The sequence below is a fragment of the Eucalyptus grandis genome, chromosome 7 (genome assembly GCF_016545825.1).
Source record: "Eucalyptus grandis isolate ANBG69807.140 chromosome 7, ASM1654582v1, whole genome shotgun sequence".
Classification (NCBI taxonomy): domain Eukaryota; kingdom Viridiplantae; phylum Streptophyta; class Magnoliopsida; order Myrtales; family Myrtaceae; genus Eucalyptus; species Eucalyptus grandis.
The window spans coordinates 9,896,595-10,021,276 of record NC_052618.1 but is presented as its reverse complement, the minus strand read 5'-3'; the positions used below and the strand labels follow the sequence as shown (position 1 = coordinate 10,021,276).

At 38.2% G+C, this 124,682-nt stretch overlaps 8 protein-coding genes and 1 long non-coding RNA gene across 15 annotated transcripts; 4 read left to right on the top strand and 5 right to left on the bottom strand.

The window, feature by feature from the left end:
* Positions 1-5,837: 5,837 nt before the first annotated feature.
* LOC104452689 (potassium channel AKT2/3) lies at positions 5,838-12,013 on the bottom strand. The gene is made up of 11 exons (XM_010067155.3): positions 11,468-12,013; positions 11,101-11,319; positions 9,348-9,506; positions 9,202-9,259; positions 8,611-8,928; positions 8,203-8,442; positions 7,665-7,982; positions 7,407-7,583; positions 7,067-7,142; positions 6,417-6,986; positions 5,838-6,272 (listed from the first exon to the last, which is right to left on the bottom strand). Exons 1-11 carry the CDS (start codon positions 11,704-11,706, stop codon positions 6,148-6,150), a joined length of 2,499 nt encoding a protein of 832 aa, XP_010065457.2. The 5' UTR covers positions 11,707-12,013; the 3' UTR covers positions 5,838-6,147.
* Positions 12,014-17,974: 5,961 nt separating this feature from the next.
* LOC104452688 (thiamine biosynthetic bifunctional enzyme TH1, chloroplastic) lies at positions 17,975-25,211 on the top strand. Its single transcript, XM_010067154.3, has 10 exons — positions 17,975-18,035; positions 18,111-18,440; positions 18,545-18,619; positions 19,950-20,025; positions 20,119-20,194; positions 20,859-20,993; positions 21,679-21,743; positions 21,843-21,970; positions 23,164-23,420; positions 24,466-25,211. Exons 1-10 carry the CDS (start codon positions 17,985-17,987, stop codon positions 24,995-24,997), a joined length of 1,725 nt encoding a protein of 574 aa, XP_010065456.2. The 5' UTR covers positions 17,975-17,984; the 3' UTR covers positions 24,998-25,211.
* Positions 25,212-27,468: 2,257 nt separating this feature from the next.
* On the bottom strand, positions 27,469-31,874 carry LOC104452685 (serine/threonine-protein kinase SAPK7). The gene is made up of 9 exons (XM_039317162.1): positions 31,489-31,874; positions 31,248-31,322; positions 30,998-31,099; positions 30,671-30,724; positions 30,496-30,588; positions 30,311-30,403; positions 28,871-28,975; positions 28,681-28,779; positions 27,469-28,330 (listed from the first exon to the last, which is right to left on the bottom strand). Exons 1-9 carry the CDS (start codon positions 31,606-31,608, stop codon positions 27,986-27,988), a joined length of 1,086 nt encoding a protein of 361 aa, XP_039173096.1. The 5' UTR covers positions 31,609-31,874; the 3' UTR covers positions 27,469-27,985.
* Positions 31,875-33,776: 1,902 nt separating this feature from the next.
* Positions 33,777-55,982, bottom strand: LOC104452684 (CHD3-type chromatin-remodeling factor PICKLE). Its single transcript, XM_010067150.3, has 31 exons — positions 55,788-55,982; positions 53,081-53,227; positions 52,490-52,627; positions 52,244-52,398; positions 51,914-52,075; positions 51,320-51,567; positions 51,125-51,220; positions 50,906-51,042; positions 50,616-50,825; positions 50,434-50,541; positions 49,401-49,451; positions 49,198-49,297; positions 48,522-48,664; positions 48,337-48,440; positions 47,989-48,127; positions 47,694-47,863; positions 45,307-45,373; positions 45,088-45,210; positions 44,720-44,829; positions 44,560-44,641; positions 42,775-42,972; positions 42,381-42,531; positions 42,174-42,279; positions 41,829-41,903; positions 40,789-40,850; positions 40,600-40,676; positions 38,249-38,379; positions 36,598-36,973; positions 35,889-36,021; positions 34,907-34,980; positions 33,777-34,757 (listed from the first exon to the last, which is right to left on the bottom strand). The coding sequence occupies exons 2-31, from the start codon at positions 53,222-53,224 to the stop codon at positions 34,215-34,217; spliced, it is 4,413 nt and encodes a 1,470-aa protein (XP_010065452.2). The 5' UTR covers positions 53,225-53,227; positions 55,788-55,982; the 3' UTR covers positions 33,777-34,214.
* Positions 55,983-70,051: 14,069 nt separating this feature from the next.
* LOC108960782 lies at positions 70,052-73,179 on the top strand. 6 transcript variants are annotated; one of them, XR_005553345.1, is made up of 9 exons: positions 70,052-70,477; positions 70,594-70,646; positions 71,209-71,292; positions 71,424-71,611; positions 71,685-71,810; positions 72,184-72,281; positions 72,399-72,601; positions 72,686-72,799; positions 72,950-73,179. It is a non-coding gene; the product is annotated as an uncharacterized LOC108960782 (long non-coding RNA). The 6 variants fall into 6 exon arrangements; XR_005553342.1 differs by having other exon boundaries at positions 70,594-71,292; XR_005553344.1 differs by having other exon boundaries at positions 70,052-70,646.
* A 6,071-nt stretch (positions 73,180-79,250) lies between these two features.
* Positions 79,251-83,674, top strand: LOC104452683 (multiple organellar RNA editing factor 1, mitochondrial; the record flags this gene model as incomplete). The annotated part of the gene is given in 6 exon segments (XM_010067149.3): positions 79,251-79,690; positions 81,310-81,356; positions 81,359-81,406; positions 81,495-81,560; positions 81,723-82,414; positions 83,314-83,674. Coding segments are annotated over 6 exon segments (1,305 nt in total), but the record flags the coding sequence as incomplete, so codon positions are not given.
* A 137-nt stretch (positions 83,675-83,811) lies between these two features.
* On the top strand, positions 83,812-89,776 carry LOC104454921 (phospholipase D delta). Its single transcript, XM_010069793.3, has 11 exons — positions 83,812-84,273; positions 84,535-85,736; positions 86,337-86,453; positions 86,762-86,956; positions 87,058-87,330; positions 87,435-87,503; positions 87,688-87,835; positions 88,132-88,280; positions 88,556-88,735; positions 88,883-89,080; positions 89,202-89,776. The coding sequence occupies exons 2-11, from the start codon at positions 84,726-84,728 to the stop codon at positions 89,502-89,504; spliced, it is 2,643 nt and encodes an 880-aa protein (XP_010068095.3). The 5' UTR covers positions 83,812-84,273; positions 84,535-84,725; the 3' UTR covers positions 89,505-89,776.
* Positions 88,682-96,834, bottom strand: LOC104452624. 2 transcript variants are annotated; one of them, XM_039317296.1, is made up of 5 exons: positions 94,793-96,834; positions 93,390-94,055; positions 92,094-92,885; positions 91,526-91,891; positions 88,682-88,778 (listed from the first exon to the last, which is right to left on the bottom strand). In XM_039317296.1, exons 1-3 carry the CDS (start codon positions 95,072-95,074, stop codon positions 92,259-92,261), a joined length of 1,575 nt encoding a protein of 524 aa, XP_039173230.1. In that variant the 5' UTR covers positions 95,075-96,834; the 3' UTR covers positions 88,682-88,778; positions 91,526-91,891; positions 92,094-92,258. The 2 variants fall into 2 exon arrangements, with proteins under 2 accessions (XP_039173230.1, XP_039173229.1); XM_039317295.1 differs by lacking the exon at positions 88,682-88,778 and having other exon boundaries at positions 91,275-91,891.
* Positions 95,669-98,686, bottom strand: LOC104455002 (disease resistance protein SUMM2). The gene is made up of 4 exons (XM_039317416.1): positions 98,082-98,686; positions 96,855-97,648; positions 96,550-96,661; positions 95,669-96,503 (listed from the first exon to the last, which is right to left on the bottom strand). The coding sequence occupies exons 2-4, from the start codon at positions 97,606-97,608 to the stop codon at positions 95,669-95,671; spliced, it is 1,701 nt and encodes a 566-aa protein (XP_039173350.1). The 5' UTR covers positions 97,609-97,648; positions 98,082-98,686.
* Between the last annotated feature and the right edge of the window lie 25,996 nt (positions 98,687-124,682).

Below are 124,682 nucleotides of genomic sequence, written 5' to 3'. Positions count from 1 at the left end.
ACAAAAATTAAGCAAAATGATTACATTGAAATTTTGCATAAAAGTTAAGGATTGAATTAGTAAAATTGAAAAGTTTATAACTGAATTGATATTTACGCAATAAAATTAGTATTTATCGGTTCAATTTTTCATTAAAAAATATGTCGTGTGTGCCAACAACCTAGTAACTAGTGAAGGGCATATGCTTAGAAGTTGGAGAAAGGCAAAATGAACACTCTAGCATCCTTTCATGATGAGAAAGAGAGAGAGATCATCAAATTCCTATTGTACGAATGATTGGACTCCGTGCATCCAAGATTGATTGATTTCTACAATGTGGAATCGTCTTCTTTTCGTACCCAACATTTCATTCGAGGCATTTCTTTAATTAGTTAAAGTTAAACTGGAAAAAGAAAAAAAAGAAAAAAAACATACGTGTGCTTCCCGGACGATTACACGTATCTAGACATTGGATACGTCTAGCACACAAAAGTAAAATATTGAGCCCACCATCCGAAAACTGGAATCAGTACTATCGATTATCTTGATTAATTATGTGATTAGGAAAAAGGGCATTTGACTCCATGATGATCAAGCCTTAAAGAAGTTCAAAGAGAGATCTTGGATTCGATTCGTATCTCTTCTTTCTCGTACTCAGCCAAAACAAAAAAAAGTTTTGAAATATTTATAACGAAAGAAAATTAATGGGCAATGATTTTTTTATAAAACGTCATAGAAGAAGTATGTTATTCATTAGGTGCCTTTTATTCATTCAGAATAATTACCAAACAAATTCTAAATCTATTATATTTATATCAATTTAATATTAATTTTTTTGATCTAGTCATTTCAGTCTTAAATATTTTGTTGATTTACCAATATAATTTACCCGATCAATTTTGGTTAAAAATGGCCATATGTTATTTTGTGTAGCATAATCGATTGGTGAATGTTGATATTAACAATTTTTGAAATTTTTAATAATTTTTCTGAACCTTTTCTTTTTCTTTCCCTTTTTCTTTTTGCTAGTGGTTGGTAGTGTTGCCACAAATAATGGGTGGTGAGGGTTGGTCTCGTATGAGCAAGGACAAGGGTGAGCACTAGTGAGGTCCACCCTCAGGTAGCTGAAGCCCGATGAGGCTACCTTGGCTTGGGTGATGGTCAGCTTGTTAGATCTAGCACTGAGGGGCCTTTGCTAGTGGTCACCTTAGCCTAGGTGAGGATTGATGAGGTTGCTCGCTACCATAGCTCACTTGGTGATCGGCTATTGGCAAAAAGAAATGGGAAAAACAAAGAAAGGAAAAGGACAAATACCGTGAAAAACCATGAAAAACCTCAAACTTGTATATTTATGATAAATTTATCATAAACTAATTTTTGAATACCAAAAACCCAAATAGTGTATTAGTGATAAATTTATCTCAAATTAATTTTTTTATCACAACAAACTTTAAACTGATATATTTGTAACAAATTTACTTTCCATTAATTTTGTTAAGTTGGACCAATCACATTTACACCTTCGTGTTATTCAACTTAGCGGTTTGATGGTAAAATTTAACAAAAATTGATAAAAGGTAAATTTGTCAAAGGTCTATCGGTTTAGGGTTTTTGATGGTAAAAAATTAATTTATGGTAGATTTATCACATGTATACTAGTTGGATTTTTCAAAAAAAAATTCAAAAATTCAAAAAAATTATTTAAAATTTGTCTACATTAACGTTGATCATGTCATGTAGAACCGTTAGCATCCACATTAACAATTTTTGTCCAAATTTGGCCAAATGGACTATATTGGCAAAACGGAAAAAGGTTTATGATAGAATTGGTACAAATACAATATGTTTAAGACTTTCTTGATAATTTGCTTTTTGTTATTCTTAAGACTAAGATTCAAATGCAATGTAAGAGATTACTAGTTCATCTAGGTTGTGTATCCAAATCAGCCATTATTTGGTTAATGTCTGTTTATTAACATGTATCTACACGGCCAACAAAAGAGAAACTAACTTTGTATTTTGGTTTGTACTATAAATAGTAGGGTTGTTCATGGTTCAGTTTGGGTCGGTCTAAGATAAAAAAATCTCGAGTCAAATCCAAACAAAACCAACGAAATTACAACTAAAACTAGTCTAGTAACTTAGGTTCGGTTTCAAACCGTTACCATGAAACTGAATATACCAATAATAAGTTTAATACGTACTTAAACTACCCAACTTCAACGATGAGCGGAATTTAACATAAAAAGTACCAGTGAACGAAAGGAATATTTCACGCTAATACTAAACTAAATGTAAGAACAATAGCAATCATAGCCAGCTCTTGGTCAAATTAAGGATAACGTAGTTGGTTAAATTAAGCTGCAAATTTCATAAGTTAAAAGGTAAGTAAATTTATTTACTTAGCTTATCAGTATGATTCGACTTTATCGATTTTCAAAGTTATAAACCATCACCAAATCATTAAGACAATTACAAAAATATCCCAAACCAAGACCAGATCAATAAACAGACAAACCGAATTTGATCTGTCTGGCTCAGCTGAGTTCAATTGTTTTTCGAATTTTTATGAACACATTAGTCATTACCTCTAAATAAATCTCTAGACCAAAACGAAATTTAGAAATGAGGATGGACGGCGTAGGAAATCTTCAAACTCTCCAACAGGGGGTGGTCATCTCATCCTTCCGGGGTTCATATTATTTGTTCCATCGAAACGAAATATGCTATGAATGCACATCAAAAGTCCGGCCCTCATTGGACCGTCCATATCTAAAATCATTAGGATCCCGATTCACGAATAGAAACACTCGGTCGGGATACGAATCCATAGACATCGATGGCTATGGCAAAACCTGTCCCCGATGGAGCCAGTGACGGGAGGATATCAAGGGTTTCGATGGCTGAAAAGTTGAGTTGTTGAAATGTAGTCCCTAGGAGGACAACTTTTCCAAAAAGGCCGAGAAAAGAGGTTGGCTATGAAGGGACCCATTCCATTGTTCATGAAGCAAAGGGAGACTTTGTTGGGAAACAACATAATTACAGCCTAGAGATTTTCCGATGGAAATTGCTTGCGTCACAGGCAAGTCAATTGAATCCACAAAAAAAGAAGAGAAGGAAAACCTCATGGCAGATATGAACCGTACCCCCAAAGATATCCCACTTCGTCCGTCCACCTTTCTTTTTATTATTTTACAAGTGATATGCTGTCGGAAGCTGAAGTTCGATGCTGTCATCGAGAGAGACCATGATGAGAGAGACCATATTCAAGCAACGTTCTCTAAAAACTTAAATTAATGAATTATGAGCCCACTGAAATATACTTTCCTCGATGTGGGTCTTCTTTCCCTTAACATCCTACATGTATACTAACAAATTTCTCCCTCAAACGTGAACTTTCTATGTTATACCCGCCTTCATTTTATCTAGGCTTACTTCTATGCCAACATTATCTTAAATTGAATCTTCACCATGGCTTAGCCATGTTTGGCATGAAAACGGCATCTAATTAACTTTTTTTAATCGCTGGCCTGGTAAGCTTAGCAGGAGCACACTATCTACAGCCTCAATCAGGACTCACATTCAATCTCCATTTCCTTGGGGATGTCGATCCACACATATTGCACCTAGCTCATCCAAAACCACTAGCCTTGATAGCAATTGTTGGGAGCCGCCATAACCCACCTTGGAGATCGCCTTTAAGACAATCCAAACTCAAGCTCATCAATACGTTCGGTTAGACTCATCTTCTTTTAAATGCTTAAATTAATGGCTTATGAATTAATTATGATATAATAATTCATTCATATTACACCATAGCTTTAATGCAAACCTTTCTTACTTAACGACCTCACATGTGTATCTCGATAAAAATAATTAAATCAACCTAAATGATGGACAGAGGGTAACAAAAGCTTATAGAAGGAAATACCAATCAAGAAAGGAGTTGCCAAATTGAAAAATAGAGGCCCAAGGCACGCTGATTTCAAAAGGTATCAGACCTATTAGACCGCAAAATCAGGCTTATATTTGATCTAACCATCTCACTTTTCCGCGTCCATCCGGCCTCAATTCCTAGGAAAAGATTGGAAAGTATGCACCTTTTCAGGAAGCTTGAAGTGGGCTTGTTTGGGAGCAACATAAAGCATGCCCACCATAGGAAGTAAATTTTATTATTTTTAAATAGTTAATCTAAATCTTGTGGAACATGCATCTCGAATCTTTTTAATTCGAAATAACCAAAATTTTTGCGACGCATATAAAAATTTATTTTTATTTTTTATTTTTCTCTTTTTCAACAGAATCTATTTTGATGGCATAAGAAGAAAAAAGTGTGCCAACCGTGGGAGAACCCCACTGAGTCACGCTCAATCAGATCAAAGCTGTCCAAGTGCTTTTGAGTGTGAAATTTGAGCGGAGCGAATAGGGCGAAATTCCTTTTTGCATATTCTGGTTCGTGAGGCAATAGGCATGGTGCAATCATTTCATAGTATCCAATCCCGGGGGCTATTCATTCCCCTTGGTGAATCCCTACAAAGGAAATGGGCTAGTAGTGCCTCTTGTCCTTTGGCACCATCAATCAACTCATTCACATGTCCCTGCTTTCCAACACATGATGCAACATACGATGTTGACTTTAACATAAGAAAAAAAAAAAACATATAAAAGATACCTTGAACCTCTCACATTAATATTAATTTAACCTTAAACTTTTTCATTAGATATTTTTATTTTAAATATTTTTACATTATTATCAATTGACTAATCCAGTCAAATTTAAATCGGAAATTACCAAAGTTGACATTTTATTTATTTTTTCTTATTTTCTTTTCTTTCCTTTTTTTTCTTTTTTCCTTATTTTTATTTAGCCTCCGTGAGGTTGTTAACTATTACATAGGACAACCGATCTTTATGTTAGTAATTTCTAATTAAAATTGATCGCATGAACTCGATTGACAAAACTTGAAAATGTTAAAAATTAATTGATAAAATTAAAAAGTCTATGACTTAATTGGTAAAAGTAAATATTTACATAAATTTTTGGATAAATTTCTTGAGAAAAAGTTATATCACTCAAGTGAATAACATTCGAAAGTTTTGATATTTAAGTAAGTATTGTACAAAAGTTATGTCACTTATAGTGTCCTCATCATAAATTGGATGATTTATGTTAACAAATAGTTTAGAGGAACTATAGGATGTGCGACAGATTCAATATACTTGATTTTCTAATGAAACTTTACTAAGAAAGGAATTTTCACCGGCAATTGGGAGAGCCATCTCCATTGAGAAGTGTCAATCACCTTGGGTATTTATAGAAGAGGTGGGTTTTTAAGATTTATGACTTCCATTGATCTTTTTCTTCTTGCGCTTTTACTACGAAGAAATATCATAATTGCATATATGTGTGCGATTTTAAGTTTCTCTTATTATAAATAAGTGGGAAGACCGGTTTCCCTATTTATGTTATTAGAATGTTCATATGAATATAGCTATTTTTCAGAGTTAGTTTGTTTGATAAGACTAATTCTAGAAAATTATTTTTGGACTTTCCTGTGTTTGGGTGGAGGAAACTAGTGGAGTAAACATTTTTGATGAACCAATTACAATAAGTTTTGATTAAGGAAAGTAACTTTCTATTACGATAGGAAGGAAATTATTCCCCCTCATTTCTTAGTGCCCCTCCAATTGAGAAGACTTGGCCATTCTACATCTATTTCATATCTTTCATCATTTTTTTTCTTCTTCTCCAGATGAGTCTCAATTATTCTTTACAATAATCTTTTCTACCATTTCTTGAATATACTTTATTAACGTTCATGTTCTCTTACATTCCTGAAAACCACCATCATCTATAATATTTTACAACTGTAACTTTATAATTTCTTTCTTCATTTCTTTATAGTTCTTGTCATTTCCCGTGCTGTTATAGGGGGGAGAGAGAGATGTTTTCTCTGGCTAATGTGTGAGATTCAGTATACATTTTCCCCAGCATCTCCCTCTTTGAATTAATACATAACATTATTGGCAAGTTCAAGAATCAGATCCCTCACCACAACATGATGAAGCAGAAGAGAAAACTCTTCCGGGAAGAGGATTGATGGGAATTACTTGATGATACTTGAACGTCCTAATAAAGCGAAGAGCAGACCGAAGCATGGAATGAGACTAATAATTCGAATTTTCGACCATGAAAAGCTTGTCGTTGTCTCGAATCACTTCGATGCAGTCGATCTCTGCACCTTCTTCATCCACTATAATGGTGTTTGTTGCATCAAAATCGAACTTCTTACCTGCGAAAACAAAAGAGTTCTTGATGATACTCCTAGCAGACTAATGGAGACTCAAGACTTTTGGACATTTTGGACATTTTCTTGAACAAACCGAGTAGATGATCCGTACTCAGAGGGGAGTGGAAGGAAAGAACGAATATGCACCTGCAATGCTCTTGAGATCCTCAATGGAAGCCGGCAATCGGATGAGCCTCCCCGCCTCGGTGCAACGGTTCTCTCTTCTTGCCACTGGATGGCCTCTGTAAATGCTCACCCTCGCACAAATCGCCATGTCCGATTTCTCCTGAGTCAGTTCTCGCTCAACTTCGTGCATTCTCATTGGCATATCCTGCAATGTGGTACCGTCGGGCACCGCAATACGGTGCCCCGTCTCTCTCCTGCTCAGCATTTCGTTCAATGCTTCTGGAGGAAAATCAGGCAAGTTTGAATCGGCAACATTCGCGCCGTTCATCACGAGTAGATTCACTATGTCTTCATGGTTCTCAGCCATGGCGATCTGGAGAGCTGTGAAGCCTTGGTGATTCATGGAGTCGATGTTCAATCCGTGGTTCAAGAGCTCCTTCATCACCTCGAGATCATTCCTTTTTGCTGCAGTGCATAGGAGGTCGCCGGCTGTGCAAGGGTCAGAAGAAGCGGCACAGCTGTACAGGACTCGGAAGATTGAGTGCTGCTTCGACGATATCGCGTGCCACAGCGCATTGTTGCCGTTCCGGTCTGTCATGCAGGACATTAAGGATATAAAGAGCACATATATCTATGATAGTCAGCGAGGTTGTGAGGCGATAACGCGTTACCTCGTAAATGCATGTTGCATCCATTTTTTAGCAGTAGCCAGACACAGTCTTCATGGCCCAGTGATGCTGCAATGTGCTGATGCAAAGTCATAAGAGCAACAAACAACTTTCAGTACATTCACATTTCTAAAGAATCAAATGAGCAGTGAACTTGTAAATTGACACGTTTGAACATTCCAAGTTTACTTCCATTTACAGACAAACCGTAACAGATAATGTCTATGCTGAAGCGGCATTCCAGTTCGGGAATCAACCGTGACGCAATCATTATTCAATCCAAACCGGAGCATATGTTGTACAAATGAAAACAAGAATCGGTCGGAGATTAAGGAAGACGTACCAGCGAGGTCTTCCCTTCTAAATTCCCGACGTCGGGGTCCAACTTCGCCTTGAGAAGCTTCTCGAGGATAGCAGCATTACCGGTACTCGCCACGGTCAACAAGTGGAGGTCGTCATGCTCGTGTCCTGCGTCCGTGAAGAAGTCTTCTATGCATAGATCCTTAAGCTCCTTGTGATGCTGCGTCGCATAGTGTTAAAACATAAGCCTCGGATGATTTAACAGATGAAACGTGAACCGGGTCTTATGCTAGCGGCGAACCTGTAGAAAGTTCTTGATCACGGTTATGTTGTCGTTGTGCTGGCTGTGCATAGCTTCTATGAGATCATTCCTTTTCAGCCTCAGCAGTTGGGAGAGGGACTTGGTCCGGTAAGTATAGTCCTGAGGCCGGCGACAGAGCGCGCCGACTTCTCCAAATATGTCCCCAGACTGCAAAGCCCCGGCAACCTGCTCTCTCTCCGTTTCACAGTTGAATATTTCGACCTCGCCGGATACGATGATATAGACATCATCAGGCGCTTCGTTCTGCATAATGACGTCCTCTCTTGGCGGCAGATATTCGGCCTTCATCTTGGCCACCTACCCCGATGACATTAGATTTTCAGGGCAATTGGCATGCAGCAAAAGAACAGAAAAATTTCACTGATTTCGCGTCCTGAGTAACTGAAGTTCATGGATGGCTAGGACTAAATTTCTGCGTGTCTAGTAACTCGATTTTTACATCGACCATAGACTTCACATGCCTTACGAGATTATATTTTGTGATTTTTGACTCTCATGTAAATGTGAAGCGACGTACCAGGAGCAGGAGGGTTTCGTGAGAAACGCCCTTGAACAGATAGACCGTCTTCACGGTCGGCAAGAACAGATGCTGGCAAATGCTCTTGCAGATCGATTTTGGCAACTGCTCTATCAATTGATGCTGGTTTAAGCTCTCCGCCTTGAACCTCAAGCACATGTAAGCCAAAATCTGCTCCTTCAGCCTTGGCGGCAACTGATTTCGGCACACGAAATTGTTTGCTGCCTCGATGCTGTTTCGCTGCATCGCATACCAAAACCAAATCACGCAAACATCAATCTCCTCGACACCCCAAAATGGATCCTTTAACTTGCTTAAATCTGCAATCATTTTAATCAAACAGGACTAATGTAGACAACTATATAAACATGGTGTCATGCATATACTGATCAATGTGGTTGTGCTTACAAATTCCATGGTGCGACGGGTTCCTTCGACGACAAGGTTGGTCATGTTGCCAATCAAATAAGCGGTCAGGCCGAGGTTGAAGAGCATGTAGAAGATGATGAAGATCATCTCGACAGTGTTGACAGCGTGGAGGTCGCCGTAGCCAACGGTGGTCATGGTGGTGACGGACCAGTAGAGGGCCGAGATGTAACGGATCCAGAGGCTGGTCTCCCGGAAGTTCGGATTCACGGCCCCGAGCCATGTCTTGCCTTGGTGCGGGTATCTATCAGCCAGCAAGTAGCAAAGGCAGCTGGCGCAGTGCGCCAGAAACAGCGTCACCTAAGACCGCACACGCGCATGGCAAAAGTTTAGTATCAATCCGACTCATGCGACTAGATCAAACCAATCCTCTTCAGATATCTAAACTGTGGATCCCATTCGAGGCAAATGAAAGCTACTAACCCGAAAATCGATCAAACATGAAGAATTCTTTCAAATAACATGGAATTTGCCGAACTTTAGGGACCACGGATGACGTTTTACCAGAACATGACTCTCACGCCACATCGCCTATAAATGAGTTCATGGCAGCCTTATTATACATCGACGTACCAAAAGAAGCCGAGTGCAACGGACCCAGAGATAGTTGAACCTGATGTCCTTCTCCAGCCTGCAGAAAACACATGACAGCAACAGAAGTTACAGTGAATTCCTTGAAGAGAGCTTTCTGTGGTGAACGAGGTTGGATGAGCAAGAACCTGGTGAAGAGCTGCTTGACACGGCGGAGACGCCAGAACCGGAGGATGCCGAGAAGGGAGCAAGAGAGGACCACCTTGGGCTTGCCGGAGAACAAGTAGCCCAACGCCTCAAACGGCAACGTCGAGGCCACGTCCATCAAGAACCACGTTGACAGATACCTGTGACACAAGCCATACCTCACCCAGAATCAGAATCATCACCACACCATATCTTCTGTTGATTCGAGCAAATTCCGGGTCGATATTCATTCATCGAACTTCATTTTCTGGTGAGATTTTTTTTCTTGTCACTGGAATATTTAGCTCAATGATTACATTATCCTGAGGAACAATGAGATCAATACTATCTTAATTTCTTGCACTATCATTATTGTTGTTGTCTATTCAATAGGTGGTAATATCATGTTGATAATTTGACGTCTAAAATCAAGTTTTGGATCAAAGATCAATTCCCAGTCCAGTCCAATCCCGTCTAGGAATCAAGAATTGGATCGGGAGGTCCAGTTCTCAGATTTTGGGACTAGGGATCAAGTCAGACAATTCTAGAACTAGGAATCGAACCGGACTGACCAATCTAGTTTGGTCTAATGGAACCAATCACTTGGCAAAAAAAATTAATTTAATTTTTTTTAAAATACAAGAGTTGTTACTATTTTACGGTTTATTGGTATTAAAAAAAGAGTTGGCCTGGTTCAGTACGATCCTTTCTAGAATCGGGAATCAAATTAGAAATCACCAATCCCATTTTTATGGAACCGGAATCAGATCAATGCTCTTGGGAGCCAAATCAAATCAACCGGTCCGATTTGGTTTAAGCGATTCCCGATTAAGTTGGTCTAATATACTCACCCACTTTTTAGGGATGTCGTGGTGGAGTGGAAGATCCCACAATGAAGCGGGCCCGACCATTTCCGTCCGTACACCTGTTGGGTTGGCCATTTAGTCCAAAGATCATCAAAATCTCATTAGGCTTTATTCTATCCTAAAGTTAAAACCGACATTTAAAGTTGCTTTACGTGAGATTAGACATTTCATAAGAACGACCCGAGAAAAAGTAATTTCATATTGATCAAACCGCATAAATTTCCACGCTATGGATTGTGCATGCGACACGTCCTGTGCATGTTGCTTTTGTAGCGTAATCAGAGGATTTGAATTATGAAGTTCAATTATTTGATGAAAGGTGCGGCCGGGGGTAGGACCAACTAGGGTTATCTGGGAACTTTAAATCCTTGACCATATATGTATTTCTTTGTATAGACCAATGCCGAACTTTGGTACTGGAACTTATATCAATCATTGGAGTTCCTAAATTCGTCCATGTGTCCAACATGCTTACAGTATCTAAGGGCGACAGGAAAATCATTTCAAACCACCTGATCTTGCCCCTTAGAGCAAGTGCCATGAACAATTTAATAATGCAACAATGAGAATCAAATATATGTAATTTTTAATTATGAAATAGCCCACCTAAATAGGTCACCTCGCTGATTATCAAGTATTTCAAATGGGATGATTAAATGAGCATAACTCCTAGGCTAGTTTCTAGTTATTCTGAAACCGGTTAGCAGATCGATTTCTTGGAGATAGATCGGTTTGGAACTGAACCGATCAGGTCGATTTCCGAGTTGAACCCACCCGATTGCAGTCGTGTGGAGAATCAAATGCGTGTCACGATTTGATTCTCAGCTACTAAGCTAATGATAATTCAACTTGATGTACAGATGAAAATCTCTACGGTACGGTACGGTACCTGGTGGCGATCCTTCTGGAGTCGCGGACGAGGAGCTGAGTCCGCGGGTCGATGTAGGCGACGAAGAAGGTCAGGATGATGTCGACCGCGAAGAAGGCGTCCACCACGTTGTCCGCGATGTACAGCCCTCTGTTCGGCGACGAGTCGAGGAATGCGACCTCGAACGGAAACACCCACGCTGAGTAGAAAACCAGCACGACCATGAACGTCTCCCAGCACCTGCACAGTTCAAGAACTACACAAATCTGATCGAGATGTACGTTTCTCAATGGACCTCATGGCCGGTCTTGGAAATGCATATGTGCATGTATGCGACTGCAGGTTTTGCTTTTCCAATGATTGAAGAGATTCTGATGATCTGGAGTACCTGTATCTTGAGTCCATGGGAGAGGCGACCCATCCTCGGGACTCGATCTGGTTCTGGTTATCAGTCGAAGCGCCGAGCGGCGGGAGGATGAGCTTGGAGAGGTTCTTCAAGCTGAGGGAGTTGCTTGAACTTGAGTCCTCCCCATCTTCATGGTGCTCATGTCTGCTCCAGTGATGTTTCTTGCTCTGGTGGGAATCCTCCTCCGTCTGAACATTGCCTGAAGAAAACTTCAGCTCCATTTACAAGTGTTCAAGAGGAAGAACAGGAAAGAGGAGGAGGAGGAGGAGATTGTTTGGGTTAATGTTTTGATTGTGGGAAGAAGAGGGAAGGTGGGTGTGGCTTTGCAATAATGTTTAATGTGGTGGAGGAGCATGAAGAATGAAAGAGGAGCAAGATTTTGCAAATGTGATTCATGATTCTGTTGTGTGTGTGTGTGGAAGAGAGAGGAGGTGGTGGTGGTCCTCTGTTCCAAACTTTTGTTGTGGCCCTGCCAAAAGAAAAGGGGGGAGTTGCAGGAAGGTGCATGCAATATGGAAGCACCCGCAAGCCTGAATGACTTGATGTGCTTTGTGGATAAGATTTGCAATTAGAATTTGGCCTGCAATCAGCAATGTTTTGGCCTTGTGTGCAACTAGGACCATGATCTCTCTCTCTCTCTCTCTCTCTCTCTCTCTCTATGAGGGACGCATGAAGGAATCCTACACAACATTACAACAATGTTACATCAAAGTGTCACCACGTTTGTACAGCTCTTTTGTCTGGAGGAGAAAGAACATTAGTCAAAATGGAATTTTAGTACCACAGTTTTGCCCAAGTTGCTGGCAGATAGTGCTAGCAAGAATATAAGGGATTATCCAGAATGGGATTTGAGTATAATAAAAAATTTGAGCTCAATCGCCGAATTACTGGAGACTTCCAAAAAAGATGGGCTTTGTTGTTCATATGAAAGCGACTTTAACGAAATGCATATATTAGAAGAAATAAATTTCTTGAGAACAAGTGTTAGAATCATATTTATATGTTCACATATTCTTTATTTTGTCACATATCTGGCATGGGATAATTGCAGGTTAAATCAAAACTTTCAATACAATTTTAATCTTAAAATTTGAGTCTTTTGGTCAATGAAAAGAATGGTTCAAAGTGCATCAAAATTTCAATTTTACAACTTAAATAAAAAAATAAAATATTTGGACTAGACTGCAAGGAGCTAACAAGTTTTAGGGCTTATCTTGACACTATCCCTATCTTGCATTCATGGTGTCTGTTGAGTTACTAATGTTAGAAAGAGATGGTGTCAATAAAAATTGAGACCGAAAGTTAAACAGGAAGTAAGTCAAGATAAGAAAATAAAATATAATGAATCTAAAAACTATATAGAATTTGCAAATTCTAAAGTAAACCATCTGACAAAAATGATTCAAAGGAGTTCTTTGCCTTAGAGCCCAACCAAGCACCTTTTTTTTTAGTACTTTGCTTTTGAGCAAATTTATCTTGATGGTCTTGTTCCAACCAGACATATCCTATCCTTTAAGGACAGATCCAGCGGGTCAGGAGGACCACCCCTAAACTTTTAGGGAATTATATTTATGCCCCATGATTTCTCATTAGTTACTTTTTGCATCTTCGACACATATATAATCTGGTCGAACTTGTAATTCGAAATAAAATCGGATGCTTCACAGGAACATTTGAGCAATAGGTTGTTATTACATGTGTTCTTGTACTCTTGCCCCCCAAAAAAAAAAAAAAAAAAAAAGGAAAAAAAAAAAGAAGCTAATTGTCGAAGAATAAGTTGATACGCTAAATTTACTTAAAGACGCAAAATAAGTTCTCATTTCTCAACATGTGGATGCTCCTAAGAAGATAGTTTTCATTGAAACCCCGGCTTGGTGTGGTTAATTGGGGTATTGGAGAATACCATATTACAAAGTGCGCCCAAACCGTTTTGGGGTCAGGATCAAATGTTTGGACTTAACCGGTCCATGGATGTTAGGGTATTTAAATATTGAATCATGCTTTTATCTAGAGACAAAACCTTTTAAGATAGTTAATAACGGTCCTATAAATTTTTTTATGGTAAGATATGAAAGAGGTTTGAATTTGATGGGTCTCCAAGTGAAGTCTCTATGTTCATACCCATGAGAAGGCATCTTTCCTCAAATAACATTTGAAAGTCATTAACATTTATTGGCATTTGAGGCCGAACAAGTGTGATAAAGGATCAATCGACCATCGATGTCCTATAGTGACCAAAGTAGCTAGGGGCGTGTTTGGTAACGTTTTTGTTTAAAAATTGGTCCAGAGGAACAAAAATAGAAAAAAACTATTTTTGTTCCATGGAACAATTTTTGAACAGAAGAACGCGTTTGGTAATCACACAAAATTTCTATTATTGAAATGAAAAAATAACAAAAACATTTTGGTAAACTTGTATAATTTTTAAATATTTTTTTTTCCTTTTTTTCTTCCTTCCTTTTGGTCGGTGGCCTCGCCCAACCACCGGCGAGGCTTGGCCTCGTCGATGGTCGGGTGAGCTTGGCCTTCACTAGGGGCGACAACGCTCCGGCAAGGTCACCAGACTAAAGAAAAAAAAGAATAAGAAAAATGAGAAAAAAAAAGAAGAAGAAGTGTTTCTCGGAATTGTTCCTAAGAATAAGAAATAAGTTTTTCTACTTCTACTTGTTTTCGTTTCGTTCAAATCTGTTTTTGTGAACAAAAAAATAGAATTTTTGTTTCTAAAATAAAAGTATAAATAAACGCATTTTTTTTTTTTTTTTCCTAGAACAAAAGAACAAAAATTTGTGTTCCAGGGAACATAAACAAATTTAAACAAACAGTCCCTAACTAGTTTTGGTGACCAGCAATGGTGGAATTCTAACGGTCGACAAAGTTGCAAAGATGACAGGTGATGGTGGTGATAGTCGACGTTGACGATGATAATTGGTCGTATGCTACATGATCAATCGACAATGTTGAGAATAAAGATAGGCAAATCAGATTAAATAGTCGGACCTTTCGACTGAAGCTTCCATATGCATCTTAATAAATGCAAGGTGGACTTTCTGAACTTTGAGAAGAAAGGCCAACGTACAAGATGTCTCTTTCCCATGTGAGCATCATGAAGTGCAATAATGATTATTCAATGGTCATGGCCATTGAATGATGAAGACTCTCTTCTGCATTATAAAAGAGAGAGAGGTCCAACATCAAGGAATGCGCCAAGTTCCCTTGGTGGCCAAGAGGGGCTAAGTTCCATTCGATGGCCGGAGTTCTTCTCGTGAGAGATTTTCTCATTGTATTTACACTCGAGTAATTTAGCCAATTAAATTATTATGACTAGCATTTGTGTAATTCTTCAAATGAGGTATCCTTAGGGATAGAATATTGTATGAGTTTTTGAGTATAATTGGGGGTTTAGCAAAAATTGAGAGAGTCTATGAGTATAAGAGTGATTGTAATTTTTGTTGTATCGCTTGTTTCCATAGTGAATTCCATGTTGTTTTTCCCGTGGACGTAAGTTTCGATACTCGAATGAATTATGTAAATCCGGTGATCGATCCTTTCCTTCCTTCTAACTATTTTATCCAATTCGTTTGTCTATATTCACAAGAGACAGCAAGGGAGGGAGAGGCGAAACAACCATCCCGTTACGAGATTCTGAATTACCAGATGTTTCTCTTTCCTAAACTAAATGTCACTGAAGAATGAAGAAAGGGTCAAGCTCCAACGGAGTTTCTTACTAATGGAGCCTACCTTGTCCATGTCGAATGGACCAATGGATTCTAGTTTCGGACAAAGCTTCTCTAGATAGCTGTTCTTTCGGCCTGGCGTGGACCTGATTTCAGGAAGACGTCGTTGTGTTCGAAACCGATTCCTATTCGTTTTGGGGCCTTTTCGAGCACGTTTTAACGCCAGATTTCTTGTTTTGAGCCACTATCACGCCAGATTCGTCCCGGTGGATTCTTCCTGCCAATGTATTGACGCTAGAAAACCGTTTCTCAAATTCCTTTTGGTTTCCTAGAAAATGATCTCTCGAAAAATACTTTGATTTGTTTTCCTAATTCGCGGAAATTTATATTTAAATTCAGCTTTTACGAAGTGGGTATCCCTTTTTTGGGATTTGACTCGACTTCGACCGCCGATGTCGACCGTGTGTATACTTGAAGGTAGATTTTGGTGGCCAAGGACTCGGATGCATTTTGAAAACCATCGACTTTGGGAATTCGGATGTAGACTAAGCACGTTCATTCAAAGTTTCTTCAAATTCTCGTTGTGGGAAAACTTTTAGATGATTGATACACGATAGAATTGCAATTCAAATCTTTCGATTGATTAACTTGTTGATTTAGGTAAAGGACAAAAACTTGATTTATACATTTCCATATCGGAATGATTTGATGTAATTGACCATGATAGCATAGTGAATGGTTTCCCAATTTACGTTGTAGTATAGAAGTGAATTCCTGTTGTAATCTTGCAATGTATAGGCAATGACGAAATTTTTAGAGATTACAAGACAACTGATCTCTAAACTTTTGTAAAATATACAATGTTGTCTTAGAGATTTTAATTTGTTTAATGTGATCCATGAACTTTTGGCACGTCTTTAACTTAGTTGTTAAATTATATGACAAAGTTCAATGTTATCCTTTTATTAATTTAGGTTTGGAGACAATATTGAAAATTACTTCAACATATACCAAAAGTTTAGGCACCCCATCAAGTAAGTTAAAAATTTGGGATCACATTATAAATTGAGCTATAGGTTAGACTACATTAAACAAATTATAAATTCAAAGACCACATTATATATTATATCAAAGTTCATGAATCATTTATATCGATTTTCTTAAGTTTTATAAGGGGATCGAAACAAGCCCTTATAAGTAATATATCTAGAAAGGCCCCCTTATTCCTTGAAAAACGATAGACTAGTCCTCCTGAACTTGCCAAACAAGAGACAGTAAGAGAACTAGGAAAACACAAGGCCGAAAGTACAAAACAGAAGCAACAGGGTCAAGCTCGAGAAGGCTCAAAAGGGCAAGAAAGCGGCCGGAGGCGATGGGGGATGTCATGGCCTTATGACCTCTCTAAGGGCACTGCATGGCAACATGACTCCAATATCACTTGAGTCCATGCAAGACAGATACCTACCTTGCTTGGAATGTCTTACATCAGCAATCGGGTCGCCCAAGGTCACTTGACCACGGCATCGTCTCGTCAAGATCACATGACCCTAGGTGACGCTTGCAGGCTAGTGCTTGATGATGGCAACAACCATTGCCACACCAATCTCTCTCTATCTCAATCGCAACATGTCTAATATGTCTAATCATGGGCATTCGATGGCCGATCACCAACTAAAATGGCCACTTAGGCAGTGACAGGACGTCGCGGATGAGACCTGAGGCCATGATCTGAAATAGTGCATAGCTGACTTGAGTTTGCAATGCCCAAGGGGCATTTGGAGGGTTAAAGCAGGAACTTTATAGTAAGTTTCAGTTCAAATGGCAAGAAAGGGAATTGAAAAAGTTCATTAGTACTTGGAAAGAGCCTTTGAAATATGCTCCAAAGCCTAAGCAAAGAGTGCCGGCCTTGGGCTTTGGACTTTGTCGATATAAAGTGGTCCAATAATCTTTTACCAAACACTGCATCCCACCTTCAGGCCCGATACAAGTTCTCCCATTAATAAAAACACGAGTTTTCTGCAAACAAATACAAAGAAATCAATTTTAGCTCGAATTTGAAAGTCCATTCCAGAAAAGAAACAAGTCAATTCATTTTCCTTAAAGGGAATTACATTTTTTTTTTTTCAGAAACTCAAAAGGAAACAAATCTTCGAATTGGCTAGCAAAGAAGTAAGCACGTAAAATGGTTTTGATTGTTCTTTTTTGAGTAACTTTGATTTTTCAATATTGGGATCTTAGGTTCGGGCGCGGAGGACAACGCAAGGGAGAATCCTGTGGGCCCAAGTCTTGTTACCAAGGACTCAAGTCCATCCATCGAGTCTTGGCTTCTAGGATTGGGACTCGAGTTTAGCCTAAGTGATTGAGAAGATCGAATAGAAATTAGAAAATGACTCATGCTTAAAACAAGGCTTGTAGATTTATTGGACTCTTTAATTCCTTGATAAGCTGATTGCGGGAATTAAAATTTCAATAAATGTCAATAGCAACTTTTTAGCTCTTTCTTTTTAGCGGATCTATCAATGTCCACATTGATGGAGGTGAATGTAAATGTCAATACCGAGTTTTCAATGTCTCCAATTTGCTAAATGGGTGATTCTGGACCAGCTTTTGAAAAAAGTTTTTTCTCAAATTATATAAGCCATGGATGGACTGACCTAATTTTTCCCTTATTCTTTTATCTTAAATTATTTGTGCTTTTTGTGTGGCACGTTGACTCCACTTTAATAAAGCGTTGACCAATGAGGCGCGCCGTTCACGGGCCTCCGGTGACCGCCCGTCACAAAATATATCGCTTATCCCTCCCCATCGTTCTCTCTCTCTCTTACATGGCTTTCTCTGCAACTCTCTCCGGCACCGTCTTCTTCAACCTCCACAAGGTGATTCTCTCTCTCTCTCTCTAGATTCTTCGTCTGCGATTCTGCAATGCCGACGCTCGATGCTTTGCTTCTCAGAACCGCTTGCGCTCGAGTCCTCCTCCTCCTCATCCGTCGCCGATCTCGCCGGAGAAGCTCCGGCGGCCGCGCGGCGGTTCGGCTTCGTCGCGCCCGAGGAGCGGCCGGATTCGGAGCCTCGGGGCAATGGAGGCGGCGACCGCGGAGGTGGCGGCAAGCGGGCGAAAGCGGCGCCGGATGGCGAAGGTGCCTCACGTCCTGACGGTGGCCGGCTCCGATTCCGGGGCTGGCGCGGGGATCCAGGCCGATCTCAAGGCCTGCGCGGCGCGCGGGGTGTATTGCTCCACCGTGATCACTGCGGTCACCGCGCAGAATACCGTCGGAGTTCAGGTTTGTGGTTTCGATGGTTAATTTGCTGAGGTCGGTGGTGGTGTTTTTTTTTTTGGTGTTCTCCGGTGGATGTTTGGGTTGAATGATGAAGATCGAAATTGCAGGGCGTCGACAATGTGCGGGAAGAATTCGTGGCGGAGCAGCTGGAGTCCGTGCTTTCCGACATGCAAGTTGACGTGGTAAGTAGAAAGTGAATTGCTGCAAAATATCGACACTTTTGCTAAAACCTCGTGCTCATCTGCATAATGGGACAGAGGAACAGATACTCGATGAATGGGACAATTGGACAGAAACATTAATCTCCTCTGGCGATGAGGCTCTGGAGAATTTAGGTCTTGCGTGTTGCAGGCATAGGAGGAGAAACAAAGCGGCTAGGGAGCTGGCTAGTTGACGAGTGGATGAGTTTATTATCCTGTAAAGCTGACAATTTTCTAGTTTCTAGGTCTAGTGAAAGATGTCTGGGTCCAGGGCAGATAAACTTAACTGTTTTCTTCAGATATTATCAACTAGAGTAAGGGCAAGTGATGGTGCTATTGCTTATGGGACAAAGATAATCACCTGTGGCTTTAGGGGGTGCAAGAGTTATCCTTGAGGTGGTCTCATGTTTGCTTTGGCTAGGATGAGAAGCCTTTGTAGGCTGGTAATTTTTTGAAGTTCCTTTACCGTGATAAGTGTTTTGTAACTTTATTGTTATGACATAGGGACTTGACTATTCTGGGCCTTTGTGTGGAGTGTCAATTTAGAATCCAAGTTTTTCTTGACTGTGGTAGGGGGATGTTTGGTTGAAATAATGACCTAAGGATTAAATGTAGGTTGGTCAATTTTACTTGCTTCTGCTGCTTGATAAATTTTCAAGCTTACTGGGATCGTATGCCCTGCTCTTCCTATGGCATCTGTTTATTTTCTGTTAAAAGCTTGGAGGAGGAAGCTTTTCACTTTCACTTTCAGTTGGAATTGAAGAGAAAAGACAGTTGCTATATTTTGTGTGTATATATTAAAGTATCAGTATAAAATTGTTATCCTGACATATTTCCACTTCTTATATGTTTTCATAATTCCTAATCCTAGAAGCTTGAATCTCTTTTAATGCACTTGTACAAAAGAAAAAAGTGAAAAGCCACTGGAGAAAAGGCCAAAGATAATAAGAGAAGATAAAGCTACCTTAGAGAGAATCTCGAGTTATCAGTGGGGAAGATGATAAATTATCAAATTCCAAGTTGGTTTTCGAAATCTAATGTTGGACTTAGACTCAATATTTGGATTGACTGAATGCACAAGGTAATTTTTTTAGTAATTGGTTGCATCTTTACTTACATCTGCAATTGAAAAGTACTTTTAACTATCTATCAAATAATGGTCCGTGTCACTTTCATTATGGATTCTAGAATGCCAATATTGATCATGATGCATGTTACTGTGAAAGAATTTTTTTGTTTATATCGTATTATCGTAAAAGTGAGACTACTGTTCAATGAGGATATTAACGCCAGTTTTAACTTATGTTCATAGGTCAAAACTGGAATGCTTCCTTCACCAGGCATAGTTAGGATCCTTAGAAACAGTCTCAACAAGTTTCCAGTTAAAGGTATGAATCTGTTATAAAAATTGCTTAATCATATATATGCAATCACTGGTTTATTGGCATTGTAGCTGACTGAATTTGTGTGATTGAAGGCAGCTTTAGTAGTTGATCCCGTAATGGTGTCCACCAGTGGAGATGTTCTTGCCGGTCCTTCTGTTCTTGCCGTGTTTCGGTATGTTCAATACCAAACGTTGCATGAGTACTATATAACACATAATTAAGAAGAGTCAGGCCCTGTCCGTTCATGAAAGAGATTGGGATGATCTCGGGGTTGTATGGAAGAGAGATGATTGACATCATGTCTTTCGTAATTCATCTATTTTCCATTCTGTCCAAGTGGCAGGAATCTTCACTATGCTTAACATTTTTGCAACCAGAATGAGCTTCAAAGATTGAGAATTGTGAACAGTCATCATTTCATGGTCGTGGAAGAAGAGAGAAGGTCGCTGAAGGAAATAGATTGAAGACATGAATGTGATTTATGGATGATAGACTGTGATACTGGATATGAGCAAGATGAGGGAGGTAGTCAAGGTGGAGATTGAGGAGGAGTCTTAATATGCAGAGATTATGGAAGGAGAGAAGATCATTAGTTTTTTGACTGAATGAGAGAAAAATGAATTGACAGAAAGGCAAAAGATAATAATTTCATGAACAAGACGTAATCTATATAGTAAGAGTTTGGTTCTTGTGCAAAAGTAAGGGTAGCTGCTTTAGGCAGGGGTTCTTTCTTTTCACTGTCATAGCTAGCCAGAAGAATGCAATAAATAGAATACAAAGCTACTAGTTTTGCTGGTAGGAAACTTGGCTAGTCACTAATTTTGGTTCTGACACAGAGAAGAGCTTCTTCCTATTGCCGATATAGTTACCCCAAATTTGAAGGAGGCATCTGCTTTACTTGGGGGTAGGCAACTGGAGACAATTGCTGACATGCATTCTGCTGTGAAGTTATTGCATCAAATGGGGCCAAGGTTAGTTTCTTCATGATATATTTGATATTTTGAAATGTCTGTGTTTAGTTTCCAATTTCTGTTATAATTTCTAGAAGAACAACTAAAATTGAGGTGAACTGAAAGGGTTTGGCAAAACAATTAGCTGCTTTGCTGAGGATAATATGTCCATACGCATATTCTTTAGACTCATTGTCGACTGAGGATAAATTGCACTAATAACTTTCGAATATTATTTGTTGTATCTCATACATACTAGATAAACACTTACTGCTCCCAAATATTAATCCTGAGGAAACTCCTGAGTAATGCTATATCATCAGAATTTGGTTATGACTATTTGCTGTGCTTGCAAGTAGGATGATATGCCTCTTACGGTTGGAACTTCCAGATATTGCCTGACTAACTGTTAGAGTTTTGGCCTTTTAGGTGCAACTTTAGCAACTTTGCCTAAGCAAGTTGGTGGTGTTTATGTATGAAAAAAGGATGCTCCTGCAATCACTATAGAATTGATCTTTTTCTTTTTAATTGGCTGTGCGCAAGTTCAGTATTTCAATATGTTGGACTTCTTTAAAGTGAAACGCTTGTTCACTGCAACCACTGTGCAGTGATTGCCAGGATACAGAAAAGGCAATTCAGATTGAATACTCCCTAAGCTGGAAGAGAACTTTTTTCTGCTTTAACTATTTACCTACATCCTTTACAGACACGTGCTTGTCAAAGGTGGCGACCTTCCTGGATCTTCTGATGCTGTTGATGTTTTCTTTGATGGTCTGATTCTAGAATCTTTTGCGTTGGTATTCTCTATACTTTCAAGCGTGTGATTCCTTTACATTGTGAACCAATACTTTGCTCTTGTATGTCTTGTAGGTGAAAGAATACATGAGCTGCGTGCACCCCGTGTTAAAACTCGTAATACTCATGGTACAGGATGTACTTTGGCATCATGCATAGCAGCTGAGCTGGCAAAAGGTTCTTCTATGCTTCCTGCTGTTCAGGTATTGCATATGCTTGAGAAATGCTTACTGAATCTCCGACTTTGCTTCCATTTCGTTACAAACTCATGGACGGAATGCCACTTCTTAGGAAACCAGTATTTCTAGGAGACCACTGTTCGTACTTGCATGTTTTTTTGGTCAAATAATTTTGACTGATTTATATCACTGGGGTGCTGGAAGCCTCATCAACTAGTAGAAGGCTACAAGCCCATTAACATTTATAGAGGGCAGCAGCAGCACAGCTTTTTCCTTTGCTCTATCATTACTAGGTTTAATAGCTAACATCATAAAATTGTTTATGAAACAGTCAACTTGAAAATGTAAATTACAAGATAACCTAGAGTAGTAGATTTGAGCAGCTTTAGCTTATGTTATGAGATTTTTGCTGAGTCATTCTGTCAATGTTGCGACCTCTTTTTCGAAGCAGAAAAGAATGCCTTAGAAGTGCTGCTGAATGGGCTTTTGTGTGCTAAAGTCGACAAATGGGAGTTGGGTACATTGGTCAAGGCTTGCTACTATAGCATATAGGGCACTGTGATTTATGATTATACTTGTAATGTATCAAGCAGAAGAATATTGTAGTAGTGTATTCTGCATGTGCAAAAGAAGATATTATACATCCGTTCTTTTTGTGCATATGTGATGTATGTCAACAAATTGTACTATATTGGTGATAGGCATAAATGTGAACTTGTGAAAGGAGAAAGTGAAGCTTGCTTTCACAGGGTTAGGAGTGCATCAAATGATGTAAGAATAAATATAGGCCCAGGGAGATGGATCAATATCTAGTTGTTTTCTATCTTGGTAGGTAGTTGGTAATGAGAGGAGCGGAAAGGAATGTTTAGGGATATCAATAAGTTATGATAATTGAATACATGAAAATCCATAAGAATGGGTTCCAAGGGAAAAATGTACTCATAAATCAGACGACCTATGTAATAGTATAAATTATCATTCCTTTTGGGAATGATGTAGAGGAATATGAAAACTCAGTTGGGGACTGATGACCCATTAATGGGAGACGATGGGGTTGGATGATTGTGAGGGAAATGTGATGCGGGGCTTAATTTGCTTGAGCGTTAGAATTTAAGATTGAAACTTCGAAGAGTAAATCTGAGGGGACCATTTGTGGAGATTAAATGCAAGAATTTGGCATCAATTTATGAGCTTTCGTTTCTTAAAAAATTTGGCAGGTTGCCAAACGCTTTGTTGAGAACTCCTTGGACTACAGCAAAGAAATAAGCATTGGAAAAGGACCTCAAGGGCCTTTCGATCATTTTCTGATGTTGAACCGAAAGGTTCATAATTTCAGGAAGAAGATGGTCCTAGATCCAAGTGATCTGTTCTTATATGCTGTTACAGATTCGGGGATGAATAGAAAGTGGGGCAGGTCTATTGAAGATGCTGTCAAAGCTGCAATTGAGGGAGGTGCAACCATTATTCAGCTGAGGTTTGTGCATTTACACTTCATGCCTCATTGCCTTGCGTGATTTATAGCATTTCTTTCATTGTCTAGTTTAAACAACGACTGCCAAGGTCCAAGAAGCATGCAAGTCTGCCGCCCAATCCAGACTTTGGAATTTTGTGTGTTTCTTTTGTACTGTGTGTGCACCGTGATGAGAAACTAGCCAGTCCTATGTACAGGTTGGAGATGTGAATAGGCATCGTTCATCATCCGGATATGAGTCGTTTGTCTACGTTTATTGAAGAGAATAAATTATTTACAGTACTTATTTCAACATTTCTAGTGAAGAGATATTGGTTCTGACCAAAGGACAACAAACTTCAGTGGTATCATTGCTAAGCACATAATAATAAAGCTTCAAAAGTGATACCTCTTATGAGAACAGTTTGCAACTAAAGGCATAAATTTCTGTAAATATTTAGTGGTTTCCAAGGTTTCCTTTCCATCTAAATTTGCTATTTAGCATTTACGTTAAGCATTTTGTTCTGACTCAGGGGTGGCAAATCACATATTTTGCCTTTATCTTCAAATCTTAATGAAAAGGTTACGATATAAGAAGCTCTGATGTTCTGAAAAGATCAAATTTTTTTTTTACTTCTCAGTGATCAATACTGAGCTTGTTTGGCACTTAAGAGTATGCTTAACTGAGGCTGAGGTGGTCAGAGAGAACAATGGCATTTTGGAAATGTGATATCAAAATCATCTGTGTATAAGTCTCAGAAGGAGAAAAGGTAGACCACTAACGATGGCTCTCCAGGATACTAAATATGGGCTCAAAAGTGGGCAGTAGAGAAGAAATGACTATTGAGGGAATGTTCCATTGTCCTTACACCTTCTAAATATCCAGTCAAAATATAGTGAGTTGTTGATCTTCTACGGGTGTTTGGTTAAGTGGTTCAAGCTAGTTCATTCTCATTTAAGGAATATCGTATGCTTCGGGCAGTCATCTTCCCATATTGATTAGATTGGCCATAAAGCGCTTCAGATGGGACTGCTTATGATAAGCATGATTTTTTGTACCTTTTTCCAGGGAAAAGGATGCGGAAACGAGGAACTTTCTTGAAGCAGCTAAATCCTGCATGGAAGTATGCCGTTCCAGGGGCGTTCCTCTACTAATAAATGATCGCACCGACATTGCTCTGGCTTGTGATGCTGATGGGGTCCATGTCGGTCAATCCGATATGCCTGTTCGCACCGCACGCACCCTTCTTGGCCCAGAGAAGATCATTGGGGTATCATGCAAGACACCGGAGCAAGCCCAACAAGCGTATATGGATGGTGCCAATTATATCGGTTCTGGAGGCGTATATCCGACGAACACAAAGGATAACAATCTCACTATTGGCTTGGAGGGGTTGAAAGCTGTTTGTTTGTCTTCTAAGCTGCCAGTCGTTGCAATCGGGGGAATCGGCATATCGAATGCACATGCCGTGATGGAACTTGGGCTGCCAAATCTAAAGGGAGTAGCGGTCGTGGCGGCCCTGTTTGACCGGGAATGCATCTCCACTGAGGCTAGAAAGCTTCACGAGGTGCTCTCAAGGGCAGCACCAGAGGTGAAATAAAGATGCAGGTGCAGTATATATCCCCTGATAATGAAAGTTTTTCTCTATTAAATTGACTAGGGCTTTTGCCTTGATACATATTCAAAGAATTGTTGCGGATTAGGCCTTGCTGTCCTTGTAAGAGGATGAAATGAGAATGATAATGGTTTTGTGTATCTACATGCATGAATCGGTCGGTCATTCTGGACGCAATCTTAGTGCTATTGTTGATAAAGAGCATTGTTTGCGACCCAATCTATGAGTGAACATCTCTTGATGGGTAGAGAGAGAGAGAGAGAGAGAGAGAGAGAGAGACCGTTTTCTTATAGCCTAGTCTATATCCACAAGTGACGCAACTTCCTACCTCTTTCAAATATGAACGTACATGAGCAGACGGCTGAGTGACTTTTAGTTCACAGGCCTTCATCGGGCTTTCGTTCGTCCCTCCGACCTGGGCGAAGTCTTGGGCTTCAATATTTTACCAGAAAGGCTAATTATATATAGGAGTCGGCCTTTCGAATGTCTCCTTCCTAACTCATTGTGCTGTTCACCTTCTGAAACTAGCTACTCAAGCACGGCTCAAGACCGAAAAAGGGGGAGAGAGATCCTTTTTATAGGTCACATATACCCTTTGAAAGCCGCCTCTCTGGGTACGTACTTCTAACCATTTTTATCGGTGCTCATCGGAAAACCTTCATCGCAGTTTAAAAGAAGGCTCATTCCTTCTGTCTCTTCACTAAGAAATCGAACGTGATATGGTTCATCCAAAAAGAGCAACGACATCAAGTGCCCGCAAAATTTCAAGAAAGACATTGTAAATTATCGCTGCATTCAAAACACGAACGTGCAACCACGTTTTCGGCTTAGAAAGAGTCGACTAAACCTACTAAATCCATCGCTAACCCCTGTTTACTACTCCTGCCGCCTCTTTTGGGTATAAATAGATGCAAGAGTCACGGTCCATGATTCTTTTGTACTTACATACCCTTGTGAATGGGAACATGGGTGTGAAGAGTGAGTGTTGTGGAGGGGATGAATGCAACTGATCCGTAGGATATTAGGAGTTTTAAGATAAAATGATTATATCTCTATGGAGCTTTGAAGATGGGATTGGCATTTTGTACACAAACTGATCGGGAGATGATGCAACTTTCTTTGTGTGGTCATGATAAAGCCAAAATCAGTTGTTAAGTCTAATGTAATTTGTTATCTCACATGATAAACTAGACGTTTGAGCTAAACTAGACGTGATACAATCCGATACAAGAAAGTTATTCCTCGTATTATTCTCTAAAACAACTATAGAAGAAAGGTTGGTCTAGTATTATCTGCTCACTAGGCACTACATGGGACTATTGACTCATGACAAATGGTATCAAAGTAGGACCCCTTTAGTGAGTGAGTTTGAGTCGAAGAAAACCTATGGTCTACCCGATCCTACGAGAGTTGAGAGTAAATCATCGAGAAAAAATATGTTCAAAGAAAGTATGGCTCCCAACTAGTTTCTAAGATGACACTTGAGACATAAGAAAGAACTGATTCCTCACCAAATAAGGAAAACGTTCTTGGATTAATTGGCAAAAACATCTTCATTAGTCCACTAAGATAAAAAAGGAAAAGCTTAGTAAATAAAATAGGGTACACTAAAATAGGGTGCTACCAAAAGGTGTAGTTGCCTAGAAATGTCAGTTTTCCCTGTGACTGAAGGGGCCCAAATAGATGCAGGAGGGGGAAAAAGCTATCAATGGAGTGGCATATTTTGTTGGGCAAGTGTTGTCATTTGATGTATGGTCCAAAGTGGTGCATCAATGATTAGGAAACAGAGGGAAGCAATGCAATGAGTGTGTTGTGGAATTAAACCCTTATAAGTAGAGCTTGAGGTTATTGAACAAAGAATAGTGATAAATACAACTAGTCCATCGAAGTGGGTCAAGATGGTTGGTATTAAAAGTTTTAGAATAAAATAATTATATCTCTATGAAGGTCAAGATGGTTAGTATTAAAAGTTTTAGAATAAAACAATTATATCTCTATGAAGCTCTTAAAGCAAGGTTAGCATTTTATACACAAATTGATCGAGAGTAGATATCGCTCTCCTAATGATGCTATTGCAAGCTATAACCACTTGTTGAGTCTAAAGTCATATATTGTCTTACTCGATGGGCTAGATAGCTGAAATAAGCTGCGACGATCCAACACAAGAAAGCTATTCGCATTATTATTCTATGAAATAATTATTAAAAAAAAAAAAGCTGGCCCTCGTTATTGTTCTCTGAAATAATCATTGAAAAAAAAAAAGCTGTCCCGATATTATCATCTCATCAAGCGCTGCACAGGCTATTCTACGGCCAAGAAATTACCAACCCATGATACAAGCTTATTGTGAATTAACACATGGATCAAAATGCATCTATTGGTGACCAAGCAAAACTCACCCTACCTTTGGACATTATCTAATCTAAACACTCCCCGGCATATTTAACTCGATGGAGGCAATTTGGACACTCATCCATTAAAAGGAAACGAAATATCACAGAAGTTTTACAAGTTCAATTGAAGTAGGACAGAACCCCAGTAAAGAATGTCTGATCATACATGTCACTGCGCTAAAAACCAACAGACGGTACAGAAACATGGTTAAGCTGACTCTCATAACATCTGGTATCGCTCCTGTGACAATGGTCGATGACGGTACACAGGCTAGGATATGTATCCATGCAAGGACTGCATATTCTTATACCTATACCTTCACATTGTACTATTTTAGACTCGAACATCCGAGACAAAAAATAAAATAAAATGAAAGTGACTGTCAAATCTATGCTTTGTGCCTACATCTCCAAACTCAAGACAATCTATAAACCCTATGTAGTCGTGCCAAGACCATAAACAAGCCTGAAAACCTACAGACACTTCTGACACCCAAATTTACAGAGTAAACTTATTGGAGCCAACAGGCAACAAAGATCGGATTAACAGAAAACAATGAGGCCCCGACAAGGAATAGATCTAGGTAACCTGAAATTCTCCACTTGCTTGTGCCTCCTTCACTCTCTTCTCATACTCGTCTTCGTCATCTTCCTCCACGTCTTCTTCTTTCAAGTCTCCTTCCTTCAACTCTCCATCGTCGTCATCGTCGTCGTCTTCTCCTGCCCAACCAAAGCCTGAAACTGTTCTGGAAGCAGGAGGGGGAACTCTAGCCTCTTCCACAATTTTCATGATTTCTTCATCACTTTGAAGGCAGACACCCGGGTTTCCTTTTCTGTATTCTATGGCTTGAGCTGCTTCTGTTAATTCCCTTGGTAAATTCTTGAGGAACCATGGGTGACTCTTGATTTCTTTGATGGTGGTTCTCTGGAAAGAATATCACAGTAACAGTTACTAGAGTGGATGCAAGGACTGTTAATACAATTCTTATTTTCACAGAAAAGTAATGACCCAATCGCTTCTCCCACCACCAAGCTTGGGTTTTCTGTTCTTTATTTTTTTGTTATAGACTAATCCCAGCCTCACTAGTCAAACGATGAAGCAAAACACCTTGTGGCCAAAATAGAAGAATATGACAGTCGAAATAGCAGGAAGAACGTATGCATGGCCTGGCGCATGGTTCAAAAGGAAAGGGAGATGTTACAAACAATCATTGACATTCAACAGTTCACTTGATTGCATCCTCAGATAAAAGCACATCTCCTTAATCTACATACCCTGGATGGACTTGCGACAAAAATGCGAGAAAGGAGGTGTTTACAGTCTTGAGATATATGAACATAGTCGGGGATATTATACTGTACAGCCATTATACGCTGCAAAAAGAAAACATGTGTGTCAGTTTAAGTGGCGTGAGAAAGGGAAATGGATTACATCAATTATCTGCCTAAAAGAAAGTACACTCACATTCATAGTTTTCCTAAAATTCTTTGGGTCTTGAGGGTCTTCGAATGGATACGCTCCAACCAACATCACATAAAGAGTTACTCCACAAGACCACACATCTGCCATCTGTATATTCAAGGAACCAATAAGACTCAAGAGGACACACTTCTTAACTTTTGCCTCATTGCAGAAAAATTATCACACAACTGGAAAACGTGGACTCAAAAATTTACTTTCCAAAGCACGAGTTCTCATCGCTCTATCTTGGAGCAGTAAATGGACAGAATTCGCTATTTTTAATTTATAAGAATATGGACAGAATTTTTGTGTAAGAGTTCCCATTTGATCACCAAATTGACTCAAACGTATTTGTCTTTAATAGGACATCTTGGAGGACACAAAGGTTAATTCAAGATATCAGAATTCTACATTTTACACGATTCAAAACAGTTTAAGTTACTCCAAACAGCTGAGGAACTTCCTCTTCCTCCAATTTCCAGTCCCTCAGTTCATTCTCTTTCTACTCTTAATTTCGGTTCAGATGCAGTTTTTATACCAAAAAATACGAGACATCAAATCCTAATCCTAACCTTAAAATGGATTGCAACTGGGGGCAAAGCTAAGAGTGCTTATGATGAAATCAAATCCAATGATTGTGAGGAGAAAAAAGGAGAGCAAAAGAAATGCTTAAAAGTAGACTGGTTCTCATCTCTGGCAAGCAGATCTCTCATCAAGTGAGCCATAGACAGTACCTTTGGCATATTATGTATTCAGGAGCAATAGTTGATGCAAAATAAAGTAGGTCCTTGATAAACAGTAAATTTGGCATATGGTGGATTCAGAGGCAATTGTAGACACAAGATGTAAGGTCATCTGTATTGCTATAGGCAGGACACATCAACCTACTTAATGTTCAATGTGCAGATCTATTGAAGAGATTTAATGAAGACAAGATCGAAAAATTTTAGCCCCACAGAAGAGTTCAAAGATATCATAGCCAGGTACTCACACGTTGGCAAGAATTAGCATTCCAGTAAATCATATACAAAAGGAGACTGCAAAAGGTCATATGAAACCGAAAATTATGTGATGGATTACCTTGATCCATAACAGTCCTGGTTGTATGCCAATATAAGTTAATAGCAAGAAGCATGAGGTGAAACAATCTAGAAAAGATTGCTTGCCCATCCAAAACATGACCCGAAAAAAAAAAAAAAAAAAAAAAAAAAAGGACTGTAGAGAAGATTGCTTGCTCATCCAAAACATGAAAGGATTGCAGAACTCTTGAAGCTGCAGTGTAATCTTGTAATTCACTATAAACTATAACACGACTGGCAATTGAAAAGAGCCACACATCCATACACACCTTCAGCACAAGACAAAATGAAATCTTGCATCGAAGATTGGAGCTGTAAATCACTGTGGAACTACTTCCTATCTAAAAGCATCAAATTGGCATACCTTGCCATCATATTCCCTTCTAGAGAGAACCTCTGGTGCAATGTATGCTGGAGTTCCAACTGTCGATTTGGGTCTTGAATGCAGAATGGATGACTAGAGATGCATGGACAAAGAAGAGGAAAAGTTACCGATAGGATTAGAATAAGCACATGGACACTTTTCATCCAACTTCATCTACAGGTTACCTTTGAATAACCAAAATCACATATCTTCAGACGAGGTGCAGGGCTACCATCCAGTAGAGTATTTTCCAGCTTCAAATCTCTATGACATATTTGCTGTAATAGATATACAGGATTAAAAATTAGTCCAAAGCTACAGCAGAAAGACAGAACGATGGCAACTCGACATTATGCTCACCATGGCATGGCAATAGCTGACTCCTGAGATGAGTTGCTGGAAGAAATACCTAGCCTGCGTGAATTACGCAAAGCAAATCTTGAGCTCAAAATCAAACATACCGAGCTCAGTGTAATCTCCAAACAGAAGGACAAACCGGACAGATTTTTTTTTTTTGTTTGGCCTTACCTGAAATGGAAAGTTTTCCCCTTTTGTTTAATCTTTCAGTAACTAAAGCAATTAGCAACATAAAGTCTATGTTTCAAGGTGATTTCGTTTGGCCCCGCAACCCAATTTCGCATCACAGTCATCGATAAAACACTCAAATCAGGAAAATACTTAGCAGACCTCATCCTCACTAAATCTCCCAGCATTGCAGATCCTCTCAAACAACTCCCCACCAGCTGCATATTCCATCACGATGGCGAGATGAGTAGGAGTCAGAACAACCTGCATCGTATCAATCATCGCTTCAAGCTCACGCATTCAAGTCGTCCACTAAACATTCACAAGAAATCGCTCCACAGAATGCCCACGAAATAAGCCCAGGAAAAAAAAAAAAACAGGCGTCGCAAGAGCATCAAATCACAAAACTTGCCTCCTTGAAGCGGATGATGTTCGGGTGGATAAGCGACTTGTGATTCATAATCTCTCTAGCCACATTCTCATCAATCTACAACCCAAAACCAAGAAGACCAATCAACCAAAATCCCATCAGCAAGCTCCAACAACACCCAAGATTCGATCTTTCCCAACTGGGTACCAAAGAAAACCCCAAAGCTGAAAAATTTACAACAGAGAACCCCAACAAACAGACACCCACACACCCACGCACCCACCTTGTGACCACGCTCGATGTACTTCATGGCGACGAGCTCCTTCGTCTCCTTGTTCCTCATGAGCCTGGCCACCCCGAAGTTGCCAGATCCTATGTCCTTCACCAGCTCGTACTTCTCCATGCTTTCACCCCCCGCCACCACCGCCGCCGCCGCCGCCGCGCCTTCCTACCTTATCCGCCGATCAAGAAACAGGGGAGCTCGCTTCAAGCACGCGGTCCAAGGACCCAGATCTCAGGAGAGACTCCAGCGACCCGAAGAAGCTCGGAGAGGGGCGGATCGAAGGGGGACGAAGATGGGCGTTCGGATCTTTCAGCTTGGACTCGAAGGAAGACTAAGAGAAGGAAAAGGAGGAAGAAGAAGAGATAGGGGAAGTGGCAGACTGTTCGGACAAAGTGAAGATTTTTGAAGGTCAAGAAAGTGTGCGAAAATCTCGGCGGGTCGAAACGGCGGCGTTTCGCACAGAGAGAGAGAGAGAGAGAGAGAGAGAAGTATTCTACGCGCCGTGGACGGTGGGAAGAGGGCGCGTGCGCGCGTGAGGTGTGGAGAGGAGGGCCTTAATGGATGGGGTTCACTTTAATAATGGTTTTAAACTGGAAATGCATTGAATTTGGATCTTCCTTGCATTCAAATATACTCTTCTAGTATCTTCCCCCAATTGATGACGTGTTCACTGTGAGAAAGGGATAAGCCATTGCTGACAAACAGTCATATTCGAGAATTTATGTTGATTTGATCTAGTTTTCAGAAATATCATTCTAGTTCTTGATTCTTAAAAGTTAAATTGGTGTCAAATAGTTCAATTTCCAGTTATATAGAGTAACTGGACCTAATGCATTTATTTCTTTAAAAAAATTAGTGATTATTGTTTATTGTTTTCAAGGAAATAAAAATCTTGAAAGCACAAAATTCATCTTGAGTTCTAACTTTGTTTTTGGTCATGCTTTGAACGATAAGATGTTATTCTAAATGAAATATGAACAAAAAATAGTGAAAGTTTTATTAGATTGGACTAGAAACCGATCATCCCATAAATCACGTAAAAGAACAAGTGGAGCTAACGTGGCGACGATCGAGGGTCATTTTTCTTACCTCCTCTCATCCTACAATTGACAAATATTTCCAAATGAGTTTAACACGATACTCAATCACATTTTATGAAAATAAGAACCCCAAATCATACCTATCTCACTTACCTCCACCGGCTTAAATTAGATGTCGTCCTAGGTCTCCAACTTGCAATTTTTAATTGGCCGTTGAATATTAGTGGGTTGTTATAAGATTATATCACGAGATTCATAGTACTTACTTAGCTCTATCAAATCGAAGAAGATATAGGAAGCCCAACAATCATGCTTAAATCTGAAGTTTGTGCACGTTCAGAAGTCGCAATCTTCATGATTACGCGCCCCCCCTTTTTCCATCCCCTTCGTCTCGATCTCTTTTCTAAGATGATTGACAAGAGCGTGCACTGCAAACCGAGAGGAGGCGCGTGAGCAACTGGGGATCTCTTTTTCCTTCTTCCTTTTTTTTTTTAACATTCGGATGAGGTTCGACTCATGATTACGAGGAGACCGTAAAGCGAGGGGAGTCGTACCGCAGGTGGCGGTTTGAACGCGTGTTGAACATGCATATGTGCTTTTCTTCTTTTGGCCTTTTCTGTGGAAAATCCACAAGGAAGAAAACGCCCCTTTGAAATTTTCATCCAAATACAAAATTATATAATTTTGCTTTTAAAAAAATAAAAAAATTAACGGTAGACATGACCTTAAACCATTTCCTCCCGACATCTTTCGGATATTAAACACACAGGATATTTTCTCCTCTTGGAGTAGATAAAAATACAAGGACAACTGTGATTGAATGAAACGGTACGAAATCATATAATTTTTTTTTTATAAAAAAAAATTAATTCTAACGTTATTATAACGTTTCCCTCTTGCCTGAGGAAAGAAAAGGCTGATGATTTCACTGTGCCCACGTTTTTTTCTTTATCATGGCAGATTGAATAATATGAACATACTAAATTATTGTCCGATCCGCAAATAAAAAAAGATTCACTCCTCAACTCCCGCACCACATGCAATTATTTCGTAAATTAGAAAAAGAACATTTATTTTATTTTATTTTCGTAAGTAATATGCAGATTTTGAATTTAGAAAGCGGCGCGATGATTTTCTATCTTTCGACCGCTTTACAAATCCTAGCCTTTGAAAAAACTCATCTTGCGGGGGAAAAAGAAGAAGATAAAAACCGAAATGGATAAATCCAAGGAGGCATTTCCTTCGACATATAGCAAATATTGCAGAAGGTAAATTTGAAAAGTAAATTTGAAAAGCTGCTATGAAAATATGTACATGGAGTGCCCCTCCATACGCCCTGCCGGTCAAACATTGGCACAAGCCATTATTCTGTTCAAAGTCTCAAACTGCAGCAAAGATCAAGTCTCTCGGCAATTAAACTGCACCATACCAGTCTTAAACAATTAACTGTAAACCGACTCCAAATGATTAGGAGATGCCGAGACAGCAGAGAAACAAACGACCTCGAAAATCCAAATGAGACGGGCGCATCGTTTCCGTCGGGACCTCCCGAGCAAAGAGTCTAGCAATAAAAGTCTCATGCATCAATAATGTAAGATTCAGATGGTTCGGAATGATAGTCTGTAAGAACTTTATTCTTAAAGAGGTGACCCTGCTGCTGGGTCAGCAATGTCGCCGCTGTATCTTTTAGTCGTCCGATACGATCACAGGCTCAGAAGTACCACCATCTCCATTGGGTTCGGGGTTTTCTGCCTCGTCAGGGACATTCTGCTCTTTCATTTCCACATCGTCGTCCTTAGTGACAGCCGAGCTTGAAGGTTCAATCCCAGGTAAGTTAGCATCTTCACCAGCGGCAGCATCATCTGGAGGCACATACTCTTCCCGCGTGCAATTCTCACGGGCTAAGGCTAACCTGCTTTCTGTCGTCGACGTATCTTCATTTAACTCCTGCATTTCAGTGTCTGCCATGGCAGCACTCGCGCTGCCATTTTCTTGAGTGAAGGATGCAGAAGTGGTTTTGGACGATTCAGCCTTTGATTGTTGACCTGGACCAACCACTGGATCTTCTGACTTAGGAGGGTCACCTGACTCAGGTGTTAGGATTCGAGTTATGCTTTCAAAGGCGTTTTCAAGCGGAATAAGGTTCTTCCGCAACTTATGACTGGCCGGGCTGTCAGAATAGAACGTCTGCACTGATTCATGAACATTATCCTCAACAACCTTGCACATCTGCAATCAAGATGGAAAAATTAAAGATCAACCGTGGAGCTCCTCAGAAGAAAAAAAAGTTTCATGGACAGAATTCATCTTCACAGCACCAAAGCCAATGTGCTAACGTTTCGAAATAAAGTTATCATAGACAAATGTGATAGAGGCACCTTGTTATACACCCGCGCAAGCTCCATTCGGTCTGAATCATCATCACAAGCAACAGTGGAGATTTCCTCTGCAGCTGTTGACAAACATACAATGAACCACGGGGAAAGAGTTGACACAAAAGAGTCATCCAATCAATGTACTTCTTTGTGGACATAAATAGATAGTTCTAAGTTCTAAATGCAAATATGTCCTGCATCTATTGCCCAAAATGCAGCATTCCTCTCTGTTGTATAATCCCTATCGTGTGCACATCAAGTGAAAAAATGAAGAATGGTCGTATACTTTCTACCCTTGATCTCTACTTATCAGCATAAGTCCAGTTTGCTTAGAATATTTCAACCCCCATAATCTATAATTATTATGAGTTTTTCTTGACCAACATACTATATTAAGAGCTGAAGTTAGTGTTCAAGCTCAGATTCTTCTTCAAACGCTTAATTGTCCTTGATCACATAATATATCATAATATGCCTAACTATGTTAGGCAAGGTTCTTTTAATTCAATATATACCATTTTACAAAAAATTTAAGGACTTGCATATCCGAACTATAAATCAGGTTGCAGTAGAGGGAAAAATATTTGAAAAAAATGGTCGCACACGAAATCAGCGACCGCCGTTTGGAATAATCCTGCGTTCTCCTACTCAAAATGGTCACATAATTAACTTGTGAGAAAAATTTATATGTAAAGGATTTAAAGATGCGAACTGATTTCCTCCCACCCATACACTAAATGCCATTAGAATGGAATACACACCCCCTTGGTTCCCTTTCATATACTTATAAAAGATAATATTCATCAAAGAAGTGTGCATGTAATAAAGAAATAAATGCATCAGCACATATAAGCAAAAAAAGAAAAAATAAGAAAAGAAGAATTTCTTTCTATAAAAAAATAATGAAAGATGTCATTATGAGGTCCACATCATTAATAAGCTTGAAACAATCACCCAAAATTGAAGACTAGGGAAGGTTCCTTACCAATGACTTTAATCTGAGGCAGCTGCTCAATTATCTTCATATCAACATTATCAGAGCTTGGAGGGGGTGCCTCTGGTGCTCGAGGTTCAGATTCAGGCGCCTCAGAAGCATTCCCATTTGCTCCTAACTCTCCCTGAAATCAATTAATCAGTGGAAAAAAGTATCAGCCAGGCATGAATCAACCAAAACCTCAATGTGATATGATGGAGTAACATAAAATGCTCAACGTTAATAACAAAGTTTTGCCCCGTTCAGATCAATGAATCATTTATTTTAGCCTGATGAGAAACCAGATGGATTAAATGAGTGTTTGCAATATCAAAAGTTTACCCAATACCCTGAAAAACTTGTAGTGGAAATCCCAAGGGACCACACCCTACTCTGTATACTACGGGTAGAATAGAAAAAAAGGGGGTAAACACCATTTAAATTAGTATTGGCATCTACGAGCTAATAATTTACTCCTCATTTCTAATTTAATCCAGTTATTCCAGAACTGGTCTACCACATTTGATTTCCCTATTATGTTCATTCTGAACCCAATCATACCCCGAATCTTCAAAATTTGATGCAGTCTCCATTATGCAGACAGTGAAGCCCAACACAGTAAACTATAAAGCCACATTCCTTGAAATTACTTCAAGCAGAACTTTCAGTAAAATAATTTCTTCATGGTAAGTGTTCAGAAACTGGAGAGATTTAAACTCACAAAGTAATCTTGCTGATACTCTGCATTAAGTCCTTTTTCCAAAAGAAGCACCCTTTTCTTGATAAACTCAACTTGTCTTCTCTGCATATCTCTATAATGATATAGAAGATTAGAATCTTGATACACCTGTCCCTGGGTGGCAGTTTCAGTCACTCTCTGTGATACATTAACGGCTGGATCATTTCCATTGCCATTTCCCTGGGGCTGGTTGTTGCTTGCAGTTGCATCAGTACTATTAGTAACATTTTGAGGTTGAACAGGAACCTGTCCTGGGATAGGTACATTTATAAAGGGGAGATTTAATTCCTGACAGATGACCTCTTGAACCCTCAAGTCCTTGTCATCCACAATAGCTTGCCATCGTCCATATCCATGCCTTCAAATTCAAGGACAGAAATGATACAACGAGAATCAAATTAATACAAACAGGAAGGTTTACTTCTCATTCATCAGGTACACATGATACCCTAGACCAGCAATCTAGTATGACATCCCTACTAATAGAAGAAATTAAATGGAATGACACTTTTCAAAAGAAGCCAGCCTAAGCAGATCTGAAAAAGGCACTTTTCTTGGTACAAAGCGATATATTGCTCCTACATGATAAACCAAAAAGGAGTAAATGAGAAGCTTGAACTCTGGTGGAAAAGTTTGGAGTCTACCGGTTTTCATGTAAGGAGTAGCATAAAATCAGTAAGAGTAGGGGTTCGCTACTTGAATCCATTTTGCAAGAGGATGGAAATTGACAAATACCTTACTAGTAGAGCAAAAGAAAGATGGATTACATCAAGATGTACATGTGGTGTTTTGGCTATTGCCAAATGCCACTAAAGCAGAAGGGAAACCTATAGGGTGACAATATGACCAGCAGTGCTTTATGGCACCATAATGCTGGGCGGTCAAACACCACCAAGTACACAAATTGAGTGTAGTGGAGATGAAAATGATTCATGGATGTGCTGACACTCTAGGAAAGATACACAATGAATGAAATTATTTGGAGCAAACGTGGGTGAAGGGCCTATTGAAGATAAGATAGCAGATACTCTTTCAAAGTGTTTTGCCATGTGAGACAAAGGCCTCTGGATGCTCCAATGATGAGCTGCTGAAATGAAGAGTCAGGCTATATAGGGCATAGAAAACCAATTTTGAAGAAGAAGATTTAAAAAGATATGGACTTTTTATTTTTTTCAGAAGACTTGACAGAGAACCGACCGCAATAAAATAGAACACTTTCATATAGTCCACAACTACCTAACAAGATAAGAATTGGTTTGTTGATTGTGGTGATGTTGTTGAAAAAAAAGTGCTATTTAAGTTCACCTAGCTTCTGGCAACTGGAATCATTTTCTATCATGCAGACTGGTCCGATGAGTGCCATTGGAATCTCAGTCACATCAGCATGGAAAAAAATCAGAAAAAGGATTAGTAAATTATTGAGTCGCTAATCTTATAAGGATTCATTCATTACTAAAAGTAGTATGAAGTCTCCTGGGGAAATGCTGGAGGCAATGATGGGACATACACTGAAGTGAAATCTGGAAAATTCGCTCTTAAAAACATAGTAATTTGGAGCACTTGTTAGATACTAACCATATGAAACCAGATGTCAGAGCACCAATTTAGTAAATAAACAGGTTAGAAGGCATACTTGAGCACAGCTCGCAGTAACAATAAATCATGTTCCTCGTTCCAAAATTTTCCAGGCTTCAATCCAGAATAGCGCAATAATATTTCCTCTGGAAAAAGTGGTGCCCCAACATTTTCTGATGCTGACAGCACCTACATTTTCAGAAAATGCTATCGCCATTACTCATGGCTGAACTGATACTATTCAGCTTGCACATAACCAAAAGTCAAAGGCCAAGAAATGCACAAGAGAGACAAAACAAATAAGATGGCCAATTCATGTAATAACAATATATTATGAAATATACCCTACCCACCCTACATAAAATGATCCAATCATAAAGCTACATCAAGTTTGTATCCCCAACTGATTGAGTCAGAACATTATGTAGGGCACAGGGAAGCAGGCTGTAATTCCATATACTTCTTGATTACGTAAGCCCCAGCTCTAGCAGACAAGCAATTCTTTTTTTTTTCTTCTTTTTAGCCATAGATCTCTTATTGCAAAATGACCAGGAAGGTGCCAAACCATGTGACGGATCTTTAGTGAACAGCACACATGCAACTTAAATTCCAAATTTATCTAACCTCCACAAGTTTGTTTAGCAGACAGGCATGTTTAGCAGACAGGCATCTTCATCTTCTGAAGTCAACAATAACATAAATCTCCTTGAATTCTGTTGAAAGGTAACTTACATTATTTTAAAAATTAAAATCCCCTGTAGTTACATGTTATCATTTTTGATAAGTAGGCAAACATCCTACAATAAAACAATTTTATTTTCTAAATCTTCATATGCCGAACTGAATTTATGAGTGTGTAGAGCATTGTTCGGTACAGATTCTTAGAGACTGTATGTGGACACCACCACCTACAACTTCTTCAAGTTATGATTAAAGACACGTACATCATATGACCAAACTCTTCAAGATCAGGCCAAAGAAAGCAAGTGATCCTTCAATATGAACTATCACAATCAAAATAGTTTACTTTGAGTTTTAAACTGCAAGCACCATTAATAAGTGCAAAAGTTAATTCAGGGACTGAAAGTGAAATCGTGCACCATTGGAAGGAAGAAAGCTATCAAGGCAGAATCAGTAACACATAAAACGACCGACAGGCCAAATCTTTCCATGTGAACATTAGGAAAAAAAACAACCTACATATGAAATGAATATGAAAATTTACAAAATGATAAGCTTAAGCTATAGAATATACATAAATCCTGATCATGGGTACTTTTTATCCCTGATAAGGACCAGACCAGAGAAATTCCTTTGATAGATAGGCTAACAAAATACGTCTTTGGTGCAATCAAATGCCTGCAGTGATTCCCACCCAGTAGCTGTCATAAAGTACCACAGTATACAGCCAGTATCATAAGCCATTGACCTCCAAAATACCTTTTTACAAATAATCATTTAATGGAGAGATTATCTGATGACTATTAAATAGCTATCATGGGATCTTCCCTGGCAAATGAGCCTACAGGAGCTATTACTCGTACACAGCAGAAGCTGGCAACCTTTTCCTTGCAAGATTTGTTTGAAAACTAAATAACCTACAGATTTTTTTTTTAATGGGAGTGCTGGGGGTTGAAATTTAACCATACAAAATTTGGAGAGAAACGCTTGGCTGCTAGCCAGCAGGTGCTCTATTGGTAAGCATTATACATATTTTTTTCTCCTATGCTCCATTGCCTTAAGATTCAGAGACTTTGAAATGCGTCTCTATCATTCTTGCACATTAGTTTGCCCACAGGCAGAGTCTGTTAGCCGGTAACTCTTAGGTTGGTCAAGGTTGAACTGTTGTAACAATATGGAAAGTCTTGTCTGTAATCCCTGCTTCCATTTTTTTGACTATTTGGAGGAGAAAGATAGGCAGTCCTTCAAAATGAGGGATGTTGCATTATTTAGATCTTTTTCAAATACTAGGTTGCAAATAGGAGGAACCACATTGGTGCAGTTTAATATCATACACTTGTCAAAGGTCAACTTGATGTCTGTCAAAATCGTAAGAATTGCTCCAGATCAGCTTATCTTTTCACTCAGATAATCAGTGCACTATGATATCATACGCTTATCAAAGATCAACTTGATGTCTGTCAAAATCGTGAGAATTGATCCAGATCAGCTAATTTTTTCACTTAGATAATCGCATTGATCATAGCCCAAGCATCAAGCAAATTGCCTCAGACCTAATGGACGCCAAATGGCCCATCTCTGCATATGCTATAATTGATTCCAGTGTTACTAAACAAGACAAATGCAAAAGACAAGCACAAAAACCCAGCCCACCTGTCAACGAATGACTTCAATATATGTTTGTCTGATACACTGACAGAAAGATTAAAGCACTACTGACAAAATTACCTTTTCCTTTACCAGCATCAATTGAGCAATTCGGACAAGGACATCTTGTATTCTAAGTCCTTCCTTTGGTACACCATCTGTAAAAAACCATCATGAGAAACAAGGCACAAGAAGCAGCAAGATAATTAACAAAATGTGACATACAAAATCCCTAGATTTAAGTAAACAGAGGACACAAGCACTAATTACCTGCAAAGGTTGGCAAATCTGTAATTTCTTCAGCGATGTGACTCAAGAATAGTCTTCCGTATCTGTAAGAACAGATCCACTCCTTAGCAACACCAATTATAACTAGAACAAGTACAGCTTTAGGAGGAATACAATTATGGCTTGATGCTACTCAAACGTGCATGGCATACACATTTATCATGCCAAATATCAATCCAAAATCCAAAAGTGATGACTTCAGCCAATTATATACCAAAAACTAATATCTTGCTGCAATGGATATTTTACCAATGTGTAGTATGATCGACAGCTGTACAATCATACACAGCACACTATGCATATAGTAAGCTGAACTAAATTGACAAAATAACTGGAATACTACAAGTGCAACCATGCGACAATCTACACTCAATGAAGTAGATATAAACATGCACCATATAAGGACAAAGCAGTGATATGAGCTGAACGGCTGAACTTGCAACATTGCTCCAGTTTCAGTGATTGCAATGTATTCGGAACTTCCTTTTACAGAGAACCTCAGCATATTCCATTGAACCTGAACCCCCCTTCTCTTCTCTCTCTCCTCCTCCTCTCCCCCTTTCTCTAAAAAAAGGGGGGAAGGCCCAAACTAAACATCAAATTGCAATATCCCACCATAAGCGTACCAAGTACTCCCAGTAGTCTTATATATAAACCTGGAATAAGCTTCAATAAGTCAATCCTCCAATCTGTCTTAATTGACAGTATTAAGATGCCTAAAGCATACTATATGAGAAGAAAGAAAGATCATAATCGCCTATTTAGACCTGTGCTATCTAGTGATCCTGAGAAAAAGGGAATTGATAAAACCAAAACTCATTCTTGAGGAAAATTGAAAAATGTAACTCAAACATTTCTGTTCAAGTGTATGAGTTGCCTAAGTAACACATAACAGCACCTGCAAAAGTTCATCCAACAGAATATATCTTATACAGAAAATATCAAACAAAAGAGCAAAATATTAGAATCATGTTCCAATCCCTAGTTTCCCAAAACTATAAAGTAAGATGGTAACACATTACTCTTTAATTTCCTCATAAGTCTTCTGCTTTAAACGGGGAGTAAATTCCTTCCAGTCAAAGTCACCAACTCCAAATCTGCATCAGAGCTCCAAGTAAGTCTCATTATAAAAGTTTATTCTTAACTCATAATAATACATTTTCAATAATAAGCTTCACTTTCTAAAATGCAGAATCCACGATAACCTATGAAAAAAAAAATGCGAAGTAGAAGAAGAAGAAGAAGAAGAAGAAGAAGAAGAGAGAGAGAGAAAAGAAAGAAATTGTCTGTTCATCACTGCACAAGCTTGCAGGATTTAATCTGAACCCAATAAATGGATACTGAATTTTGCATATACAGAAGTAAACCTCATCAAAATCTGCACAAAGGCTGCCCGCTGATTTTGATTGAATCCCAGTACCCTAAATGATCGTCCTTCACCTTCCATAAGAGGAAGTGGCTCCGTACTGTCAACTGCAGAAACATGATCAAAGATGAGCACTTCAGTGAAAAAGCACAATATGGTAATCAAGCACAAATTGCACCGGCTAAAATGGAAAAAGAAATTGACATACCCCTAGATCTCTTTCTATAAGGCCTTCTTCCAGTTTGAATTCCAGGAAGAGCAGCTTCACCATCAGTGGATTCAGCTTCATAGTTATCATCCTCATCTTCGGAACTCACATCTTCCAGTCCGGCAAGATCGTCATCCTCAACAGATACCATCTATAAAATTCACAATAACCCAATTTGAATAGAACAAAGTTTGAATGTTCAGATTGATTGTGTGTTAATGATCGCTCTAGACCTCCAAACATATAACAGGAAATAAGGTAATTCTATAAAAATGAGAAATTCTTTGACAGCCTAACAGAAAAAGTTCCCTAGAGCTTGATTCATTCAATAATCATCATCAACAGCACACCCGAGCCACTTTCTTATAGCATGGCAAAAACATGCAGTACAAACCTGTTTTCGACTTCTCTTCCCCTTCCCCAAGGCATTAAACTCCTCGACTTTGTGCACTTCATATCTATCTCTTAACAGCTCTTCCCAGAAATTTGTTCTTTCTGAATTGCTCATGTTAGATTTACTCTCTTCAGCAGCCTTCTGCGCTTCTTCTTCAGCTACAGCCTCTACTTCATCAATATATTCGAAATTCGCCACCTAGAAAAAAGGCATTTATAGTGATTCATAGCATGATGCCCTAAAAATGAAGAACCGACACTTGGACTCTACTCCATGGAGTGCTCAGCAGTAAGTCAAATTGTTTAGATCATAGATATCACCAATAAGTATATAGAGGCTCAAGCAATGGAAGAAGGTCACATAAATTTTATGAATTCAAATGGAGAAACTAAAGTTCTAATAGCATACATCTGAATAAAGTGTTGGCAGTCTGATCATTTCTAGAATAAGCCAACTCAAGACATGCAGGGACTCCCATTTGTGTAATCTTTGTCTCCTTGTGAAGTTTAGTTTCATTCCCAGAGTATCAGCTTAGCTGCTCAACCCAGCCTTCATTGCCAGGTCACAAAAAATGACACAGTGTGGAACTAAGCCCATAAAGCTCGCAATTTCTTTACAGTTATTAGAAAACCTTCCACATCTAAGTGGATCTCACAAAAAAGATTTACCCCACCAGAGAACACAGAAGCCAAATCGCCAGTGACTATGATAATAAAAAGAAAAAGGAAGGCCTGTGGTGATATGGAATACAGAAGGAACATCCTAGAAGGACTTTGATCCAGGTCACATCCCAGCCAGTGTCTCGCTTTCTTGATTAAAAGACGTGCAACAAGGCCAAATGCAATGATTTAGAATTGAGAAAGTGTGAAATTAAAACGTGAACAGGTTATACAGTTCCTCGTGGGGAAAAATGTACAGTGAAAGGTCAAATAACTGTCAGATAGCAGTATGTCAGACCATAGCCCTAAACCTCATGCCTATCGAAAGATTAGTCCTAGCAAGGAAATGTGCGATTCAGCAGCCCCAACGAAGTAAAACAACAACCACAACCCCTAGCCTCCTCTTCCCCCCTTGAAAAGGAAAAGAATATCAAATCGAAAGAAATTATCGATCTCCTCTGGTTGTGATTCGCTACCTCTTTGCCTCAAAACATTGCACCGTGAAGCAGGATGGATTTTCTTGATGAAGGATGTGAACAAAAGGTGCCTGCTTGGCTGTCATATACTAAAGCCCTACCAGGTACAGAGCTGATGGAATGGGAATAGGGAGAGGTGGTAATGAATCAAAGTCAACAAATATTGTAACTTCATAAATGGACCAATAGCTAAGGCTTTTACTTGGCATCTTTTTGTGGAAGAAAACTTAATGTGGTAAGTACATCTTAGAAATCCATGTATTATTTAGTATCATAGTAATTCACACCTACAAAATTTAAACCATACATTCATTTCTAAAGCGTCATCAAACAAGGTAACTCAGCGAGTGATTATTATTCTCGTTCTCAATTTTTTTCCACCAATTCCTTTTATTTTATTCCCACTTTCTCAGTCCTGTTAACCAGACAGACTGTCAGTTATCCTGCCTACCAATGATCCCTCATCCAGGAGTAAAGAACTGCCATTTGGAGAGTCTCATAACTCCTAAGCCACTTCTTTCTTGGAGATTAGAAATCTAAAACTAAATGCACTGTGTAGTTTAAGCTCACTAGACAAAGACAAATCTCCCATCACATCACACAAAAGACAAAAGTTCTATAATTTTCAAGGTTGACGCTAAGTTAAAAACCTTGAAGGCCTTCAGAAATCCATCATCTTCATCATCTTCCACTGTCGTCTCTTCAACTCCAACTTGTTCTCTATCAAGTAGTCTGTTATAAAGCATGACAATCTCATGTTGATTATTTATAATTTTTTAAGTAATGGAGATAACAAAGATGGAAGCTCACCTATCTATGGCAGCATCGTCATAGTGAATTTGGCGGGACTTTCCAGCTTCATCATTTTCATCAGCAAATAGCTCCTTTGAGCCATATCTTATTATGTCATCTAACTCTTCCTGTGACCAGACAATAACAGATCAGAACTCTCACCACTAGGAGGGAGGGGGGCTGTACTGAGGTGTGGCGATGGGGGTTAGAAGTAGGTGTAAAACTGGAGTTCTTTCATGATGAGCAGAGATATAGTCTATGTATTACACAAAAGAAATTCCGCAAACACATTTAAGTGTTTAAACAGGTCTAAACTGCTCAAAGGAAGTTATCTATATTTTCACTTCTGAGAGAGGGAGTTATCTGTGAGGATGGGTGCTGTCCACCTGGTTAATGTTTTGAGCCTTTAGCCTTCCAACCACCAGATGCTCCAAAACCATCTTTTTCTTAGTCATTTGCATCATCCTTTCTTCAATGGTACCTCGGGTAATCAATCTGTATATCATTACCTGAGCACAGGAAAGGAACCTCTTTCGTCAAGACAAAAAAAAAAAAAAAAAATACAAAAAAACGTCCTGCAGTATATCTAAATAACAACACTAAACTGTGTTGGTTTGTCCAAGTCGATGAGCCCTGGCCATTGCTTGTAGATCAGCATGTGGATTCCAATCACTGCAAAAAAAAAAAAAAAAAAAAAAAGTGGACGAAATTTCCATTAGAAAGAGAAAAATAAATGCAGGCCACATAAGGAAAGCTACCCATCATTAGCAATATCTAAAATGTTGACATAAACTAGACTAACTAGAATGCCTTAATCACGTCATAAAGGAATACTTATATAAACACTGTCAACTAACTCCAGAACCAAAGAAAGAATAAAAAAATTGAGGCAATCCCCCACTCTAAAGAGAAATACATTCCATAAAGTCTCCAACAAAATGGCTGGAATAGACAAGCTGAAAAACGCCTTATTCGCGTCTTTTCTAGCTTTTTATTATCCCATTCGGACATTAAAAACAAATAATAGGAGAAGTAATGATTTCTGCTTTCGAAAGATCCTTCAACTCCTACTCATGAGATATATCCTCAGTATCTGTTCAAAACTAAGAGATACTCCGCCCATAAAATTTCTAGCAATTAGCTTTCAACAGATCTAATGTTCTTGTACCTGAATATAAATTGACCTAGAGAGAGAGAGAGAGAGAGAGAGAGAGAGAGAGAGAGAGAGAGAGGGAGGGAGGGAGGGAGGGAGGGAGGGAGGGAGGGTGGGTGGGTGGGTGGGTGGGTGAGGCCCAAGCAGGAAGAGAGACCTTAGGGAGAGAGAAGTCAAGTGTGAGACATAGGGGGAGGGAGGAGAAAGAAAAACTAAAAGAACTTCACCACAATAACGTGTAGGTGACCAATAATTATATAAAAACTGAACATAGATACTAATCATATTTCCTACTGTTAAAAATGGGCAAAGATAGGAAAGATGTATAAATAAAAGTGCACTAGACGAACACCAATATATAACACGTCATGCATTAAATGATATGACAGTTTTTAAAGAAACTTTGCACAATTTACATTTTGCATAAATCATTCAAGACAAATTTCTCAATTTTATTAAAGAAAACACATACTGATTAAAATCAAGGAATCCTTGATCAATCAAGTGTTTGTTACAAAGTTTAAAGGAACTAATTGCTTAAATAGAAGTTCCCCAAAAAAACACGCTCAAATACAAGTAATGTCTGCAGAAGGATCCACAACAGATTAATTTGGTATCTCTCATTATTTGATATAATTAGAGATACATAGTATTAGATATACGTTTATGGAAAATGATAATTATCATTTACAAATTATATCTTTAACCATCCACAAGTTGTTTCCAAATACGAAACAAGCCCTTACTCTTACAAACAAAAATATCTAATTGCAATATGATGGGAGATGTCATGACCCAATTAAACTAATTGGGTGTCCAATAAAACCAGACATCCAACGTCATAAAAATAAACACCTACATTGTTCTTCTTCATTTATGGAAAATACACTTTATGTTTGCCCAAAGAACAGGTTCCAGATCTAGTGATAACCAACATTAATAACAAAAAGAAAAAATAGATTCCAGAATTGAATGAGAAACTGTTGTACTGAGAGAGTAACAACACAACATCTCTGATCCACAAAAAAGTATCTAATTGCAATATGATGGGAGATGTCATGACCCAATTAAACTAATTGGGTGTCCAATAAAACCAGACATCCAATGTCATAAAAATAAACACCTACATTGTTCTTATTCATTTATGGAAAATACTCTTTATGTTTGCCCAAAGAACGGGTTCCAGATCTAATGATAATCAAAATTAATAACAATCAGAAAAAATAGATTTCAGAATTGAATGAGAAATTGTTGTACTGAGAGAGTAACAACAAACAGGATCTCTGATCCATAAAAATTTTGGTTGAAAGGGGGAAAAGGAGTACTGCTTAAAGAAGGAGATAAAGAAACTTTACCTTTCCAGGCTCCAATTCACTATGGAGTATCAAATACTCCATAGTCCTCCAAAACACACCACGTAAACAAGATTATCCCCATAACATGCTTACACAAACAACACACTACATGTCCTCAAACCCTCCCTATTGGATTCCTTGTTCTCACAAGCGACATCCTCCAAAGTTAGCCCCAGGTATAAGTTTTCTTGCCAAATAAAATAGATTCTCATTTCCTCCTATTTCACATTAATTACCGTGGGAGAGGAAAGGCACCTCCCAAGGAAGATAACTATGTCAACACCATTATCCATCTAACATAGATATGACAATAAAGCAAATCCTCTTTTAAAAGTTTTTAGTTCAACAAATCACAGATTGCCACATACATAACCAATGTACCATCTCTCAGCTTACTAATTTAGGTGCCAAACCACTTAATAATATTTATTCAGGGCAAACTCTGAGATACTATTAGAAATTAGGATAAAATCAACCGTATTACCTGTCGTATATAATTACGGTGTCTGCAGTAGCAAGGTTTATTCCCAAGCCTCCAGCTCTTGTAGAGAGAAGGAAACAAAATCTGGTGGAGGATTTCTGATTAAAGCGATCAATACGTACTTGTCTGTCTGCTCCACCTACCTTGCCATCTATCCTTTCATATTGCCATTTCTGCATGGGAATATATGATGTGAACGCACCCATTGTATAGGCCAATAATGACATTAGAACACTAAATACCACAAATTACATGCCAAAAAGAATAAACATTCAAAGTATTGACATCAGATGCATACCTTGTAAGTGCAGTAATCTTCAAGTAAGTCTAACAAATGCTGGAATTGTGAATAAATAAGCACTCTATGTCCTTGCTCTTTAAGCTTCACCATCATTTTGTCCAACAGCTGCAATTTTCCACAAGATTCCAGGAGTTGTCTGTCGAAAGATAAGTAGAAGAAGAAAAAAGGGGACTCATTAATTTGAACATCGAACTAGCAGACCATCACAACATCGGATCAAATACATGGCTGCTCTCATAACCATGTCAAGTGTTCTAGGCAGCAAATCACATAAAATTCTGTGAAATGCAAACATTAAAGCCATCTTCAGTAACACGATACAAAATCAAAGAGATCATGATATACTTGTAGGCTTCGCCACTATCTTCTATGTCCGGTTCAACTCCCTCTAGCATGTAAGGATGGCAACACAGTTTCCGCAGTTCCATAATCACATTATTCAAAGATATCTGCCACTCAGAACAAAATTTAATTAGAATGGTGTTGTCAAATATAAAATATAGCTCCTTCCAGTAAATCTCTCATTCTACCTGGGGACCACCTCGCCGTGTTAGTATCTGATAATTACGGGTTAGAATGGCCTTGTAGTATTCTTTCTGTTTTGCACTCAACTCAACACGTAAAATAAGTTCCTTCTTTGGGGGCAGCTCCTTCATGACATCTTTCTTTACTCCTGCAGTATCACACAAATTTGATTCACATCCAATAAGAAGACTAAACCTATTGAAAATGAAACTCCCATTACATATGGTAACCATACGTCTACTATACCATGCATCTACAACCATACAAATATTCTACTCGCGAGCTATTGTCTCCAATCAGTATAAATCCTATCCAGGACGTCACTGGAATTTAACTTCACTGAGAGAAAACATTTGATTCTCTAATTTAATTGCATCTTAGGGATAATTATTGTCACTTACAGTGAAGAAAAATTGACAAGGGATACAAAAGGCCAAGAAGATGAAATAACTCTTTCAGCCAAAAGTGTTGACAAAAAGTCGTTTCTTCTCCTTTGTAAAATGTGAAGCATTTGCATCACTAGTTAGTCATGCTTCAAAAAAGGTGTGGAGCCAGCATTTTATGAAGTCTACAAAAGGCCAAGAATATTTATATCTCTTTCAGCCAAAAGTGTCAACAAAAAATTGTCTGTTCTCCTTCGTAAATCGTGAAATGTTTGAATCACTAGTTTAAGAGTCATACTTCGGAGAAGGTGTGGAGCCAGCATTTTATGCAGCCTTATAATCTGCTCCTCCTGATTGATGTCCTTAAATTCTTCCTGGAATTCTTCCAAGCTTCCAAACTGCAGGCACCAAAATCGATCGGGGAGGTATCAGCCAGATTCAAATCCATCATAGATCTAGAAACAGTACTCTGATATATTCTAAATGTCCATGTAGACAAACCTTCCCAGCATCAAGAAAATGCATAAGCATAAAAAGCTCATCCAGATTATTCTGAAAATGTACCAAACAAGCAGTTGTGAGTAATTGTTGCCAATAACTTAAGTAAAACAATGGTAATACAAAACACAGACATGAATAGAAGAAAAGCTGGAAAATGGAAAAATTCCATACACAAGACATCTAATCCTTAGTTCTGTTACCGCAACTAAGACACTGGTGCTTGGCTTAACTATTCCATGCTTTAACCAACATCCAAAGTTTACTCGCTGTGAACCACCCACCCAAGGTAATTCTTCTAAATTAATTACACACAAAATTAACACTAGTCTTGACTCCACCAGGAAAAAGTAAAGGAACTCAGACTTGTATCAACAAAAATGCTCCACTGACATTCTCTGAATGAAAAGATACTATAAGGTTGATACTAACTAATGACAGAACCAATAAACAGACCGTGTGGTTCAGTGTTCAGAAGGAAAGATTGACAATTTAACCAAGAAATTCAGTCAGCATTCCAAACTCAGTCGCTCAAACCCCAGCCCCAACTAAGTTAGTAAACACCGTCCTCAAATTGTTCTCAGCACACGCCACAAGAGGATGGAAACAAGATTATACGCAGAATTTAAAAAAAGCTAAATCTAGCTGCAAATGTAATTGGGTTTGCTTATCCCATCAGTCTGTACGGCAATAACGGTTTTTCTTTCCACATCAAGTCAAGAAATTAAGTAGGCCATAAGCTGTAAAGATATGGGCAATGAACTCATGACATTTTGGCTTGCACCTCAAGAAAACTACACCCTCCATCATCTTTAAAAAAATAATGGACACGTGATTTTCTCTATCAAAGGCTTCAATGGTCTGTGAATCAAACATAAGCTAAGCATTCAAGTAGGAAGTTGTTATAATAAAAAACACTACAAGATTTGAGTGAATGCAGATCTAGCTATAAGTCGAAAGTTGTTCAAGTGAATCCTAATACTTGGCAGTACTGTCATTTCACACTTAGGACAGGATAATATTATAAACAACTCACCTGAAGTGGGGTTCCAGTCAATAGGACTCGATGTCTGCTTGAATACTGCTTCAATGAGTGGAACAATTTAGAATCCTTATTTTTCAAACGATGACCTTCATCAACAATCTGAGGGAAAACATAGGGTCAAGCCTTCATCATGTTGGGTAATCTTTATGAGTTCAATTACCAACAGATCTTACCATGCATTCCCACTGAATCGGCTTCAATGATGCTGTGTCCAGATTAATCATCTCATACGATGTTAAGAGGACATCAAATTTTATCCTATCTTGCTTGGTCTCACTAACAAGCTGGCCAGATTTTTTTTTCTTGAGCTTCTTGCTCTTAGGAAAGTAAAATTCGTAGTCCCGTATAATGGCACGAGCTTGGGAAGAGCCAACATACATGACCTATGAAAGTACAACCTCACATCAATTGGTCACAGATACTGCTGATTAAATATGATGCAATAAGAGTTTAATATACATACGACATTCAATTGAGGTGCCCATGTAGCAAATTCCCGTTCCCAATTCCGCAAAGTAGAAAGTGGAGCTACAACTAAGAATGGATATAAATTTTCTACAAACAGAGATGCTAAAAAAGCAATACTCTGTATAGTTTTGCCTGCAAAAAACAAAGAATAGCTTAACACAGAAAACACAAAAGCAAATTCAGTGCATAAATTTTCCTCGTGACAAAGACTTACCGAGACCCATCTCATCAGCAAGAATCACATGTGTCTGTTTAGACCAAGAGAAGCGTAGAAAATTAAGACCTTCAAGCTGATATGGATGCAGTGAACCTTCATTATCACAAGCAACAGATGTACAAAGATAAGGAAAAAGACAGAAGATAAATCGAAGCAGCAATATGCAACACCAACAAACAATGAGAATTATACCGCCTGTAAGAAATTCTGGACTCTGTTCATACTGATGAAACTCCTTCTGCTTCTTCCTCAGATCGGAAGAGTCTCGAAGGCTACTCTTTTGTTTAGTATAAGATGATCTGCGAGACCTGGTCTGTATTTGATTAAATTTTTCAATTTCCGGCTGGAACGCAGATATATCCGTCTCGAATTCCCAGTAACATTCATCATAGGAAAGCTCTTTCCACTTCACTAGATATTCCTTTCCATCATCATTTCCCCTACAGCATTCAGTACACAACACCACGCTTAATAATAAAAATAAAAAATCCAAATACCAATAAATCGCCAGATGAGAACGTAGAAAAGATCAACATAGCATGGAAACTGAGGAATAAATAAAACCAGATCAAAAATTAAATATTTTCTTGACTTCCAAACCAAGTATAAAGAAGCCAATTCTTCTTTATGACAGTCTAAGTTGGAAAAATTGAAAAGTACTAGCAGCACAACGGATGTACAACATTATACCTAGGAGCACTAGTACTCAAAACCCCACCTCAAGAGTAGATTAGATAACAAAAATAAATTGATCTCCCAAAGAACTAGAGGTCAAGATAATCAAACCTGCATGCAATAATCCGATCAACTGTAGTCCATTCTGGTCTTATGGCAACAAATTCATCGTCGGCATTATTGTTTGATGCCATTTGCTTGTGGAAGTTGTTCACCTTTGTCTTTAACCGTGGAGTTGACTTGAAAGCTTTAAAAAACTCCTTCTCAGGGATCCTGAGCAGAATATACGATGGAAGTTGCATAACAAGCAAAGCTGAACACCCAACGAAAAGTTGGATTTCCCCAGCAATAGCGAAAGAGACACAAAAAGTAAAATCATAGAAGTAATCAATCTCATATGGCAATTCTCATTACTGAGAAAATGATGCAGCCTAAAATTACCAGGTGCAATGCAGAAAGGACAATCCCTTCCACTTCACAAGATATTGTTTCACAAAAATTTGCTTTGTACCCAGTGTAGAAGCATCACTATCGTCAGCTGCAGTGGGGCGCATTTCACAGTCTAAAATCTTCTCAATATCATTTAAGGGGCTAACCTGAAATCACAAAATACCAGTTCTCACATAAGCCGAACAATTGAAAAGTTGCCAAAAGAATGAAAAGAGAATACATATAATGGAGCCATACACATTCAGGACATTTCCAATTGCTGGGATAAGGAGCTTTGAGTGGCGGAATCAAACACTTGGCATGGTAAGAATAATTACACGTCTCACAGCACAAAAGATTTTCACTTTCACCACAGGCTTGACATGAATCTTCCTTCTGTTAATCAAAGAAAGCAGATAACCGGTTCAGAAATGAAAACTGCATCATTAAGGAAGCAACTGTGATCTAACTTTCATTTAGAAAACTAAACTAGATAACTAGGTTAACATAGTAGTATTATTATAATAACAATAAAAATGGCAAAACCAAGAATACGTGTTTCGAATCACAGTACTAAAAGATATAAGAAAAAGAAAATAAAACAAATCTCAAGCACTGCACAAAAGTACAGTGAACACCCAAATCCAAATTAGGGCACAATTGGAAGCCACTTTCCGTCACAAAGCTGATTAAATGATAGTATGCAGTCCTTACTGTCCATCTTTTCCAGCCCACTCCTCTGTTTCCATCTTAAATGCATACTCTCAAGTGTAAAGGAGAAGCATCGATTTAAACATGCTACACTCATGGAAAAAAGGAAAAATGGAAAAAAAGGATGCTAATACAGACCGCGTCATCCCTGACTATCTTTTCTAGCTTGTCCTGAGTCACCCCAGGTTTTCGGAGAACAAAATCATCGTCATCCGATTCATCTATACTGTAAATTGGCCTTCGTTCTGATCTAGTACGTAGCCGTTCGACCAAGCTGCTCATATTCTGCAAGGCGAAGATAATTGCTCGTTTAATGAACTCATCACATAAAGTAAAACAAAAAAGCAAATCAAGAAGCAATACGTAAAACTTAAACTTGATGTCTGCACTACTGCAGAATAAAATCGTAGTAGCATTTAAGAGGCAACAAAAATAAACGATGATCCACCACTCTATAAACTTTGGCACATAAAAAGAAAAGATACAAGAAATCATACCCACACATATTGCTATCATATTAAATGAAACGAGATTTCTTGCATAGACTAGTCACAAAAAAGGTTATCATATCCACTAAACCAAACCAATTACTATTATAGATCTTAATGGAACTTTTAAAACCTTTACATAAAAGATCAAGAGGGATACCAAAGGATCCTGAAGATCAATCTTTGTGACGTATAAAGTAAAAGTTGGAAAATCTCCTTCTCTGTCAACATGGATGTATGCAAACATAAGCATAAAATCTATTGCTAAAACCACAAAGATATGAACAAATCCACAGGATCAAGGACTCAAGTAGTTTGGGATGCTCCTTCTTATCAACATTATCACATCCACGAAGTTACTAATGTTCGCGATTGCCATTGGCAAGGATGCTTGTAAGAAAGAATCGTTAAAAATTCACGACAATTATCTTCCTGAAAATTATCTAATTACAAGCCACAAGTCTTATGCCATTACTCCTAGAAGACCTGGACTTTCGAAATTTTTTGAACCTCCCAATTGATAATACGCCACCTTAAAAACACAACTTTAACCACCTAAATTAACAAAGGAATGTTCACCAGTGCAAGAAACTAATTTTTTTTTTCCCTTGTTCAGACTTGGCCATTATTCAAAACCTGGTTATTACAGTTCTTGGATCTACAATATAGTATGTAAACTTTTAACTTCATCTGACATCTAACCAAAATAAAATCAACAGCCACAAAAATTTTCTGAAACACCTAGAAGCTGATGTTAGCAGAAAAACTTAGGGAATAATTTCAAGAAAGAAAAGAGAACCAGAGTTGAGACAGAGAAAGAGACATAGAAGTAGAAGAAGAAGTAGAAGAAGAACTGATTGCATCTAAATAACTATTTAAAAGCCAACTAGAAAAGGTGACAGCTAGAACATTTCTCTAGCGCAAATTGCACCAGCTGCAGTAACTAAGATTGATAAGCCTGATTATTTGTCATTCACGAACTTCTTTCCCCTTCAAGAATCCTTGTTCCCAAGGACAATGTTGTATTTGAAACTTCATCATTGCATTAAGCTGCCACTTCTTCTTGTTCTAATTCTGCCTTTACACATTCCATCAGTTCCCGTTCTCTTTGTTTCCTCATATAACAGAGTTATATACAAGACAAAAGGATTGAAAAGATGACAACCAAACATGAATGCAAGAAATTTAATGCTTGTGAAAATATAACCAAAAACTTCCATGGGGTACATGATACTACAACCCAATGCAGCCATTAGCTCTTCAGCCAATAGATGGGGAAAGAATTTGAACTCTTTACTTCCACTTAGGTACCTCTTTAATTAACCATTAGCATCAAACCTCCCATGCTGACATTACACGTTCCATAACTACTTTTCTGTATCACTTTTCCATAACGAAGCTCCACCTCATCTTCTACTATGCCTTTGCCTTTAATATTCTCAAGCTTTTGCCAAAATATTTCCTTATCTTCGCCAAAAACAAAGTCAACCAAGAACTTTGCCTCCATCTAATTCTTCAATTTATTATTATTTTATATATATATATTTATTTTATTATTATTTTATATATATATATTTTGCAACTGTGGACTGGAGTCCATGATGAATTTTGTAAATTCAATCGGTTCAATTTCAAAGCATGTGACTGGTGTATTGCTGCTTGTATTTGGCCAAGAATAAAAGGAAGCATTGTTGTTTGCGGATCCTTTCGTCCACTAAACTCTCAGTCATCTTAATTCCAAACACTTCACTCAACTGAGGAATGTACAAAAGAATCAAATTAAGGCTATCGGATTCGGATTCTCTTCCTTCGCGAATCCACATCTACAAATAGTTCTTCAAATACCTCAAATCTAAAGGAGTCCCTCGAGAGGCAGGGTCCTTTGAATTGCACATTTCAAACTCATTGAACCTGCAGCAGACGTCCATGAGAAAGTATGACACATCTCAGCAAACCTAAAAGGGTGCCCCGCGTAACCTTCGGGCAAGATCCCTAACCAAACCTTTGAATTACTTATTTCCTAAGAAAAGAACGGCGAACCCGGAGTATGAAATGAGAGAAAACGGGACAGCTATCGACGAAATGAAGAACGCGGGAAGACGAATTCCGAACTCCTGCCGACCTCAACGAATCAAACACATCGAACACCAGTGACAAAAACCAATCGCCACTGAGTAACGGTCGAAAAATCCGACCAAACCGACTGAAGACGACCGGAATCAAACAGCCTGTCGCTCAGAACTACACGCGATTCCGCGACCGAGATCGATAGCCCCGATCATTTCCACACGCGCAGGCACCGAAGTAAATCGCAGGCAGGGGCTTTTGCCCGGGAAAAATGAAGCGGAGGAACGAACCTCGGGCCAGGGATCCGCCGCCCGAAGAGAGGATCGAGCTGGTGGACGCTGCCGTCCAGGAGCCGCCGCCGCTCCTCAGAGGTCGTGGCTCCGCTCCGCCGCCGCCGCCACCCGCCGCCGGAGATGCCGTGCACTGTAGCAGAGCCGCTGGCCGGTAGAGAGAGAGAATTTTAGGGTTGAAAAGTTGAAAGATGAAGAAATGGAGGGGCCGCTGCAGAAGATTATAAATCAGTCGCGCAAAAGGAAAAAGGCGCAGGATTTTTACCTTTTTTGTTCAATTTCGTCCTCGTCCTCCAAGAGGTTCTTCCAATCTAGTCACTTTCTTGCTTGGGAGAAGTGAGTTACCTTGCTTTACCTGTTAAAATTGTTGGAAAATTGGGGAAAAGTAAATTATTTTGCGGATTAAAAGGAATAAAAAATGTGGGAGAGGGGAAATGACATAATTTTGCTAGGATTCATACAGATAAAAGGGTGGATTTATGGATTATGAAGCTAGAAAATAATGTGATGAGCAGAAGAAAATTTATTGAATCAATGGTGGAAAAATATCGACCCTACTTCTATCTTTTGGATATTACTATTGTGAGTTCTGTAACATCCCGCCCGCCAATCATTTAAAATATTGTTAGGATGATATTTGGCTGGTTTGGTTTTGTTTTCTGTGGCCGAGAGTGGTGTTCGGACCGCTTTCGCACATCTCGGTCCACTTTCCGGGATAATCTTAAAGGCGTGCTTCCCCTAGATTAATTCAATTTTACTTTCGTAATGCTCCAAAAAGAATTACCCCAAGACCACAAGAAGAGAAACAAATTCCATTACCATTAAGCCAATATCTTATTGGTTGGATGACATCTAGCATGTACTTTGAAACCTTTTTGGGCTCCATATGCAGCCGAGTGACCCATTAATGCCTATTGTGGAAGGTAAATCCACCCATTGAATTTGAGTAAATAACGCAAGATTTCGCATTCAATAGAGGTGACTAAATTACAAACTGAAGATAGTAAGTGAGTCGAGTTGATGATATCTAGCATTTAAAATATTACCAAGACTTCGTTTGTTTAGAAAAAAAAAATGACTTGAAAAATATTTTCCTCAAAATTTTTGTATTTGTCATCTAAAATAATTAATTAGTGAAAAATATTTCATTATCAACAATAATTTATGTCTAAATATTTTGTGAATGGTGAAATTCTTTTCCATTTGTTCATTTTTATAAGCAATATAAGCAATTATTTTTAGAAAAATATTTTCCGAATCATTCATTTTTGCTATAACAAATTCACCATTATTACATTGTTGTTACAATATTTTTGTGATTTCTTGAATGTTCTTTTCAATTGGTTGTCATTGTATTCTTTGCGCCAACAACTAGAGCCTTTGAACTTTACTAATACAAGCCAATTCTCTTCGAGAGAGCCAAATGCTTAAGTTAATTAAGTTTGATAAAGATTTTCTTTTCACAATATGAAAAATTAATGCAAATATCGGTCCTTTATACTCTGATTGTTACACAGATTTTACTATATAAATTAGTTGGCCTTTGTATTTTAGAAACACTCACTTTAAATATCGATTCAACTCCAACTTTTTAACAATCACTATTTTAAAAGCACGGACAATTTTGCTTTATCTTTACATTTTTTGTTTTCTAGATGCATGGTTTCCCTTGTGACCATCCAACAAACACTATTTTCAAATGAAAATAGTTTTGTCAAATAATTTACTGTAAAGATTCTCTAAAATTGAATTATTAAAGTGATGGGTAACACCGAGTTTCTTGATGACAATTAACATGTGAGTAGGGGTAATCGGTTATAGGATGGATGGTTTCCAACTTGCAACCAAAAACTGTCCATTAATAATCTTTTCAAAAAATTAGAACCAAGAACCATTGTTCCTAGGTGGGCCATGAACCAGCTGAAATGTCCCTCATAAATTCATTCCAAGGTATTTTGAACAATTGATAGTTGTAGCTTCCTGATGATCCATTAAACCAATCAAAATGTCTCAAACAAATTCATTCTTGGGTAATTTAAATAGTTGACAAGCGTAGCTCCAACCCAAAGTGTCATTAGCTTTCGAAAGCCACTGTCATTCACCTCATTGCAATTGCTTCAGAAGACAAATCAATTCTCTTCAACACCTATGGAGAATAATCCCTTGGCCTATCATCTCCTTTCAGGTTAAAAAATGTTGAACCAAAAACACCTCTAGCATTCAAGTTATTTATCAGTCATGGAAAACACCCATAAGAGGTTTCTTGTTTTTCATTTGGCCCATAGAATTGAACTCGCTAAGAAAGTCCCCCACTAATCGAAGAAAAGAAAAGAAGAAGAATAAGAAGAAGAAGAGCCCCCAAAGCTAGAATTGAACTCACTTTGGTCATCTCTTGGCTCAAATACATCAAACTCAAGAGAACATAAAAGCTCTACATAATATATATACATGTATATACATACATGTGTGTGTACTAGTTTGATCTAGATGGGCAAGTCCATACCTAGAATTAGTAATCAAATGGAACTATCCAATTCAGTTTCAAGCAGTTTCGATTCTTTTGCACACTCTGACTTGTAAGCCCCCCTTAAACCTCCTCAATCAATTAAATCCATTTGATATTTGTGCAAACAAACGGATTTTTGGGCCAAAACATGATTTAATGGGACCAATGAGGAGAAGGGGTCCAAGATAGAGTTTATGAGAGCTGAATGTTTTCGAATTCTATGTTTTAAGATTTTTATGTCTTATCCTCTTTGTAAATAGGAGGTGCATTCTCAACTGCAAGAGTCCAAATTCTAGTCAATAATAAGGGTACTAGTTCAACATAAGGAATTGCAAATCGTCCATTTATAACCAATTACAAATTTTTTAAATCGGAAATCACCTAGACCTAATTGATGCTCCCCATGATCAAAAGTACACTACGATTTCAACCCATGGTTGTTTTTTTCCCAAATGTAATGAATATTTATATTATGTTTATTTTTCCAAGAACTAAAACTCTTACCCTTTATCCCACTTATATGTTCAGTTGGTTGCTTTTTGTCGGACTATTTTAAAATGAAGTTACTAATGGAATATTATTATTTGCCCTCCAAATCGTGACAGTTGTCGCAACTTGCCTCATAACATCTCAACTTTGGCATCAATCATTGTTGTTTTCAAATTGATTTCAATGTCTTCAGCATTGACTCTAATGACATTCTCACTTAAAAGTCGATCGTGGGATGTCACATGACCCATCTTCAAGAGAACTTGAGGGCAACATCGTCTTTTTAACACAAGAATTTCATTTTGCCTTGAATTTTGCTATATATTTACAAATCACGTTTTAATGTATCAAAATTTTGCAATATGCCTCATGATCTTTTAAAATTATTTACAGTCTTCTCCTCGTACTAATGGTAAATTACAATTTTAATTAGTATTTAAAAATTCAAACAAAACTAAAAAGAAATCCCGGGGGGGGTGGAAGGTCCTCGATCCCTTGCTTAGTTCTCAAATCAATTTCCACCTAAGATTGACTTGAGCATTTTAATTAGAGTAAATATCCCTTTGAAAATGATTTCTATAATCTCTCATCCCTAGAACTATTTATTGATTTCACTCCCTATCATTTTTCCTTAGTTAAAATTAATTCTCTCATTTTCCACAATTATTTTCAGGGAATGATTGCAACTAATTCAAAAGATGGGGAGCACAGTGCAGAAAGATTTGAAACACCAGGAGGCAATTTACAACTACGCAACAAATCTATGGGCGAAAATATAACCCTCGCCGCAAAAAACGATATTGCCCTTGAATACCTCACGCCCATGGTCACGTGATGTCACGTGATCGACCTTAAGGTGTACTTGTGGTTGGAGTCGTTGCTGGGGACATTGAAAATCAATTTTAAAAATATCGAGGGATTTATGCTAACATCAAGATACTGGATTTTTTTTTTTTTGGGGGGATCAATAACCATCTTGCCAATTGTAATTTTCCAAGTCAAAAATTTAAAAAATAAATAAATTTCACTCATTTGAGGCGTAACGCATCCTACAATCGAAACCCACATTTAAGATTTTACCTTCAAAATGCTCTCAAAGAAAATTAAACCGAGACCACATTGGTTGGATGACATCTAGCATGTACTTTGAATCCTGTTTGGACTTCATATGCAATCTGAGTGACTCATGAATGCCTATTGTAGAAAGTAAATTTGGCCACTGAATTTGGGTAAATAACACTAGATTTCACATTAAATGGGGCGATTAATTAACAAACTGAAGATAGTAAGTTAGTCAAGTTGATGATATCTAGCATTTATAACATTACCGAGACTACCTTTGTTTAGAAAAAAATAAATGATTTAGAAAATATTTCCCTAAAAGATAATCGCATGTATCATTTGAAATAATTTATCAATAAAAAAATTTGTTATTATCAACAGCAATTTATGTGTAAACAATTTCATGAACGGTGAATTTTTTCTATTCATTTTTTTGTAAGTGATACAAATAATTATTTTAAAAAAAAAAATTTCTGAATAATTCATTTTTGTCAAAACAAATGCACCATTATTACTTTTGTTGCTGTTGTAATATTTTTATGATTTCTTGAATGTTCTTTTCAATTGGTTGGCATTGCATTTTGGCGCCCACCGTTAGAGCCTTTGAACTTTACTAATACAAGACTTTAACAGGGATGTTGTACTCAAATGATATTTAGAGCCATCCAGTTTTCTCTAAGAGAGTCAAATGCTTAAGTTACTTAAGCTTGATAATTTTTTTTTTTCATAATATGAAAAAGTAATGCAAGTGCTGGTCCTATATACTTTGATTGTTACATAGATTTTACAATATAAATTATTGGCCTTCGTAATTTAGAAACACTCAATTTAAATATCGATTCAACTCCAATTTTATGATAGTCAATATTTTGAAAACGATAATATTTTGCTTTATCATTACATTTCCCCACGTGACCATCCTACAAACACAATTTTCAAATGAAAATAATCTACATAAAAGATTCTGTAAAATTGAATTATTAAAGTGATGCGGAAGCATCAAGTTTCTCGATGACACTTAACTCGTAAGTATGGATGATTGGTTCCAAGGTGGACTTTCCAGCTGGAATTGAAAATCGCTCACTAAAGACTAATTTTGAAAAATTGAAACTGAGAACCATAGTTTCCAAGTGGGTCCATGGAATTAGTCGAAATGTCCTAAACAAATTCATTTTGGAGTGTTCTAAACAATTGACAGGTATAATGGTCTATGGGACCAGTTGAATGTCCCCAACAAATTCGATCCTAGGTAATCTGAATAGTTGACAAGTGTAGCTCCAACCCAAACTGGCATCATTAGCTTTAGAAAGCCATCATCACTCACCTCACCACAATTGCTTTGGACCACAAATAAATCCTCCTTAGTACCTATGGTGAATAATCCCTTGCCGCATTGTCTCCTTTTAGGTTTGAGGAATGTTGGACCAAAGATGCCTCTAGCACTCAAGTTATTTGCCCACTTATGGAAAACACCCACTAGAGGTTCCTCCATTTTCCATCTAGCCCATAGAATTGAACTCACTAAAAGAGCCCCCAAAGCTAGATGCTTTGCATATAAAAATTGAACTCATTTCGGTCATCTTCGAGCCCAAATACATCAAACTCAAGAGCATATAGATGCTTTGCATATAAATATTTTTAAAAAAATCATATATATGTATGTATCAATCCGTCGTGTCGACACTCCGACAGTTCGGGTGAAAAGTAGTTCAACACAACTAGAATAGGGAATGGTCAATTTTAAAAATTTCCAATACTTGATGGGTTAAAATATAAAATACACAAAAAGTAATAAAATTGCTATAAATACACACGCATGGGGTCAATTTTTTTTTTTCCAGTTTTGTTTTTTTTAGAATTTTTTTATTTTTTTAAAAATCTTTTACTATGAAATAAGTAATAAAAAATGCTATATATGATAAATAAATAAATTTAAAAATATCATTTCAGCATTTTCTTTAAACAATGTTTTTTTTTCCTCTAAATTTTGTGTATTATTGTAACAAATTAAAATAATGAATGATATTATTTAATATTTTCCGTGTAAATTAATTCTAGGCTACAACCGAAATTTCTATTTTTACAACAATCTGATCCAATTTCAAGTGGTTTCAATTCTTTTGCGCACTCCTACTCACAAGCCCACCTCCAACCTCCACAATCAAGTAGGTCCATTTGATATTTGCACAGACAAACGGAAATTTGGACCACAACATGATTTGATGGGACCAATGAGGAGAAGGTATAAGATAGAGTTTCTAAAAGTTGAATGTTTCCTAATTCAATGTTTTTAAATTCTTATGTCTTAGCCTGTTCGTAAATAAGAGGTGCATTCTTAATTGTAAAAGTTCAAAATTTAGTTGATAATATATGAGAATTCTTCTCAAGCGAGAAATTCATTTTATTCTAGTTCTTTGGTGTTGAACGTCAAAATTAATTATCTTTGATTGGCGGAGCATTCTTTCATGTCCTGATGGTGAAGTCTTCAATTTTTCCCTAGCAAAATCCAAGCTCTTTCATTTGTCCCATCAAACAGGTCTAGCAAATTTTCATAAACTCGCCACACATCTTAAGAAACATATGAATTATTAGCTAATGCAAAATATTTGTTGATAAAGTAAAAATAAATGTCACACATATTTAGAATTAATTTTAAAAAATGTGCACACGGGTTGTGTGTATGCGAAAAGTTGATACTTTAAAGATCAATCAGAATTATTTCATTGATAAATATTTGAAGTATTAAATTATGGAAAGGAAATACTGATAAATACATAAAATTTACAAAGGAAATGTTTAACAATATGTAAAAGATTTGTAGAATTCTAATATTAAGACACATGACAGATTATATTTATTAACTTCCGTTTTTTTCACTGGATTTAATATTTGTAAAAAATAGTTATTGATAACAGATGATAGATTAAATTTGTAAATGGTTTTCTTTACTTATTTTTCAAAGGTAAATCATCTCTTTGATGAAAATATTAGTCAAAACTGAAAAGTTTCTCTCTCGTCCATTTATTTAGCTTATATTTAATTAATTTGAAAGACTGCTTATTTTATTGTATTGTTAGATTTCGTAGGCTAAAGAGAAAAAGAGGAATTTGCCCAATAGAATATTAAACTGTGAAGACATTATTTTTTAAGTAAGTCATATCAAAAGTATGGGTGAGCACTTTCAGGATCGGTCGATTCTCACTCTAGAGGTGGAATTTACCCAATTAGAATCAGTTCAAAATTTATGGAATTGGATAGCAATCCTATCGCCCCGAAATGGATTGGGGCCAATTCGGGAATAAGCTAAGTGTTTTTAATTATTATTATTTAAATTTTAGTGAAGTTTAATTCCTATTCCACACCTTCATTATTGCCCTTTTTCAGGTTGGGGAGTTTTAAGAAGGAAGAGAAACATAAACCAAGATATATGAAATCAATTAACTTTTCTTCATTTTTCTTTGTGCAAATATGCTAAAAATTATTTTCTTCTGGTCTCAAAAAAGTAAAATTCAGAAGATGGGTCCTTCACAATCCTTCACCATCTGCAGCACAAGATTTCTCCAATACAAACAAATACAAGAAAGGCTAAAAAAAAAAAAATCCAAAAAGATGGCCAAAATAAGAGCAAAAGAGGAATTAGGGTCATTGCTGGTTCTACCGATTCAGCACAAGGAATTCGAAACCGACCGGTTTCCAATTTTTTTGAATCAAAAACTTGAAGGCAAATCGTCTTTTTAAGGCAATAAATTCATTTTGCCTTCAAAATTTGTCAAGTAATTACAAACGACCTTTTGATGTATGAAAGTTTTGCAATATGCCTCTTGATTTTTTAAAATTCTTGACAGTCTTCTCCTTATAATGACGGTAAATTACAAGATTTTAATTAGAACTAAAATATGAAAGAAGGTCAATTGCCTCTTTGTGAAATTTTAGATGGAAAAAAATTGTTATTCTCATTTATATCTTTACAATGTTGTATTTATAGGCTAATACACAGATAAATCATAGCAAACAAAAATAAAGGAAAGAAAGCCTAAAAAAAGGAGAAAAGCTAAAATCCCACTATTTGTGGGTTTACAACTATAATCCCATGATTTGTGGGATTTAATCAAAATCAAATTAGAATAAGAAACCTCATAAAAAAATTCTATGTATTTACAGCCATATAATCTATCTATTTACAACTCAACACTCCCCCTCAAGCTTGGTGAATAGATATCTTCAATTCCCAGCTTGGAAATTAGCTCATGAAAACTTCCACCATTAAGCCCTTTGTCAAGACATTCGCCATTTGCTATCCTGAAGAAACATAAGACAAACAAATCAATTCTTCTTCAAGTTTCTCCTTGATGAAGTGCCTATCAATCTTAATATGTTTCGTCTTGTCGTGCTGCACAGGATTATGAGCAATATTAATTGCGGACTTATTGTTAAAAAATAGCTTCATGGGACTCTACCACTCAACCTTCAAGTCATCAAGAATGAGCTTGATCCATACATTATTTTTTCAATTTTAAACAAATAAAAATTAAAAAAATTCAACGAAGGATTTGGTCTTTTTAAAAAAAAATTATATATATATATATATGTATTTGATTTTTTTAGCATTATTGTCAAAATTTGTATTTAAAAAGTTACATACATTATTTTTTTTTTTTTTTCAATTTTAAGAAAATAAAATTTAAAAAATTCCAATGGAGGGTTTGATCTTTTAAAAAAAAAATTATATATGCATTTGATTTTTTTAGTATTATTGTCAAAATTTATATTTAAAAAGTTGCATACATTATTTTTTTCAATTTTAAACAAATGAAACTAAAAAAAATAATATTAATCACCCAAAGGGCTTTTCAAATGAGTTTTCAACCAAACAACATTTCTCTTAAAGTTACTTCTCAAAGTATAGTTTACCAAACGGCCTTTATATTTACCTAAAGTCTTTTAGGCTAAATTATTTTGAATTTTTCAATGGGCTTTCAAAATGCTGAACCAAACGCACTTTTTAGAGTAACACAATAAACATATAGAGCATTATACGGAGAACTAAGATACCTAAAACAAAATGTCCTTTTTTCCACTAGAAATGAGAACGTAAATTACCAAGAGGTAGTTAAATGCCTTACCCTAGCTTCCATGACACGAAGAGTTGATCCTCAATAGTCTAGTAAAGATAACTGGGCCTTAAGGAAGCAATATACACAGGACACTCAGCGGAGGTGCTTGCCGACATGTCGGGAGTTCTGTCTTCAAAGAAAAGAGCAGCCTACGACAGAGCGATGGTTCTCTGCATGAGTGCACATGTAGTTCAACGTAATACTACGTTGTCACCACATCCTCATACAATCCTGTTAAATGTCTTCTTTGTCAATATGCCAGTAGAGCTTTTCTTGCATGGCAATAGCAATTGAAGCTTCACGAGGTTTGGAATTTAAAATCATGCAAAAATGTACAACTGTTACATTCTTTTAAGATATTGATTTATGAACAGACAGGACATCTTCTTCTGATCACGTGAGCATCTTCTTTAGCATTTTTTTGTCCTGAACACTCTCATGGAGAAGTTCATAAACATAACAAGTTATACCACTTCTTTTCAACAAGTCTTCCTGAACAATCTTAGGTGCCGTTACTCCATTTTTGTCAGCCAGAAAACAGTCTTCACTACCTTTGGAACAATACCTTGTGTCCCATAAGGTGAATGACCACAAAGCCTCATGAACCCTATGTTTCGCACAAAGGCAATTTCTTACTCGTCCAAATGAAGCAAACGTTGGAAGAAACCGTTCTCTATTTTTCCAAGTAGCAGGTCACATCCAAAGTCAACATCCCCTGCTTTAGAGAATCCATCAATCATCACGCAGAACGTGTGACTGTTGGTGACCTTTGACACTCATTTAAAAAGAGATGCTGCCAGATTAATATATAGTTTTCCCAGAAAGGTATTGTATGTTGCTTTCGGATGAGAAACCTTACTGCAGCTCCCCATGATCACAAAGCCCATTAACCAGTGTGACAACTCATAATATCTGGTGTAATTCCCCTTTACTTCCATCTTATCAAGCAAATTCAAAGCTTCCTTTACTTTGCGAGCCTTGCATAAGCTCTCAATGGGTATGTAGTGAGTAATGATAGGGATGCACTGTTTCCTAACCATTGAGTTGTGATGGCAAGGTTAGAAATGTGTCTTCAGTCCAAATTTGCTGTTCTTACGGAGAGCAAACCCAATGGTCGCTCCTTCGCAATCAAAGGGAAAGCTTCCTACATGTTCTTTTAACAGCTAACAGTATTATTCTAATTCGTAATTTCAGTTCGTTTCTGATAAGCTAGCATGATGTGGAACAGTGCAGGTCCTCTTCGATGAAGATGGAGTTTCAGAAATGGAATCCCACCGGACAAAAGGGATGTGACCCGGATAAAACGAACCCAACCCTTAGAACTCGACCAATTTTTATAGATCCAAGCCCGATGAAGAAGCCGGGCAAGTAAAGTGCCGTACAAGAGTCTCGAGTGCAGATTATACTTTGAAACAGCCAGGAGGGTGCAGAATCAGAGTGGAAACACTCGATGGTTGATGAACATGTAAAAACGACCTCAAATGGAAATCTTGGAAACACTTTATTACTATTCGAGGGCATAGACCCGTACGGCAGTTCGTTCGCCAGCTTTTTCTCATCGTATTTCTTTTTATAGGACTGCAACAGCGGGGATATTCTCTTGGCCGCATTTTCAGGAGGTGATAGTCTCGGTGCAAGAATACGAACAAGAAAAAGCCGAGAGGCAGATTCTGTGTCGTTAGATGAAGACACGAATGAAGACATCTTCTGCCCTCGGAATTGACAACTAGCGAAGCAAACGGTGCATGCCCGAGAACGCCTCCCTGCCGAAGGAATATGTAAGCAAACAGAAAGAAGAACAGGAAAACAGCGAAGATAAAGAAGCTTTACCAAAAGAAATGGCGACAGGCTCGCTCTTCCGGCGTGAATAGTGCTCGGTGGTTTTGAGATGGAGCGGCGGTCGAGATTCTGGCCTGTTTTACTGTATTGCTTTGGTAACATAATGATGTTAATACTACAAAAATAGATGACGTTCCGTCTTAGGGGGATAGCGATGGAAGCATTAGGCTGCTAACTAAAAGATTACGGCAATGGCGATTGTTTTCTTTTTCTTTCGTTTCGACTTTTGTTTCTAGCTGCTCTGGCGTCTATTTAAACCATTCTCAGAAACCAGGCTCAGTGACCGCGCATTCCCACTGAAAAGCACGCTTTATCGCCCACCAACCCACGCACGACCAAGAACCACGTGCTCTCTCTTTATCATCTCTCTCCCCAGGTTTGAATCTGAAAAGGAAAACAGAAAGCTCTCTCTCCTCCCCCCCCCAACGGGTAGCGAGAATGAAACCGTTCAAGTCGTCATTCTGTAGTTTCTTGATATTCTAGTGCGAAAAGCTTGAACCAAGTTTCCTTTTTTACTTTCTTTTCTCATTTGGGTTGCAGGTTCTTGTAGTTACAGAGTTCTTCCAGGGTCCATGGCCATTTCAATGGAAAGCATCTCGCCCGGAGTTTTGGGAGCTGTCAACTTGTATATAGCACTTGAGCTAGTGAATGTAGTGTTTGGGTTCGTTTTGGTGACGTGGGTTCTGATTAACATTCGGAAACAGAGAAGGTATGGTGGTGGTGGTGGTGGCGGTGGTGGTGATGCAGAGATAATCCACAGGGACAGAGTAATGAGCAAACTGTCTCTTCAATGGCGATTCTGCTTTGCAGTGTCATAATCTCCATGGTATACGTTATCTTTTGTTTTTATTATTATTGGGTTCACAGAATTGTGGATGGAGACACCTTTATTTGGGCCGTCACTTGGATCCTCGCGTCTTTCATTTCATCTTACGCTAGGAACACAATTGTCGAAGGAGGCAGAAGCAACTGGCCTCTTGTGCTAATTCTTTGGTGGGTCTATTTCACTGTTTTCTGTTCACCTTCTGTCTCTTCTTACTCGGTGATCCAACTGAGAAAATCCAAGGAGCTGCCGCCTCTTCCCCTGCAAGCCAATACTGTTGAGTTCGTGTCCCTCCCTTTTTCATTAATGATTTGGTTAGGCATAGACCCGTACAGCAGTTCGTTCGCCATCGAGTTCGTATTTCTTTTGTGACAGTCGCCAAGCAGGAATTGCAAAATGAGTGTTTTCTGTTTTAAGTAGGACTGGTGTGGTTAGGAATGCATATAATAATACATCGTCAGCAAAACGCTTGGAGAATTTGAGAAAGATATCTTGTTGGAAATAACAGTAGACGAACACCAGCAGCACATGACTATGAACCTTTAAGCAATTAAGGAACTAAACGATGAGGAAGAAAGCAGACAAAACCAAGATCTGAAACTCCTGTAAACTTAGAAATGGTAATAGGCTAATCTGTCGAGGCGTGGAAAGTGCAGAGAACAAGAAGAAAGTCAGACGAAATGTAAAAGGAGCTGATCGATCTAACGAGCAAGGAGCGGGCACTAGCAATAACGATGCGGAAGAATCAGATCTGAGAGATTTACAGACGGAAGCTTGGAGAAGTGATTGAGAGGCTGGGAGAGGAAGTCAGACCTCACTTTCGCGCTCTCTCTCGCCGCGCGGTGGTCGGAAAGAAGACCGAGGAAAGCAGGAAATGGAGGCGAAAGCAATGACAAATTGTCATCAAATGAAGTCAACTCTCATTGTACGAGCTTTGAGATTGTATGCCGATGCATGATCCGAAATTTTATGTTAAAAGTACAGACTCCATTTGAGACCAGGAGAAATACACATTGTCGAAAGAAGTACAGCATATAAACCAGTAACAGCATTTGAATGACAACTCCAACCGATGCCCAACCGATGCCCAAATTTGGAGAAGCCACCAGAGTCTCTAGAATCTGAAAAAACCAAAAAAAAAGATCAGAACAGAATCAAACCTTGTTCATAAGATATATTTTCTTCGTACTGGAAAGTCCATATCGAAAAAAAAGAAAAACGATGTCCTTTTCTGAAAAATGGAAATCAACACCGATAGAGCTCTTGACCTGAAGGTGGACAGAGCCAAACGACACGTTGCTGTTGAACGAGTCAATGTTTCTGGTTTGTTTTTTATGTGTTAATAGTCTATTAAGCACTTCTATAATGTGGATTGGTTGCTGTACGAGTGAAGTTAGTGGGCTGTGGTGGTTATTTGTTTTTGTAAAGCCTATATAAAGGCTATGGTGTCAGTTTTTTTTTTTTTGTGTGTGTGGATTTGCAGACAGTTTCTCTGCTTTTGTGTATATCAGTATCTCCTCTGTTCTCCTCTGTTTTTAGCGTTGCTATTGTGCATATCTGCATATCTGCATATCTGCATCTCCTCTGTTTTTTTAACAGTTGCCGCTGCTGAAGCTCAGCCTTCTCGACAGAGCTCATTTCCGATGGCAGCGCTTCACGTATCGTAGAGCTGAGCCTATGCCTCAGGCGTGGGCGTCGCCGTTGGCTACGCTGCCTATGTTTTTTTGTGCAACGAGAACAGGAACTTATACTTACCAGTATATAGAGAGGTTGAGTTAATAGTCATAGCAATGCAGGGTGCCTCCGAGGCTCATCCAATCTCTGCTGTCCTCGCCGTCTGTTGGAGCGGTGAAGGTAACGTATGGGCACCAGACGCTCAGGTCGAACACAGACACAGAGAACAGACCCCAGTGCAGCCTCCGCTTGGCTTCCACGAACACTTGGATCTTCATCTCCTTCCCCTTCAACCCACGCACCAGGCCCCTCACGTACAAGTCGTTGAATATGGGGATCTTCGACCGCGACTCGGCGTGGACAATGGTGACATTGTCAGGATCCTGAATGAACGCAGGAACGAGCATGGGGCTTGAGAGGGGGAGCCGATGATCGAATTTCAACAGGACCGTCATTTTAGAGTATTCGACCGCGATGCTCTTACTCGGATTCTTCATAAAAAGAGACAGGTTCCACTGACCGGTAATAGAGGAGCCGGATACGTCGACGGAGGAGAGAGAGGAGGCGGGAGTTAGTTCTATATCCGGAAGGATGGAAAAGGTATTATAAAAAAATCAGAACGGCGGAACCAAATGTTGCAGAAAGGGCAAGAAATACACAGAACTCGACGCGGTCTGCCATTTTGAGCAGATATCTGTGGGTGAATTCAGCGAGGGGAACGCAGAATTTATGAGGCTTACATTAAGTTACGTAAGACTGTTTTCAGTTCAACAACTGTTTGTTACCTAAACTATTTAGGAAAAAAATTGTTCAAAACAGTTTACGTAACAAAAAAAATCCAAAAAGTCGGGAGAATTCTACGTAACTTTTAATGTTTAGAAGAAGAATTCGCAACGTCGGGAGGCAGTTTCCAACCATGCAACAAATCCGAGGGCGAAAATATAATTCTCGCCACGAAAAGATGATTTCGCCCTCGAAGTCCTCAACGCCCTCTGTATTTCTGATTCTCTCTCTGTTTTTGTGTTCATAGCAGCTCTGATGATCTTTCATTCCAGCGTCATCGTCTCTGACAACTTCTCCCTCTGATTTGAACAAAACATTATAGTTCAAGAAATTTTATTTGTCACTTGAGTCCTACATTCTGAAAGAAAATCCCATTTGTTCATCTGAACCGCTTGGCAATGTACATTTTGCATCTTCATTCTGTCACGTGATTTTTTTTCGATCTTTGTGTACCATAAGGAATTCCGAAAGTGATTAATCCCTTCATTATTCTCTGCTGTGTTGAATTTCTTCCAGAGATTCAGAAAGGAGGACATTTGACTGTCGGGATCGGATGCATTTATGCGGAGGTCAAATTCTTTACATATCTGGTCTTTGAACTAGCCAAAGCATCTGCATTTTATAAACTACCTATGATGATTTCCTGCTGATTATAGTGGCTGATATTCTTTATGAAATTCAGGTGAGAAGAGTCGATCACAGGAATGTGATTGATTGTACAGTGTGCTACTATGAAGTAAATGGCTGTTATTTCCTTTTCTTCTATTGCTAGACTAGTATGTCTGCATTATGCAATAATCTTTGGCTCAAAACAATCCCCATACTAGTTTGGATATAAAATAAAGAACATGATTGCTGGTGTTTCTTTGGTGAAAGTGCTTTATCATGCTGGCTATGCTCTTGACCTGGATCATAATAGCCTTAAGAGGTGCTTTTTGCTACTGTAAGTTGTCCATATTTTAGACATCTGAGCAGATGATGCCTCCTCTGTATGGAACATTGCAGTGCCAATCTAACACAAAACTACAGAATTTGCTTGATTCATCTTTTGTGACTTATCAGAGAACCAACTTGGTGCAAGGAAGTTGGCTATTTCTCATCATCTAGTCCTAAACGTCACATTTCTTGTAGGCTGAGCAAAGAGCGCGTGAAGAAAGTGAAAAGCAGAGCTGGCTAGAGTGTGGGCAAATTGCGGAAAAAGAGAAGCAAGATTTGGTTTGTCTTTTCTTCCAGTTATAATTATATCCATTCAGAAAGAACGAGAATCAAAGTAATTGGTTCTTGTCTTATTAGTTAATGAAGCAGTTGACATTTACTCTTTTATTTACAACCGCAATTTGCACCAGACTCTTAGGGCACGAATTGCTGCCAAGGCATAAGAAAAGAAGTTGGAGTTGCTGTTTTTGCACTGGACTGAGCACCCCAGAAACCTTAGCAATTCTATAAGTTTGGTTTCTCACCTTCCTGGAATACCATAGGTCCATAGTTATGTTCCTTTATACGAGTGATTTGGTCTAAGTCATCTTGTTTGCAGGTACTTCAATCATCCTTCCCTACCTCTTACTAAGTGCAGTATTCATGGTTTCTAATTATTTCCCCTGCTGCAGGTTATTTTTCCTTTTGGTCCAAAAGGGTCGCTATTGACAATTTTATTGAGCTGAAGATAAGTTTCTGTTCACATGATGGCCGTGACAAAGAAACTAGATGCTGAATTTCTGCTTTCGTTGCCATAGGTAGAATAACTCTTATTTGCTTATTTTCTTTGATGCACTTGTAAATGAAGGTGTGGCTATTATTCTAAGCTAATATTATCATCTGGATAGAATGTAAGTGCGTCTCCTTAGCCGACTCTTTTGTGGACTGTAGCTGGGTTGACTAGTGTCAAAACTGTTGATGCGATGCGAGTAGAAGGTGGGTGATTAAATGCATGTTTCATTCTTAATTGGAGAGATGTTCTCTGTAGCTCGTGTCCTTTGAAAGGCATCTGCCTGATTTAAGAAACATCGGGTGCACCTATTGCCATGTCAAGATTTGCACCCGACTTTGTTCTTATAGCAATTATTATTCTTGTTTGTTCAGACGTAATTCTTTGAAGCCTGTATGCAGAGCTGTAGAAAATTGTTGGAGCTGATGGTTCTGGATGAACACCTCAATGTCGGGAAAATGAATCAAACTCTGGGCTCCAAGCCTCCTCGAGTTATGAGGTCTCTTCTTGGTAGCCATTTCAGAAAGTCGAAGTTCATCTGCCGTGAGCATTTCTTTGCTAATCCGATGAGCGCATCACTATTATAATGATGTTGTACTCTGTTGTATCCATGTAGCTGCCTCCGCTAAAGAGAATAGGAGCAAGATTCATCGGTGGAAAGACAGATATCCATGATGCTGCTTGCCATGTTATTGCAAGACTTAAAAAAGGAAAGGGATGAAGCCCGGTCATTACTTGCACGGGTTGAAAGACAGAAATCCATGACAGTATCTTCTGATATTGCAGTGAATGCTCCTGCCTTGAGCAATGGGAGAAAAGGTTCTTCCTTTTTATGTCTTGCGTAGCTTTTTGGCATTTGATCAGTGATCAAGTAGTTACTTCAGCTTTCTTTGTATGTCATAGCTTCTCTAGATGAAGAGTCAGGCTATGCTGGGAAGAAATTGCGATTCTGCAAGCATCATTGCTGTGATAATAGATTGTAACTTAGCACTTTCTCAACAGCATAAAAAGTGACAGGTACATTAGGATCAGTTTTTAGGCCTTCTGGTTTTACTTTTTATGCCATAATTTTTCCCTTGTCCTTTTGGCAGCGGCTTTTTATTTTCATTTTCGCTTCTCATTCATGGTTATATGTTCTAATCTATAACTGACCTTAAGTGTTGTCAGATTCCCTCTACACTGGCACCTGTTGAGGATGTGGAGAGGTACAGCCAACTTTCTAGTTATCCGCTGCACGAAACTGGCAAACCGGGCATCACAACTCTTGACATTTGTCATTCCAAGGTGGGATTCTAAATATTCCTCTTTCATCCAGAATTTGTTATATGTAGCTGATGTTTTGGCTGAAAATGCTTCCATTGTTTGTGTGCTTCATGTGCTGATAATTTACCGCATGGTCGTCAAACATATATTAGGATTTTGACCTTTCATCTGTCTTCTTGTAGAACCAAAATTAGGCTAGTCATGTTGAGCATGTTATGACCGGAAGGACTGGTGAATAATGCTTGATCTGGGTTAGTTCGGGAATTTGCATTGACAAAATAAACGAAGACATGCTTGAGTCTAAGGGCGTGCAATGATCTGCACACTATGCGGGTGTGGCAAGGTTCTGAACATGGGAGCTTTAACTGTCGGGATACATTGAAAGATCATACTGCTGAGGCACTCTTAGTGCCCTTTTTTTCTTAATTAAATTCCTTCGTTTCAACTATGAAAAGGAAAAGCAGATTCCATGTCACGTCTGTCTTGGTCGTAGTCACAAACATACCTTCTCAACAGCTTATGTTGTATTCGTAGCTGAAACATGCTTCCTTGGTGTAAACTTTATGTCTCTTGCTTGTATGAAATCCTTTTGCCTGTTTTCTTGCTTCATTGGTTTAGTCAACTATCTCAATGATTTGATTTTTCCTGTCATCTAAAGCATGGATGTCATTCTCCTATTAGTATTGTTCATTTATGTACCGAGTCAAAATAGATTTAAATACAGTCACGAGGCTTAAAAATACAGGCAATCTAGAGAAGAAATAGAATCTAGTCATGTGCAGTTGCACTGTGAAGCTTATTGTCGGCCAGCTTGCATAAGAACATGATGATTTATCATGTGCATCATCTGATTTAGTGTTTTGATGTAAGTGGATATCTTTTGGGAATATTTGTCAGGTTGATCAAGAATACTGCCATATTAATTGTTCGTGCCTCCACATTTTTCTGTCTCTATTACTAGGATGATGGCGTGAACATTGTTGAACTGTACCGTAGCCTTGGCTTAGACTCTTTGCTGCAGTCATCTGTAGATTGGAGGTTCAACTGAATTGCTTGCCATGCCTCATAGATTTGATTTTAAACTGTGTTATTTAAGGTTTGTCATTTCCATTGAGAATTCAAGTTTTCTGGTTGGGTATTTTCGATATGTGGCGTTTTAATGCCATGGTAAACTTGGGAGATAATGAAGGATTACCTTAGAAAGCTTCAGTTTTGCACTTTACATTATAGTGCTATAGAGATGGAGGTATCTGGTAAAACTTAATCTAGGGTGATGGCTTAATGGGACTGGGGCAATCTTATTCTTCTACTTTTTTTGGTGATGAAGCTGCTGACACATCTTTTTAAATTATTCTTCTCAGATGGGTTTGTCTTTTTTTTCCCCAGAAAATAGATCATTAAAATAAAGTGCAGACTATGAATATCTTGATCTTGGAAGTGAATTTTAGTACTTTGTGGATGTGCTGCTAGCTCTGGAGTTCTGGAGGGAATAAAATGCAAATAACCCATTTTCAAAGGCCTACGTTGACCTATTTGCTGGTTTACTGAGTAGAACCAGCTTAACCTGGTCGAACCAGGTCAACTCCGGTTCTTGACCTAGACATTTTACATAATAAGACTGAACTGGACCAGCTTCCCGTATCTAGTTGAACCATCCAGTTCAGTTAGGTGCTCAAAACACCATCGCCAGATACATATTAGCCAAAATCACATGAATTCAGGAATAGTACGTTACCCAATTTCTTTAAGCAGATGTATAACCAACGCATTGTAACTCTACTGGAAACACTTAGTACATATGTGACAAATTTACCCCAAACTATTTTTTTCTTTTTGATTTGAAGGATGGGCGGGGGAGGAGCAAAATAGTAAGCAAATAGAAGACCACTTGGATCTTGGTCAACTAGGTCAAAGAGCTGTACGGTTGCATTCTTAAATACAAATTAGGGCAAATGAAAAGGACCATTTTTTAGTGGAGGCATGCGAAGATGAAAGAAGAACGAGGCAGGCAAGTCGTGAGTCTTTTTTCAACGTTTCAAGTTACAAATATTACTCAGAATGAAAGAATACATGCACAGACTAAGATGACGACCTTTTTCTGGTGCTAGGTCCACCGAACTAGGACATTTTCCAATGGCCCTTACATTCAGTTTTTATTCTTTTGCTTATTGATGATGGATCAATAAAAGGAAAAATAAGAAGGTTTGCTCAAAATTTTCGACATCAGGAAAAGGCTAAGGAAATGGTTCCTACAGAAGTTTTCGGGGGTTTCTAGAGGGAAAGAGTTTTTCTTTTTTTTTTCCCTTCCATACGAGCAATGAAGGGTAGCAATGGCAGAAGGGTGGTGAGTTCAATTAGAACACTGAGAGGAACAAAGGATTTCCCGATAGCAATAGCCTTCAATCAGTGTTTAGTTTCAAGTCCTCGCATCTTGTGACAATTTAGGGCATAAGAAGTTCAATTTAAATAGAAATAGATTTTTTTTTTTTAACTAGGGACTCGTAGGCTCTTCTTTTTCCTTTGCTTGGAGGTAAATTAAGTTCTTGAAGAGACTTTTTTGGCATTGCCCACAACATTTACATCTTTTCTTGCTCAACCTAGAAGGGAGGAACATGACAGCTTATCCTTAACTTACACTGCTCATGAAGCAGCTTGTCAAGGACCAGTTATTTCTTGTTGTTATAGGCAATTCTGAATTGTGTTGTAGCCATAACGATTATTATGCCATAACTAGTAGTAGCCACCATTTTTTTTTGCCACTTCAATTGGTACTCATTTTTTTCATGAAAAAGCAACCCCATCCCCCATGAAGGTGGGGATTTAACCTCTCCCTTCCTAGCATCACAGGTGGTTTATGGCCACTTGAATTGGTATTTTTTCATGAAAAGTGAACATGGAGTAATCTAGCATCACTATAGTGTGCAAGAGTTGAGACCTCATTAATTGTGAAGTTTAATTCTATCTCATACTTGTGTGTGCTACACAACTATGACCCGTATCGCCACAACGATGATGACCACTATTGTTGATCCTCTATATCATGCATTTGCTGAGGAATGTTGAGTATGACCTGATGATTAGAAAAGCATGAAGGCAAATGCTATAGTACAATGATGTGTGAAATAAGTTATCAGAATTTAAGGTTGAACCTTTAATTTTATTTATTTATATCGTAGGTACACAATGGCTTCATCGTAGAGTTGAAATCAATGGATACGAAGAGTATAAGAGAAGTTATTTGTCGTGCCCTACAATTACACTTTACTTTATATAGCAATCATAATTAACAATGTTCAACATAATTGACAAGTTATCTATGAAGTTTACCCATCTTAATTTGGACTCAAAAAATTATTGAGTATTCCATGAACATTGAACTCCCCATTATTTCCCTTATAGGTATGTTTAAAAAGCAGATTGAAAAAAAAAAAAAAAAGATGTATATATGATTATCGATTGAACTTTCATTTCCCTTGTATTTGTTGAACTTCCAAAAAAATACATGTATAAAGCACATATTATAATACATTCAAATAAAGAGAATTCAACTTTTAACTAATTTCTGATTTTAACGGTTAACTATAATGATGTGACCTGTCAATTATCATTTATATTGGTTATATGATAACATACCACACGGGATTTATGATATTTGGAAATACTAAAAAAATAATTTTAGACTAGATATTTTTTAACAAAATCTTGTATCATGAACGAATATGTAAGTTTTCTCATCCATAGTTCAGTCTAGACTCATGGTATCATCATTTTATATTATATCATACTAATTACGAAATTTCTTACATGCTATTTTTAAAAAAATGATGATAAATACATATTCATATTCCGAATAGTATAATCTCCACTTCATATAAACATTACCACCGGAGGAACGTGGTATGATGACTTTACACCTTAGATTGAAGCCCACAACATGTACTGTAACTAGAAGCAAGTGAACCACATATAACTATAGATCGGATAACTTATATCTTATTTGATGTTTAGGTTAACAAAGTGGAGAGGAGGGGAAAGAGTATCAAATTGATTTTTTTTTTTTTGTCCGAGAATATTTGATCTTTCTTGAGTTGTGGAAGATTTCTCTAACGAAGAGGGGAGATGGCTTTCGGACATAATAGAGTAAGCATCCTTTCGAAAATGATTTCTATAATCTCTCCTCACTAGAAATATCCATTTTACTTTCCATCAATTTTCCTTAATTAAAATTAGTTCTCTCATTTTCCACAATTATTTCGAGGGAAATATCGCAACTAATCTCAAAAGGTATTGGGTGGGGGGCACGTTGCCAAAGAATTCGAAACGTCCGGAGGCAATTTCCAACCATGCAACAAATCCAAGGGCGAAAATATAATTCTCGCATCGAAAAGACTATTTCGCCCTCGAAGTCCTCACCGCCCTCAGTCACATGGATCGGTCACGTGATGTCACGTGACCGACCTTAAGGCGAACTCGCAGTCGAAGGCGGTGCGGGCGTACATTGAAAACCAATTCGGAAAAAAATATCGAGGGTTTTATGCCAAAATCTAGAGATACAGGGGGGGGCGAAATCAATAACCACCCTAAAATCCGGGGCCAAATCGTAATTTCTTCAGTCAGAAATCACGAAAAATCAAATTCCGCTCATTTGAGGCGTAATATGCTCTTGCAAATTGAAAGACCGCTTATTTTATTGTATTGTTAGATTCCGTAGGCTAAGAAGCAAAAGGAGGAATCTGCTCAATAAAATGTTAAACTGTGAAGACATTATTTTTTAAGTAAGTCATATCAAAAGTATGGGTGATTAGTTTCAAGATTGGTCGATGGAATTTATCAAGTCGAATCGGTTGAAAATTCATGGAATTGGATAGCAATCCTATCGGCCCTGAAATGGCTTGGGGCCAATTCAAGGAATAAGCTAGGTGTTTTTAATTATTATTATTTAAATTTCAGTGAAGTTTAATTCCTTTGCCACTCCTTCATTTTTGCCCTTTTTCAGGATGGGGAGTTTTAACTTTTAAGAAGGAAGAGAAACATAAACCAAGATATATGAAGTCAATTAACTTTTCTTCATTTTTCTTTGTGCAAATATGCTAAAATTTATTTTCTTTTGGTCTCAAATAAGTAAAATTCAGAGGATGGGTCCCTCACAATCCTTCACCATCTGCAGCACAAGATTTCTCCAATACAAACAAATACACGAAAGGCTATAAAAAAAAATCCAGAAAAATGACCAAAATAAGAGCAAAAGAGGAAGTAGGGTCATTGCTGGTTCTACCGATTCAGCACGAGGAATTCGAGACCGACCGGTTTCCAAATTTTTGGAATCAAAAACTTGAAGACAAATCATCTAATAAATTAATTTTGCCTCGAAATTTGTCAAGTATAAATGACCTTTTGATGTATCAAAGTTTCGCAATATGCCTCTTGATTTTTCAAAAAATCAAGACAGTCTTCTCCTTACAATGACGGTAAATTACAAGATTTTTAATTAGAATTAAATAATAAAAGAAGACTAAAAAAGAAATGAAGAGAAAGAGGTTGGGGATGGGGGGAGGAGGGGCAGGCCCTTGATCCCTTGTTTAGGTCTCGAATCGATTTTCAACTAATATTGGCTCGTGCCTTTTAATTAGAATTTAAAAATGAAAGGAATTAGAAAAAAGAAATGAACAAACGAGCGGGGAGGAGGGGAAAAGAGTATCCAATTGTTTTTCTTTTTATCCAAGAATATTTGCTCTTTCTTCGGTTATGGAACATTTCTTTTACGAAGAGGCGAGATGGGTTTCGGACATAATAGAGTAAACATCTTTTACGAAGAGGCACGTTGCAAAAGAATTCGAAACGTCGGGGGCAATTTCCAACCACGCAACAAATCCAAGGGCTCTGTTAAAAAAAACAAATCCAAGGGCGAAAATATAATTCTGGCCACGAAAAGACGATTTCGCCCTCGAAGTCCTCCACCGCCCTCGGTCACGTGACCGACATTTGAGGCGAACTTGCGGGTCGGAGTTGGGGCGAGCGTACATTGAAAAACCAATTCGGAAAAAAATCGAGGGATTTACTGGGTGGGGCGAAATCAATAACCACCCTAAAAATCTGGGGCCGAATTGTAATTTTTCCCGGTCGAAAATTACAAAAAAATCAAATTTCGCTCCTGCAAATCGGAAGTCGCACTCGCCAGAGAGAAGCTCCTCCCAAAAACCCCTAAAACCCTCTCTCTCTTTCTCTCTATCTTCAACAGCAGCCATGGCGATGCGCTTGGTCCGCTTCCGGCGAGCCCTCGCCGCGCCGCCGGCGCCGGCCCTCCGCCGCCCCCTCGCCGCGCTCCCCAGCCCCCGCCGCCCCCGCGCCGGCGCCGTCCCCGTCGCGGCATGCGACGCCGCCTCCCGCGGCAAACGCGCTGCGGCCTCGCTCCTCGTCGGCGGCGGCGGCAGCGGCGGCGGCGTCGCTGCTGTTCTCGCGGTCGCTGGCCTACAACGCCGGCGGCTACAACGACGGCGACAAGATCGATCCGGACACGGTGCTCTTCGAGGGGTGCGACTTCAACCACTGGCTCATCACCGTGGACTTCCCCAAGGACCCCAAGCCCACGCCCGAGGAGATGGTTCGCACCTACGAGGAGACTTGCGCCAGAGGGCTCAACATCAGGTTTTGAACCCGAGAGAAAGACATCTCCCTTAGAATGATTAGTTGATATGTTTGTCTAATTGTTTCTGTGGCCAGACTATAAAGTATATAGTGCTAGATCTAGTCCAAAGTGTTTAGGTTAGTGCCTTATCAATTTTGTGACAAAGACTCCATTATATTGTTGCCCATTAGTGGTAGCTTGTGCATTCCCAATTGAAGACAGAGGTGGAGTGGGTCATCAAGAGGCTTTGGAGCCTCATGTTTAATTTATAAGATGTAAAATTTGAAAATGAGTGTTGCTTGGAGATTTATGGGTGTCTCAGTACTGGCAATGCTTAGGGATAAGTCAGGTGTTGCCGAAAAGCATTGCCAATACAGGTTGGAAGTCTAATGAACTCTAATTTATGGGAGGGATTGAAGCCCTCCTCAACAGTAAAAGAAAAAAAAAAGGGATTTCTGGGAAATTGGGATGCTCTTCCGATGCAGGGAAGAGGTGATATGGTAGTTAAGGCAGAATGTCAGTGGTGTAAGGTGACATATCTTTTAGAATTGGCTAGTGATTTTGGAAGAGGCTGAAGTTTCTCTCTTTCCTAACTGGTTGCAACTTGGGGAGGTCAGCCCCTGGGCTAAAGGTTTGACTTGTTCTCATAACTCATTGAAGCTACTCAAGTGTCTGCGCCTTTCCACCCAATAGGGGCTGTGCAGATGAACCAAATTGGAATGAACAAATTAATCAGACTGGAAATTGGCACCGGGATGAGCCAAAAAATGTTCAGGGTCTGAATTGAGTATTTCTTATGGGGGTAAATGATACTAATAGCCCCTAAAATTTGGTCTAATGTGCATTTTCATTCTTGAATTTTAATTCATTCTGTGTCTCCTCTGAACTTTCTGCTACAATGTAGTCTTTTTGTTTCATTGAATGAGGGAGAAAGAAAACACATGTCCCTTAACTATCGCATTATGTGCAATCTAGTCCCTAAACTTTCAATTTGTCAAACTAGTCGCTCACCTTTCCACAACAAAATCAGATTGGTCATGTGGTATCATTCTCAAGTTTTCATAATTGTAGTATTGTCTAAATTGAAGATTATCTTTTCATTTCAATTTATTTTCTAAATCAATTTTTTTTTTTTTTTATAGTCAATGATCCTTGTGAATTGTACAAAAGACTTCTTTGAATTTGTAAGGAAAATTTGAGGAATTAGATTGAATGAATTGTAATTTGAGGGACTCGGTTGCACATTACCCAATAATTTGGGACTTGTGGTGATATTTTCCCATGGGTGATCAAACAAATGGACCACATTATACATTCACAAGTAAATCAAGAACCACATTGAATGAATTAAAAGTAAGTATGGCATTGTACATTGGGCTGAAGTTTAGGGACAATGACACTATTGTCCCTTTTTATCCTTCTGACAGCATTTCTTCTCGCTGTACTTAGGAATGTCATGGTAAGGCTTTTTCTTATCTTTAATTTTCTTAAGTAAATGTCAAGTGAATGATTCTCATAGTTGAAAGCTAGGTAATTTAATTTGTTCTCTGCATTTACACTAGATATGCCAGTTTCTGTTGAATCATTGCTGATATTTCTTAGTTGCGTGTTGAATGAGATGACATTTTTTGTGTTTCAGTTTGGAAGAAGCAAAAAAGAGAATTTATGCCTGTAGCACCACCACTTATCAGGGTTTCAGGCCGTGATGACTGAAGCAGAGTCAGAGCAATTTAGAGGCAAGTGTCTTTAATCAGTTTCTCATTGGAATCAATGAATGATAGTATCTCATCATCGATCTGCACTGACTTATTGAGCTATAAACAGATCTACCTGGAGTTGTCTTTATATTACCTGATTCCTACATTGATCCCCAAAACAAGGAGTATGGAGGTATGATTTGACTACACAGGGAATTTAATCTACTAGACATCTCTGCCCCAACTTTTGCATTCAATTAATCCCTTCAGCCTCTAATTCCTTAATCCCAACTCTGTGACATGTTTATGGTAACCCTGGAACGCTTGTTATTTTGTCGAACTTTCTAATTATTAGGTGACAAATATGAAAATGGAGTAATCACGCATAGGCCACCACCAGTTCAGTATGGGAGGCCGGGAGGTAGAGGGCGTGAGCGCAATAGAAATTATGAGCAACCTAGATATGACCAGCAAGGAGGTCAAATGCCAAACAGACAAGGGAGCCCCCAATATGGTTATCAAGGACCTATGCATCGGGATGCTCCACAAAATCATCCTCCTCAGCAAAGTTATGGTCCCCCGGGGCAAGGTGAAAGAAGAAATCCCATGCCAATGGGCAATATGAATTATGCCCCTGGTGGAAGGGATCCGTATCAAGGGCAGAGGAGGGATCCAGTACCTTCATACCAGGGAAACTATAATCAACAGGGTCATAACAACAGTTACAATCAGCAGCAGAGAGACCTGCCACAAGGAGATAGATGGAGCTCTGCACCTCCAGTGCAGAATGATTATAGGAGCGACAATCGGAACTATGGACCTGCTCCTGGTGGAACATATGGGCAGGGTTCTGATGGATTTCAAGGGCAGGGTACTGGTAGTGCACAAGGCCAAGGAATGAATCCCAGTTATGGACAGAATTATATGGGATATGGCGAAGGTCAAAGGTTCACACCACCAGGGCAAAAGAATGTGCAGGAAGACCAGTGCAGCACGCAGCAAGACCAGAGGAGCTACAGACCAGAAGGACAAGGGGGAATTGAGCAAGTAAGTTTTTATAGTCTATTGAAATAGATCCTTGAGTGGAGTAATAAATAAAGAGTATGGTAGTCATTACTTGTTAGCCATGTGTAAAATGATTATCATTGTATGAGATTTCAACTATGCCAAGTTTGGGTGATGCGTTGAGGCAAATGAGTACTTTGCTGTGCTTCTGCCATAAGATTATGAAGAATTGGTTTTGATTGTTGCTATTTTACTCTTAAGAGAGGTGTTAAGTGGGATGCTTAGCGAGATTTCTTCACTGAACTTGGATAAGGGGCGGTTGATCTATGTCGTGTGTAAACTTAAGTAGTTTACAGTGGGCGGTTGCTTTTGTGAACAAGGGCCGCGAAGTTAGTCTTGCTGCTCTTCCAAAGTAATGCACATTTTCTTGTTTTAAGATGGAGATACATGCTTGCACTGCATCTGTCATGACATTGGCTTTAATGTTGGTTGCGGGCTGGACCTTGAAATTAGCCATTTTTTCTGTGATTAAAATACAGATGAACATGTCCTGTCGCATGATTTTTTGTGCATACTCATCCAAATCTCATTATATTTGTGTATTTTCTTTTCCTCTTGGGCAGAAGCATACTTCTGCATTGCAGTCTTTAACATGAGAATTTTGCTATCTGATGTGTTATTTTGTTTTCTATGGGGTTAGCTTTTCCAAGTTTATGGGCAAGGTAGGCTCACAGGCATTCTTTACCTCTTGCTCTGCCCCGGAAATATGATAGAAAAGAGAGAAATTATTTTAGTGTTGTCCAGTATTGCATTTGCTTTTCTTCTCATCAATTCATTGCTTCATTTGGGGATATCTTAACTTGTTACATTGTAGCTGTTAAAGTGTGAGCTTTTCTTGTCTTGCTGCCTCTGACATACCTCAACACCGCTGTCTTCTGCAGAGGAGATATTAGAGAGCTCAAATGGGGTCCTTGGGATGGCAAGCCTTGCAAAGATGGTGATTTACATGACTTCTCTCGAGAGGATTTGATGTGGTTCCTGCAGGAGTCACGATATTACACATGGTCAGGATAGTAGGTTGAGAACTAAGTCCTCTTTTTAGATCATGTCATTTTTCATATACGCTGGCGGTTCTCTCTATAAATAGTTGTGAGGTATGAGATGGATTCCCTGTGTGTGGGTATTTGTGCATGCATGCAAGTCCAAGTTCAGCAAACATGCATGGAAACAATAATAATCACTACAAAATGGATATCCCATCTCCCTCACCAAAATTAATGCGATTGTGAGCTGGATTATGCATTTGTTTTCTTCCAGAAAATTTGGATTTCTTGCGTCAGATTTAACTTTCGTCGCCAAGTCTGTGTACTTATTCAAAATATACCTCGTTGGATCGTCACTCTCTTGCACCGCTGGTGAATAAGCTGCTTTACTAAATGCCTGGATATGGTTCAACGAAACTTGTTGCCTTTTTCCTCTAGATCTCACACATACATGTGTGATTTTTTTTCTTTTTCAGTGGACTATGGCAAAGTCAATTAATTAAGTTTTGCTAATGACTAGAGAGGATGAATCGAATGACATTCGATCGACCCCCTAATTCCCCGCAATTACTTTCCCATCAACCATCTAAAATTGAAAGGTGTACCTCATCGGGTCACATGAGAAAGGGAGTCAACAAGACGAGTCCTCGAGATAAAGATGGTTTACACATCATCATCTGAGGCTTCCCACCATCTTCGCTTTCGATTTTTCCTGTATTTCTCTCTGTGGTGTTGTCTTTTGACCATTTCCCTCTGTTTTTCTCTCCAACGAGCGAAAACCTTGCAAAGCTCTTTTTCCATTGTCTGGTGTCTTTTCGTCTCCCCAATTCTGGGTCCTCCTTGCTTTTCCAACACCAGGTAACTCTCCTTTTCACTCTTTTTCCTTCTCCTCAAGCTATTTCCCCAAGGCTTCAGATTTCCGGGCATACTGTTTTTACCTATCGATCAATTGTGATTTGAGGATTGTCATTTCCTTGAATTACAAGATCTGTTAATCTTTGTTCTTTTTAGAAAAGTTATTAAAGATTTTCTTGTACCTCTTTTAATGAACTTACGAATGGGATCATTTTCTCTCATGCGCAAGAAAAATAATGTACCCTAATTCCGTGTGATTTTCAGCAAGGAGCACCTGCGGATCCTAATTCTGCAGAGACCGAATTCGTTGAGGGTTTCAGAAATTAAGCGAACAAATCGGTACATTCCTTTAGAGCAACTGAGTTTCAATTTAGCAGACCGCATCAGCTTTTATTAGGTGCGAAAGTCTGCCCAAATTTGGGTTAAATTGAGGTGATCAAGAAGTGCTTGAGAAGATGGAAGATTCGCACCCGGCGCAAAGAAGCGTGGGCAACGAGGATGAAATCCCAGGGAACGCAGACACTGAACCGGGAAAACTCAATGGGCTTAACGTCACAACAGGGCCAATCTTCTTGCACGGCGAATTGGACATGTACATAGTGGAGGCCAAATCCCTCCCAAACATGGACCTGGCCTCGGAGAGAATAAGGCAGTGCTGCTCCATGATCGGGCCACCCTGCGTGCCTGCGTTACACGGGCAGCGGCCCGTCCCTGCCCGCTCCTCAGGGAAGAACTCAATGATCACGAGTGACCCCTACGTATCCGTCTGCCTGGCGGGAGCCACGGTTGCCCAGACCCGGGTGATCCAGAACTGCGAGAACCCCCTGTGGGACGAGCGGTTTTGCGTTCCCGTGGCGCATCCGGTTGTGAAAGTGGAGTTTCATGTGAAGGACAATGATGTGTTTGGGGCTGAGCTCATCGGGGTCGTGGAGATACCAGTGGCCAAGATCGTATCCAGCGACATGATTAATGACTGGTTCCCGATAATCAGCAACTTCGGGAGCCCTCTCAAGCCCTACCCGGAACTTCACATCTCAATCCAATTCAGGCCAGTCAGTGACAATCCCTTATACAAAGATGGTATTGGGGTTGGGCCAAACTATGTTGGTGTCCCAAACACATATTTTCCACTTAGGAAAGGTGGGGATGTGACACTGTACCAAGATGCTCATGTCCCAATGGGCAAGCTGCCTCAGATTTTGCTTGATGATGGGAAGATTTATGAGCAAGGCAGGTGCTGGGAGGACATATGCCATGCCATTTTGGAGGCCCACCACTTGATCTACATCATTGGTTGGTCCATTTATCATCCTGTGAGGCTTGTGAGAGAGCCCACAAGGGAATTGCCGAATGGAGGAGAGCTCTCTTTAGGGGAGCTCCTAAAGTACAAGTCCGAGGAAGGTGTCCGAGTGGTCGTGCTTGTTTGGGACGACAAGACTTCACACGACAAGTTCCTCTTGAAGACGGTAATACTAAACCATGCTTACATGTAATACATTGCTGAAACATGGAAATGTCTTTATGGTTTGCGAAATGATCGGAATACTGCTGGGTCAAGAAAAATTTGTCCGCCCACGGCTTCCAACCCTATTGATTTGTTGGGCCGGTGCAGTAGAGTGGTTCAAGTTATGACTAATGCATCAATGGTGATGAGAGCCGTATGCGAACACATTTTTTATTCTACCAGCATCGCATTTAAGGATCACCCTTTTATCAATGGTGCATAGTTAGTAAAGGATTTTCTTACTTTTAGTGTTGGCTTAATGAATATTTACAGATAAGAAGTTTTCTGTTTTTTAACACAAAGGCTGGAATAATCAAAATCTTGACCTTTAATAGTTCTTTCTTTCGGTTAGCCTTTACAAAATGCAAATGGAGAATATGTTATATCATGGCTCTTTCTTGGATAAGTATCCTTATTTATGGTGCAACCCACCATTTGGCCAAATTTCAAATCCATGCTCTTTGTGACAGAAAATCTGTACGTTTATCAACTTAGGAAAAGATAGTTCTTTATTGAGATCTCTCATCATTGAGACTCGGCATGTGCCATGTTGTTAGTGCAGGATGGCGTGATGCAAACTCATGATGAAGAGACGAAGAAGTTTTTCCGACACTCTGGCGTCCGCTGTGTGCTTGCTCCTCGTTATGCAAGCACCAAACTCAGCATTTTCAAGCAACAGGTATGTATCCTTAGATGTTTAGGTCGATCCTTAATCAAAATCTCATTGTATATTACCAGATTATTCCATTCGGGTATAATTTCATAGGAAAGGTTTTCTTTTCATTAGACAATCCACGGAAGTTATTGATCTATCTCATGCTGTCCTAGATCATATCATGTGTTCTCTAACCTAATGACATGCATTTAGGATAGTTCTAATAGGGAATTTTACAGTGTTGCAGAGGCTGCCCATTCGATTGAAATCCAGCATAAATCTACGAAAATGTTTGGTTTAATTTGTTGGTGTATGGATCTTTTGTAGTCCAGGTGGTGGGGACCTTGTACACGCACCACCAAAAGTGTGTGGTTCTCGACACTCAAGCCTCGGGAAACAACCGCAAAATAACAGCTTTCATTGGTGGGTTGGACCTATGTGATGGCCGATACGACACTCCCGAGCATAGACTCTATAGCGATCTTGACACTGTCTTTAAGAATGACATTCACAACCCAACATTCATGGTAATTAAGCTAATGTTTATCTTCAGCACTGTAAAGACATGTAAATGTTATTTTCCGATCATTTGATCATTGCTTTTTTTTTTTTTATGTGACAACTGTAGTCCACTGTCAATGTCCCAAGGGAACCGTGGCATGATCTACATTGCAAAGTTGAGGGACAAGCTGCGTATGACATATTGAAGAATTTCGAACAGAGATGGAAAAAGGTGGCGAAGTGGCGCGAGTTCAAGCTGAAAAACGTCAGGCATTGGCATGAGAATGCTCTCTTAAGGCTTGACAGGATTTCATGGATACTTTGTCCCTCGACAAGTCCCGATGGTGACAAAAAAGTACAAGTTAGGGACGAAGATGACCCGGAAAATTGGCACGTGCAGGTTGGGAAACTTTATGTAAAATTAATGACCATTTTTGAGGACTTCATTCGTAAACAAAACAAAGTGTAATGATCGTCTTTCATTTCTATTTTACGTTGGTATAGATCTTCAGATCGATTGATTCGGGATCTGTAAAGGGATTCCCAAAGAGCGTTGAAGAGGCTGCAAAGCAAGTAAGTTTTAGCTGCTAATACCATGCTAGTAGATTGGCAAGTGGCCGTTATATACGTAACTAGAAAAGTTTTCCTCACATTAGAAAGTCACTTTTCTTTCTTATGCACAATCCTTAGTGTTTTTGAATATAGATTGAAGTCCACAATGATAATGTTGCTTCTTTCAATCTCTTCATGGTTGCAGAATCTTATATGCGGAAAGAACTTGAAAGTTGACAAGAGCATTCACACGGCTTACGTGAAAGCGATTAGATCGGCGCAACACTTCATCTACATTGAAAACCAGTATTTTCTTGGCTCTTCCTACCATTGGCCATCATACAAAAATGCAGGTATAAGTTTCACATTTCTATTCATTCTGACTGACTTGAGTTTAGTGAGCAATAGCACCTCTAGTAAAGAGTATTCAGACTTTGCTTCCTCTGGGGATTGTGTATCAGCTCATAATAGCTAGAACTCACTGTGTAAGGCATTAAAATTGACTTCTGTTTCAATATGTTATATTTCTGAGATCAAAACTTTTTAAATTTAGATTTTTTCCCCCATTTCTAGTTTTGTTTCGGTCTTTCTAATTTCTTGAGTTCAAGTTTTGATGGCAACCAACGCTTGATTTGGTTTTGACAAGCAGGTGCAAACAATCTAGTGCCGATGGAGCTGGCATTGAAGATCGCAAGTAAGATAAGTGAAAACGAGCGCTTCTGTGTGTATATAGTGATACCGATGTGGCCGGAGGGTGTCCCTACTAGTGCTGCAGTGCAGGAAATTCTCTTCTGGCAGGTCAGATCAAGGATAAACTCTTTCATCTTGCAAAGAAATAGCGATGACACATGCCTTTCGATAGCGGTATATCAATAAATATAATGTCCTAGCAAATTGAAACTAAATGACACAATGAACAGGGTTAAGTAGAAAAGGAAGTGATCCAAGCAGAACAAACCTAGCTACTTAAAGGGGAAAATTTGAGACCCGACCTTGTTTAGGTCATCTTAGTATTTTTCTCCAAGAGATAAACATTCACTACTCTCATATTTGTGTATTGATAATGTGGACAGGGACAAACCATGATGATGATGTACAAAATTATAGCCCAGGCTCTTGAAAAAGCCGGGTTGTCACACAAGTACCATCCGTCAGATTACTTGAACTTCTATTGCCTTGGCAAGCGGGAGCCCTTGTCCTCTACACAGTCTTCATCCCAAGCAATGAATCAACAATCCGAAAATAATGCCTTGGTATATGTCTATACTCTTTTCATGGATTCTTCCTTTGACTTATCTGTTAAAAAAGCAAAACAAAAATAGTCATTAAGAGCTATGGTTTTTGAATGAGTGGTAGAAAGACTTCTGCTTTGAAACATGTTGTCGTTTTTATCCATGCAGGCTTCGGTTCAAAAGTTTCGCAGGTTCATGATATATGTGCATGCCAAAGGGATGATAGTAGATGATGAGTATGTGATCATGGGATCGGCAAATATCAACCAAAGATCTCTAGATGGCTCAAGAGACACCGAAATCGCTATGGGGGCCTATCAGCCGCATCACACTTGGGCTTGGAAAAAGAGGCATCCGCATGGCCAGGTTAGTAAATCGGATTAGCCTCTTATCTAAATGGAGGTACTAGCTAGACACCCTTGCGAGGGTAGCAACATATATCAAAACCTTAAGCTTGTGACTAATAATGTTAACTTATGCTGCGCAGGTTTATGGTTATAGGATGTCGCTTTGGGCGGAGCACTTGGGAGATTTAGAGGACAGCTTTAGGGAACCTCAAAGCACTGAATGCGTGAAGAGGGTGAACAAAATAGCCGAACGGAATTGGAAAGCTTATGTGGATGAGGACCAACATAATCCCAAGGAAATGAGAGGCCACCTGATGCAGTATCCCATCCTTGTGAGCAGAGACGGTAAAGTTGGTCCTTTGGCCGATTTTGAAACGTTTCCCGATGTGGGTGGCAAAATCCTTGGATCACCCACCACTCTTCCCGATGCTCTCACGACATGATTGACTATGTAAAATTAGTGGCATTCGATTATGAGAGTGTGCAAATGCAATGATATATAACTAAATTTTCAAGTGATTTTGGGTTAAATCACAGTGTTTTAAGCAGCTGAAATTGAGAAATATGAGTAGAATGAGCATTCATGAGCAGGACAAAGTTGTGATTCAGATGGATACTCTACTAATTAAAGCAACTTGTGGAAAGGACACACGATGCCATTGTTGTATAAAATGCTTTGAATGAGTTGATGTTATCGTATGGACATTAAGATAAATGCATATGTTTCGTCAAGTTCTTCTTGGCTAAGTGTTTTCCATTCAAGATTTATAGGATAAACTTCTTAGAGGGAAAAGATTCAACTTTTTCAGGGGACCTCCAATCAGCTGGGTCATAAAAAATAATTACTATCATCAACAGAGAGACCTGCTGCAAGGAGATAGATGGAACTCTGCACCTCCATTGCAGAATAGTTTATAGGAGAGATGATCGGAACTAGGGACCTAATCCTGGTGGAACATATGGGCAGGGTCTTGATGGATTTCAAGGGCAGATTACTGGCAGCGCTGCTGACATGCTTTTGCGAATTCTATGGGGGAGGGAGGAAAACAAAAATCGTATATTTGAAACATCATTATAAACAGTAGTGACCAGTGAACACTCTGAGAAAAAGGACATCATGAATGAGTAGGTTGCAATTGGTGTTGTGCACGGTATGTTGGCACAAACACACACACTTGAATGATCAATTAGATTTAAGCAATAGCTCTTGTGAATAAGCCTTGAATGGTGAGCGTCGAAGGAGAGGAAGAGAATACATGTACTTTGCTGGCAAGTGTCATACATGTGATATTTCGAGGGGCCTCATTGATGAGCTTTGTTGAGAGATTTCCTCAAATCTAGCTAGTCTACCATATCACCTTCAAAATATGTGTACTAGTAGAGGGTTTGCTTTGGAATTGCAAGAATTATGAAATTAAACTTCAATTAACATCAGAGTCCTCTAAATTATTTATCAGGCCAAGACTCTCATGGAAATATCAAGCACACATCTCATCAATTTAATCATGCACATGCATATCACTTATCCACGGGCAATAAAGAAGGCAACCAAACTAAGACAAAAATTCTGTGGAAAAAACCTAAGACAAAAATTCCAGCACATGTTCGAAATTGTAACAGAGCATAAAGACCACAAATTGTGATCTTTTGATGACTAATTGACATGAATAGACATGAATAGAAGCCATATCTTCCTATAAGTGCATATGAGTCTACTTGATCAAAATGACATCAATCAAAGACCAAATTAGTGCCAAATTTAAACAAAACAATCATGGTCAGCATGCAATACTTCATTCTAGCATATTCAAGTTCAGAGATGAACCCAATTCTTGCTAAATGGTATGAGATTCATTTTATTACGTTCCTAGCATGAACATATATGATCCCATAACCAAACTAGCCTCAAGCTGGAATCAAAAGCACACCCAATCAGGGATATCAAGACAGGGCCAGCATACATGGATCAATTTCCAGTAGAATTTCATTCATTCATGACATAATTTCTTTTCCAAACAAACATGAAATTCACCATAAGACAACCTTATATCACTGCACATGCTCACTTGAGTGGAATAGCATAAAATCAAGGACCAATCGACATCAGCTCAGGGCCAACAAACAATCAGCGTATCGACAAAATCAATGGCAAGTATCGACAAGGTTCCAGCAGATTCCAAACAAGTTTGAAATTGAACACCTATGGTTTTTGTATGAAGAAACAGAACTCAAATATGCTTAAATGACCAGTATAGATCAACAATCTAGTAATCAAGGGAATTCTCGGTCAAGAACTGAATAAAAAATACACACCGACTTAATTCAGGAATTTCATCAAACAGGTTGCATACATTAATTTCGGCCGAGGAGCACTGCTTCAAATCATAAATACAACCCTTCAATCACAATCGATTTGCACACAGACACGGAGCATATATGGTTTAGTTGAATAGAGAACGATTACCTATAGCGATTGACATCAGACAGGAGTAAGGAGATAACAGAAGCAACATCAAGGGATGGAATCGTCGAAGTAGGCAGTCGTGACCGAAGTTCGAGCACTCCGGCATTACAGAACTTCTTCGCAGCAGTGGAACATGTGGTGATCGGGAAGCGGTGACGACAAGCAGCGAAGTGAGAGGAAAGGATTCAATCGAAATCACCGAGAGCCTTCGATCAATGCTCTCTGTTCTTTCTCCCTTCTCAGCGTGCCATGTCGTGTGGTGGCCAGCAATGGACTCTCGGCGGCGGCTGTTGGTGGATGGAGGGGCGACGGAGAGGGAGAATGAACAAGGAACGAAGATCAAGGGAACTCCAGAAGGCACGGTTCCTGAGCATAAAAGGGAATCGATAGATCGTTAGTTGAAGAGAGTAAAGAAAGAGAGCTAGAGAGAGAGAAAGGAACAGAGAGGCCCACGTGATGTAGAGTGCGTGTGGCTCCTACTGAGAATTGTGTCTTAGCTAATACAAATTGATTTTCGATTCAAAGGAACAGAGAGCCAAACCAAAGCAATGAAATATTGAAGGAATACCTCACGTCCTATAAAATAGCATGCCACGTTCTCGTTCTATACTGTCGGCATCCCATGGACCAATGACTTGGTCCGACTTTGAATATATGTCCCCGCTTCGAATTAATTGGTGGACTCCCAAGTGACCGAGGAATTGGTCCGGCTCTGCTCCACAGCTTTTTACACTCAAGTTTTGCAAGGACGGGAAGTCCTCGGAGCACGGAATTTCAGAGAGTATTTCTCAGGTAAGAAGGAGCTCCTGAATTTCGGCAACTTGACAAGCATTAGAACAGTTAATTTGGAGAAGGTGATTGTCGTGTGGGTCGCTTCTTCCCCTTTTTCATGGCCAGCAATTAGTTCCATATCTTCACATGAATCCACTATCAGCTGTTCGATTTGCCCGAGAAATTTCGTAGTGAAGGTAGGGAAAAGCATTTCCAAACGGGGGCATCTCACGGCCTCTACGACTCTCAAATTTGGGAATGGGACGTTTGGGAACTTGTCGGACTGCCAAATGCACCTCAAGTTTTCAAGATCACACAAAACTAGGCTCCTCAATTTACCACTCTCTATATCCGTCCCATCACCTTCATATATGATCTTGATCGAACGACATGAAATCACTTTTAGGATCTCAAGATGGCGCTGCGACCTCTTCCACATATAAGAAGTAGCAATACTTTGGAGATTGTCACACTTCGTCAATACAAGAGATTCCAACTTCTGAAATGAATCGGTGGGAATTTGATTGTTCCATATCTCTTGGCACAAAAGGCCACCAATTTGTAGTTTTGTTATGTTAGGAAATGTAACCTGCATGAGGATAATGTGAGAAAGGAGGAAAAATAGGATAAATTTATTACATTGTTCGTTCTAATACATGATAATGCGAAAGGACCTACAGTCAAACAACGATTTGAAACTCTGACTTCTTCTAGATTGTGCAATCTCCCTATGATTGTCAAGGGAAGACATTTGAGTAGCTCAGAGCTATTTTCAAGGATGAGGGTATCCTTTTGAAGGATCCTACTGAATGAAGCCATAAAAATTCCAAGCTTGACATACTAACCTACTCATTATACATTAGATCATAGCTATGAAACATCTAGCAATTTGGCCTAATCCTAGCAATATATTTGATATGATGGAAGAATGATTTTCACTAATGGCCTTATTATGACAAATGTAATTATAAATAATGAACACATTCTAACTAATAAAACCAAATAAAATTCTTCAAAGAGATTTTATTACACCCCCCACAAAGCGTGTGCCTATGGCTATTATGGGTAAAATCTCGATAGAAGGGATTTGTACCTTTCGATCAAAGAAGGAATTGAAGTAAGCATCTTGCAAATTTGAAGTAGTGGTTACTGGCTCTTTCTTTCCATGAGGATATAGGAAGAATTTCTCCATTGGACATTGCCGTATAGATAGATGCTCCAGTAGTGGGAACTCTATAATATCATATGTCCCTTCGTTTCTTCCTTCTTCATCCACAATCACTGCCTTCATATTTTGACAGTCCCACACTCTAATGACTCTAATTTCTCTAAAACATTTAGCCACAGACACCGAAAAGAGAAATGACAGCCCCGTTTTATAGACAAAGAGGTCCCTCAGGTTTCGAAATATCGATATTCCTTGTAATTTTACATCATGTTTCCACATGCACTGCAGGTTTGGTAATTCCTCTAATGTCAATTTCGTTAGCCGAGAGCAAATCTCGACATCTTCGATGACTTTTAGCTCCTCCAGGTCAAAAACTACTTCTGCTGATGGAGAGCTCCCAAGTGACATTGATTCCAAATTCGACAACTTCAAAATCCAATCTAATTTCAGAATACTCTTCCTTGCGGATTTAGATGCTCTTATCATTAGCGATCTTAGATTGCTGTATTTTAATGAAGGTTCACTGTAGAGTATCTTTTCTGGGTCAAGGAATCCAACCATTATGAGGGATTCCAAGTGAGGCAATGAAACCTGATGTGGCACCACAATGAAGCTCATTAAAGGTAAGTCTGTTACAAGTAAAGCTATTTTCACAAGAAAATAAGTGGAACTCTAGGGCTAAAATACAAAAAAAAAAAAAAAAAAAAGGAAATAATTTCTCTTCCGTGAAAAGTGAAATCATTCTCATGAGGAAATCCTCACTGCTATCATGCCATTAATGCAGCTCAAATTAATAGTGATGTTGATCCGGTGATGTTGGCAACTTGGAATGACATGTTGGAATCAGTTGCAAATTGCATGTTAGGTGGGACTTGAATTATGGGGACTTTCTTTGTTACGTGGCTCCATCCATTTATTGAATCTCTGGACGGCGCTTTCTTCATTTTGAAATTACTGAATTTTATTTATTCATTCTCCCTTTCATTCGTTCAGTACATTATTTTTTCGTCTCATTAAGAATGTTAAATAAGTAATAAATTAGTCATAGAAGAAACCCAAGTTAGCAATGCAATTATCTAATGTTGACATTTTTTTTTGAAAAATAAAAAAATCAGTCATGGAAAGAGACTTCCCTTTAACTATAATATGGTCTGTGTTCTATTTGAGAGGATTTTTTTATTTGTAAATCAAAACCTAAATCAAATTGTACAAATAGTCAAAGTTAAATGCAATATGTACCAACGTTGAGTGAAAACCAATATCATCTCATCCTAATAGAACAGATTGACGGGGGAAAAATGAAAAAAAAAAAAAAAAAAAAAGGTTACCTGAATTGAAGTATCACAAAAGCTTGTCATATTTGGTAACTCATGCAATCGCAGACGACGTACGTTAGGCAACTCAACTCTGTTATTGGTAGAAACTATATCTTCTCCTGCATCATGTGTGACAATGGATTGCATTGAGCTGCACTCAGACATGTTAATCTCTTCCAATCGTACAAGTTTTGCACATCTGAAAGACGCCACAAGTATTTCAATTGGTTGCATTGTACGACCCTCACATCTTTCAATTTGTTGAAGCACTCTAGCACTATGGGGCCGTGGCATATCTTCTCCAAATTAATAAGATTATCAAGGGAAAAAGACTCTAACTTCCCAAAAGCAGTGAGAGGGAGGTCATTGGATGAATTGACAATGTACTTGATTGAGGGGCTGTCTCCAATGTGGAGACGCTTCACTTCTTGGAATTCTTGGGTGCACAATTCGCGAGGGCTCTCTTTGAACTCACTACACCCGGTTAAATATAAGTATTGAGTCTTTTGCAGATTTTTCTTAACCCATTTTCTCAAAAGAATACTATCGCACCCTTTCAAATTGAGCCCCATGGTTGGCAAACCTCCATATTTCCACCCCCAGCATTTCCTATTTTGATCCGAAATTTGTCCAAGTTCTCAAATGGTAGGTCACCATCCTCCAAGAGTATGATGGGATTAGAAATCGATATTTCCAGAGATGCTAGCTTTGTCAAGCTCTTCAACTCGGCAAGCCTAGCATTACATGATCCTAACGGTATTTGATCATTACCCATCCATTGAGAAAAGTGGTAAATATGTAACTCTTCCAAGTTGGTTAAGCGATTTAGGACACCTGGCGCAATTGTTTCAAGGTAGTAGCATTTGCTTAGATTCAACGATCTTAGATTTATGAGTTCCCGATTTCTTTAGGCAACTGAGAAATGGTGGACTGTGCGAAGCTGAGAATCTGCAATGCTTTGAGCTTGCCAAGAATTGCCACATCCTTCACATCGCAACAGTCTAAGTATAAAGAGTGGAGGTTCCCGAGGATTCCAATCGAGGGAGGTAAACTGGTGATATGCATGGAATGAAAATATAGGACACGGAGCTCCTTCATGTATGTGAAATCTAGTAGTCTCGAGCAATCTCCCACTTCATGTTCGTGTTCTCCCATCCAACGCCAGCCTTTTGGTTGAGACAACATCAGTATCTTCAAGTCAGGAAACTGACACATCATTAGTTCATCAAATCTCTTTTTGTCAACATCAGCTAGGCATATAGCCCAACATTTCTCAAGCTTTTCCTTTGACCACGAGCCATAATTGCTGTTCATCATCAAAGAATTCTGATCCCAAAATGAAGTTGAGACAACCACCTCGCTGTAAAAATCATGTATGGTCACATTGTTCTTGTAGTCATCATCATCCAGCAGCTCATGTATGGTCACATTGTTCTTGTCATTACCATCATCCAGCAACAAACAAGCGGAACGGAGTTCATCGAGTATAGTATTCAATCTATCCCTCGAAGCTTGCATCGTCCTTCTGAATTCCTCAAACAAGCCCAAACCCATGCCTAGAACCAGCAGAGTTTCGACTTGAATGGTCCCGCCAATAAGACCACAGAGCAAGAATAAAGTCTTGGCATCCTTGCTCTTCAAATGGTCGTAACTCAACTTCACTATGGTTTCCACATTCGGCTCCTCTATTTTTATCAACATGGTTCTCCATGTATGCACGTTGCTATGTTTCAAAGTGCTTGCAACAGAGATAATCGAAAGAGGCAAACCTGCGAGCTTGTTGACGACTTGATGCGCTATTACTTTCAAATTCCTCGTCGTCTTTGAGCTTGTCGCCAACTGTCTTTTCAAATAGCTCAAAAGCTTCATCATCCTTTAAACCTGTAAGAGGAAATATGGGAGTGTCACACTTCATTTGCTCCAGAACATCTTTAAATCTCGATGTTAGCAGCAACTTGCATCCTCTGCTTTCATCTCCCGAGGGAATTCCAACCTCCTTCAGATCAAATTCTTTCCATAGATCGTCCAATATTATGAGAACCTTCTCATTCGGATCCTTTGCAATCTCTGAAACAAAAGATCTCTTCTTCCCCGACTTGGCTTTGCTTGTCCTTCAGATTCAGATTCAAGTCGTCAGCGATTTGGTATTGGATATCATTCAAGTCCGGAGTCTGCGACACTTTCGATTTGACGATCATGTCGAATGGTCTCCCCTCTTTCCTGAGTTTCTTCTCAACTTCCTCCAACAGTGTCGTCTTCCCCACGCCGCCAGGCCCGTAGACCCCAACCACCTTGTGCTTCTCGTGATCCAGAGCATTCCTTATGTCCTCTAAGATGGAAGCTCGAGAATCGAAGATAGTGTCACCTTGATCACCAGCCGAGGAAATCACGTCAGAAGTGCCATCAACGAGCCCTGGAGGAGGATCGTCGTAGACCTCCCCAAATGGTTTCCGATCAATGAGTCCCTGGATGTCTTCGGCTTTCCTCCTCGCCTCCCTGCCGAGACGATATCGCACCTTGGGAAGCCACCTGTAGAAGCAAGTTTTCTTAGCTCTTTCGTCGTCATCCAGAACACGGTGCGCCTCCCCGGTGTCCTTCTCTACATCTTCCATCCATTTATTGACATGGGCTTTGATAGGCTTCACGTTGTTTTGAGCATCCTTGATGGAATCCTGCACGTTTTGCCTCGCGTTGCCCAACTCCGCAATTTTGGCCTTAAGTTCGCGAACGTGGCTGTCGTAGGATATCACATAGCCGCAAAGGCGATTGACCGGAGCCACCAGGCACCCTGCCACTGTGGAAGCCGCACACAGAACGACTTCCGCCATTTTCCCCCTTTTTGAATTCTTTCTGGTTTTCTTCCCTTCTCTGTGGAGAAACGAGAGTTAAGAATGTATATATGCCGAGGGAGGCGGAACAATATCCGCCATTTTCCCCAATCGAATTACTTCCACCGAAATACTTGAAGACAAAAGCCAGCAACAGAAAAATCAGACAAGTGCCGACTATTCGTTTCAACGAAATACTTCCACATCATCTCCAATATTACTAAGCATTCGTTTTCTGCTAATCTCCCCGGTTTCGCGGAAACTTCCAACCATTCGTTTCGCCTCAGACTGAAACTCAGTGCTAGCCTAGACAAACCAACCTCCCAAATATCACAACACCGGACACTCACCCACCAACAAAAGAAACTAAAATTTAAAATAAAAAAAATTAAAAAAATAAAAAGAGAGGCAAAAACAGCAGAGAAAAAGAAAAGAAAAGAAGAGTACAAAAATCAGGGAAAGAATCAACTCACTGGTATGAGCCGCGAACGTAGCAGAACCGAAGCCGAATCGGAGAGAGCTGGAACTTCTTGTCGCTTGGAGTTTGCGACTTACAGCAAGAACATTTCTCGCCGTCTTGCGCAGGGAAACCACACGGGAGCAGAGGGCGGAGAAGGAACACAACGACGCAGGCCGAAGAAGCAACGAGCTCTGGGGCAGAGAGCGAAGATGACCCGGCGCCGGAGCAAGGCGGAGGAGCAACGTGCTTTGGGCCAGAGAGCGAATTCTCACCCAAAATTTTGAAGTGAGAAGGAAAGAAAGGACGAGAGGCAAAGCTCCTTTAATGCATGCAGGCCTACTCCATTAGAGAGGAGAGAGAAAAAAGCGGCAGCAGATTTATTAATGACTGTAAATTTTTAAGCAGAAAAGGGAAAATAATTTATTTTGTGCAGAAAAACCAGTGGAACCACCAGCGCATCGTGGAGCCACGCGTCACTTCCTCATTGGTAGGCGTACACGCTGGCTTGGCAGTCGGGACCCCCAAATATTTTCTCCCATTTGATTAATGCTTAATCGTTTAACGCATCTGACCTCAGCTCCAGAAATCAGCAGCACTGCAGCAGCGATGCACCGACCTCCACTTTCCAGACTCCGATTCAGATGATGCACCTCAATATCAGTAACTTCACTTCACGAGCTCTTTTTAGGTATCAGCTGTAATGAAGTTGCACAAATAATAGAGTCCCACTAAGTGCAATAATATTTTCTCCTGTTGTGCTATGTGGCGACCGCCAGTTTTGGACAATATGCTTTTTCCGTCCTTTCCTCCACCGTAAAAGTTTGTCATTTTCATGCAAAAACGTCTTGCAGTGCTTGCGTAAATGCATTGCTAACCTTAAAAAAAAGTCATCGTAATTTTCGTACCACATTTATTTAAATATCATAATTTTTTCAGTCACTTAACTTCTATAATTTTTTATTATTTAAAATATCATGACTTCTAAAAACTTTCCATGTCATAATATTTTTGAAAATGTTCACTACAAATGCCAAGACTTCAATGTATCATGGCACTTGTGAGGACATAGGTGTAGGAAAGTGTTTTGAGTCCTCATACACCCTTCAATGGCCAACCCCGCTCTTCAAGTTGTAGTAGAGTTGAAGCTAGCCTATAACTGGCTTAAGATAACATCGGCAAGAGTCACATTACCACTGCCACCGATCAAATGTCTCATATCAAGACGTACTCCTTCAGATTCGGCATCTAATGGTTTCATTATGCCTTCTTGATCATTCAATACGCCACATGCTCGGTAATAAAATTAAGGGTGCGTTTATTTTGCGAAAAAATGTTTTTCTCATTTTTCGACTTTTGGTTTTAATAGGAAAATGAGTCACATAAATGGTTTACATACTAAAGTTTTAATTCAAGAAAATGATTTCCCATATAAAGGAACTAGAAAACGTTTGCTCAAAATTATTCTACTCTTTGGGACCTTGGTTAATGAAACTTTTATTCTTATTAAAAAAATTGATTATTTAATTATTTCTTTACAAATTTTTCAAATATTATTTTCTTTTCTTCTTTTTTCTTTTCTTTCTTTTCCTTTCTCCTTCTTCCTTCGCCAGCAGGGTGCCTCAGCAAGGGCCAGTAGCTTGGCAATTAGCCATGATGCAAGCCAACGAGCTCAAGGCTCGACCGATCTAGGTGAGCTCGAGCTTGGTCAATTCACAGCTCGCTCAATTCGACGAGCTCGAGCTCACGACTTGCCAAATCCAAGCAAGCTTGAGCTTCGTGAAAGCCAACAAGCTTGTAACTCGCTTGATCCCAATGAGCTCGAGCTTGCCTGTGGTTGTCACCGGCTAGTCATGGCAGGGAATTGGGAAAGACTAAAGGAAAGAAAAGAGAAAAAGGAAAATAAAAATAATTAAAAATTCGAATTTAAAAAGAAAAGAAAATAAAAAGATAACCAAAGTAAAAAATAATTAAAATTTCTAATTTAAAAAAATAAAAATGCAATTTTTTTGCTTGAAATAAGATCATGAGATTAAAATCATTTTCCAATGAAGTCCAAACATCATGAAGCCATTTCGATTATATATTACCAAATAAAGGAAAACATAGCATATTTTTAGAAAATGCATTTTCCTTTATTATGGAGTTTTTCGCAAAACAAATGTACCATATATTTGACCTTCAGCTTAACCCACTCCCGAATGAACAATTTGATGAGTTCCTCATGTTTGTTGAGAAGAATTGCTAAAACAAGTCGAAAGAAGAGCTAAAAATAACATTTCGTATAGCTTTCAAGAAAATGTAGTGTTTGAACTTGACTGGAATTGTTCGCATATATATATTGACTTGAATTGTTGAAAGTCAATGGGCAATAATGTCTCCAGCACAGGCAGCACAGTGCAATTTTCGTAAGGTGAACCTTCGAGGTGGTAGCTCCAAGAGATATTCAATTCGTCTCCAAGCACTTTAAAGACTAGCCTATTGCGTTCTTCCATGGCTCCTGGCTTAGGAAAAGCTTTCAGTTCAACACACCTAAGCTTCTTCAACTTGGATAGATTAGGAAATCTTTCAATTGAATCACAGTAGGAAACTATTGAGTGCAACAAAGATCTTAATTCCCACAAACCTTGAATCTCAACGAGTCTTTCTAATTGAGATGTCTCCGAGGATTGTAGCCTGAGAGACCAGGTGTCATCATGAGGCATTTGCACCTAGTAATACGCAGTTCCCTTCACTTCACCAAGCCTTTCAAAACAGGAAAGTGCCGCCCATTTATTGATAAGGAGAGTTGACAAGTTTTCAAAGTCTATTTGAAATATGTGGTAGTAGGGCAACAACATGAAGTTTCGATGCCAACAAGCTAGAATGGTTCTGCCATGACTCTCCTAAAAAGATAAGATCCATGAGAGTTACACTCAATTTCCATATATATCTTAATATTTAAGCTAATTATACCGCAATCATCAACTCCAAGTTTTACCAAGCTCGTGACCCATTACTCTTACCATTAGATTTTAATTGATCATGCCTCGTCATTTGAGTCTAAACTTTAATGAAATATTTTGAGTGTAGAATAAATATTCTCCAAAGCTTCCCATGAGTTAAAAGAAAAGAAGTGGGGCTTAACTCCTAAGTTCAAAACATGGAATACGTGCATTGGAAATATTAAACCTGTCATGAAAGTACAATTGAGTCATAATTTAAAAAAAAAAAAATACAATTAAGTTTTAAAATTTGTCACGAAAGTGCAATTAAATCATAAAACTTGTCAAATTTGTCTAATTAAGTCCTTCCATTGATTGCATATTTTGAAATTTGTAGGACTTGATTATACTTTTATGACAAATTTTAAGATTAAATTATATATTTTTGAATATTTTAGAATTCAATTATACTTTTGCGACAAGTTTTAAAACTTGATTATACTTTTGAAAATTTTATAACTTAATTGTACTTTCATGAAAAGTTTTAGGACTTTCATTACATTTATTTCTAAATTAAGTTACCAAATTCAACTTCCAATTGAAATTGAGAATATCAAGGGCAACGACTAACTTTTTTTAGAAGAATGTAATATAAAACCATGATCACAATGGTAGATATCGTTTACAAAATCAATAATTATTTATAAGGGAAAATTAAGCTTTCTTCCAAGAAAACTAAGTGGCGCCTACTTTTTAAATCTAAGAGGTTGCTCAAGTCTTGATTGTGTCTATCCTCCTCACTTGAGGCATGTGATTGAATCATCTCATCTGTGCATTTTCTTAGGGCCACCACTGGGAACATAGGCACATGTCTCCGATAATTGCTGATGTGTGTAGAACAAAAGTATCACCGTACTTAATGGAGATTATTTGAGCGTTCAAAGAATTCTAAACACCCCATTGATTTTTCAGAGACACCTATCTTTTTTTTTTTTTTTTTTTTTGTGATCTAGAGAGCCCCGCATGCTCGGCAGCCGAAGGTAACATCGGGGGCGACACGTGTTAGCCACCACACACATGTCACCGGGTAAGTCGCCAAGAGTCTCAAAGCTAGCATTCTTACAACTTGCATTGCAGGAGCTTCGAACACTAGACCTCCTCGATGGAAGTCTAGCGCCTACCCAGCTGAGCCACCATGACGGGTGATAGAGACACCTATCTATTAATCTCATAAATATGCATAAGTTTTGAGCTATACATATAACCCCATTGGAATACTGACTCTTCATTTAATTTTATAAAGATTAATAAGCATAATTAACATCTATTTTTGAGAACCTCGATTTGACGGTTCTAAAAAAACCCAATTTCATTCATTAATTACACCTCATTAACTCTACCAGTGAATATAAAGTGTATGTGTATGTAAACAAGCGTGTTTAGGGGATCATCGACTCCATGTTAGTGTAGTATGGACTTGATAACGGGATTTTAGGGATTATACAGATCTCACGCTACTCAATGGTCGAGCCTGACCACCTGTCCCTGTGACCTCTCTCTGTTATGAACCCACACGTAATGACGCTCTTTCCGATTCTCTACAAAATATAAGGCAACAATTCACGCTTGCCATTGCAAACTCCAAATCCTTACGGGCATCCCCCTCGCCGCGCCCCCCACCCAAACCCTCCCAACACGTGCGAACAGCACGTCCACCATCGTTGCTCTGATGCTGCTGCTGCGCTCTCCCTCTCTCTAAAACGCAGAAAAGGAGGAAGATAGAACGAAGTGACGTCAGGAGTTAACCAAGGTGGAGTTAAAATTTGCTGTTTGGCCATCGCCGGTCCCATGGCAATTATTAAAGCTTCGTGTTCTGTCAACCTGGCGGTGCAGATGGGTAATACGACTTCATGCACATGAAGGCTACTCAGTCAATCACCGAGGGATCCAATTCCACCGGGTCGTCCCATCTGTGTTTCTTTTACTTAAATACTCTGTACGACAATTGACGCGTGAACAGTATAGGAAAATGTTCAAGCCCACTTCAATTGTACAGAAGATAGACAAATCTCAAAATCGGAAGAGGAGCAAAGAATATCTTCTATTTAAGAACACGTATTTACCTAGAAAAATAAAAATTAGAAAAGGACTTGCTGAAAAAGCCTCAAAGCATCATGTTAATAGATGCACAGCCGCAAGTATTTAGCCCCAAATAAAGCTACCCTCCTAATTCGGTCTATAACTCAAAACGAAAATGATTTTAATCTATTGCAAAATATTCTTACCCATATAATCCAAAATTTAAATGACTTGACATAATCAAACAGTCATATAAATAGTGTAGTGCCGCATGGAAACTATTCTTCTATTAACCATGGGCATAATAAAAATTCTTGTAAAAAGGTATATATTTCATATGTAGCTATAATATTCAATTGCTAAACCGAAATCAGGTAATATAGGATTAAATTAGAAGATATTAATTGGCGAAATTAAATTAAAGAAACTACCACCCCTCTATAAAAACATCTCCACGCACCATTTCAGAGGATGGAGACGTTGTCTTGTTCATCTACTTTGTTTCTTTATGCAAACCATCTACAGTTCATTTCTACTTCTTCATTCTTATTATGCCTTGATGCGCCTAAGTGAATGACAAGCTATAATGCCAAGTGCAAAACATAATTCGAGTTGAGTAACTTCACCAACAATAATGACGTTTTTTTGAATAACACATAAATCATAATCCATTTAACATGCATTGTTATAGAATAGGACATCGACACTTGCAGATGAATTTATACATCTCAAATTCACACCAAATGGAAGATGCTATTTATGCACAAATAAATATATATTTATATATGTATGTATGTATGTATGTATACTGAGAGCATCGGCCATATAAAATCGTATCGAGCCCTTCCATAGAACGAAGAGGGTTTTAGGATTTGGGTGAAAAGTTGTGAGGAAATAAAGATCCGAGGAATACGAAGAGAATGGCAGAGAAAGATTTTTCTGTGGCCCACGAGATCTTTTCCTCCAAAAAGTGGGAGTAAATAGAGGGAAATGGAAAATGAGTTACTTCTTCCTTTAGATGACGAGTTTGGTGGTCCACATTATATTGCATTTTTTGGACTCTTTGTCATTTTAAGGTGGAAAATGTGAGAAATATTTGAATGAGATGTGTCGAAGCTCTGAAAATATCTACGAAGCTTTGTCGGCAACAATTTTGATGAAGGATAGAAGACGGTGAAGAACACATATAGCGAATGTGAAATGGGAAATGTGACAGATGTCTGAATAAGTTTGATTGTAGCTCCGAAAATATCAACAAAGCTATCCCCAACATATCAAGGTTAGAATTAAAATAAGTGATAATTTCTGATGTAAAAGAGTATGCTCCAACACTTCCCACAAGTTAAAAAAACAATTAAGAAGGGGGCCTCAACTCTCAAGTTTAAAACATTAAGCTGCAAGCTGCAAAATGAACTTCGAATAGAAACTGAGAAAAAAAAAATAGCAAGTGCAATACAAAAAATATGACAGGTTATCATTTAGGAAATTAAAAAAGAGCTTTCACTTTAAATTAGATCAGTTTTCTCGCGAGAAAGCTAAGTGACAACTATCTTTTGATCCTAAGAGGTTGCTCAAGTGATAAATGTGTCCGTCTTTCTTACTCAAGGTCTACGCTTGAATTACTATATTTGTGCATCTTCTTGGGAACACTCTGTGATCATAGATTTGTGTTTCTCCAATAATTATTTGGTATGTTTCGAAATGGTGAGACCATTGGTGAAAATTAATTGTATGCTTAAAGAAAGTTTCACTCTTGTTCCATAAGCCCCCGGTCTCTCTCCCTCACCAAAATGCAGAGGAAGACGTGGTGCTGAACCGAAGAGGAAGAAATGAAGAAACTTGTGTTGATAGCTAATCATGATGGAGTTAAAGTTGCTTTTTCACGCACGATGTGATACACATGAAAGTTAATATGAGGCATCGCTTCATAGCCGAGGGACCCAGCTCCACCATACCGTACATATGGACGCTACTATTAACTTCATCACGTTAACATGGACACAACCATATTTTGATTGACTTCATGAGAGAAAGATATTCCTATGGCCTCCCAAGATATTTTCCACCAAAAAATGGAGGAGAATTAAAAAAAAATCATAAACTTATTATATTGATATTAATTCAATCTTGAACCTTTCAATTTAATTAATTTAATCTTAAACATCTTCGTATTTGTATCAATTCAGTACATCCGATCAATTTATACCGAAAATTATTGATATGGATGCTAGTTGTTTTACGTAGCACGGCTAGCACTAACGTGGACATTTTTAAATATTTTTTAATTACTAAAATTTTTAATTTTTTTTTCCTTTTAAAAAAAAAAAAAAATTTCTAATCTTTCTTCTTTGCCCGTGGCCGAGCATCGCCACGAGAGGCCAACAAGGGTGTTGCAACTCTCATCGAATTTGGCAAGGGTGCGACCCTCACAACCTGGATGAGGGCAGCCCTTGTTGGATCCGACAAGGGCTGAAACCTCACCACTGGGTGAGGGAGGCCTCCCGAGTCTTCGAGAACTCAACTCTTGCTGCTCGGGCGAGGGCGACCCTCATCCAAGTTGAGAGGGTTGTGCCCTCGCCAAATCTAGCGAGAGTTGCAACATCCTTGCTAGAGCTCAATTGTAGCTAGTATCGACCATAGGGCAAAAGAGAAAGAACAAGAAAAATAAAAGAAAAGAGCAAATAATTAAAAAATTGAAAAAATATTTAAAATATTTAAAAATGTCCACATTAACGTTAATCGTGCCATGTAGGACAATTGGCGTCCACTCTAGCAATTTCCAGTCTAAATTGGCCAGATGGACTGAATTGATATCAATAGGAAAATGTTTATGACTAAATTGATGTAATTGAAAGATTTATGATTAAATTGGTATTAATGTAATATATTTAGAACTTTTTTGGTACTTTTCTCTAAAGTAGGATAAAATAAAGGGAAACGCAAAATGTGCTCCTTCTTCCCTCAAAATGTCGACTCGAACTGTGGAAAGTTTCGTGCAATAATAACTCCTAGCCATGCATTGTAGTGCAATTTTCCAGAGTGCCTTGAGTATTGGGGTCGGCTATAGTAAGCTCTGGCATCCTTAGGAGTATTAGATTTTATACATTCGGTAAAGATTTTCTTTGGAACTTTTTTCGAATATTGAACACAAAATTGTGGATACTCCTATATAAATTCTCATACTCTATACAAATGATTAATACTGAAATTTTTCAAGCGTGCATGATACGACGCTTTTGTGTAGAATTACATAATTGACTTTGGGCTCGACAAGGTACGCGGATCAGTTCCTCGAGTTACCATATAAAGCTGGATAAAATTGCATAATAAGTTGTTTGGTGATCGTCTTATTATCATATCTGATACCATGTGAAGATGAAAAAAATGAATTGAAAGCTGAAGAATAAGCAAGAAGCTTTTGAATCTCTCTATTTCAATGTATTTGTAGTACAAAGCTGTACATCTCAGAACATCAATGAATAATCTGCACTGTTCTATCTCTCAGTATCTTCATAGTATAGGCTATTCAACACAGAGCTTTCATCAATGGCGTGCTCTGTTTTCCACCCTCTCTTATAAACTCAGCGAAGCTACTAAGAAGACTCATCGAAGAAGAAGAAAGGAAAACTGAACTTAAAAATAGAAAAGAAGAAAACTGTTTCTAATCTGTTTTCATCCTAAACTGAATAACAGCACACGTGTAAAATGAGGTCTTCATCACCTACTCACTTCATGACGTGGCTTTCCCAGTCAAATAGTCTCCCCTGACTTGTGTGCTTCGCTTTGTGCTATACTTCCTCTGATCTTTACAATAGCTGCAGCCCTTTCACTTTCATTATCTTCCTTTGTTGAAGTTGTGACAGCAGAGTAGTCACTCTGCGTTGGCTGAGTTGTTCTTATTTCCTTAACATCCTCCCTCACATTGGGAAGGGTTAAGAATCCCATACCCAATTTGGTTCTAATAGTAGAGTGAGTAAAACATGATAAGGACTTGGTAAAGATGTCAGCAAGCTGAAGATGACTTAGAATATATCGAACAGTTATAGAACCTGAGGATACTTTTTCAAGAACAAAGTGAAAATCAACTTCGATATGCTTAGTGCGAGCATGTAGGATGGGATTAGCTGTAAGAGAAATAGCAGATTTGTTATCACATAACAAGAGTGTGGGTGATATGAGAGATATACCAATATCTCGTAGGACAAAGCTAATCCAAGTAAGATTAGCAGTAGTTGACGCAAGTGCTCGATATTTAACTTCTATGGAAGAGGGTGATACGGTAGGTTGTTTCTTGGCTGACCAAGAGAGAAGATTAGAGCCAAGATAAGTGCAAAAACCAGTAGTAGAACGTTTGGTGTCAGCACATCCCGCCCAAGCAGCATCTGAGTATCCATAGAGGGCTGTAGAACTCTTAGAATGGAGGAAGATCCATAGATGTGCTGTTCCTTTAACATACCGACGTACTCTTTTCAATTTATGAAAGTCTGCAATTGTTGGATGCTGCATTTTTTGGCATAGCAGATTCGTTGCATAGGCAAGATCAGGTCGGGTGATCGTCAAATATTGAAGACCACTTACTATACTTCTATACTCAAGTGGATCAGCAAGCAGAGTATCATCATTTGTCATAGCAATTGATCTAAGTGGCAAAGGAGTTGAGACAGGTTTGCATTCTGTCATGTGAGCTCTGTTAAGTACATCGATGGCATACTTGGTCTGACAAAGAAATAGATCTTGAGAAGTACGTTTGGCTTCAATTCCTAAAAAATAATGAAGATACCCGAGATCTTTCATGTGGAATTGAAGGCTCAATTTCTTGATCAATGTAGCTAGAAGGCGACCGAACGCCAGTCAAAATTATGTCATATACATAGAGTAATAACAAAAGATTGTATGGGCCTGCATGTGTTTTACTTCTATTTTTTTTTTTGTTTCAGGGAACAAAAACAAAAAAGTGTTTGTTCTGGGAACAATTTTTGAATAAAAACGCGTTTGGTAAACTTGTTAGGGAATAAAAAATGAACAGAAACATGTTTGGTAAATTTTATTCTTTTTTTTATTTCTTTTTAATTTTTTAATGTTTTTATTTTATTTTGCATTTCTTCCTTTCTTTCTTTTTTTCTTCTTTTGGCCGGTCGCCGGCCTCCAGCCGACCGGCCGACGGGGCCGGCAGCCTCGCCCAGCCAAGGCGAGGCTCGGCCAAGCCTCGCCTTGGCTAGGCGAGCTCGGGCTCGCCGGCGCGGGTGAGGCTCGGCCTCGCCGGGGGCCAGCGACGCGGCTTCCGTGAGGTTGCCGAGCCCTCGACGGCGTCGTCGGCCCTTGATGGCCGGTCGCCGGCCATGGCCGAGGCCGGTGACCGACGAAAAGAAAAAGTAGAAAAAAAGAAGAAGAAAAGAAGAAGAGAAGAAGAAGAGAGAGAAGAAGAAACATTTCTTTAAAATCGTTTCTAGAACAAGAAACAACTTTTTTTGTTTCTCATTTCTGTTATTTTTGTGTTCTAGGAATAAAAAAAACGAAAAAGAGAAACGCAACCAAACGCGTTTCTGTTATTTTTTTGTTCCCGAGAACAAAAAAACAAAAAAGTGTTCTAGGAACACTTTTTAGAAACAAAAACATGCAGCCCCTATCTAAACCAGTATGAAGAACAAAGAGAGATGGGTCAGTTGTACTGCAGAAGAAGCCATTTTCAAGAAGAAAATTACTAAATTTATCAAACCAGGCACGTGGTGCTTGACGAAGACCATATAAAGACCTCTTGAGAAGACAAACACACTGAGATTTTTGAGGATGTATAAACCCAGGTGGCTGCTCCATATACACTGTCTCATTCAAGACTCCATGTAGGAAAGCGTTTTTAACATCAAGTTGATGTATTGGCCAATTTTTCATCATAGCCACATAAAGTATTATACGAATGGTAGCATGTTTAACAACAGGACTGAATGTTTCAGTAAGGTCAACTCCCTCTTCTTGATGAAACCCTTTGGGAACTAACCGAGCTTTTAATTTGTCAAGACTACCATAAGGTGTTAATTTGGTTTTAAACACCCATTTACAGCCTATAATATTCATCTGGTTAGTTCTGGGTACTAGTATCCAGGTCTGATTTTCATACAGAGCATTCATTTCTTCTTGCATTACTATGTACCACCTTTCATTAGCTAAGGCTGATTTAACTGATCGTGGTTCCAGAGGCACTTTATATTCAGCCAAACATACATACTTAGGATTTGGTTTTATAATACCAGATTTCAATAGAGTCTGCATATGATGAATAGCAACAGTACCTTGAGGATTAGATATAGAATTGTGTTGTCCTTGATCAATGACAATGTCAGTTGGTGTGACACTTGTGGAAGTAAGACCTGGTTGTTCTTCAGCAACTGAATCAGATTGCATCTGTGTGAAAGATGAAATTTGTGGCATACCTACAATGTATGATGTATCAATGTGATCATCTTCCAAATTAGGACTATACTGGGAATTTGTTGTATGGCCAGTGAAGCCATTATTTACTGGTGCTGCACTTGGAGAATCGAGAAGTTTAACTTATTCTGCCCATTGTTTGTACAGAGTAGTATAATGTTCATAGTTAGTTGTTAATTTCTTTGTGAATGGAAAGAAATTTTCATCAAACACAACATGTCTACTGATATATATACGACCATCAGTAGGTACAAGGCAGTGATACCCTTTATGGCATTCACTGTATCCCAGGAATACACAGGTAAGAGATCTGGGATTGAATTTATGTTGTGTATATGGTCTAAGACAAGGATAACATACACATCCAAAGACCCTTAGATGTTCGTAACTTGTCTGATGATGATGAATTTTGATGTAAGGTGAGTCCAGTTGTAACTTTGGTGTAGGAAGAATATTCATAATATAGTTAGCTGTCATGAAGGCATCTACCCAAAATTTCAATGGAACTCTAAAGTGACACAGCATAGCTAAACCCAGTTTAACTATATGACGATGTTTTCTTTCTGAGATTCCATTATGTTCTAGTGTATGTGGCAAAGACATGAACTGTTTTATGCCACAATTCCTTAAATGATTATGGAATCTGTTGCTTATGAACTCTCCTCCTGCATCACAATGAAAAATTTTGATTCTATGATTGAATTGCCTCTCGACTAGTTTCTGAAACTCAACAAAGATATCATAGAATTCTGACTTTAGCTTCATTGGATACAGCCAGCTATAGCGGGAAAAATTGTCTACAAAGATGACATAGTACTTAAATTTTTGAAAAGAACTAACTGGTGAGGGAACCCAAATGTCACAGTGTATCTTTTCTAAAGGAACATTGATGTGGTGTCTGATAAAGGAAAAGGTAAAGTTGTACTCTTTGCTATTTGACAGCTTCTACATATAGTATGTGTTGTTGCATTACATTAAATCAACTTCTGATTCTGTAGATGCTTTACTATTTTCGAGTTTGTGTGAGCCAATCTCTGGTGCCACACATCTTCTGCTATAGCTCTGTGTCTTTGAGTGAAGAATGCTTCTGAAGTTTGTGAGTCCACTCGGTAAAGTCCTCTAATTTTCCTTCCGAGCTTCATTGTTGTATTGGTGTGATTGTCCTTTACATAGACACCAGTTTTATCAAAGACAAATGAACAAGGATAGTCTTTTGTTAGTTTAGAAACTGAGAGAATATTCTTCTTTATTTCTGGAACAATCAGTACATCATTAAAAGGTAATGAGTTGTCTTCAGTATTTAACAGAGTATCACCAATATAAGTAATAGGCAAACATGACCCATTTCCTATCATGACAGTATTAGTTCCATTATACTTAGAGAGTGTATGAAGAATACCAGGATTTGCACTGATGTGAGCTGTAGCACTAGTATCTGGATACCACTTATTTCCTTTTGGATCCTCGAGATGCATCACTGCCAATGCTGTTGTAATATCTTTAGCTTGATATGAGTTCAAATCGATACCAGCAGTGAACTGCATCATGTCCTATATGTTTACAAATTTGGCACTCCAGTCGAGCACTTCCTGTTATTTCCTCATCCTGCAGATGTTTATTGAAGGCTAGAGTCGAAGATGGATAAGTTTTGATGTCTTGATACCTTTGTGAGTAACTTGTATATGGTCGAAACCCTTGACTAGATCCAGGGAAGTCATTTTTCTGTCTAAATTGCTGATCCCATTGATCTTGAATCAAGGTGTTTGTTATGTAATTCTAACTTCTTTCAAAATATCCATAACCACAACCTCTACCATTAGTAGCACGTCCTTGACCATAGTTACGTCCCCCTCTGTAATTGCTTCTTTGAACTGCAAAACCAGAGTTCTGAGGGATATATTCTCTGTCAATGTTTCCTTTCTGATGTATTTTAGATTGTCTTTGTCCAAAATAAGCTAGATTGGGGTTATACTGGTTCTTGGAATAGTTCTGCAATCTTGTTTCAGATCTTTCTAATTGTGTTATCATCTCATCATATTCTAGTTGAGGTTTCAGGCAGTATATAGTAGTTCGAAAATTTTCATACTTAGAACCTAGTCCTTCCAAAACACCAAACATTTTGGTTATCTCATCTACAGGCTTTCCTATCGCATTTAGCTGATCACAGATGGATTTGTATTCTCTGAGATAAATAGAAAGAACTCGATCTCATTTCTGGCAGCTTATAGTTTTCCTCTCAGTTCAAACTCTCTAGCAACTGACTTCTATGTAAAACGATTAAGAAGTGTTTGCCATACCTCATAGGATGTTTCTAAGCCAATGATCAAGCTCAGAATGTTTTCAGATACAACTCCACTAATCCATGATGATACAAGTTGATCAGTTTTTGTCCAATCTGTGTAATCTGGATTTACAGCTTCAGTTTCACACCCTTTAACTTCAATCTCTAACATTCGAGGGGGTGATGGAATTTCACCATTAATGAAGCCAAAGAGTTCTTGGCTTCGAAGAAATCTGTGAAACCGTGCTTGCCATAACAGAAAATTGTCTTCAGCAAGCTTGATTGTGACAAAATTGGAAATATTAACATGTATTGGGAAAGGATACTTCTATGTTCTTGCTGCCATGTTCGTGTTCTCACGGCTTTGAAGAAGACGATGATAATGGCGATGTTATGATTGTAATCACAATTACCTTTGAGCAAACAAGACAAAATCCAGCACTTTGCTAACTTCGAATCAACAGACAAACTAAAAACCGAGATACTGTGATCTCCTGCAGCTTCGGCTCCTTCGATTGGATGTAGCGAGTGATTGCTGAATGGACCTTTCCAACAAGAATGATCGCAGGCTCTGATACCATGTGAAGATGAAAAGAATGAACTGAAAGCTGAAGAATAAGCAAGAAGCTTTTGAATCTCTCTATTTCAATGTATTTGTAGTACAAAGCTGTACATCTCAGAACATCAATGAATAATCTGCACTGTTCTATCTCTCAATATCTTCATAGTATAGGCTATTCAACACAGAGATTTCATCAATGGTGTGCTCTGTTTTCCACCCTCTCTTATGAACTCAATGAAGCTGCTAAGAAGACTCATCGAAGAAGAAGAAAGGAAAACTGAACTTAAAAACAGAAAAGAAGAAAACTGTTTCTAATCTGTTTTCATCCTAAACTGAATAATAGCACACGTGTAAATTGAGGTCTTCATCACCGACTCACTTCATGACGTGGCTTTCCCAATCAAATAGTCTCCCCTGACTTGTGTGCTTCGCTTTGTGCTATACTTCCTCTGATCTTTACAATAGCTGCAGCCCTTTCACTTTCATTATCTTCCTTTGTTGAAGTTGTGACAGCAGAGTAGTCACTCTGCGTTGGCTGAGTTGTTCTTATTTCCTTAACATATACCATGTGATTGTTGCTTTGGAAAACGGGGTGACCTCCCCTCAAATGAATACTCGTAAATTTCTGGAAAATATGGAACTCAGGTAACCGCACAGCGTAACTAAGAGGCCATATTGTAAATATAAACCTCGTGACTTAACACTCAATAGCAATAAACACTAGAAAAGTTTAAAAGCTTTCATAAGGCACCACCTCGATTGGGGCCACTTTCCACTGCTTTGCTTCATCAAAACCAATCTGTAAGTTACTCTTCCTTAGATCATTTGGTTTGAAGCTTCACATCATCAAACTCTACGTTGTAGAAATTGGGGAGAGTATATTTCTTCCCACCTAATTTTGACATTTGTTCCACACGTAGACAACAATGTCTTGAAACATACTTCTTAGAGGAGATGGGAATGTAGATATGTCCAAATTATGATCAACCATCAAACAAATGAGATACCTTATGAGGAATCAATTTTCATCAGTTGTATCTTCTGGTTGATAGCTCTAGAAGACATCCAATCCGTCTCTATCGTGGCCAGTCTCAAATCATTAACTTTTTTGTATTTCTTCGAAATCGTATATCTTTGATTTATTTATAATTTATCTTGATAAAATAGCATGACGTAATTTTAACTAAATTCGTAATATAATAATGTTTGTTCTAGGAATTTTTTTTTTCTAAATAATGTTATAGTAGACATGATGGTTAAAGTAGGGTAAATAACACAAATAATCCTCGAAATTTGGCTCAATTTGCAATATGGTCCCTAAAATTTAAATATGTTCAATTTGATTCCCAAACTTTAATCTAATATGTAATCTTGTCCCTAAACTTCTAATATGTTCAATGTAGTCCATAAAATTTTAGTGCAAGTTCAATTAGCGAAACATGTTTAATATTGTCTCTGAACTTGAATTAATAGAAAGATAGTATTAAATATTTTCATACATTTTAGGGATTAAATTGAATATATACAAAGAATCTAAGAATTACATTAAATAAATTAAAATTTTGAGAACAACATTGCATATTTGGTTGAAATTTAAGGACAACATTGAACAAACTTAAAGTTCATATATCATATCGCATATTGAGCCAAAATTTAGAAATCATTTCATTATCCCATTAAATTATCATACCTATTTGACTTTAATTTGTTGGTCAACATTCATGGACGTTTCCGACTGAAAATTGCCAATAGTCACAAGGAAACCAATTTTCTCTTTTTTTTTGAACTCCAATGTCCTGCACTCCGCGATCAAAGACAAAGGGGCCCGCTCCACCATTTCTTTTGTACTAAAATTGTCTTCGGGCCCGACCACCTATGTCCAATGTACTATCAAGATGAGTGATTTCATATAAAAGTGAATGCTGCCCTCTAGTAGTTGAGACCCCTTATTAATAGATATCTACTTTGATGTCGGCAGTTCACGATGTAATTCAATTTTGAATACCGAGCATTGCAATTATAAACTTTTGTGTTATGTCAACCTTTGCATCTTCATAAATGTGAAAGCTAACGTGAGGCCTTAGTGAATTGGCGGGGGACACAACTTCATTGTATTGTCCTATTTGTCATTCAAACTTCGTACATATGAATGCTAATATTAACTTCATCACATTAAGTGGGCACAATATAATGATTATGTATCAAGTTGCAATTTCTTACCAATTATTTGATGAATAAAAGCATCAAATATTCTTTAAAAAAAAAAAAAACAGCCTCCTATTTCGATTTGATCACCCAAAATAAAAATAAAAATAAAATGGTTTCAATCAATGGTAAAACACACTTGCCCTTATAATCTAAAATTCAAATAGCCTGATATAATCAAATAGTCAACATGCACTTATAAATAGTGTAGTGCCACTATGGAAGATGTTCTTCTGCTGACCGCAGGCCAAAAAAGAAATCTTGGTAAAAAATGTATATATTCTATATTTAAATGTGATATTCAAATGCTATACCAAAAGCAGGTGGCATAGGAATAAATTACAAGATATTAATTAGCGAAATTAAATAATAATAAAAAACTCCTGCCGCTATATGATACGACTCCATGCACTGCGCATGGGATAAAGACATCTTGTTCGTCCACTTTGTTTCTCTGTGCAAATCATTCACAACTCATCTCTACTTCTTCTTATTGTAGATTGATGGGCCTAAGCGAATGACGAGCTATAATGTCAATGAAAAACATGGCTTGAGCTCAGAAACTTAAATGATAGTATCGGCGGTGCTATCGAGGTGAGTGACCCATACACAAATGAACATTTACTTTTAGTAGTTGGGACCCTTTATTAATATGTATCTGCTTCGGTGTTGGTAGTTCACGATTTAATTCGATTTTCAATATCTGAACATAGCAATTATCAAGAATTGTGTTATATCAACATCATGCTCCAAATGGTAGTTCGACTTCATAAATGTGAAAGCTAACATGAGGCTTCCATACCGTCCTATGTGTCATCTGGACTTCTTCAACATGAACACTAATATTAAGTCCATCATGTTAATATGGTCACCATATAATGATTATATATCTAGTCTCAAATTTGTATCAATTATTTTACGAATAATGGTAACAAATATTCTTAAAAAAAAACTAGCAACCTATTATTTTGGTCGATCACCCGGAACAAAAAAATTGTTTTAATCAATGGTAAAATATACTTACCCATATAATTGAAAATTTAAATTGCTTGATATAATCAAATAGTCTGCATGCACCTGTAAATAGTGTATTGCCACAATGGAAGTTGTTCTTCCATTGACCGTAGACGTAATAAAAATTCTAATTTAAGAGGTATACATTCGATATGAAGCCGCGACATTCAATTTGCTATACCAAAAAATATAATTTAATTTTGAATATCTGAATTTTGATGATACAAGATAAAAATTTCCTGATTCATCATTCAATACTAAGCAGAATTACTCACAAATTTGAATCGGTTGAGTTATTAATAACCCAACTGAGTTTTTAATCCGTGCATTTGCTATAGAAGATGATGCCTAAGATGAAAGAGTGGAGTCCATGACACCTTAAGATTAATTAAAATACTGCAAGTTCTACCACAACCGCGACACATACTGTAGTTGTTACAATTCAGTCTCTATCTTGGTCGATCTCGGCACCTTGGGCAAAACTTTTCTAGGAATCTACAACCTACGGTGTCCAACCACTTCAAAGACTTGAAGTTATTGAGGCCTTCCATGGCTCTAAGCTGAGGACAACCTTTCAGTTCGATAGACCTTACATTCTTCAACTTGCGTAGGTTGCACAATCTTTCAATTGAATCACAGTAGAAAACCGATAGCTACAACAAAGATCCCGATTCCCCCAAACCTTGAACCGCAACAACTCTTTCTAGTTAAGACAACTCCAAAGATTGTACATTCTTCAAGCACGATAGATAAGATGCCCTTGTGAGGCGTTCACAATTCCCTCAACTTCACCAAGCCTTCCAAGAGGATTCATTAATTCGGTCTATCACTCAAGACGAAAATGATTTTAATCTATTGTAAAATATTCTTACCCATATAATCCAAAATTTAAATGACTTGACATAATCAAATAGTCATATAAATAGTGTAGTGCCGCGTGGAAGCTAATCTTCTGTTAACCGTGGGCATAATAAAAATTCTAGTAAGAAGGTATATATTCCATATGTAGTTATAACATTCAATTGCTAAACCGAAATCAGGTAATGTAAGATTAAATTAGAAGATATTAATTGAAGAAATTAAATTAAAGAAACTACCACCCCTCTATAGAAACATCTCCACGCGCCATTTCAGAGGATGGAGATGTTGTCTTGTTCATCTACTTTGTTTCTCTATACAAACCATCTACGGTTCATTTCTACTTCTTCATTCTTATTATACCTTGATGGGCCTAAGTGAATGACGAACCGTAATACCAAGTGCAAAACATAATTCGAGTTAAGAAACTTTATTGACAATAATGACGTTTCTTTGAATAACACATGTATCATAATCCGGTTGACATATATTGTTATAGATAAGGATATCGATACTTGCAGAAGAATTTATTCATCTTGAATTTCACATCAAATGGAAGATGCTATTTATGGACAAACAAATATATATATATATATATATATTGAGAGCATGGGCCATATAAAATCGAATCGAGCCATTCCATAGAATGAAGAGGGTTTTAGGAATTGGGTGAAAAGAAGCGAGCAAATAAAGATCCAAGGAAGACGAAGAGAATGGCAGAGAAAGATTTTTCTGCGGGCCCACAAGATCTTTTCCTCCAAAAAGTGGGAGTGACAGGAGGGAAATGGAAAATGAGTTACTTCTTCTTTTAAATGACAAGTTTAGTGGGTTCACAATATATTGCATTTTTTGAACTCTGTCATTTCGAGATGGAAAATGTGAGAAATATTTGAATGAGATGTGTTGAAGCTCTGAAAATGTCTACGAAGCTGTGTTGGCAACAATTTCGATGAAGGATAGAGGAAGGTGAAGCATACATAGCGAATGCGAAATGGGAAATGTGACAAATGTTTGAATAAGTTTGGTTGTAGCTCCGAAAATATCAACGGAGCTGTCACCAACATGCTAAAGTTAGAATTTAAATAAGTGATAATTTCTGGTGTAGAAGAATATGCACCAACCCCTCCCATGGGTTTAAATATAAGTAAGAAGGGGGCCTCAGCTCTCAAATTTAAAAAATTAAGCTGCAAAATGAACTTCGAATAGGAATTGAGGAAAAGAATATAGCAATTGCAGCAAGTAAAAGGTTTTCAAAAGAATGTAATACAAAACCATGATCTCCATGACAGGTTATCATTTAGGAAATTAAGAATTGTTTTATAAGGAAAGATAATTAAGAGCTTTCACTTTAATTTAGGTCAGTTTTCTTGCGAGAAAGCTAAGTGACATCTATCTTTTGATCCTAAGAGATTGCTCAAGTGATAAATGTGCCCGTCTTTCTTACTCAAGATTTGCGCTTGAATTATCATATTTGTGCATTTTCTTGGGACCACTATGTGATTATAGATTTGTGTATCTCTAATAATTATTTGGTGTGCTTCGAAATAGAGAGGCCGCCCGCACATGGTGAAAATTAATTGTATGCTTAAAGCATGTTTCACTGTTGTTCCAAAAGCCCCTGGTCTCTCTCCCTCCCCAAAATGCAGAGGAGGAGGAGGACAGACGTGGTGCTGAACCGAAGAGGAAGAAATGAAGAAACTTGTGTTGATAGCTAATCATGATGGAGTTAAAGTTGCTTTTTCACGCACGATGTGATACACGTGAAAGTTAATATGAGGCATCGCTTCGTAGCTGAGGGACCCAACTCCACCATACCGTACAGATGCACGCTACTATTAACTTCACCACGTTAACGTGGATACAACCATATTTTGATGAACTTCATCAGAGAAAGATATTCTTGTGGGCTCCCAAGATATTTTCCTCCAAAAAAAGTGGGGGAGAGTTAAAAAAAATAAATCATAAACCTATCACATTAATATTAATTCAATCATAAATCTTTTAATTTGACTAATTTAATTTTAATCATTTTCGCATTAGTATCAATTTAGTCCATTCGGTCAATTTGGATCGAAAATTACTTATGTGGATGCCAGTTATTTTACGTAGTATGACCAGTATTAACGTGAACATTTTTAGATATTTTTTTCAATTACTAAACTTTTTTAATTTTTTTTTATATTCTTTTTTCTTTGCCCTATGGCCGATAACGGCCATGGCCGACGATTGGCCACAGCTGAGGGCCAATGAGAGTGTAGAGTTCTCACTAGATTCGGCAAGGGCACGATTCTCACAACCTGAATGAGGGCAGCCCTAGTTGGATATGATGGGGGCTAAAGCCTCGCCACTTGGGTGAGGAAGCCCTTGTCGAGTCTTGTGAGAACTTCACTCTCACCGCTTGGGTGATGGTGACCCTCGCCAAGGCTTGGAGGGTCATGCCCTCGCCAAATTCGGCGAGAGTCACGACACCCTTGCTAAAGCTTAGTTGTAGCCAGTGTTGGCCATAGGGCAAAAGAGAAAGAACATAAAAAAAGAAAAAAGAACAAAGAAAAAATTAAAAAATTGAAAAAAATTATTTAAAATATTTTAGAATGTTCACATTAGTGCTAGTCGTGTCATATAATATGACCGGCATCCATGCTAGTAATTTCCGGTCTAAATTGGTCGAGTGAACTGAATTGATATTAATGGGAAAATGTTTATAACTAAATTGATCTAATTGAAAGATTTATAATTGAATTGGTAACAATGTAATATGTTAAAAAAAATTTGGTAATTTTCTCTAAAGTGGGAGAAAATAAAAGGAAACACAAAACGTGTTCCTTCTTCCCTCAAAATGTCGACTCGAACTGTGGAAAGTCATCGTGCAATAATAACTCCTGGCCACGCATTGTAGTGCAATTTTCCATAGTGCCTTGAGTATTGGGGTCGGCTATATTAAGCTCTACCCATCCTTAGGAGTATTAGATTTTATACATTCGGTAAAGATTTGCTTTGGAACTTTTTTCGAATATTGAACACAAAATTGTGGATACTCCTATATAAATTCTCATACTCTATACAAATGATTAATACTGAAATTTTTCAAGCGTGCATGATATGACGCTTTTGTGTAGAATTACAGAATTGACTTTGGGCTTCACAAGGTACGCAGATCAGTTCCTCGAGTTACCATATAAAGCTGGATAAAAGTACATAATAAGTTGTTTGGAGATCGTCTCATTATCATACCTGGAAACTGTCTATACTATATGATTGTTGCTTTGGAAAACGGGGTGACATCCCCTCAAATGAATACTCGTAAATTTCTGGAAAATATGGAACTCAGGAAACCACACAGCGTAACTAAGAGGTCATATTGCAGTAAATTTAAACCTCGTGGCTTAACACTCAATAGCAATAAACACTAGAAAAGTTTAAAAGCTTTTGAGGCACCACCTCGATTGGGGCCGCTTTCCACTGCTTTGCTTCATCAAAACCAATCTGTAACTTACTCTTCCTCATATCATTTGGTTTGAAGCTTCACATCATCAAACTCTACGTTGTAGAAGTTGGGGAGAGTATCTTTCTTCCCACCTAATTTTGACATTTGTTCCACACGTAGACAACAATGTCTTGAAACATACTTCATAGAGGAGATGGGAATGTTGACATGTCCAAATTATTATCAACCATCAAACCGATGAGATACCTTATGAGGAATCAATTTTCATAAGTTGTAACTTCTGGTTGATAGCTCTAGAAGACATCCAATCCATCTCTATCGTGGCGAGTCTCAAATCATTAACTTTTTTGTATTTCCTTGAAATCGTATATCTTTGATTTATTCATAATTTATCTAGATAAAATAGCGTGATGTAATTTTAACTAAATTCGTATTATAATAATGTTTGTTCTAGGATTTTTTTTTTCTAAATAATGTTATAGTAGACACCGATGGTTAAAGTAGGGTAAACAACACAAATAATCCTCGAAATTTGGCTCAATTTGCAATATGGTCCATAAACTTTAAATATGTTCAATTTGATTCCCAAACTTTAATCTAATATGTAATCTTATCCCTAAACTTCTAATATGTTCAATGTAGTCCATAAACTTTTAGTACAAGTTCAATTTAGTGAAATATGTTTAATATTGTCCCTGAACTTGAATTAATAGAAAGATAGTATTAAATATTTTTCATACATTTTAGGGATTAAATTGAATATATACGAAGAATCTAAGAATTTCATTAAATAAATTAAAATTTCGGGAACAACATTGCATATTTGGTTGAAATTTAAGGACCACATTGAACAAACTTAAAGTTCATATATTATATTACATATTGAGCCAAAATTTATAAATCATTTCATCATCCCATTTAATTATCATCCCTATTTGACTTTAATTTGTTGGTCAACATTCAGGCACGTTTCCGACTGAAAATTGCCAATAGTCACAAGGAAACCAATTTTCTCTTTTTTTTGAACTCCAATGTCCTGCACTCCGGGATCAAAGACAAAGGGGCCCACTCCACCATTTCTTTTGTACTAAAATTGCCTTTGGGCCCGACCATCTACGTCCAATGTACTATCAAGATGAGTGATTTCATATAAAAGTGAATGCTGCCCTCCAGTAGTTGAGACCCCTTATTAATACATATCTACTTTGATGTCGGCAGTTCCCAATTTAATTCAATTTTGAATACCCGAGCATAGCAATTATTTCGTGTTATGTCAACCTCTGCGTCTTCATAAATGTGAAAGCTAACATGAGGCCTTAGTGAATTGGCGGGGGACACAACTCCATTGTATTGTCCTATTTGTCATTCAAACTTCGTACATATGAATGCTAATATTAACTTCATCACAGTAAGTGGGCACAACATAATGATTATGTATCAAGTTGCAAATTCTTACCAATTATTTGATGAATAAAAGCATCAAATATTCTTTAAAAAAAAAAAACAGCCTCCTAAATCGATTTGATCACCCAAAATAAAAAATGATTTCAATCAATGGTAAAACACACTTACCCTTATAATCTAAAATTTAAATAGCCTAATATAATCAAATAGTCAACATGCACTTATAAATAGGGTAGTGCCACTATGGAAGATGTTCTTCCGTTGACCACAGGCCAAAAAAGAAATTCTTGGTAAAAAGTGTATATATTATATATTTAGCTGTGTGATATTCAAATGCTATACCAAAAGTAGGTGGCATAGGAACAAATTACAAGATATTAATTAGAGAAATTAAATAAATAAAAAACCTCTTGCCGCTATATGATACGTCTCCATGCACCGCACATGGGATGAAGACATCTTGTTCGTCCACTTTGTTTCTCTGTGCAAATCATTCACAACTCGACTCCAATAGTATTGGCGGTGCTATCGAGGTGAGTGACCCCATACACAAGTGAACATTTACTTCTAGGAGTTGGGAGCCTTTTATTAATATGTATCTGCTTCGGTGTTGGTAGTTCACGATTTAATTTGATTTTCAATAAATGAACATAGCAATTATCAAGAATTGTGTTATATCAACGTCATGTTCCAAATGGTAGTTCGACTTCATAAATGTGAAAGCTAACACGAGGCTTCCGTACCATCCTATGTGTCATCCAGACTTCTTCAATATGAACACTAATATTAACTTCATCATGTTAATATGGTCACCATATAATGATTATATATCTAGTCTCAAATTTGTATCAATTATTTTACGAATAACAAAAAGAAATATTCTTAAAAAAAAACTAGCAACCTATTATTTTGGTTGATCACCCGAAACAAAAAATTGTTTTAATCGATGGTAAAATATACTTACCCATATAATTGAAAATTTAAATTGCTTGATATAATCAAATAGTCCGCATGCACCTGTAAATAGTGTATTGCCACAATGGAAGTTATTCTTCTATTGACTGCAAACGTAATAACAATTCTAATTTAATAGGTATACATTCGATATGAAGCCACGACATTCAATTTGCTATACCAAAAAATCTAATTTAAATTTGAATATCTGAATTTTGATGATACAAGATAAAAATTTCCCAATTCATCATTCAATACTTAAGTGGAATTACTCACAAATTTGAATTGGTTGAGTTATTAATAGCCCAACTGAGTTTTTAATGCGTGCATTTGCTGTAGAAGATGACGCCTAAGATGAAAGAGTGGAGTCCATGACACCTAAAGATTAATTAAAATACTGCAAGTTCTACCACAACCGCGACGCATACTGCAATTGTTACAATTCGGTCTCTATCTTGGTTGATCTTGGCACAATGGGCAACACATTTCTAGGAATCTACAACCTGCGGTGTCCAAGCACTTCAAAGACTCGAAGTTATTGAGGCCTTCCATGGCTCAAAGCTGAGGACAACCTTTCAGTTCGACACACCTTAGATTCTTCAACTTGCGTAGGTTGCATAATCTTTCAATTGAATCACAGTAGAAAACCGATAGGTGCAACAAAGATCCCGATTCCCCCAAACCTTGAACCTCAACAACTCTTTCTAATTAAGATAGCTCCAAAGATTGTACATTCTTCAAGCATGATAGATAAGGTGCCCTTGTGAGGCATTCACAATTCCCTCAACTTCACCAAGCCTTCCAAGAGGATTCATTAATTCGGTCTATCACTCAAGACGAAATTGATTTTAATCTATTGTAAAATATTCTTACCCATATAATCCAAAATTTAAATGACTTGACATAATCAAATAGTCATATAAATAGTGTAGTGCCGCGTAGAAGCTAATCTTCTGTTAACCGTGGGCATGATACAAATTCTAGTAAGAAGGTATATATTCCATATGTAGCTATAACATTCAATTGCTAAACCGAAATCAGGTAATGTAGGATTAAATTAGAAGATATTAATTGACGAAATTAAATTAAAGAAACTACCACCCCTCTATAAAAACATCTCCACGCACCATTTCAGAGGATGGAGACGTTGTCTTGTTCATCTACTTTGTTTCTTTATGCAAACCATCTATAGTTCATTTCTACTTCTTCGTTCTTATTATACCTTGATGGGCCTAAGTGAATGACAAGCCATAATGCCAAGTGCAAAACATAATTTGAGTTAAGAAACTTCATTGACAATAATGACGTTTCTTTGAATAACACATGTATCATAATCCAGTTGACATGTATTGTTATAGATAAGGAAATTGATACTTGCGGAAGAATTTCTACATCTTAAATTTCACATCAAATGGAAGATGCTATTTATGGACAAACAAATATATATATATATATATATATATATATATATATATATATATATTGAGAGCATGGGTCAAATAAAATCGAATCGACCCATTCCATAGAATGAAGAGGGTTTTAGGAATTGGGTGAAAAGAAGCGAGGAAATAAAGATCAAAGGAATACAAAGAGAATGGCAGAGAAAGATTTTTCTGCGGGCCCACAAGATCTTTTCCTCCAAAAAGTGGGAGTAACTAGAGGGAAATGGAAAATGAGTTATTTCTTCTTTTAAATGACAAGTTTGCTGGGTCCACAATACATTGCATTTTTTGGACTCTGTCATCTCGAGATGAAAAATGTGAGAAATATTTGAATGAGATGTGTTGAAGCTCTGAAAATGTCTACGAAGCTGTGCCGGCAACAATTTTGATGAAAGATAGAGGAAGGTGAAGCATACATAGCGAATGCAAAATGGGAAATGTGACAGATGTCTGAATAAGTTTGGTTGTAGCTCCGAAAATATCAAGGAAGTTGTCACCAACATGCTAAAGTTAGAATTTAAATAAGTGATAATTTCTGGTGGAGAAGAATATGCTCCAAACCGTCCCACGGGTTTAAAAATAAATAAGAAGGGGCCTCAGCTCTCAAATTTAAAACATTAAGCTGCAAAATGAACTTCGAATAGGAATTGAGGAAAAGGAAATAGCAAGTGCAGCAAGTAAAAGGTTTTCAAAAGAGTGTAACACAAAACCATTATCTCCCCGACAGGTTATCATTTAGGAAATTAAGAATTGTTTTATAAGAAAAAGATAATTAAAAGCTTTCATTTTAATTTAGGTCAGTTTTCTTGTGAGAAAACTAAGTGCCATCTATCTTTTGATCCTAAGAGATTGCTCAAGTGATAAATGTGCCTGTTTTTCTTACTCAAGGTCTGCGCTTGAATTATCATATTTGTACATTTTCTTGGGAACACTCTGTGATTATAGATTTGTGTATCTCTAATAATTATTTGGTGTGTTTCGAGAGAGAGGGGCCGCCCGCACACGGTGTAAATTAATTGTATG

Coding starts and splice junctions, on each gene's coding strand:
- LOC104455002 (XM_039317416.1), bottom strand. CDS start 97,608: ATGGCGGAAGTCGTTCTGTGTGCGGCTTCCACAGTGGCAGGGTGCCTG. Junction 96,662..96,854: donor CGGGGAAGAAGAGATCTTTT/GTTTCAGAGATT, acceptor TTCCTCTTACAG/GTTTAAAGGATGATGAAGCT. Junction 96,504..96,549: donor AGTCGTCAACAAGCTCGCAG/GTTTGCCTCTTT, acceptor TTTGAAACATAG/CAACGTGCATACATGGAGAA.
- LOC104454921 (XM_010069793.3), top strand. CDS start 84,726: ATGGAAGATTCGCACCCGGCGCAAAGAAGCGTGGGCAACGAGGATGAA. Junction 85,737..86,336: donor ACAAGTTCCTCTTGAAGACG/GTAATACTAAAC, acceptor TTGTTAGTGCAG/GATGGCGTGATGCAAACTCA. Junction 86,454..86,761: donor TCAGCATTTTCAAGCAACAG/GTATGTATCCTT, acceptor TTTGTAGTCCAG/GTGGTGGGGACCTTGTACAC.
- LOC104452688 (XM_010067154.3), top strand. CDS start 17,985: ATGGCTTTCTCTGCAACTCTCTCCGGCACCGTCTTCTTCAACCTCCAC. Junction 20,994..21,678: donor TTGCATCAAATGGGGCCAAG/GTTAGTTTCTTC, acceptor CATCCTTTACAG/ACACGTGCTTGTCAAAGGTG. Junction 21,971..23,163: donor CTATGCTTCCTGCTGTTCAG/GTATTGCATATG, acceptor AAAATTTGGCAG/GTTGCCAAACGCTTTGTTGA.
- LOC104452685 (XM_039317162.1), bottom strand. CDS start 31,608: ATGGAGAAGTACGAGCTGGTGAAGGACATAGGATCTGGCAACTTCGGG. Junction 30,404..30,495: donor GTGATTTTGGTTATTCAAAG/GTAACCTGTAGA, acceptor ATGCATCTCTAG/TCATCCATTCTGCATTCAAG. Junction 28,780..28,870: donor ATTTTAGGAAAACTATGAAT/GTGAGTGTACTT, acceptor TTCTTTTTGCAG/CGTATAATGGCTGTACAGTA.
- LOC104452689 (XM_010067155.3), bottom strand. CDS start 11,706: ATGGAGCTGAAGTTTTCTTCAGGCAATGTTCAGACGGAGGAGGATTCC. Junction 9,260..9,347: donor GTCAAGCAGCTCTTCACCAG/GTTCTTGCTCAT, acceptor TGTTTTCTGCAG/GCTGGAGAAGGACATCAGGT. Junction 8,929..9,201: donor GTTGCACTCGGCTTCTTTTG/GTACGTCGATGT, acceptor GTGCGGTCTTAG/GTGACGCTGTTTCTGGCGCA.
- LOC104452684 (XM_010067150.3), bottom strand. CDS start 53,224: ATGAGCAGCTTGGTCGAACGGCTACGTACTAGATCAGAACGAAGGCCA. Junction 51,221..51,319: donor TCCAGAATTTCTTACAGGCG/GTATAATTCTCA, acceptor GTGATAATGAAG/GTTCACTGCATCCATATCAG. Junction 51,043..51,124: donor TGCTGATGAGATGGGTCTCG/GTAAGTCTTTGT, acceptor TGTTTTTTGCAG/GCAAAACTATACAGAGTATT.
- LOC104452624 (XM_039317296.1), bottom strand. CDS start 95,074: ATGCCACGGCCCCATAGTGCTAGAGTGCTTCAACAAATTGAAAGATGT. Junction 94,056..94,792: donor TTTGTGATACTTCAATTCAG/GTAACCTTTTTT, acceptor GTGCCACATCAG/GTTTCATTGCCTCACTTGGA. Junction 92,886..93,389: donor ATTCCTTCTTTGATCGAAAG/GTACAAATCCCT, acceptor ATCCTCATGCAG/GTTACATTTCCTAACATAAC.